The sequence below is a fragment of the Lethenteron reissneri genome, chromosome 14 (assembly GCF_015708825.2).
Source record: "Lethenteron reissneri isolate LAM-NWPU_2019-01 chromosome 14, ASM1570882v1, whole genome shotgun sequence".
NCBI lineage: Eukaryota > Metazoa > Chordata > Hyperoartia > Petromyzontiformes > Petromyzontidae > Lethenteron > Lethenteron reissneri.
In genome coordinates, this window is record NC_083792.1 from 4,232,040 (window position 1) to 4,354,713 (window position 122,674).

At 44.0% G+C, this 122,674-nt stretch overlaps 1 protein-coding gene and 1 long non-coding RNA gene across 2 annotated transcripts; both read left to right on the forward strand.

Moving 5' to 3' along the window:
- The first annotated feature begins 17,155 nt into the window (after positions 1 to 17,155).
- LOC133342318 (uncharacterized) lies at positions 17,156 to 22,448 on the forward strand. The gene is made up of 3 exons (XR_009755121.1): positions 17,156 to 17,165; positions 17,333 to 17,370; positions 22,347 to 22,448. It is a non-coding gene; the product is annotated as an uncharacterized LOC133342318 (long non-coding RNA).
- A 5,908-nt stretch (positions 22,449 to 28,356) lies between these two features.
- On the forward strand, positions 28,357 to 111,839 carry LOC133342269 (centrosomal protein of 170 kDa-like). Its single transcript, XM_061551321.1, is given in 22 exon segments — positions 28,357 to 28,500; positions 38,009 to 38,170; positions 53,190 to 53,279; positions 55,722 to 55,800; positions 57,259 to 57,317; positions 57,790 to 57,943; positions 62,496 to 62,669; positions 77,741 to 78,424; positions 79,788 to 79,894; positions 82,443 to 83,051; positions 84,565 to 84,744; positions 87,208 to 87,349; positions 90,875 to 91,065; positions 91,067 to 91,240; positions 91,242 to 92,625; positions 96,898 to 97,162; positions 101,023 to 101,185; positions 102,026 to 102,187; positions 103,443 to 103,531; positions 105,254 to 105,347; positions 106,391 to 106,442; positions 108,191 to 111,839. Coding segments are annotated over 21 exon segments (5,205 nt in total). The 5' UTR covers positions 28,357 to 28,500; positions 38,009 to 38,065; the 3' UTR covers positions 108,439 to 111,839.
- The last annotated feature ends 10,835 nt before the right edge of the window (positions 111,840 to 122,674 follow it).

The following is a 122,674-nucleotide window of genomic DNA, read 5'->3' on the forward strand; positions in this document are numbered from 1 at the left end:
CCACCGCACGCACCACCGCTATTCGCCGACCTGCACTGAGCAGCATGGTGAGGCTTGGTCCAAAATACCCCACGGCTGAAATGGCGTGTGGAGGAATTCGTCCGACAATGATTTGACAATGGGATGTAAACAATTATTATTGTTGTTGTTGAATCACTTAACACAGTAATTAATGATCAATAAAAAAATTACTTTATTATGTATTGCGTACTTATTATTTAATATATTTTAAGAGTGTCTGGGTTCTTTTTTTTTGTTCAGTGTATTCAATAATGTCCATCAGTCTATGTATCTGGGGCGGAGTATTGGAGTAGTGTCGAATTGGACTGTGCGATGAACCCAGGCCACCTGAGTTCGAATCCCAGCCATGAGCAACTTCGGTTTGTGCGTGACATTTGGACGAATCAGAGCACCCTCCCCCCACCCACCCCCAACCACCCCCATCACTTCACGGACATGCACCGACCAACGTAGTGAAGTATGGTCAAACAATACCCACGATCCCACGAGGCACGGGGATGCCTTCATCCGTCAGTGGATTACCAAAAGGGGGTTTTAAATGTATAGTTTTATCACGTGTGTTTCGAGACCATAATCGCAGTTGTGTACATTCCAGCTTCTGTGCCAATGTCGGGCAGTAAAGTGCCTGCCGTGTGTGTTTGTGAGTGCACGCGAACTGGAATGTCAGCATTCTCCAGGCACGCGTGGCAAATACTAAGCATCGGCATCTGCCAAGTGAATGTATACAATGTATAGACTTGTTGTAAACTTCGTGTAACGCGGGTTACACGCCTGGGTAGCGCTGTGGTTGGTTATGAGCACTTGACGCGCAGTTGGGTAGCTGAGAGCTTCATCAGTGGCGTGTTAATAACGACATTATCAGCTCGGGGGGGGGGGGGGGTGGGCGATCGGTCAGGTGAGGCCCCAATATTTGATTTGTCTCTCATGGTGGTTGTCAAGGGGGCCCCGACTCGCAGCTTTTGTCAGACCAGAGAATGCCAAAAGGCGTCTGACACTGGTGAGACGAGGCCGTGAAGAAGGCTGTCTCTGATGTAGGCCAATCATCTTCTTGGTTCTTTCGGTAAAGTCACGTAGAAGGGAAGTAATAAAATAATAAAAATAAAACATAATAAAATAAAATAATTCTCACGACGTTTCGGCTACAACGCAAGCAGCCGTTGTAGCCGAAACGTCGTGAGAATTATTTTATTATGTTTTATTTGTATTATTTTATTACTTCCCTTCTACGTGACTTTACCGAAAGAACCAAGAAGATGAATCCCTGCAGTCACGAAAGCTTTAAATCGAAATGTAGGCCAATCAGTTTCAAAGGCAACGCATTTGTAATTAGTATCAGAGCACGTGTGTGTGCATGTTCACCACAAGTAGTGTGTGGTTAATTCAGACGATTCCTTGCAAAAAGCACCGATTTGGTGTGTAGACATCTTAACACCTGTTTTATTGCCATTAAGGGTATAACGTATTCTTATTTTTCATACTTTGATACTGGGAAAAAAGGTCCCATGATAAAACATTGCTTCCTGAGGAAGACTTTGGCTTATATTTAAATCGTTTTCAAGTGACTTTGCTGGAACAAGATCTGTCATCCAAATCCTTGAGAATTCCCTTTAAACCAAGTGAACAAAGAGAAAGAAAAAAATGCCAGATTTTTTTTTTTTACTGAATATCAGCCAAACTAGGATCCAGACCCCAGGGATCACTACTGCCGAGATGGAGCAAACAAGTTGTTTGTATGTAAAACGTGAGATCGATTGTGGCATTACAGGGATTAATTTAAAAGGCTTTGTTGATAACGACGCAGCAACGAGACACGAGGAACCACAGACGACTGGGAAAGGCAGCGGCCAAGGTGATGAACCGGCACACACATTTTCCCCTCTCCAAGCTCTGCGGTCCCCTACAAATGAAGCTGTTATCGGCCAATGAGTGGTTACATGTAGAAGGAAATCGAAGGACCCGGAGATACCACAGCGAGTTTTACCTGTTAAGATCAAAAATAGAAAGTTTAGTTTAACTTATATTTTTTGTTGTGTGATTTGTTTACTTTTCCTTTACTTTGCACTCCTACCGTGTATTTTTTGTTGTTATATTGTTTGTTGTAGTAACTTTCTGACCCCGTGCCCCTCCTGGACATGTGTGAAAAAAGAGCCTCATAGACTCCTCCGGTGTGAATAAATATGATGATTCTAAAACCCACGCGCGCGCGGGGGAAACACTCTACCCCATACAGGTGGAACAGGTGGAGTCCACGTTTCTCTGTAGCGCCTTCTCCTGGAGAGCCACGGCACGGTTGCTCCTCGACTCACACGGGGAAGGGAGTTTCAACAACATTTGCGTGGTCCCCCAAGCCTCGCTGCAGCCTCCACGGCGCTGGACTGCAGGCGTGCATAACCACCGCCGCCTGGCCAAAGCCGTTGGATAAATGCTGCGCTTGGCGTATGTTGTGGCTGAGTGGTTAGCGCACTTCGCTGTGAACCTGGTGACCTGAGTTCGATTTCCGGGGAGTGATATCCAAACCTTTCTTGGGATTTGGCCACCTCTACCAACCCGCACTGACCAGCGTGGTGATGTACGATTAAAGAATGGTCAAACAAGCCCTATGACCCACACAGGCCTTAAATGACCAGTAGATTGACAAATACGAACTGAAAAGTGCAACTGCTATTGGTTATTACAACTAAGAAAGCCTGTAAGGGGTCACGTTATTTTTTATCAAAGTACGCTATACCAGCGGAGTCGGTGATGGCTTGGGTTTGCCTTGATCAGGCGGCGGATTGATCGTGGTTGATGATGCATGCTGTAATTATGAAAGAGAAATTATACGTGAACGTAATAATGATACTAATACGTTTCGATTTAAAGCTTCATATTCTTGGTTCTTTAGGTAAAGTCACGTAGAAGGGAAATAATAAAATAATAAAAATAAAAATAAGAAAATAAAATAATAATGTAATATAATAAAAAAAAATGTATTTCCCTTCTACGTGACTTTACCGAAAGAACCAAGAAGATACTAATACGGTGGATGACAATTTGTACAATGAATACAAAAAGGCAGCGTCTTGATATGAAATTAGCAATTTGTCGGTGCGTACAGATGTAATAATACTTCGTATAACGCACGAACGTAGCATAATTACAAGACAAAATGTGCAGCTCTGTAATTTGCTTCTCACGTCTCCTGTCGAGGGAGCCCTTGGGATCTCCACTCGAGGTTAGCCTGTGGCAGTGGCGGCTCCTGCAAAATCTCTTAGGGGGGGCAAATGTCTGGATGATTGATAAGGATAAGGTCCACCCATGCAATGGATAAATTAACAGCTTAAGCATGTAAAGGCAACATCTTGTTTGTTTCTATACTCACTATTATTACAATCCACTCAGTTTCTTTTATTAAAGATTCCACTAGGTGGCGACAAATAATATTGTTGACTGAAACGTGCTTACGTATGATGACGTAAGCACGTTAGTGCGAGCCCTCCCGGAAGCCATAGAGAATGCATTGGAGCGCCCGCCGTTCGAAAAAAAACATCTATGAATGTAAGTCTATGGGAACACTCTGGGCGATTCTCAGCCAGAGTGAAATCGCCCAAAAAGAGGCGGTACTCCACAGAACGTGACATGACGCTGATTGGACTATATCCAGAGGCACAATAACGGCAAGCGTAACTCTGTGGTTGAATGACATTGGTGGTGCGTCGCCCAATCGCCCTAATGAAGAAACCGCCCCTGGCCTGTCGCCTACTCGTGCAGGCCAGCCAGACTTATCGGGAGGGCTGGGAGCATCCCACACTATTCCGCTCACCCGGCACGCGCCACTGTAGACCGACTATAGTGAACCCGTTCATATATATATTTTTAATGTTATTTTAACCAGTTAAAATACGTAGCTGTTGATAATTGTTTTTTTTTACCCTTTTATCTGGCAACACAACTGACACCTTTTTTTACGAGGGGTCATGTTTGCATAGACCACAATGCCTGCAGTCATAATGCAAACAAAAAACATAACTCTGATAAAATAATAAAAATAAAACATCATAAATATAGAATTATTTTATTATGTTTTATTTTTATTATTTTATTATTTCCATTCTACGTGACTTTACCGAAAGAACCAAGAAGATGAATCCCTGCAGTCACGAAAGCTTTAAATCGAAATATTACTCTGATAATGTATGCACTGTCCTTGAAGTTGATTGGTCCACACCCGAGACAGCTTTACTTAGAGCCTAGTCTCACATGGTGTTGGACCAGATGACGCCAAAAGGCGCACAACTCAAAGACAATGCACCATCAGAGTATGAGAGCTCGGGGTAAGCATTTACACCATTGGTACCTCATTTGCCAGTAAAAAATATGATAATTGTTTTTTACCCTTTTATCTGGCAACAAAACTAACACCTTTTTTACGAGGAGTCATGTTTGCATCGACCACAATACCTGCAGTCATAATGCAAACAAAAAACATAACTCTGATAATGTATCCACTGTCCTTGAAGTTGATTGGTCCACACCCGAGACAGCTTTCCTTAGAGCCTAGTCTCACATGGGTTGGACCAGATGACGCCAAAAGGCGCACAACTTTTTGTTTGCATTATGACTGCAGGTATTGTGGTCTATGCAAACATGACTCCTCGTAAAAAAGGTGTCAGTTTTGTTGCCAGATAAAAGGGTAAAAAACAATTATCATATTTTTTACTGGCAAATGAGGTACCAATGGTGTACGTAACTGTTTTCAGAAGTGACCTGGCTATCACAAATGGTAGCTCAACGAAGTGGCTCATCTTATCGTGTGGAAATGTATAGCAGTCAAATACTTGAAATGCACGTTCATTCTAAACGTGGAGGGGGGAAAAAACCGGAGGACCCAGAGAAAAAGCCACACGACCACGGGGAGAACACGCAAACTCCCAACTATACAGCAAGCATCAGGGTTGGGATTGAGCCCACAACCTCCTGTATACCAATCGAGGTAGTTAACATCTCCTAGCCACCGTGGCGCCCATACAGCCATATCCCGATTTACGACTCTGCCCTTAACATTGTTTCGCTAAAAAAAACGTCGTCACTTTATTATTAATCCCGGTACCCGATGTGCATCGCCTCAACTCAGAATTAGAGCATTTATTTATTTATACTGGAGGAATCCGATGAGCCGTAAAGCTCATTTTCAAATGTCCTGTAGGGGCAGTTCAGAACGTTACAACAACAATACAAAATTTTAGATTTGAAGCTTTCGTGACTGCAAGGATTAATATTCTTAGGTTAATTCGGTAAAGTCACGTAGGTAAAAAATTAAAATTAAAATTAATAAAATTAAAAAAAAATTAAATAAAAATCACGACGTCGTGATTTTTATTTTATTTTTATTTAACTTTTATCAATTTTAATTTTTTACCTACGTGACTTTACCGAAAAAACCTAAGAATAACAATACAAAAACACGACAGGATTGCAAAGTATAGGAAAGTAAACAAATCACTTAAAATATATATACAAACTTGATTTACCGAAAGAACCGAAATAGTATATATACTCAAAATAAACTAAACGATTTGTTTTTATCTTCCCAGCTAAAGTTCACGAAGTTATTATAAATAAATAAAAACATCACCTACCAAAAGCTTGTCACCAACATAAACAACATTTGTATTATTTTATTTTACCAGGTATGGACCACTGAACTACGTATCTCTTTTTTCTCAGAAGCGACCTGGCCACAAATGATAGCTCAGCGAAGTGGCGCATCACGTGGACATTTATAGCCGCAAAATAATACAAAATAAATCGAGACGGATATTTCTTACTTCGCCGACAGCATCGTCATCCCTCCGTTCTCGTCATCCGTCGCCTCTCATCCATTGCATGCACCACCACCCACTCCTGTAAATCGCTTCGATTGACGTCGTTTCGATATACGTCGTCGTCGTTCAAGTTCAAGTTCATTTATTAGGTATAGCCCTGTGAGCCATTCGGCTCTTGAATCGGGTGCAACCGCAACAAACAAAAAACATGAACACAAAACATCTTCAAGTGAATATGTGACTAAGTGCAAACAGAAAATCCAAGAAAAGACAGCAAAATATTTCAGAAAAAAACACCGTACACCAACGCTGTTGTGCCTCTCAGGAACGCATCCCCGACGTAAACCGAGGTACGCGTCACTCTGTGCACCGCTGGGTGAACAGAGGCCGGGAGGGACGGGACGGAGCGGATTCATGAATCTCGTGCCATTGTTTCAACTGCGACGCTGGTAGATTGCAATCGTCAACATCAGCATTGCAACTAGATTTGAAGCTTTCGTGACTGCAAGGATTCATACTCTTAGGTTTTTTCGCTAAAGTCACGTAGGTAAAAAATTAAAATTAAACATTAATAAAAGTAAAATTAAAATAAAATAAAAATCACGACGTGATTTTTATTTTATTTGTGACTTTACCGAAAGCAATCTAAGAGTATCAGCATTGCAAGTCCAGCTTGCACAACCAGTGGCGTCATCACGACGACGTTTATCAGCTCAGCGGGTGCGGCAATCGGGTCAGATGGGGTCCCAATCGTTGTAGTCGTCTCGCACGGTCGCACCTTGAGGCTGTTTAAGATCGCGACTCCCCTTGCCCCAACCACGTCGAACATTTAACGCCGTAAGGGGCCGTCCATAAATGACGTCACGCACCTAGAGGGGGAGGGGGGTCAGACATTTGTGACGGTGTGTGACGAGGTGGGGGGGGGCGGTTGAGAAATGTGACGTCACATCAAAATGAGCAACTTTAAATAAATATAGACAACACGTTCTACTTAATTAAATAGACTTTTAAATAAAAGTTGTCTCCTACAACACCAGAGTGCAGCGCCACATTAAATACGCACTACAATGACAATAGTTTAAAGCGATTTGAAGCATGTTTTATGTTTTTTTTGGGGGGGGGTAGAACTTTGTGACGTCATATTTGAGGGGGGGTCTGACTTTTTGTGACGCCGTGTGACGGGGAGGGGGGGGGGTGTCAAAAATCGCGTGACGTCATTTATGGACGGCCCCTAAGGGACGGTGGGCTCTCCGTCTTCGCAAAATGCTGCCACTACATCGCCGTAGTAGTTACCTCTTTGCAATATAATTGACGCGTATCGAATTAAATAAATATCCCAGAAACGAAGTTCTACGTGAAAGCATTTTCATGAAAAAATATATAGTTTGTCATTTAAACCGCGTTTTTAATTAGGGTTTTTTTTTCATTCCTTTTGTTGTTGAAATCAAAACCTCATTGTGGTTATCAGGGGGGCTCCAACTCGTAAGTTCGGCCACCAGGGGGAAGATCCAATGCCCCCGCCCCCCTGATCGCACGCTCGTCACGCACCTTTGCATAACCATTACGCTACTAATGGTTATGTTTCTGGCTTTTTTTTCAATGGCCCCAAAAACAAACTAAACAAACCACACGAGTGTCTAAAAATACACATCATTGTGTTGTTTGGCCTACAGTATAATGTGTGGTTGGAATTGGGGGGCGGGGGGTCCTTATCTATCCGTGCCTTTATTGCCACGTGTCTATTTCCAACTCCAACATTCGGGCTCAGAAACAGCTGTTCCCTTCCCGTTTTGACCCCCACCCCACACACACCCACACACGCGAACTCCGTAAGCTGACGATAGTTCTGGGAACTGCGGGGCGAACGTCACACGGCACGTTCAGGGGCTGCCACGAAAGCACGTGAAGATGTTTGCATGCACAGGAGCGGGGGGGGGTCAGTGTGGGAGAGTGAGTGGAGTGGGGTGGGTTTCGTGCCATGTTTTTGGAATGATGATTCACTCCAGGGCGCTGTTATTAAGGCTCTCAAGGAAGCCGCTGTGATGCCGCCACAAAGCCTTTGGTCGACTTGGAACACGGCTTTTTTTGTTTTATCTCCCGGCGCTTGCTACCTGACACCAGAACGACTGCCAGTGGACAACGACAAACCTCTGTGCGTGTGTTGTGTGTGCGTGTGCTGTGTGTGTTGTGTGTGTGTGTTGTGTGTGTGGTGCTGTGTGTGGTGTGTGTGTGGTACGTGTGCTGTGTGTGTGTGTTGTGCGTGTGGTGCGTGTGCTGTGTGTGTGGTGCGTGTGCTGTGTGTGTGGTGTGTGCTGTGTGTGTGTTGTGTGTGTGTTGTGTGTGTGCTGTGTGTGTTGTGTGTGTGGTGCGTGTGTTGTGTGTGCGGTGCGTGTGTTGTGTGTGCTGTGTGTGTGTTGTGTGTGTTGTGTGTGTATGTGCTGTGTGTGCTGTGTGTGTTGGTTGTGTGTGCGTGCTGTGTGTGGTGTGTGTGGTGTGACTGATAGCCCCGGTTAGAACTGGCGAACCAAAGATGTGTAGAAGAAACAAAGTCTCCCTTGCTCTCTCTTGCTCGCTCGCCGTCGCAAACGGATAACAAAGACCCCCCCCCCCCCCCGTTTTGATCTTTATAAAGTCGCTGTAAAGTGAGCACCTATTAAAGTTAGCGAGACACACCAGTAGTTGCTGGATGCCGTACTCTACTAATTCAAGCTGACCCTGCAAGTGTTGATGTTAACACAACGATATAGTACTACACGTACGGTGCGAAAGAAGTTCAGCATACGTATGGTGGGGGAGTGCTCAAGAATGTTAACCCTGGCCGGAAATCAAACTCAGGTAGCCGGGCTCATGTTGTAGCCACTGCGCCACCACTCCAACCCCATTTGACTGCGGCGTGCACCACCAGGAGGTCCAGGTCAGGTTCGCATTGCAGTTGTGCTAACCGCAGCACCACCGCTCCCCAACACAAAGACAACGATCCCCGTGTAGCCTTAACAGACTGTTTGGGCAAGTGCTGTTAGCGAGCACCTATGAAGGCCGGCACGACACACGAGGTTGTGGGTGGCCAACACCACGCCCGGCCGCCTTTGTCTCCCGAGCGGCTCTGTTTACATACTGCACCAGGTAATAATCATTCACTTGAGTCGACCTAGGGGAGGCCCCAGGACCGGTGCAGATTATCATCACCGGTGTTGGCCGTGAGCGGGAATCGAACTTGGGTCGCCGGGTTCATAGCGCAGCGCGCTAACCGCAACACCACTGCACCACACGCACATTCTCACTAAAACACTAACTTCTGTACATTGCTCTATGGAGGAATGCGCATGTGAAATTTCATCCCGAGGAGAAGAAGAACAAAAAAAGTACAAATAATTCTGCCAAAAGTGAGAGAAGCTACGCACGACCAGAATACTAAACAGATGCTCAAAATAAAACAGCCGGGCTCCACACACCCCCCCACCACCACCCTCTTTCTCCCTGCCTCTCTCTCCTCTTTGCCTCTCCTTTCATTCCTGCCCCCCCCCCCCCCCCCCCAGTCTCTGCTCTTTCTCCACAATCCGGCGGCGCACAGGGCAAGCCACTCAACCGCTGGATCATTTCGCGCGGCTCCATTGTAGGCACGGTTTTGGCTACGTGCGGTGCGAAAGAAGTTTAACGCGCACACGCGCGCGCGATACAACGTGGAAGTTATTAAGGATGGAACAACGTTGCACATGTTTTAAGCAACAAAGACAAACTGTTCTTCGTTAACCGTGGAGAAGACCCGCCGAGCTTAAATATGCATTTATATGAAGGTCATCATTCGGGACATTATCGGTAAAGCCAATGCAATTGATTGTGTGTGTTTTTGTTGTATTCATTTCGGAGTTGGCTGTGTACGGGGAGCGGTAGTGCAATGGTTCACGCTCTGTGCTACGAACCCGGCGACCCGAGTTCGATTCCCGCTCACGGCCAACACCAGAGACGGTTATCTGAACCGGTTCTGGGCCTCATCCCCTACTAGGTCGACTCAGCCTAAAACAAACCCCTCGTGCGGTGTGTAATCATCGCCACTGGGGAGACAAAGGCGGTCGGGCGTGGTAGTAAGGCCACACATCCCCTCCTTCATAGGTGCTACTCGCTAACAGCACTTGCCCCAACCGCATGTTTAGACAATAGGGGGGGATCTTTGCCTTTTGTGCGTGCGTGTGCGTGTGTGTGGAGGCTGAAACTTTGCACAGCCTCCTGACTTTGCTCCACTGCCTCCCGCATGCGCCGTGTTCCCTGTCCGTGTTGTTCCTTCCACGTGGGTGGAAGGAACAAGAGGTGGGGGGGGGCATCAACCCCATGACAACGCGGCTGGCCATTTGCCCACCGCAACCCAAATGTGACCAGGACCCCCACGCGTGCCAGCCTGCAGCGACCCTTCCAATCACGCGCACCAGCCGCGAGAACGAGGGTCGCCACCTGTGTGGGTTTGCCCAGGATCATTCCACTTCTGCCGTCAGTCGAACTGTGTGAACGCTCACCGAGATATTCAACAAGTGCCCCTTTGTTGAGAGTTGCGTAACTAATAACAACGCACCGCTCGACGCAATGCATCTAAACGTGAGCTCTCTGCCCCCTCTCTCTTCTGATGTTGTGCATCCTTCTTCTTCTTGATCATCATCATCATCCCACGATATGTTGTGAGGTTTAGTTGTTGTGTACTCCAAGAGGTGGTCATCATGAACAGGATGGAATCGTGTCCCCAACTGTGTCTAGACTGCTGTTGACTCGTCATGCCCCCCCCTCCTCCCCCCACAGACTTCCTTATTAATTGTGCGCGGCATCGCCACCGTTTCTGCGCGGGCATTTAAAAAGCGTTGCCTTGCCGGGCCTTTGCAGAATCATAATGATGTGAGCGGCTCGAGCACAATGCGCTCAATGGAGAGGCGGGCATCTGCCCCCCCCCGCCCGCTCGCTAACTCCCCCCACGTGGTCCTCGCTCAAAGGAATACTTTGCACGGCGATGACAATGCTCTCGCAGATGCATCCACCGCGCAATTATTATTAAATATCAACACTCTTCACGTTCGGAGGCACGTCTCTTCCACCACCACCACCACCCACCACCACCACCACCCCCTCTTTTCACGCGTTGCTATAAGTGCGCCGTGACTTTAATGGTGGTAAGATGGCTCTGACTATTTGGTGATGGATGGATGTTGTATGTTGAACTTCTTTCGCACCGCACGGTATAGCCAGCCGTGCTAATCGGCAGGTGCGATGGGGGGGAGGGAGACGACCGACTAAAAACCCAAAGCAGTTGGGGAGAAATTCGTTTTCTCGTGTTTATTTTATGCGTGTTTAACTTCTGTCGCACAGTACGTAGCTAATCGGGGAAGGACTAACGAATTAAAAAAGAGGAACGTTTTAGATCTCGATTTGAAAGTGCCTAGCTCCAGTGGTTTCCTAATATTCGAGACAAGAGCGTTATTGGCACAATGATGTTCGTGTAATTCTTCAAATTCCTCTTTTTGTTCATCGCCAACTATTTATACAACTTGCGCTTGTGCAGTGCTCGTGCAGGATAAACCGAGTTCATTCTTGAGGTGTGCAAACCCCTGTCAACGCATTGTGTCGTGGCATTGAGGAGACAAGAGTCGTGTTTGTCGCCATGGTGATTCGTTGCATTGCTTTTGATTAATTATTTCCACGATTAGATTGAAATAGACAAAGTAAAATCATAAGTGCTAGATACTTTGTGCTATTTTGTGGCGTGGTGGCTTTGGAATGTTTTTCATGCCGTCTGGCACAAACTGCATGTTGCGTAACAAATGGGCTACGATTCTAGTAAAATGTAATTAAAATGGCACTTTATTTACAAAGCTGAATGCCTCTTGCCACACAGTGGTAATCACACTGTGCGTTATGAACCCGGCGATCAGAGTTGGACTCACGTTCACGTATAAAATCAGCGTTGAGTGATATCAACATCAGTTTGCCCCCCCACCCCGCCGCCTCTGACATCAGGATCAGTCCTGCCCCCTCTCATTCACCAACCCGAACTGCACATTGGAGTGAAGTATGGTCAAACAACCGCCATGACCAACACTGCGTGGGTGAGGTCTTCATCCAAAAGTGTGCATTTCAAAGAGATGCACACACGTCCGTATGCAACACCAACTCCATAGTGGGTCCATTTGCATGCAAGGGAAGAATACCAGAGGCCATCTTTCGCAGTTATCTTCTAAGCATCTACATATATATCTGTTTAAAACTCCAAATTAAACTAAGGAGTGAGCTGCGGAAACACATTCCTGCGGAGGGAGCTGGTAGGAACGTTGGGTTGCTCGGTCAATGGCCAGGGTCAACGGCGGCGTGGTGTATTCCGCAAATATGCCCGACTATGAGGGCGGGCACAAGCCGGCGTGAGTAGGTTAAACGTTGAGTTTTATAAGGGCACCACGGGGTGACCAGCCCCTCCCCTCCCCACCCGGCCCCATCCCTCCCACCCCCCACCCAGCCCCACCCAGCCCCTCCCAGCCCCTCCCAGCCCCTCCCCACCCAGCCCCTCCCTCCCCACCCAGCCCCTCTCTGCACGACGAACGGACGGACACAATAATCCCCTGTGGGCTGGTGTAACCAGGAGGTTCCTACCAGTACTAAAGAGTGAGCTGTGGAAAAAACAAACTGTATGCGCTCAGAGTGAGGCGGCCGTGTGTGAAAATTAAAATAAAGCGTTCGCAAGGTCTTTTATTCACGTTATTTAAACTTTCCGTGCAAACGAACTTGATTTTCTGGAAGGTGCGACCTCAGATTATGTTACCTTTTGTTGGTGTTCTTTGTGTGAGAGAGCATTCATCGCTGCGGGGAGGATAGAAGTGTCTAAGTACGTACCTATGCACTGTATATCTAAGCGGCACGCATTGCTAAAGTTAATCCTAAATGTTTTGTTAGGCAAGGCTCGGTAATTTTTTAGGCTCAACGTGACATGATGTCATTCATACAAGAATGTTTGAAAGTATATAATGCTAATAAGTTACAGACACGTATTAACACACTGCTGGATGAAGGGCCTTCCCTGAAAACATCCACGGGAAAATTGAGTTAATTTTCTTGCTGTGGATTTCACACCTGATGACGATTGCTTGTGTTGCAGTCGAAACGTCGTGAGAATTTTTTTATTGCTTTATATTTATATTATTTTTGTTATTTCCCTTCTACGTGACTTTACCGAAAAAGCCAAGAATATGAATCCTTGCAGTCACGAAAGCTTTAAATCGAAATTTGAGTGGATATACTTCACCAAATGGAATATTTCGAAAACAAAACCATCTGCTGTGTGCATCCGTGGTCACCATGGAACTGTGAACGAGTCAACGTCCCATGCAGCGACATTGCGTCACTCTGCTACTACTCCTGATGTCGTCATCTGGCTCAACCGTCGCAATTTAAAATGAGTAATATTTTTTTTTTACTTTTTTTAAAACACTCTTTAATGAAATGTACCGTACTAGTAATGGAAGAATTCCACGACTCTAGGAAGTGGCCCGAAGCTTGCCATAACGTAAGGGACCGTGATGATTTACAGCTAACGTCAGTTGAGCGTTGACAATTAGACCCAAGCCGAAACATCAAAAAAAATTATGTAAAAAATATTTTTATTTTTAATGATAGAATATAGTATTGTCATCAGTATGACATAAGTATACCAAGTTTGTAGTCGATACCACATTGGGAAGTGGGTAAAAATTGAGTTGCAAGATTTGAGGATACAACAACAGACAGAGTGAGTTAATAAAAAAGCGTGTACTAATGATAGTCGTTGCTCTCCATCAACGTCAGCCGGCCGTACGAAGAAGGCCATGCTGGTCAGTGCAGGCTGGTGACGGTGCTTAGGCCCGAGACCAGGTCAAGTATAAACTGAAAAAAACAATTTTTTTTCTTACCAAATAAGGCCCACTGAGCTATTTTGCTCCTTTTCAAAGAGTGACAGTCAAAGGATTGAATTGACAGAGTGGCACTGTGACAGTTGCCTTGGATGCTATCCGTGCTCCTATGGACGTGAGTAAAGTCTGTCAGTGACAATTGGCTCATCCACGACTGCCCAAATTCGCGACCCACCACCACGTTCCATCTTTCCGCACTCACCAAATTTACTCTCCATTCAAACACAAGTTAAACTCACTCTTTGGTTCTTTCGACAAAGTCACGTATAAAGATAAAATAATAAATTAAATACGAGCATACGACGTTTCGATTGCAACACAAGCAATCGTCATCAGGTATAAATGAAATAGAAACACAAATCTAGTATACTTAGAAATGTAATGTAATACAACAGAGAGTCGGATAACATAACAGTCAACACCCTACCTGGTTGATTACGTTCTTCCTGAGAATGCTAAATTTGAGAGAGAGATAAAACACAGAACCAGAGACATATAGACAGACATATAAGTAGAGACAGATATCACAGATATACATAGAGATAGAACAAACATAGGCACACAGAGAAACCACGCCTCTGTGTCAAGGCCTTGTTCAACACGTTCCACGTGACGCGCTGACCAATGAGCGCCGTTTGCGTCACGTGGGATGCGTGAACACGCACACACACTGATAACTAAATCTTATACACTATGAGACATCTCCTTTACCAGTGGCCAAATATAGTAATAGGCTTTAACCCTTTCAACTGGTACAAAAACTGACACCTTTATACAAGGCATCATGTTTGCAATAACCACAACACAAGCAGCAAAATGCAAACAAAAAGAAACAACTTTGATAATGATATGCACTGTCCTTGAAGTTGATTGGTCCACACCCGAGACAGCTTTTCTTAGAGCCTAGTCTCCATTGGTGTTGGACCAGATGACGCCAAAAGGCGTACAACTCAAAAATCAATGGACACCAATGGAGACTAGGCTCTAAGAAAAGCTGTCTCGGGTGTGGACCAATTAACTTCAAGGACAGTGCATATCATTATCTGAGTTGTTTCTTTTTGTTTGCATTTTGACTGCTTGTGTTGTGGTTATTGCAAACATGATGCCTTGTATAAAGGTGTCAGTTTTTGTACCAGTTGAAAGGGTAAAAACCTCTTACTATCTAAATCTTACTTTGAATCGACTCTATGAACGCAAGACGGCGTTAATTGCTTAGCGCGTCACGTGGGACGTGTTTAACGATCATCGGGAACGAGTTTAATTTGTATTTGAATGGGGGGGGGGGGGGGGGCTTGGGGAGTTAATTTGTAAACGCAGAAAAGACGTAGCGTGGTGGTTGGTTTGCGAGAACCGGAGTTGTTGGAGAAGCCGCGAGTCTCGATGGCTTTTGGAGCCAGCCGCAGTGGCGAAACGAGGACATGAGCTCGCGACCAGATGCTTGGTGGATTGTTCTCGTCGCAGGATCGCGAGAGATGGCTTTGGGGGAGAGGGGCCGTCCATAAATGACGTCACGCACCTGGGGGGGAGGGGGGGTCAGACATTTGTGACGATGTGTGACGAGGGGAGGGGGGGGGGTTGAGAAATGTGACGTCACATCAAAATGCGCAACTTAAAATCAATATTGGCAACACGTTCTACTTAATTAAATATACTTTTTAATGAATGTTTTCTCCTACAACATCAGAGTGCAGCGCCACATTAAATACGCACTACAATGACGATAGTTTAAAGCGATTTGAAGCATGTTTTATTTTCAAAATGGAAATAAGGTTTTGGGGGGTGGGGGGGGGGTAGAGCTTTGTGACGTCATATTTGAGGGGGGGGGGATCTGACTTTTTGTGACGCCGTGTGACGAAGGGGGGGAGGGGTCAAAATCGTCCAAAATCGCGTGACGTCATTTATGAACGGCCCCAGAGCTTCATCCAGCAGCGGATTGACCATGGATGATGATGATGGTGATCATCATTCCTGGGTTCACTGTGAATTGCACACAAATAATCCGTAAATCTGCAGCGTTATATCGTGGCCTTTGCTTAACTGGAACAACGCATGTTATGGCGCCGGTATGAATCAACAACCCCTGTTCGGAAAGCCCCACCGCCACCAGTGACAATCGCCCACACGCCGGTGGCGGTTTTGTGTCGAGAAGTCGACAAAGCGAAGCCCTCTGGGTTTCCATCCTCGAGTGGTGATGACGCGCGCGCGCGCGTGCACGTGCACAGGTGGAACTCGTGGCCAGGTGGTGGGGGGGGGGGGGCAACCTCGTGGCCAGGTGGGGGGGGGGGGCAACCTGCGGCCGACGGAGCCTCGTGCGGCTCTTTGGCCGACCCCATGTGGGCAGCAGTTTGAAAAAAGAAGACGCCAAAAAAAACCCCCGTAAATTTTCAAGCGTAATTTCACGTAAGGAGTATCTATTAAATATGGCAGGGAAGTGGGGTTCCGCTATCGAATGTCTTGGTGATGACAAAATGTGCAACAGTCGAGCTGTATTCTTGGTTCTTTCGATAAAGTCACGTAGATAATTTTATTTTATCATTTTTATTTTCCATCTACGTGACTTTACCGATAGAACCAACAATATGAATTCTAGATTTGAAGCTTTTGTGACTGCAAGGATTAATACTGTAAGGTTTCTGCGGTAAAGTCACGTGGGTAAAAAATAAAATAAAAATTTATAAAAGTAATAATAGAAATAAAATCATAATAAAAATCACGACGTTTCGGAGGCAACACAAGTCTCCGTCATCAGGTGGGACCGTCACAGCTAGATTTACTGTATCAAGTGAATTCCTGCAGTCACGAAAGTGTTAATTGATAGGCAAACTGTAATGTTAAAGAATAACTAAGGGGAGCAGGGGCGGTCGAGGGGTGGAATTCATTCCACGCAGTTTATTCCATCAACCTATTTTGTTTATTTACGCCGAGGATGTGTGTGTTGTCATCTGCTGTCTACCTGCTGCTGTGTTTGTGTACAAGTCGCCCTGCGCGTGTGATGGGGCCCTCCAACTATTTTGGTCAAAAGACAAAAAAAAATGTCTCTTCCTCTTTTGAAAGGTTGCCGACCCCTGACTGAGCCGATCATTGGAACACGAAGGCAGCATGTGGTGGTCGCTGATGGTGATGATGATGAAACTGCACCAAGTGCTGGGGCTCCCTCCAGACCGGTTCTCTTGGGCAAGTTGCGGAGCCTGCGTGCGCCCGTCTGCTGGAGACAGCCCTGATGGCGAAGCCCCTGCCACCCTGTTCCAATTTCTCAGTGGGTCTATTGGGGTCCCGATGTGAGGCTGTGGTTCTCTATGTAAGTCTGCGCGTCTCTATACGAGTCTCTAGATCAGTCTCTGTGTGAGTCCTTGAGTTTGTTTGTGAGCCTATTGGATTCTGTGTGATTTTATGTATCACTGGCCAGCGCGTTCCAGTTTCTCAGTGGGTCTATTGGGGTCCCGATGTGAGGCTGTGGTTCTCTATGTAAGTCTGCGCATCTCTATACGAGTCTCTAGATCAGTCTCTGTGTGAGTCCTTGAGTTTCTTTGTGAGCCTATTGGATTCTGTGTGATTTTATGTATCACTGGCCAGCGCGTTCCAGTTTATCAGTAGGTCTGTTGGGGTCCCGATGTGAGGCTGTGGTTCTCTATGTAAGTCTGCGCGTCTCTATATGAGTCTCTAGATCAGTCTCTGTATGAGTCCTTGGGTTTCTTTGTGAGCTTATTGGATTCTGTGTGATGTTGTGTATCGCTAAGTGAGTATTGTACGGGTCTCTGTGTGAGAAGCCACTGGCTAACGCGTTCCATTTTCTCAGTGGGTCTCTATACGAGTCTATGGGAGTCTCTATGTGAGTCTCTAAGTCAGACCATGTGCGATTATTTGAGTCTCTGTGTTGATTCTATGGATCTCCAAGAAAATATATGTGCCTCTGTGCAAATATACGGGTCTTGAGTCTCCGGTTCTCTGCGTGAGTCTCTGGGTCTCTCTATACGAGTCTCTATGCGAGAAAGCAATGGCGTTTGAAGCCACAAACTACCAGGGCATTTCAATTTTTCAACTCATCCACCTGCATGAGCCTACACAACCCGATGTGGACTTTGTTTCCTCCTACACTTGGAGCTATGGGCCTGATCCGTACAGTCATTCACACACACACAGTGCTGTTCCAACTACTGAGGTCTCAATAGTTGTGTGGCTTAGTGATCTTTTTTATATTGCACGGTTGATAAAAACACCACATTTGTCAATGTTCTTGGTCCAACAAAAGCCCTCTGGAGAAGGAGCCAGCTGTTGCGACGTGTTGCTTGTCACCGAAACTCCAGCCCGGTAGAGAGCATGTTGAGCACGTTGAAGTAGAGCATCCTGAGTAGGTGGTAGTTTGTCTAGAGTTTGATTCTTCTGAGAGAACAGATCCATCTTGGCCTCGTTCACAAAGGTGAGATAGAGCCTGTCTTGTCACCCATGACAACAGACAATTTTTTCGAGCTTTTGAAATTGACGAAAGTGTAAGTGCAGCTATTCAAATGGGTGAAAGACCATGCACGCAAAATGTCCCTGTGACCTCTTCATACGACTGCCAAGCCTGCCAGGCTGACCTTTTGCCCTTGCCCATGAAGGAGGATGTTGTTGTTGTTTTGCAACCAGAAAATATGTGGAACACAGGCAAGGCTCTTCATCTTTGTTCGCCAAGGCTGGCACATATTCTAATGATGTGGTACAAAGCAGAAATCCCTCCCCATTCCAAAGGTCACCCAGATGTTTTCCAGGGGTTGTATTACAGTGAGGTCATGGAATTTGCCAATGACAACCGTAACCACATCTGTGTCCGCAGTGCGTATCTGGAAAGTTTTAGATCCTTGCTCTCAACTCTAAAGCACGACACACGTCAACCACAATCCGAGTATCAGCTTCCTCATCATTGCAATTAGACATGGGGATTATAGAACCGATGGGAGTTTGCAGACTGCCCCTTCTGTGATGTGTATAGCTTCGTCTGGTTGACATGTGGCAGCTACAACCTGAGGAGTCAATAACAGCAAAGGCTCGTTCAATGGGTCGCGAAGAAAGTCATTCCGCTTGCCTGGCAGTTTTGCTTCAACTGGCACTTTCCTGCACGCACCTTTGACCCTTTTATTCTGGGGTGGACTATTTTAAACCGTGCGAAATATAAACACCCCACACGATGTCCACCCTCTTTGTACCCTACGCAGTGTGGTCGGCGTAGGGTACAAACACCTACATCTGCGTAGTCATGAAATATGCACGATGCAGCAGGGGGCATGCAATCAACGATGACTGCACCATGCAGAACGTTAGAGTCAAAGTTTGTAAGTATCTCGGGCTCATGTTTGTGCTCCACACATTTTAGTCGCTTAGACCTCATGCTCGGCTAAAAAAGAAGCTTGCCAGAGTCTAAAAAAGAAGGTGGGAAGCACTGTCTCATGAGCAAAGAATTGCCTCAAATCACCATGTCGATTCTGCAAGGAAATATATAGCTGGCCTTCTTAATTTTAATTATGGATGGATAGTTTGGGTACGATTTTCAATGAGAATGATTGTCACCAAGTCCTGTGGAAAATCGTCCAGGAAATAGGTTTCATCCTCCTTTCAATAGTCCGAGTTAGGTTGTGTGACTTGCCCTTGAAAGTGCATCTCCGTCGAGTGGTGTGGAAAGTTTTGTGCCGATGTCAGGGTCATTATCAAGACGGTATCGTCCCTCGAAGTCTTTCGACAGTCTGGCTCCCATCTGGGGCCAGGGAGCATCCAGCAGATGACAGCAGTGGTAGGGGATGAGGTTCAGTTGCTCCAACCCCTGAACCCTTGACAAACTCCCCCCTTCACATTAAACAATCACCTTCGCTCGCTAAGTTTGAGCACCTCACTCAAAACTCACCTATTGTCCCCCGAGCTCACCCCACGACCCCTTAATCTCCATCCCTCATAACCCACCACCGTCACTGTTCCCTCTTCATATTCTCATGCTGTGGCTATCACTCATTCCCCATTTATTCAATCCATTCATTCACCATCATTTGCAGTCATTAATATCGCTGTCGCCGAATTCACGCATCACACATTCGCACCCATTGCTTCCTCTCATCTATTTTATTCACCCCATCTCCACCATGACATTAATATAAACCGTTCATAATTCTCTGTAAAGCACCTTGGTTATAAGGCGATATATAAATTCCGTTTAGATAAGATCAAATGGGATTGCAGACAATGTATTTACCGGTCTCACAAAGGACGCGGCGATACCAATTCTCAAACTCAATCTCGATGGGATTCGGTAATAATTTCATGTGTCTGATATATATATTGCATTAATAACACTGGTCAACAAAAAAAATATTTCTGGCCTGGATTTTTGCAGCTGTTTTAGACTAATTTCAGGGTGCTGATTCCAAATCTGATCTCAGATTTGCTCTATCACATAAGTTTTATGCTATCGGCATACGCCATTTTCATTGATTTTACCCGAAATTAACTCTGTCACTTATGATTGCAAGTTGTTGCGAGTCAGTGACTGCTTTAGTGTTAAAATATGGTGCTGTATTTTTAGGATAGTGTGTCTATAATATAATTGTATGTAGATATCCACATTTATTTAATATTTTTCTTATGCAGTTTTAATTGAAAATGCAATATTTGATATCTCAAAAACCTGATGTGATAGACAAAAACTGATGCCAGTCTTAATTTTGGAGCTTTCGTGACTGCAGGAATTATTCTTTGGTTCTTTCGGTTAAGTCACGTCTAAAGATAAAATAATAAATTAAATAATAGCATATTACGACGTTTCGATTGCAACACAAGCAATCATCATCAGGCATAAAAGAAATAGCAACAAAAATCTAACTAGAAAACTATAGACAGACATACAAGCGGTGTGATGTCTGTCCGATTGTATGTCTGTCTATAGTATTCTAGTTAGATTGTTGTTGCTATTTCTTTTATGCCTGATGATGATTGCTTGTGTTGCAATCAAAACGTCGTAATATGCTATTATTTAATTTATTATTTTATCTTTAGACGTGACTTAACCAAAAGAACCAAAGAATAAAACTAATGCCAGATTTGGAGTCAGCACCCCAAAATTACCTTAGAACCGTTGGAATACCTTATGCCAGAAAAAGTGTGTTGACCAGTGTAATGCACGTGGTCCAAGTCTAAGAACGGGGGTGCCCAGCTCCATAGAGTGGGAAGTTCTCCCCTCCATGTGCTCTCATGAAAATGGAGTCTTTCACACGTACAGTGCGAAAGAAGTTCAACAAACATACACGTGAAAGAGAATGCCAGAACGTGAAGGTAGGTGGCACCCTTCTTCTGCGTGCCATTCCTCAAGGCTTCCGTGGAGGCTTTGTCATTTGAACCCTCAGACAAGCAAGAACGCATTCTGCGCGGGGGTTTGAGTGTGACTTGGGGAGAATGCCTAGTTCTTGTCAAGCGATCGGCTCTTCGTTAGTGAGTCTGCAACAGCAGGTCACGTAAGTGGCGAGGCAGAACCGAAGGAGACCGGTTGGATTTGTGGGGAAGTTGCGCCATCTGTTGGCACACCAGCATTTAATTCAGCAAAGGAGATGAGTCAAATTTTGACTTAAAACTTTCATGACTGCAGGAATTAATATTCTTTGGTTCTTTCGGTAAAGTCACAAAGTCACAAAGTGACTTTACCGAAAGAACCAACGAGTATGAGATAAGAGTCGCCATCCGTGTGAAATTTTCCCAGTCTTCTGCTTTCGTGCGGCTGATGTAGATGCAGAGCAAACGACGACAATTTCACATTGCGGCGGTCAAGCCAGCCAACGCTGTCAGTAGCAACGGAGTCGTATCGCTGTGATGTCGCCTTCGTATTTGTGGATCGGGGCATCGTGTCGTAGTACGTTTTATGGTCTGCTCTGGATGACTACAATCGCAGGGCTGTAATGTCTCCTGTTACTCAGGGTGATGCGGTCGTCAGGGATGTCACCCGTCCTGGTTTCACCAGGATTGTCCTCTTTTCGAGGTAGCTGTCCTGCAACATTTGAAAGTCTTCCCATGACATTTAAAGCACCGGTTTTGTCAGTTGAGTAATTTCATTCCATTCGTTTGTATTAATAGCACGCCACTCAATACGATGTTTTATCATTCCATGTAGGTCTCTCCTCTTCTGGTATGGTGATACGTGGGTGCTGTCCCCCCTCTCGTGGCCCACCCTGTTATGTGAACGAAGTTTACAATGAAGTTCGTAATGAATGATATCGCTAAGGGGCCGTCCATAAATGACGTCACGCGATTTTGGACGATTTTTGACCCCCCCCCCCCCTTCGTCACACGACGTCACAAAAAGTCAGACCCCCCCCCCCTAAAATATGACGTCACAAAGCTCTGCCCCCCCCCCAAAATAAAACATGCTTCAAATCGCTTTAAACTATTGTGATTGTAGTGCGTTTTTAATGTGGTGCTGCACTCTGATGTTGGAGGAGAAAACATTTATTGAAAAGTCTATTTAATTAGGTAGAACGTGTTGTCTATATTTATCTAAAGTTGCGCATTTTGGTGTGACGTCACATTTCTCACCCCCCCCCCCCTCTCGTCACACATCGTCACAAATGTCTGACCCCCCCCCCCCCCCCCCCACTAGGTGCGTGACGTCATTTATGGACGGCTCCTTACAGCAGAAAGAACAATCCTGGCAACAAAGGTCCTCCTCGGGGCCAGACGGAGGCGAGCCATCGGCCCCTCGCTTCGTCGAGGCCAGCTAAAAGTCGAGGACCTATCACGAGCGAAGACACAGATGTCCTCGCAAAGATCCTTCAGCAAGAAAACATCGACATCCTTACTTTCCAAGAGACGCATGTGGAGGAAATCAGCTATCTACGATTGAACATTCCAGGGTGCATCCTCGCTGCTTCTAAGGGCCGCGCTAAACACGGTCTGGCTACTTACGTCACGCATCACGTGAAAGACGCAACAGAAGTCATTCCCACCCAATATTCAAATATGCTCAAAATGTCCCCCCCCCCCCCCCCCAATTTTTTGGTATAAAACATTTTATTGCGATGCTATGTAAATAAAGACAACAATTTGCTAAACCTTGGCCGCAATATCTGGTCTTGTCTTCATATAAATCAATGCATAGATTTATGTTTATATGATTGTGGTTATGGTTGTACTTGATTAATCCCTAATCTCTGCTATTACATACAATGAAACAAGAAATAGTAAAAAAAAGTTAAAACACGGCAATGTAATACAATACACTATTCGACATTGTAAATAAATAAATAAAGCCCATCCCATGTGTTCGTGAATGTTTTAATATTTTAGGCAGGAAATTATTTTTCAAAATTTTTTTTTGGGTTGGGACCCCCAGACACCCTGGAAGATTTGGTCCCCCCAATGTTGACTCCATGGCCACGCTACGGCCTTGAGTCATTCAGACAGACAACGACTTCACAGTTGGGACAAGAATCGCCGGTCTCATCTTTCCAATGTCCACAAACGACCACACCATCCTAGCACCTACCTCCTTTGCCAGCGGCACAACATCCCGCGGTCTACATAGGTGACTTCAATAGCCATCGCACAATGTAGAGTTACCTAGTTAACGACCTGGCAGGCGGACAAATCCTTGATTGGGCATCTGCACAAGAGCTCTTCCTCGTGTTTGATGCCAAGCAACAAGGCACATTCCACTGCGCATGGTAGAATAGGGAATACAACCCAAACCTGTGCTTTGTAACTACAGATAAGAATGGCTCAGCCTTTGCCCACCATGCGCAAAGTCCTGCCTCGCTTCCCGCACAGCCAGCACAAGCACGTGGTCATCCATGTTGGCCACGAAATTCCAGTAATCACGAGCACGCCAAGACCACCACTGCAACTTCGGACGACCAAATTGGCCTGTTTTAATGGCTGCTGTGGAAGAATACCAACCACATCTCCACCAACCGTGAAAAGTTTGAGCAGTTCATCGTGCTCGCGAAGCAAGCCGCCAGGGATGCGCTTCCACGGGACTATTGGAGGCCCTACACCCCCAGCTGGAGAACAAGAAAGCACTGGTGACCCGGAGATTGCAACAGCCCTTTTACACTCGCTCGATTCTGCCAGACGAGCAAAGTAGGCAGCATTGATGGAGTCTTTTGACTTCACGCAATCCAGCAACAGGGCATGGGGGTTACTGCGGAAGCTCATGGAGCAGCACCCTCAGAACACCGGACTTCTAAGGCAACTGATCATGGGATAGCGACGCAGCTTCCCGGCAATGCAAAAACAATCGAAAGTCGAAAAGAAGAACGCACAGTAAAACAAGCCGCAAAAGATACTCTTCACCAGTGTCAAAAACTCTCCTCTGTCTGGAGCTGTACTTCCAAAAGACATAGATGCCGCACTGGCAGTAAGGAAGGCAGGTAAAGCCGCAGGAATGGATGGGATTTACCCAGAATTCCTTAAACACATTGGCAGCAAAGGAAGAAACTGGCTGGTGAAACTTTTGTAACAATCATCGCCACCAGCAAGCTACCAAGACTTTGGAGAAAAGTTTAAGTTATTGCTCTCCTCAAGCCAGGAAAACCTGCCGATGACCCACACAGCCACAAGCCAATCACTCTTCTTCGGACAGCCTACAAGCTACTGGAGTGAGTACTGCTAGCCCGACTCTCTCCTCTCTTGGAAGCCACCATACCACCTGAGCAGGCAGGTTTTCGGCCACAACGAAGTTGGTGTGACCATGTCCTCACCTTGACATCACACATCCAAGCCGGCTTTCAGTATAAGCAGAAGAAGTAGCTGCTTTCATAGACTTGTCCTCTGCATACGACACGGTCTGGCGCCGACGACTCCTCCTTAAACTCGACAACACCATCAAGTGTGATTAAACGGTTTGCTTCATCGCCAATCGGCTCAGCCACCGACAATTTCGGGCCCATCTCAGAAACCAGGTCAGCCGCCCACGAACTTTACAAAATGGCCTACTGCAGGGGTCAGTATTAGCACCAGCCCTGTTCATTCTCTACACCAGCGACATGCCGGACACGTTAAGCCGCAAGTTCATTTACGCAGACGGTCTCGCGCTGGCTAGCCAAGCGACGATGCTCAGCGCAGCTTAAGACGGCTTGAACACCGACCTAAAGAAATTTGCAAATTATTTCTACTCCTGGCAACTTAAGGAACACCTAACCAAGAGAGTGTCCTCAAAATTCTATCTCAGCAATGCAGAGGCAAATAAATACACTGAAGATCGAGGTTTGTGTTAAAACCATATCCCACGACCCACTCGCGAAATACCTTGAAGTGGTGATCGATCGAAGTCTCGCTTTCAAGCAACACATTAAGCAGTTGAGCAACAAAATAAAAACCCGCACGAACATTGTCCATAAACTGACAGGAACTAGTTGGGGCTGTGATGCGCGAATACTACGGACTGCCACGCTCGCCTTCGTGTATTCGATGGGAGAGTATTGATCACCTGTGCGGGGACGCACAGGTGATCAATACTGAACATCGCACTGCGTGCCATCTCAGGCACGCTGAAGTCGACGCCGATCCAGTGACTCCCGGGACTCACCGACATTGCTCCGCCGCAAATGCGTCGCGAAACAGCGGCCATCTAGAAGTACCAAACAATTCTCATCAAACTGCACCTTCCAATACATCGGGACATAAAGCTAATTCCGCCTGTTCGCCTACAATCACACCACCCCTTCTGGATCACAGCAGCCTCACTCCTCGCCACGAATACAAATGAAGGCCAGAGATGGAAGCGAGTCTGGACTGCGGCCGAGACGTCAAAAATAAACATCTCATACAGGACCCTACCGTCGAACCTCCCCGTTTCAACCTCCCACGCCGCCAGCGGTCGACCATCAACCGAATCGGGACCGGGCACGGCCGATGCGACCACCTGATGCACAAATGGCGCATCAAAGATTCGGCGGCCTGCGAGTGCGGCCACAAATCCAAAACCATCGACCACATTGTAAATACTCCGCTGCTGTTGTTTTCACTCCTTTAAAGGAGAAATGGACGAGATCCACTCTGTGTCTGAACAGACACATTGAGTGGAGAAGAAATCTAAAATTACATCTTTAATCTGCTGCAATTAATCCATACGAAAGAAGAAGAATCAGCCATACGAAAGAAGACGATTGCGGTGGTTGACCGAGCGAGCGAACACGCGTGGCCGTAGACATCGGCAACACATTGATGGCATCTGCATAAACATTGCAAAAACACCGTAGCTTACGCAGACGTGCCTTGAATTAGGCGAAATGCTTGCAAGCTGACGCCTCCGCAAAGCAAAATTAAACCCCGTACCGAGTTTTCCTGGCAGATTATGTGATTGGATTTGGTGAATGTTGCACGTTCATGCTGTGCGATGCCTTGCTTGTGCTACGCAGGGGGCCAGAGAATTAAGGAGAAAAGCCAAGCCTCCTGCTTCGGGGAATGTGAACAGATCCGATGATGGCAACGCTATTTGCTTTGGCTAAGCATCTGCATGCTGGTATCAATGCCAATTTAAATGTATCCGTTTATATTAAGAAAATGCCATGGTTTCCCATCCCAAGGAAACGTGAGAAACTCAGTTTCCTTTGTTGGAAAGATCGTTGCTGCCAGCTGGGCATGTAACTTGCTTAAACTCGCGTGAGTGAAGGTCTAAAAAATTGTAAGAACATTGTTAATCCTATTATAATCCTTATTTTCTAAAGTTGCATTATTCGCATCAAAGCAATGATAGAGCAACTGTAACTTCATTCACCCCCAATTTTCCCCCACCCCATCTCCTCCGTGACCAGGAGAGCTGGGTTAGGAGGCCTTTGTTAATTAGCGGATCTAAAAAAACTTACGGTAAAGGATCATTGGAATGTACTTTAGTAGTTTCTTTAGGATAATTAATTGTTTTTTTGAGCATTCAATTAGGTGTAATTTAAAACCAGGTTACTTATTTTGCAGAAGCAACGTGCAATTACACGGTGGTGAGATGTTAACTACCTCGCCTGGTATATAGGAGGTCGTGGGTTCGATCCCGACCCTGACGCTTGTATATAGTACTATTTAGAGTTTGCATGTTCTCCCCGTGTTTGCGTGGATATTTCTCCAGGTCCAAATAAAAAAAGGTTAATTTTTTATTTAGTTTTAGATTTTTACGAGTGCCACCTAATGGATATTTAATGTCATTGTCATAGTGCCGTCGCTTGGGTAGCAGCAAAATTTTAGTTTGACTTACACATTCCTGCGGAGGGAGCTGGTAGGAACGTTGGGTTGCTCGGTCAATGGCCAGGGTCAACGGCGGCGTGGTGTATTCCGCAAATATGCCCGACTGTGGGGGCGGGCACAAGCCGGCGTGAGTAGGTTGAGTTTTATAAGGGCACCACGGGGTGACCAGCCCCTCCCAACCCAGCCCCACCCCTCCCACCCCCCAATCAGCCCCTGCCCACCCTCCCCACCCAGCCCCTCTCCACCCTCCCCACCCAGCCCCTCCCTCCCCACCCAGCCCCTCCCCACCCTCCCCACCCAGCCCTCCCTTCCCCACCCAGCCCCACCCCTCCCATTTTTGGATTCACGACGGACGGACACAATAATCCCCTGTGGGCTGGTGGAACCAGGAGGTTCCTACCAGTAAAAGCTTTCGTGACTGCAGGAATTCATATTCTTGGGTATTTCGGTAAAGTCACGTAGATAGGTTCAAAGAAAATAACAAAAAAATAACAAAAAACTACGACGTTTCGATCGCAACACAAGCGGTCGTCATCAGGACGAACGCTTGTGTTGCTATATTAGAAGCCATTAGTTCTCTTTGCTTAATAGTTTTTTATTTGCTATAATTGGCGTGTGTCAACACGTTGGTGACCTCCAAGTCGCTCTTGAAAAATGAGACCTCAACTCAATCCCGTCCTCTTGAATCCTCACCACGTTTTTATTTTCAGCAACAAAACATCAACTCGACTTGATTATTTTTTAAATCCTTTATATTAAGTTCGCTTGCTTGCTTGCTTGCGTGCTTGCTTCGTTGCTTACGACCGTGCAAATCTTTCGGTCGTTTTTAACCCACTTCCCGTGATCCAATCGAGCTGACATTTTCCACACAGACTCGTTGTGCGTGACAATTAATTTTCGTGAAATTTTTTTTCCAAAATTTTACACTGTTTAGGGAATTTTTTTAAAAATATTTAATTACCAATTGCTTAATGCTGGCAGACAATCATCTGACCCATAGGTGGCAGCCATCTCAAGCCAGAGGACGAGAGGACTCTAGCCGCCACGCATATAAAGGATTTATAGTGAAAAACTTAGTTTTTTACGGGTTAATTTTTTGACAGTTTCGCTCATTTCCAATTGCGTTTAATGTGAACTATTGAAAACAAATCTGGAGACATTCCAATGTTCACTATAAAATACAAACGCTTTCAACCCACCCCCCCTACCCCCACCTGGGCTATAATAAACCCCCCAACGTCGTGACGACCACGTGACGTCAACACAATGTGTGCGTGATGACGTCACGACACGGCTGGTTGACGGCGGTGGACGCTGTTGGCGCGATGACGTCACGTTCCACCTCGCCCAATGGGAAGCGAGGAGGGGACTGCGCCGTGCGCGTGACGTCAGCGCGCGCCGCTTTATTTGATTATTTATTTACTCGGAGCCGGGTGCGGGCTGGGAGATGCAGCAACGGAGGAGTGCTGAGGGCGACTCGATTCAATAATTTAGTTTTTTTTATTCCTTTAACCTCCCCGCTCCCTCTTTGTTTTATAATCCGCACGTTTCCTCACAATAGTCTCCGTTCGCCGCTAAAGGTAAGGTTCGTGTGAACGTTTCTGTGTTTTTTACATTTCTATGCGTGTGATCATTCGGGCGCTACGGGAAATGGTCGCGACGCGTCGGCCCCAGCCAGGTACGAGCGAGTCAAGTGTGGAGATGCCGATTTGTGTGGTAAAATAATCGCGAAATGATCGACGGATTCGCGATCACAGCTGTGAGACACATCGTGGGTATAACAGGGGCGTTGATTGTAGCAATGGTTGGTGTCAATCGGTAGTGGCGTGTGTGGAGCGAGCTGGTGGTTAGAATGCATAGGGGCAGGTGCCAGGCTCCATTCAAACATTGATGGGAAATTCCTACTCGCATCGGGCCTCGCAATCCATGACGTTGAACGTTATCCATAGCCTAGTTCATCATACGAGAGCTGTGTTCATGGCACTGTTAGATGTTGACGCTTCTCGGCTGATGTCCATCATCAGCCTTGATCGATCCACTGCTTGATGAAAAAGGCCTCTTCCTAAGCGGTCCTGTAACACGGGTTTATTTGGTCGCACTGGCATATTGGAGTAAATGTAGTGCCCCATTGGAACCTCCTTTGCCAGTAGCAAAATATGATAATTGGGTTTTTACTCTTTTATCTGGCAACAAAACTGACACCTTTTTTTACAAGGAGTCATGTTTGCATTGACCACAATACCTGCGGTGGGAATGCAAAAAAAAACAATTTTCATATTTTTGCTACTGGCAAAGGAGGTTACAATGGTGTAAATGCTTAACCCGAGCTCTCATACTCTGATGGTGCATTGTCTTTGAGTTGTGCGTCTATTGGCGTCATCTGGTCCAACACCATGTGAGACTAGGCTCTAAGAAAAGCTGTCTCGGGTGTGGACCAATCAATTTCAAGGACAGTGCACATACATTATCAGAGTTGGGTTTTTTGTTTGCATTCCGAACCGCAGGTATTTTGGTCAATGCAAACGTGACTCCTTGTAAAAAAAGGTGTCAGTTTTTTTGCCAGATAAAAGAGTAAAAAACAATTATCATATTTTGCTACTGGCAAAGGAGATTCCAATGGTGTAAATGCTTACCCCGAGCTCTCATACTCTGATGGTGTATTGTCTTTGAGTTGTGCGCCTTTTGGCGTCATCTGGTCCAACACCATGTGAGACTAGGCTCTAAGAAAAGCTGTCTCGGGTGTGGACCAATCAATTTCAAGGACAGTGCATATATGTTGTAAAAAAGGTGTCAGTTTTGTTGCCAGATAAAAGGGTCAAAAAACAATTATCAAGTAGAAAGAATACGGTGTATATTTTCAATTAGAATAATAATAATTTGGAGTCCAGTTGCAATCAACTGCTGCATTAATGCCTCACCGTGCCGTGTCAGTGGTTAGGCATTGTTTAACCATACTTCACCACCCTGGTCAGTTGCTGGTTGATTGAGGTGATGGAGGCGACCAGGAGATTGGTGAACATTTAATTTGCCACTGATGTTGCCCGTGGCTGGAAATCGAGCTTAGAGGTTAACTTATTTATTTCCCTCATAGCGCAGTGCGCCAACCACGATTACAGCAATACCATTTTGCAATAATAATAATAATGTCTTGGTCAAACGCGCACCCCCTGATGTAAAGTGGACGTGGGCAGCGATGGTGTTCACCAGGCGATGGTGTTTGCACAGTGGTATCTTGCAATGGAGGCTACAGCTCATGTGCAAGTCTGCATTCTCATAAAAACCGACAGGGCAAATGCATGTGTCTGTGGGGCTTGGTGAAATATCTGCAGCTTTTGTTGGGAAGTTGTGAGTGGTCGTCCTATGGGATGTCTAGCCCCTGACATGGGAATGTGGAATTTGGGCCGGGAACGTTTTTGCCTTTATTTTTTTGTGTCTTCAACACGTACTGCAATGTATTTAAAGGTTACAGAATCACGGCAGGCACCCCTCATTACGTAAGAATCATTACACAATATGTATCCTGTCACCAAATCACCTGGAATTAATTAGATGTTATTAAATCTCGAGAGCGAAGCAGATTTGATACATAAAACACGTGCCATATGCTGCAAAATCAATTGTACTGTTTAACAGGTTAGGCTTTAGCGACCAATATTATCCATAATACAGGTTTTTTTGGGTTAGATCGCGTATATATTAATGTTTCGTTAAACCCCGACAGCCAATTTGTAAGCAAAACATGTCAGTTATTAGTTAAGCACATCGGAGTGTTGCTGGTGGCGGGTTTAACAACACATTTATATTTACGCGATCAAACCCAAAAAAAACCGTAATGGATAATTGTACCGTACGCGTGTGTTGCCACGTCTATGCTTTCGATCTTCATGAACCTGCACTGACCAGCATTGTGAAGTATGCCTAAATAAGCCTCACAACCCACAGCAAGCCTTATCTATCAGTCTACTGCCATTAGAGCTGGTCACATGCTCAGCAAGATTTGATGTTAATTTCCATTTTCAATGTCGTCCGATAACCAAGGATACCCAGCCCTACACAACCGAATAATACTACACATGAGTGAGTTTTCACCATGGTAAATAACAGATCTCGAACTGTGTTTACATGGCCATTTATATTCATGTTTATTGCTGTCAACTTGTGTTGACTAGTAATTCATGTATTTTTTACATTTCTTTATTAATCCATAATAGAGGTTTTTTTTTTAGGTTAGATCGTGTAAATATACACGTGTTGTTAAACCCGACACCACCCGACACAGCCAATAAGTAAGGTTTGTGACGTATACAAACATGCCAATTAGTTACTAGTTCAGCACACCGGTGTGTTGGAGAGTAAACCCACAAATTTATATTCGAGCACGACGTTTTTGCTAGAAATTACAACCAGCCTCATCAGGCGACAGTCAGAATGGTGGAGAAATCCTTCTGCTGTTGCATCTTAAAACACGTTCCTTCGGATTGGGCAGGTAGGAACTTGGTTGGACAGCGCAACGTTCAGGGGGAGGTGGGGGAGTTGGATCAGTGGGCATGTTGACCCTTCCCCCCCACCCTCCCCGACATCGTCAACCAATCGCGGCTATGCTCGGTGTTCGGTGGGGAGGTGCATGGGTGGGCGGAATTCCGGATATGCACAACAGACAGACAGACAAATAATCCCTAGTGGGCAGTGTGGAAGCTGTTGTTCCTACCTGTATAAGAGGGGGCTAAATGTGATGTTATCACTTGTGAGCCAATCGGGTACGAAGACCAGAGGGGTGGGGGGAGGGGTCATATTTAGTCAATTACAATGGAAATCTATTATTGGTTGGGTTATTCATAGTTAATCATTATTCTTTATCAATGCTCTCAAATGAAAGCGGTGTAAATTTTACGTGCAAATTACGTTTAGTTTTGTCCCTTGCAAACATACCTCGATGGACCTTTTCATGAACAGGAAATTGAGCGATTGTATCACATATTCTCTTGCGTGGGGTGTTTTTAACAGCTATTTTTGCAATGGCTAAACAATGCACTGAAAACATTAGTGCAAATTTATTTGGATATGCCACAATTTTAACTGCGGTCGAGACTGCTAATTCATTCCACAACAAAACGCATCACTTGCTGATTGGGGGGGACAGACATGTCATCTCTAAGGACTTAAGTCTGGCGAACTGAACTCAATGAATGTATATAGAAAAAAACCAAACGTGTGCCGCAGCCTACAGTGACATTCCATGATTCTAGGGGTCGTTTGGCAGTGTTGCGTCTGCAGATAGAATCTGATGATAGGTTTCTGCCGCTCTACTGACATTTGCGGTCTCATTCGATGATTGATACAAGGCGGCCTTGGTTTTTTTTACTCCTGGGAGCTGAAAAAAAAGCGTGACAGTGTAATTGGAGTTGTCATTAATCAAAGCCTAATGCAGATAAGCGTGCATGCAAATACGTCTCATTCTTGTGTGATTGATAACTAGCACGTGATGTGATATTAACACGAGCTCGGCTTTGTTACTTACTAACCGTAGGCAGTCATTATGATGGAGTCTTAAGTTGTATGTAAGTGTTGTGTGGGTATGTTACTGTGGTGAGAATTTGCAATAAGTGAGAGCTGAACAGGATAAGGTAAATTTTTATTCACTCAGTTGAATGCGTGACATTTAGTTGTCATTATGCTTTTTAGCAGCGACAAAGAAATCCCGTCCAACAATTTCAAGTGTAAATGTATGTAACTCGTCTACTAAACACATTGAAAAGAGCATTGTCCAACAGGCTTTTAGTTTATAAAAAAAAATTGTGTGTCCTCTGCGAACAATGCATTGACCTTTTAACAACAGTGGAAATACACTCGGTGTTGAGAAAAAATTATCTCTGCTTGCTTTTTTATTTGTCGGTCAGACAGGTACAGCCAGAAGATTGAATATGCTTTGCTTTGAAAATAGTGATTGGGCAGCCGATCACTTACCTATAGAGCAGCGTGCTACAAGTGATCATTTTGGTAGAACCGCATTTGAGACAATTTCCTCCAACACTTTAGAGGGGAATTACGGAATGTTTTTTTTAAGTAATGACCTCTCTTTGAAATGCATTCATTTTGCTACACAACGTAAAATTAATCTGTAGCCGTTGAATACCAAAAATAATCAAGCGGTTGATGTGGAAAATCAATCTTGCCAGGTAGACCAGAACATCAGTTGACTTTTAATTCTACTTCGTTTACGATTGGAGACATTATTACATGTGCAGTAATTGTATTTAACAAGCTGAAGTGCAGTTTAAATGTGGGTAACAAATCACTGTACAGGTGACTGACATTTCCCATTGTAGGCTTTAGTATGGACGCATGAAGGGATTTGTCTAGAATGTGGGCATTGTAATGTTGGTGCCACTCTAAGGCTGTTCCTTGCCAGAATGTCAATTTTAAATGAAGATTAGCCATTAATCATAGATTTATGAAGGATATACAAGGGAATGTGGCCTTTAGACAACTCAACGTGTAGTTATTGATTGAAAGACAATTGCCTGTCAGAATATTTTATATAGCATTTAATAATAGAAGGCAATAGTATTTACATTACAACTTTTTTTAAAAATCAATATATGGTGCTTAACAAAAACATTCCACCAACATTATAGTCAATGACACTATTAAAAGGAAAAATATATATACAGTTTTTTTTATTATGCTTGTTTTCCCAGGAAAGCCTCATTGAGTCTCAAGACACTTTTTCAGGAGGGTCTTGGCAACTTTTCACAGCAGGTGACCATTGCTATGTATATAGTATTCCAAACGAGTCATGGGTAATATTTTTGCCATATTTACATGGGTGACATTTCAAGCAATGGCCTTTATTCGTAGCATGGCATGGTAAAGGTGCGAACGAAGAAACTTCAGAGGTGAGTGACGTAGGCAGAGAAGAGGAGAGGTTGACAGCGTGGACTTGAACAGGGGGGCAAGTGAGTCAGCAGTGCAGACAGCCAGGAAGTGGGAGTTACAGATTTCAGAGGGAGCAGCAGAGAAGGTGCGACCTTCTATCGATCGTGCGTAGGTTGGACTTAAGGTTTAAAAACAACTTGTTTGTTGGAGCAGGATACAGGGATGGGGGCTACATCAAGATTTAGATGAGACGGTAGTGGCAGGCAGGGGAGATTCCATGAAGATATTGTAAGCTTGCAGTTGATCTGGAATTGGCTAGGAATCCAATGGAGGGATTTGAGGATTGGGGTGGTGTGTGGAAAATGTTTATAGTAGCGTTTACAAAACCAGTGACAATGTATTAGCAGTCTACCACTGTACAATGCAGGATGACACTCTTTCACGAAGGGAATGGATAAGGATATTTTCCCAATTCCTTAATTAGTGTTTTGCATGCGAAAGTACCCTAAAAAACCACAATGCGAGGTGAAACTGATTTGTTAAAAATCATTATGCAATGCCTCAGTTTACTGTGAGCGATTCAAAAGAAACGTGGGGGTGGTAGGTTATGTTGTTTTTATTATTCTGGTAACCTAGGAGGTTTTGCTCGTCCTGTTCAATCAAATCCCACAAGAATACATTGATATGAAAGGCCCATTGGTGAATAGTAACTGTTATCCTCGTGATGAAAGTCATTCCCTTGTTTAGTTTGTTCTTTGATCTGATATAATTTATTTAAAATAGATTAATGCTAATTTAAATGTAAACGATTTCAAATGATTTGCCATTCAACTTTTCAACGGGCAGCGCTTTGAAATGAATCTTGGAATGACATGGACGTCCGAATGTATACTTTAGCAGCTTTATGGCATGCTGTGGCTGTAACATCACAAAGGTCACGTTTTTATTACTATGCTACAGAGGCTTTGGTCGGACGGCTAAAATAAGCCAAACCTCCCCTTCCCCCCACTGTGCTCCTAAGACATCGGTTGACAGCAATTGACTACAGTACCTGTATATGATGGTTTTCTTCCTGTGGAGTGTGACTGAAATAGTTACCTTGTCTCAAAATAAGTAATGTTTAAAAAAACTTTTTTAAAACACGCTTTAATGAAATGTACCGTACTAGTAATAGTAGAACTCCACGACTCCAGGAAGTGGCCCCGAAGCTTGCCATAACGTAAGGGGCCGTGGTGATTTACAGCCAACGTCAGTTGAGCGTGGACAATTAGACCCAAGCCAAAACATAACATATAAAAAATAATGTTTAAAATTATATATTTTTATTTTTAATGATAGAATATAGTATTGTCATCAGTATGACACAAGTATACCAAATTTGTAGTCGATACTACATTGGGAAGTGGGTAATAATTGAGTTACAAGATTTGAGGATACAACAACAGAGTGAGTTAATACTGGTAGGAACCTCTGGTTACACCAGCCCACAGGGGATTATTGTGTCTGTCCGTCGTGCAGGGAGGGGCTGGGTGGGGAGGGGAGGGGCTGGGTGGGGAGGGTGGGGGGTGGGAGGGGTGGGGCTGGGTGTGGAGGGGCTGGTCACCCCGTGGTGCCCTTATAAAACTCAACGTTTAACCTACTCACGCCGGCTTGTGCCGCCCCTCATAGTCGGGCATATTTGCGGAATACACCACGCCGCCGTTGACCCTGACCATTGACCGAGCAACCCAACGTTCCTACCAGCTCCCTGCGCAGGAATGTGTTAAAAAGCGTGTAATAATTAAATAACAGGGACGCGTGGCCCGTCTTGACAGCTGTCTCCAGCAAATTATGATAAATGTGCAAAGTAAACCAGACTTGGAATCATTCACCCACCCACCCCATAGCAAATCTCAGAATTACGTGAATTGTTATGATCTGTGGTTAATTAATTAATAATGTAAATACAGGTGTGTGTTTGAAACCTCTGATTTGAATAGTTTTTTCCTTTAGTCTTGGTTTGTCCCATTTTTAGAAATGTTACAGAATATAATTTACATAAAATTTGCATGTCATTTGCTTGTGTTATTCATGCTACTGTCTGTCTTATTCAGATTTTCTACCTTATTTACTGACGCATTCTCGTCCAAGAGCATCAACTATCACGCTAACTCCAGTTATCCTCTCAGCGGCTTTAAGCTGGCCATCCAACAGAGACGGTCACTGCATCGCGCGCTTTCAAATGCGCTTTTGCGTCCGTCTGGAATGCTTTTATTCTGACAGGAAGCCACTAGAGCTTTGAACTGTTTAATCTAGATTGAAAACTAATTTCTTTAGAACTGATTTTTGTGTTTATTTTGTTGTCTTTCCCCCACACCACGGATTAGCACGGTTGACTATGTACGGTGTGAAAGAAGTTCAACATATATTCACTCACTGAGCTACGCAGCCTTACGTGAGGCCTTATCGTCCAACTTCCACAGTTGCCCCTCTGAGGCACGAGTTCATGTGTTGTCGTCTTTATGTGGTACTTCTTGTTACGTATAGTCGACGCTACTGTCTCGTTCGGTTTGCATAATTTGTCGCAACCAATAGTCTAAAGTAAAAAATAAATGCGCACATTTTGCACAAATTGAAAATAATTCATACTCTTTGGTTCTTTCGGTAAAGTCACGTAGGTATAAAATAAAATAGATCACGACGTTTTGGGCGAAACACAAGCGTCCGTTATCAGGTGTGAAAGCGTGGCCTGCTGCTGATGCAGACTGTTTTAAAAGGTTTGACATGGGTGTATCCCAAAGGTCAGACCATGCTTTCCCACCTGATGACGGACGCTTGTGTTGCACCTGAAACGTCGTAATTTATTTTATTTTCTACTTACGTGACTTTACCGAAAGAACCAAAGAGTATGGATTCCTGCAGTCACGAAAGCTTCAAATCAAGATTGAAAATAATTCGTACATGCACAATTTTTTGCGTGCATTGGTATATAAAAATCTACTGCTACACGCCAAATTAAAACATTGACTCTACGGTAAAAACATTTTATTGGTAGAAATATTTGTTTATTCCTTGTATGGAACAGTGCGATGTACAGTAGAGCGAGTTCACGAAAAGTAGTTACCCGAAGAAATTCACGTAATCATTCTTTCACTGGTTAATCTGTTACCCTTGCTCAACGGTTACATTTATTAATTTGCTGCCAACGTTTGTTCTGCACATGGCTTATTCCCGTGTTCATTTTGGTGGGGCAGCTATTTGTGGCAAACATGTCAGTACTGTATTGATCAAATATGTCTTTAAAAAAAAATGTCCTTCTGTAATGTAACAGCCACACCAGACATCAACGTTGATGTGGATTAATTTAACAGGAAATCTTTAAACCTATTTAAAAAAAAACCTGAATGTGTAGACCTGCCATCAATAACAACCACAAAATGCAGTGGTCCCTTGTGGGCACGCATACATTTTCCCTCGTCCCGTAAGGGACCGTCTTTTGGAGCCCAGTAATAATGGGAATAATGCAGTTTTGAATCGTAAACCATAAATAGTAATACACATTAATTTTTAAATATGATGCTCACTTTAATCAATTCAAGTGGTTTCATTGATACTGTTATTATAATGTATTGTTACCATACTGTGTGTTAAAGCCATATTTGCGGTTTAATCTGTGATGCTCTCAGCTTTTTCCTCTTCACACATATAGTGGCTCTCTATTTTACATATATTTTGCATTTAATTCGTTGTGTGATTTTTTTCGATGCTTTATCAAAATATTTATTGTTTGATATACATTTGATTCTTGTATAAACTGTACTGTCACTGGCATTTAAAAAATATATGATTTTACGTTTAATATAATCTACTAATATTTTGTTGCATATAGTACATAAATGGCAACTGTTATTTTAAATAAACCAGTCCGCTAATTAAAATTAACAAACCTAATTAACAAATTTGAACATGCTCTCGAACAATAGCATGCCGCCAAACGTATATATATTAAAAAATGAAACCACTCAATTTAAGTAGATCAAATCCGTGCACAGAATTCTGATGTCCAACACCACTGCTGACACGCAGATGTTTCTACCGGGCACTGTGTACCTACTGTTTGCGTGCATGTGGGCAGACGCTTTACATGACGGCTGCTTGCTTTGCACCAATGAAAGCTGAAGGATTTAATTCTTTTTTTCTGACCTGGACACCACGCCCTGTGCGTCTGGGCAGTGTTTTTTTTATGAGGACGAGTCCCCAGGTCGTGCGTGGCGAGGCGGCGGAGCAAGGATGAGTGTCACGTCGTGGTTCCTCGTGGCGGGCAGCGGCACCCGCAACCGGCTGCCCAAGGAGATGATCTTCGTCGGGCGTGACGAGTGCGAGCTCATGCTGCAGGTGGGTTCAGGCCCTTCTCGTGAATCCAATGGCCGCATGGCAATGGGAAGGCTATTCTGGTGGGCCAAAACAAATCTATCGTACAAATCTTTATACCGGCATACTGAAATTCTCGGATCTTATCTTAAAATCACAGCATATTTCATCTTCTTGGTTCTTTCGGTAAAGTCACGTAGAAGGGACGTAATAAAATAATAAAAATAAAACATAATAAAATAATGTAATAATATTATAAAATAAAGTAACAATAAAATAATATAATAATATATTATTGTATTATTAATATCTATATTTTATTATTTTATTACTTCCCTTCTACGTGACTTTTACCGAAAGAACCAAGAAGATGAATCCCTGCAGTCACGAAAGCTTTAAATCGAAATCACGGCATCTATCACCATCATCATCAGCCATGATCAATAGAGTGCTGGATAAAGGCCTTCCCAAGCTGTCGTCGCTGTCTCTCTTTGTCTCTCGAGCACCTGTGCACGAGCTGATTTGATCGGTCATCTCGGACGCTTTACCCTCCCTTGGCTGCAACTGCGGCTTTCGTCTCGACCGCTGGCCCTCATCCTTGTCGAGCGATGTTCTGCCCAAGCCGGCTTTTATTAACCTTTTCCCATTGAGACGTCCGCAAGCTGCAGGTGGTTCCTGTTCACCTCTGAATCTTGGAACATGCAAGCGGCTCGGCATTAATTTTATTTAAAAGACATTGTACTCACCGCTGAGAACTGTAGCGACATGACTACACTCTATGACAGCTGACACCAAACTGTGCCACACGCCTTCCCCGCATGGCCTTGTGGGAACCTCGGTACCGAAAACGTTATTTTATTTTTTAAATTCCGGTTTCATTTTGATGGCGTAGACGTACATTATCAGAACGGAAAAGGGTTAAGTCATTCGGTTGTTTCTAAATTGCGTATGTCCTCAAATTGTTGTGGGCCGCTTTCCTTGCACTGTAATTCCAGGCTTGCATCTATTCATGTTTCTTTGCACACTTTTCAAATTATTGTTTCTCTGCCTGAATGCGCCAAGCTGCTGTGCCCATCATTGTTGGCGGTTTTGAGCCACTGGGAGGAATTCTACATTACTGTGGTGGGGGCCATTGTGATATCTCACAATGTGCTCTTCACTTTGCCAACCCCACAGGTGTCATGGGCTCAATCTATTTCTGATTGGGATATGAACTTGTAATCATCTGATTGTTAGTTGAGCTTTCTAACGCTATGTATGTATAAATCTTGACTTAAAGCTTTCGTGACTGCAGGAATTCATATTCTTGGGTCTTTTGGTAAAGTCACGTAGATAGGTTCAAGAAAATAAACAAAAAATAACGCAAAAACTACGACGTTTCGATCGCAACACAAGCAATCGTCAGCAGCTCTCCGATCTTACATTTACATGCAAATTTCTCACTTTAACATCACTCGCCTCACTCACTTCGCTTATGACCCTTGGGCTACACCCATTTCAAACCTTTAAAACAGCCTGCCTCAGCAGCTTTCCCGCTATTTTTAAATCCTTTATATTAAGTTCGCTTGCTTGCTTGCTTGCGTGCTTGCTTGCTTGCTTACGACCGTGCAAATCTTCCGGTCGTTTTTTAACCCACTTCCCGTGATCCAATCGAGCTGACATTTTCCACACAGACTCGTTGTGCGTGTCAATTAATTTTCGTGAAATTTTTTTTTCCAAAATTTTACACTGTTTAGGGAATTTTTTAAAAATATTTAATTACCAATTGCTTAATGCTGGCAACAATCATCTGACCCATAGGTGGCAGCCATCTCAAGCCAGAGGACGAGAGGACTCTAGCCGCCACGCATTTAGAGTGAAAAACTTTGTTTTTACGGGTTAATTTTTTTAATCCTTTATATTAAGTTCACTTGCTTGCTTGCTTGCGTGCTTACGACCGTGCAAATCTTTCGGTCGTTTTTTAACCCACTTCCCGTGATCCAATCGAGCTGACATTTTGCACACAGACTCGTTGTGGATGACAATTTATTTTCGTGAATTTTTTTCTCTCCAAAATTTGACACTTTTTAGGAAAAAAGAACTTATATTTAATTACCAATTGCTTAATGGTGGCAGGCAATCATCTGACCTATAGGTGGCAGCCATCTCAAGCCAGAGGACGAGAGGACTCTAGCCGCCACGCATATAAAGGATTTTTTTAATCCTTTATATTAAGTTCGCTTGCTTGCTTGCTTGCGCGCTTACGACCGTGCAAATCTTTCGGTCGTTTTTTAACCCACTTCCCGTGATCCAATCGAGCTGACATTTTGCACACAGACTCGTTGTGCGTGACAATTTATATTCGTGAAACATTTTTTCCAAAATTTTACACTTTTTAGGAATTTTTTTTTTATATTTAATTACCAATTGCTTAATGGTGGCAGGCAATCATCTGACCCACAGGTGGCAGCCATCTCAAGCCAGAGGACGAGAGGACTCTAGCCGCCACGCATATAAAGGATTTATAGCGAAAAACTTAGTTTTTACGGTTTAATTTTTTTCTCCTGATGACGATTGCTTGTGTTGCGATCGAAACGTCGTAGTTTTTTTGTTATTTTCTTTGAATTTATCTACGTGACTTTACCGAAAGACCCAAGAATAGCTATGTATGTATGTATATTGAGCTTCTTTCGCAACGTACGTAGTCAACTGCTTTGCACCACCTAGCTTCGTGTTCATCATGTGTAATTACGAAAGAACATTTCAAGCATTGTGTCGTTAAGCATTTGAGCAATAGTTTACCTATGAAGAATATACCACACTTGCATCTCTCGCATAGTTGATGCGTTTAATCACTTTAACAGCTAAATATAATTTAATGCTGGCTCGTATGGTGGAGGTATGCATTGCATGACTTGTCACGTTTTTCTTGACTGCTTGGAAACAAATATTTTATTCGGTAAATGCTAAAATTGTCCACTCTCATTACCAATTTCTTTACGAGATTGTGATGTGAATTAATAACCCATTTCAGCAGTGAAATTCGTGCAGATGGCTATAATTACAACATGTTGCCATGGTGCCAGAGATTGATTTACTTACTGCCTATGCTTGGTAGACATTTAATGCTTCACTTTAACTACAATGTGATGCAATGTCAAGCTTCAGGAGTTGTAATTTGATTGAAGAATGCATTACTTTTCTCCGTAAAAATAGTTGTGGTGTGGCGTGTGCGGTAACTTCAGGAGAAAAGAGCACGCCGTTACTTTAAACCCTTCCGGCCTGCAATAATGACCACACTCCTCTCACGCATACGAGAAGCCGTTAAAATAAAGTGAATTCAAGTCAACAAGAGTTAAACACTCGTCAATTTATACGACCGGAGAATCTGTCCGGACAAGATATTTCTATTCTCTTATTTGTATTGTCTGTCTTGGAAGTGAAAATTTTGGCCCTCTTTTTAAAATTTGTCTGACTGTATCATTCACATTTTTTTGTTTACTAGGAAAGGCCCCACTGAGCTATATAGCTCTTTCAGAGGCGACCTGGCCACAAATGATAGCTCAGCAAAGTGTGGCTTATCATGTTGAAATTTATAGCAGCAAATAATCTAAATGCACGTTTCAAAATGTGGAAGGAAAAACCGGAGGATCCGGAGAAAAATCCACGCGACCATGGGGAGAGAGAAAGAGACACGCAAGCTCAAAACATACAGCAGGCGTCAAAGTTAGGATCAAACCCACGACCTCCTGTATACCAGGCAAACATCGCCACGTGACCACAGGGAGAACATGCGAATTTAAAATATACAGCAGACATCAGGGTCGGGATCGAACCCACGACCTCCTGTGTACCAGGCGAGATAGTCAACATCTCACCACCCTGTCGGCCTATGATTTTCATTACCCGTAAATGATTCTTGCATGCCCAATTTGACGTGTGCACTAATATATTGAGCCTAAAAATCAGTCAATCTCTTAAATCACTCTGTCTAATGATAGGTAATCAATAGGCATTTACAGATCTATCAAGTCGATTTAACCAACATTTAATGCTCATGATACATGTATTGCATCATGCATATAATAATATATTTTGATATCACCAAATTGTATGCAAATGATCCTTAAAGGGTAGTGGTTAGTAGAATGTACGACGTACAGAAAATGAATTGTAGAGTATCCATGGTACTGGACAGTGCAGTGAGATGTAACACATCACACACAGTACAGAAGATACAAGCAAGATAAAAACTTGCTGCTTGAATCGATTTGTGATGCACATTCCGACAATTCATCAAATCGCGGCAGCAGTGAGGTGAACCGTTACATGCCTCGTAATAATGCCCAACAATCTGAGCTTGTGCTCAGGGCTTATTTTTTCTATTGCAAAATCCAAACATAATTGGACTGCAAATCTAATTTCCATGATCGAGTGCAATGGATTTACCCCTGTCAGGCCACCGTTTCTGCCAAGCTACTTATACCAGCATTCCCTGAATGAATGCAAATGTCCCCAAACGCTTAAGAGTCTCGCAAATTCATGCACTGTTGTCAAACAGGCAGATTCTGAACTGATTGCATCGCACATTCCTCGGATTAACAATGCGGTATTGTACTGGGGCAAATACTGGTCAGTATTTTTTTTATAGGTTTTGTTTTACATTACTTGTTTAATATATCAAATATATTACTGTTTGCTAGATTGTGTGTTGCTGCTGCTATTTGTGAACCAGTTAAGTGAATAGATCACAGGTGCACTCACCTGAAGTGAGATTTCCCTCAGATTTTATTTTACCGGCTGTAACAGGCAAATCACATCACTAATCCCATAAAAGCTTCTGCTGAAAATGGGTCGTATTATATGGAGAATTTGAGATACAGTGGAAGCACGGGACAGACTTTGTATAAAAATAGAATTTTTATAATGTAAGAATGTTCTTCTCTGCATTGTGAACACGGTCATTACGTATTGTAACGTTTTATGGAAATCGGGAACATTCATTCTAGATTTGAAGCTTTCGAGATTGCAAGGATTCATACTCTTAAGTTTTTTCGGTAAAGTCACGTAGGTAAAAAAAATAAGTAATCAAAATAATAGAAATAAAATAATAAATCAGGACGTTTCGGAGGCAACACAAGTCTCCGTCATCAGGTGGGACCGTCACAGCTAAATTTACTGTATCAAGTGATACACTAAATTATTTTTTTTATTTTTTACCTACGTGACTTTACCGAAAAACCTAAGAGTATGGGAACATTCATGTTTTCAAATAAATTGTGTTTGCAGATCATTTTTAAATCCTTTATATTAAGTTTGCTTGCTTGCGCGCTTACGACCGTGGAAATCTTTCGGTCGTTTTTTAACCCACTTCCCGTGATCCAATCGAGCTGACATTTTGCACACAGACTCGTTGTGCGTGACAATTTATTTTCGTGAAATTTTTTTCCAAAAATGTTACACTTTTTAGGAAAAAATAAATTATATTTAATTACCAATTGCTTAATGGTGGCAGGCAATCATCTGACCTATAGGTGGCAGTCATCTCAAGCCAGAGGACGCCATGCATATAAAGGATTTATAGTGAAAAACGTTGTTTTTACAGGTTAATTTTTTATATTATACTGTAATACAGGAATCCCTCGCTTATACGTAAGGGATGCGTTCTTGGGAAATGCTTCGTAACGCAACATTACTTAAAGCGAGCTCTAATGTAGAATGTACGGCGTACTCTAATGTCCCATCTACTTAATGTTGAAATCGGGGGTTGTGTTCCTTGCCGAATTACATTTTAACTAATGATACGTACAAATAATTCGCATAAAACTTACCAGAAATGTTTTAAGAGCTTGGTGAGCGAGGCCTCTTGGGGTGGGCAGTGGTGGAGCCATGCAGACAAAGGGGCTGGATCACTTTCCTCTTCATCTCATGTTGAAGCTGGAGCAATGGGAATGTTCACCAGAGGAAGAAGCTGGTTCTCTTCTGGACTTTGTGGATTTAATGCAGAACGTCAAAAAAAAAAATCTACCAAAGAAAGCTGCACAGCATTTATCTTCTGGTACGACAACTCCTTTGTGAGCAGTGAATGCCACTCGTCCTATTAACTCGAGCTGCGTTCTCGGTTTGGAACATCCTCTCTGAAGATGTCCATTACTGCTTTCAAATTATCAAAGCTTCTAGCAACCCTTTTGAAGTTGATATTCGTGGTGGTGGTGGTGGTGGTATCATTTAATCGGCCTCTTCTAGCTGCATCAAATCCTCCGTTGACTGTTCCTCACCATGTGACTCAAGCAATTCCACCATGGCCGATTCCTCCACATTGTCTATTCCAGCTTCCCTCTGCCACGTGGAGGAAACTCTCCCCACCTGATTGAGGGATTTTCGGTGGTTCACATTATGCACATACAGTACGGTATTTCATCACAACGTGCGTTCCTCGTAAACAAAAAATTCGCGATTTTTTTTCACATTTTTATTTAAATAACATATGCGACAACATTTATGTTGAAATATGTTCCCTAATTAATCGACAATGTACAAGCGAAACATCGCTTAATGTAGCGACTTATAGTGGGGATTGCTGCATACTGATTAGTACTCCATATCGAGCAAGAAGACTATTCGGATGGAATATGGCTACAATGTAAACCAAGCAGTTAATAAACATTTTTTTAGGTTTTTTTCTAAGAATCAGAAGCCTACCCCTTGACTAACATTTTATAAATGGATAGGTGCAGTAATTGAACAGATGGTATTGATGCTCATTAGGCCACAATGAAGATATTGACATTTTGTTATACCCACAAGAATGGTTTGAACACCATTCTATAGACACTTTTGCATCACAATTTAGTTTATCCTTGCAAATTGTTTTAAATTGTGTTGTTGCCACCATATCATTAGATGACGTATCATTTCAGCATTCTACCAATACAGGAATCTCTTATCCATACTATGGGGTGGCTCCACTTTCCCGTAGCCCTGCTGAATGTAAATGTTGAGTGCATGGCTGTAAAACTTATATTTTTTTAATTATCATAGCTGTCATTTTGCCAAATTAAGAGAGAGAAAACTAAATACTCTTTGTGCGTTTATTAGTGACCAGGGTAAGTCCATCTAATTATGAACCCAAAAACAAGGTAATCAACTTGTCAGCACCACCTGACGTGGCATCATAACAAGAGTGGTTCCCATTTATGTATGGCACCAATAACAGTGAATTATATGCTAACCGTTTAAAAAAAAGTGGAATATCAAGTAATTCACTCTTATTAGCCGTATAAATGTATCCATATAGTTACAGACCAAAACGGGACGATGTCATGATTCTTTAATACCACTGGGTTATAATTCGGAGCACAATCAACGACAAAACACGACCTTCCAGTCTCAACGCTGAACCAAAAATACCTTCTGCGCTACCTATTTCTGCTCTGACCCATGGACTTAAATTTGAGAATCTGGTTTATTCATAGGCGGCTACCCTGATCCAAACCTATGGTTCTCGCTCTGCGGTACAAACTCATTGCTCTGACCTCTGAGCCACCCAGCTAGCTTCATGTATTTTTATTTTTAAATCCTTTATATTAAGTTCGCATGCTTGCTTGCGTGCTTGCTTGCTTGCTTGCTTGCGTGCTTGCTTGCTTGCTTACGACCGTGCAAATCTTTCGGTCGTTTTTTAACCCACTTCCCGTGATCCAATCGAGCTGACATTTTCCACACAGACTCGTTGTGCCAGACAATTAATGTTCGTGAAAAAAAATTCCCAAAATTTTACACTTTTTAGGCAAAAAAAATTATTTTACATATATTCAAATAGAACTCATTCATCGCTTTGGCTGAACGTCAGAGTATAAGAGCCCAGAGCGTAACCCCTCCACAGGCCGTGGCGGAGTAGCGCAGTTGGTAGCGCCCTCGCTTCCCATGCCAAAGGTCGCGGGATCGATCCCCGCGTCCTCCACAGGCGAATATATTTTTAAATCCTTTATATTAAGTTCGCTGCCACGCATATAAAGGATTTATAGTGAAAAACTTTGTTTTTACGGGTTATACTTATTCATATATATGTAGTGTTCGTATTCTTTGGGTCTTTCGGTAAAGTCACATAGATAGGTTCAAAGAAATTAACAAAAAACTACGACGCAACACAAGCGTTCGACCACGTCATCAAGAAGAGATATGCAGTGTTGTGTATGCTTCTTTTCTTACTTATATTCCCCAGGAATCTGCATTGTAGCATTTGAATTGCAGTACTGGATAATCTATTATATAAAAGCATAAAGACTGTCGAAAAGTTGGCATTTATGTCATCCCATGATAGATGTGGTATTAAACAGAGTGACTAGGTCGTTAAGGATAGAGGGTAAATCTGTAGGCTGTGTTTTGTTCAACACAAATAAGCTTACATCACAGCGTGAACTTTGTTAACAACTCATTTGGGCGATTCACAAATCATCCCATTGTCATTATACAAACACCACGAATGTAAAGCACGACAATTTAAGGTTTATTGGTTTAATAGGCTCTTTTACATTGTTATTCTACGGTTAAATGCGGTCCAAGTTAAACGTTATATTCAGTCCCGGCCACCGCTAATTGCGCACGCTCCGGTGTGAAGGCGTTGTGCCTTCCCCGTGCAGCGGGGCAGCTGCACATTTCAGCACAGTCAGCTGCCGTGAAGCATGAACCCACAGCTAATATTTGATTCAGTCTTTGGAGACCATCTCCAAGGTTGCCTGTTTGAAGTGTGGATTGAGTTAATAAGTGACAAGTGAGGTTTTTTTTGTTCTGGTCCTTATCTGCCATCAGGCAGGGGGAAGTGAACAAACAAAATGCAGTGTGGTTCTTCTGCAAATAAGCCAGCAGGTAATTTGTTTTGCGCAAATATCAAGAGGGCAAGAGAGAATAGGTACTACTCTCCTGTATTACGATGTACATGCGCCACCCTTTTGTAAATCGCCTGCTGTGTGACAGCCACCCCATTCTGTGTGGGTTTCGGGGTTTATTTGATTGCCCACAATGACCCAGCGTCATTGGCGGGTTTGTGAAGGTGGGGGTGCATAGACTTTGGAGGTCAGAAGTACAGTAGTGCAATACAATAATGGATTTTTCAACAATGTGGTTGTAAAAGATTGCCTGATATTACTGGTAGGAACCTCCTGGTTACACCAGCTCACAGGGGATTATTGTGTCCGTCCGTCATGCAGGGAGGGGCTGAGTGGGGAGGGTGGGGCTGGGTGGGGAGGGGAGGGTGGGGAGGGGCTGAGTGGGGAGGGTGGGGAGGGGCTGGGAGGGGCTGGGTGGGGAGGGTGGGGAGGGGCTGGGTGGGGAGGGGCTGGTCACCCCGTGGTACTCTTATAAAACTCAACGTTTAACCTACTCACGCCGGCTTGTGCCCGTCCTCTCAGTCGGGCATATTTGCGGAATACACCATGCCGCCGTTGACCCTGGCCATTGACCGAGCAACCCAACGTTCCTACCAGCTCCCTCCGCAGTAATGTGTTTATTTGTACGTTTTTGCTAAAAAATATCCCCGATTACTTTATTTACTCCAGTGCGTAGGCATGGTGCTTTTATTTAGCTGATGAGCTGCGTGTTGGTTCCATCAATAACACTCAGCTCTGTGTTGAGATGTTCATTGATATGGTGCTACATTTTACTTTCCTGGTATTGTTGATTAGTTTTGGCATAGTCTCACGATAGTAATGTAACGATTTAAATGCATGTGTGTGAACTTATATCACTTTCATAAGCATACTAGCTGTACTACCCGGCTTCGCCCGGGACTTGTATCCACCACGTCCGGCCGCCTTTGTCTCCCCAGTGGCGATGTTAATACGCCACAGCAGTTACTCGTTTGAGGCTGAGTCGACCTAGGGGAGGTTCAAATAATCTTGACCGGTGGTGGCCATGAGCGGGAATCTAACTCGGTTCGCCGGGTTGGTAGCGCAGCGTAGCGTTAACCACTACACCCACCGCTCCTCACACACACAGACGCACAGACACACACACAGACACACGCAGAAACACACAGACAGACACAGACAGACACACAGACAGCACGCTGACCACTACACTACCGCTCCCCACACACCACACACGCACACACACAGACACACACACAGAACACACACACAGACACACAGACAGACACACACACACAGACACCACGCTAACCACTACACTACCGCTCCCCACACACCACACACGCACACACACACACACGCACACACACAGACACACAGACACACACACACAGACACACAGACACACACACACAGACACACACACACAGACACACACACAGACACACACAGGCAGCACGCTAAGCACTACACTACCGTTCCTCCTACACACCACACACGCACACACACAGACACACACACACACACAGACACACACACACAGACACACACACATAGACACAGGCAGCACGCTAAGCACTACACTACCGTTCCCCCTACACAACACACGCGCGCGCGTCCATAGGTACACATACACGCGCTTGCTGCAGACACACACATACACACACATACATACACGCACATACACACAAACACATACACACACATGCATACACACAGACATACACATACATACAAACACACACATACATACACACAAACACATACACACACACATACATACAGACACACACATACATACACACAAACACATACAGACACATACATACACACATACATACAGACACACAGACATACACATAAACACATACACACATAGTCATGACCCGGCTTTGCCCGGGACTTGTATCCACCACGCCCGGCCGCCTTTGTCTCCCCAGTGGCGATGTTAATACGCCACACCAGTTACTCGTTTTGAGGCTGAGTCCCTCCCTCGCCACTCTGCGTCCCTCGCCACTCTGTAGAGGACGTGAAATTTGTATGAATTTACCTCAGAGTGGCGTGTTGGGTGTCGAGGCCTAGCACCGTGCAGAGCCTCCCGCCTTGCCTGATTTTCCCACCCGGCGAACGCTGGGTACGGGTGCCGGTCCCCCCCCCCCCCCCCCCGCGCTATTAAAAATGGCGTCCACCCCGCGGAGAAAAGTTGCTACTCGTTGCCAGGGGCAACCGCCGTCCAATGAAAGCGGCGAAGGCGTGGCTAGCCGTTGCCAGGGGCAACCGCCGTCCAATGAAAGTGCAGTCCACACACAGACACACAGACATGAACGATTTTATATATATAGATGTCTACTTGTATGCATAAACAGGTAGGCCCAAGTTAAACACTGTTCTTAAATCATTATTTCAGCCATCGTATAAGATTATGGGTGACATATAAGTGGATGAAAATGTGTCCATCTGAGTAAAAGTGTACTTATCTTGAGGGGCTTGACTGCTGATGGGACAGATAATTGTAACCTATTAAAAGTTGTGTTACTTGTACAGTATTTCTGAATGAAAACATTGGTCTGGGTGACCCATAAGCCAATGGAATAAAAACACAATGTCATTTTTAAATGGAGAGCCGACACATGGCTCTTATTAATTTATTTATTTATTGGCTACAATGTAACACGCGCCGCATTGGACAAGCACACACGCGACCGCATTTTCTTAGGGTGTGAGAATACCAGTGAATAACCATCGATGAGAAGAAGCAAGTGGGCCCATCACTAAAATAGGCGGTCGCTACATTGGCAGATGCGACGCGAGTCATCCACACCAACACGGCTTGGATTAGAAGCTCCGTGAAACGTGCCGCTGTGTTGGAGGCCCGCACGCTGACAATCTCGTGCTGCGATCGGCTCCCCCCGGGAGTGGCCGTGTACGCGCAAGCGTTGATTGCAAAAGAGGGTAAGGAACCCAAGCCGAACGCACGCCGGGGGGGTCCCCGATGCGTTTAAATAACATCGACCATTAATCTTCTTGGTTCTTTCGGTAAAGTCACGTAGAAGGGAAATAATAAAATAATAAAAATTAAACAAAAAGACAGCGTCTGAATGTCATTCAGACGCTGTCTTTCCGTCAGACCTGTTCTTCACCTGAGGACGGCTGCTTGCGTTGTGGCCGGAACGTCGTGAGCATTATTTTATTATGTTTTATTTTTATTATTTCCCTTCTACGTGACTTTACCGAAAGAACCAAGAAGATGAATCCCTGCAGTCACGAAAGCTTTAAATCGAAATCGACCATTAAATTTGCGTTTAATCGCTTGAGGAGAGAGAACAGATTTCACTGTGCAGTGTTTCTGTTGCCAGTCTTTTTAAAAAAATTCTTTGCTAATGAGTAATGCGCACCAGTCATTAGGTGTTGCTTCAGGTGGTTTAGCTGTTCCCCGCCGCCATAAACAGGAGCAGCCAGTTTAAGCACATAATGTGGAGGAGGAGGGTGATTTTTGTTTCTTGGATTCAGAGTTGTTTGGCATACGTGAGTTTTCATCTCTCGGAAAGCTGTCAGGATTACATGGGTGAGGAATTTCACGCCGTACGATTCAAGATCAAAGTTGGCCATAAGCGAGCTAAATGGACTCAAAAAGGAGGCTTGGATTACATGTACAGTGGGGAAAGAAAAATGTCAGTACATTTGGGCAGGGTAATTGTTAGCGATACGACCGCACTTCCTATTGCGTGCCAAATGTATCGGTGATTTGCTTATTGTTCTGTATCCGTCATATAGCTGGCCATCACAAATCTGCCCCGATCAATTGACCACCCACACCTCAATCCAGTTTTTGTGCGTGGTTGTATCACTATCAGTTTTGATTGATGTTCACAGATCTGACTTCTTCACGTATCCTCCTATACCTCTCGTCAGTCCGCAGCAAGACAAATGTGTGACATCGTACAGTACCGTTGATGAGAAATAAGTGCACGTTCTCATATCTTAATTATATTTCCACGGAATTATGAAGGTCACATGTTGATATATCATTTTGAACCCAGTAACCAGTTTGCGTACGTTTAATTTCGTAAAAAAATTTCTTGTAGCGTACGCTGGTTCACCCAAACCCTTTCGAACAGCAATTATTACATTATTTCGAAAATGCACTCAGCCTTGGGATACGAATAATGACTGCCACTGAATATTTTCACCAGTGGAACATAGATAATAATTAAACTGCAGTCCACGGTTGTCCCGGGTATGTTGTTAATAGCAGCCATGGCTCAGTGTACCTTTTGAGCTGATTTGACATTGCATTGGCAGTGGTGCACAAGCACAAACAACAACAAAAAACACATTCGTTCATAACATTGCCTTAAAAAGAAACAGTATATTATAGTTGACGTTACAGGCAATGCCCTTTTTCACAGCACATGGAGAGGCAGTGAAGGTCCATGATTATTACTACTATAATAAGCCAATAATGTGCCTGTCCCGTGCGTGACGTCACTCCACATGAGGCCCACCCCCCCCCGCGTGACGTCACTCCACATGATGCCCACCCCTGCATTAATATTCATGAGTGGGTGGATTTTTACACTAACCCAGAGGAAGGTCGTGTTGAATTTAATAATGTATTACGCAAAGTCACTTCAAATTTGACGTTTCTTTACAGAAAGTGACGGTAAAAAATAAATCTCCGCAGCACAGTGCTACATTCATGTGTGACGTCACTGCAAAAGAGCCCCCCCAACGCACAAAAAGGTCGTGCACTCCACATGCCGCACCCCTCCCCTCATTAATAATTATGAGCGGGTGACGTCACTCCACATGCCGCACCCCTCCACAATAACCATAAGCGGGTGACGTCACTCCACATGGGGCAACCCTTCCTCATTAATAATTATGAGCAGGTAACGTCACTCCACATGCCGCACCCCTCCACAATAACCATGAGCGGGTGACGTCACTCCACATGGGGCAACCCCACCCCCCTCATTAATAATCATGAGCTGAACAATTTTTCTATTGAATATTTCAGATTTACTGCAATGTACACCCGTCTAGATTTGAAGTTTTCGTGACTGCAAGGATCCATACTCTTTGGTTCTTTCGGTAAAGTCACGTAGGTGAAAAATAAAAAAATAGAAATAAATCACGACGTTTCGCACACGCAACGCTCCCCCTCTCCTCATTTCCACCCTCCCCCCCACCGCCCTCTCTGACTTGTATAACCCCCCTTAACTCCGGCATTTCTCCCACTTCAGTAAAAAAAATCTTGCTGTGGTTGTCACACCTGATGATGATTGCTTGTGTTGCAATCGAAACGTCGTGATTTATTTATTTCTTTTTTATTTTTTCACCTACGTGACTTTACCGAAAGAACGAAAGAGTATACCCCCATCCTTGGATGGGTAAAAAAGCTAGTAGTATTTATAATTAAGGGCTCCCCCGTGGCGAGATGTTAACTACCTTGCCTGGTATACAGGAGGTTGTGGGTTTGATCCCGACCGTGATGCCTGTTTTATACAGGATTTCGAATTTGCACGTTCTCCTTGTGGTCGTGTGGATTTTTCTCCAGGACCTCTGTTTTTTTCCTTCCACATTTAGAAACGTGTGTGTCGAGTATTTGGCTGTTGAGCTATCATTTGTGGCCACATTGCTTCTGAAAAAGAGATGTATAGCTCAGTGGGCCTCACCTGGTAAAATAATCATAGCTAAAAATAGTGTAGTCGTACGATTGACTACGTACAGTGCGAAAGAAGTTCAACATGCATGCAACATACGTGGCCTTTCTCAATTTTAGTCACGATTATATTTTTTGAGTCGTGTGCTTTATGTATCATATGAAATGGCTCCAGGGTTTCTTCAAATAGGTCATACAGGGTTACAAATTGTAAATCATCGATTCTCATGCACAAAATCCGTTGAGGGTATCACGTGTGTAAGAATCAATGCAACTCAATGAAGCGTTTACTAAGTAAATGCGTGAACAACAAAAACTTGTGCCTCACGATGTTAATTGCGAACGACCCTTAACCCCCCTCCCCCCCCAAACTCACAATTTCCAAGAACGGAGCTGATGATATGTTTGGCAGTGTTTGCGTATCTTTGATAAAATGTTGTTGCCAATTGTTGGTGACGGTTGTAAACAGGTGTTTTGAAAAGCAGTGTTCCCCATCGACAGCTGTTGACTTCCTCGCCCTTTGTTTCTTTCGCAGTCCCGAAGCGTGGACAGACAGCACGCCGTGGTCAACTACGACCCTGCCACTGACGAACACAAAGTCATGGACCTGGGCAGCCTCAATGGGGTAAGGGGAGTGATCCCTGATAATTACAGTCAGTGATCAAGTCACTTGACTGACTTGTGCTCTGCCAACTGTGTCATTCCCGTTGTTCTACTGCGGAGGCTGTCCATTAGACCCGCCATAGAAATGCAAAGCGAGTTTGTTTGCTTAGTCATCGATGCCTCTTACCCTGACTGCTATCCTGAGGGACTTGTCAAGTTTCGTATGGAATCGGCTTTCCATAGTCTCGGTGCATGGAGCCAGTCTCTTCTTGGAAGGCCCTTTGTGGAAGGGGAAAAAGCCTGATATTCATAGACCTCTCGTTTTCTTATTCACAGACAAATACCCCCCATACAGCTTTAAAGATTGTTTTGGAATATGCAGTTAGGGAGCATCTTAGGTCCGAGACAAAGCACGAGAGGGTGAGACGGTGAGCACCGCACCTGCCCGCCTATTAAACCCAGTGGCTGATGTTTCGCGTATCACACCGGCTGGGTTAACCTCGGCCCAGCGAAAGTTATAATGCCCACAAACCAATGATGTGTGCTGCGACTGGCAATCGGACGCGAATATTTAGTTCTAGATTTGAAGTTTTCGTGACTGCAAGGATCCATACTCTTTGGTTATTTAGATAAAGTCACGTAGGTGAAAATAAAATAAAAATATAAAAAATAACTAAATCACGACGTTTCGGAGGCAACGCAAGCTTCCGTCATCTGGTGGGACAACCACAGCAACAATAACTTCTACTGTATTTAGTTATTTATTATTTTAATTTTATTTTCACCTATGTGACTTTACCGAATGAACCAAAGAGTACGAATATTTAGGTTCATAACGTAGTATGCGAACCAATTGCACTGTCGCTCCCCACACACAAACACTTGAACCAAAACAAGCATTGTAGAATATTTGGCCAAGTCTTGTTAGCGAACTCTTATTAAGGTCAGCACAGTGTGCGAAGGGGGGTTGGGTTGTCGTGAGCACCACACCCAAACCACCTTTGTCACCCTATTGCTGATGTTTGTTTCTACACCACACCAGGTACCCATTAAAGACCTAATGTCACTTGCCACGAATGTTCGTCATAGCTGCCATTTGAACTTTACCTTGATGGGTTCATATGACACTGCACTTACCACTGCACCACTACTCCCTGCAAAGTTAAGACTGTAAGAGAAAGCTTTGTTGGCAAGTGTCTATTAAGGCTGGCATAAGGGAGTGGTGTCAGCTGCACCACCCCCGGCTGCCTTTGTCTCCCCATTGCTGATGGTTACAAACCACACCAGGGTACTCGTTTAAGTAAGTCGACTTAGGGGAGACCCAAGACCATGTATGATATCACTTGCCACTGCTGTTAGAGTATGCACACAAATACCTAAAGTCCCTTAATACTCGCAATAGCTCATAGGGCAGTGTTGTGGCCAGGACAACACAACATGCACAGCTGGCTCTTTCTCCCAAGTGGTGGTGATATGTGCGTGTGTGTGTGCTAGAGGTCATAGTCATGCACCAGGCAGCACAAACACGCAACATGAAAGGTTTTGAAGCACTGTGGGGATACGCTTGGAGAATGCAAAGGCAGCATTTAAATGAGACCTGCTTATGGGAAATGCTCTGGGATGAATGCCATGTTATACATATTTTTTTCAAGATGTGTATGTAGTTCTTTGTTGCACTTATTTTTAAGGTGGTGATTATTATGAAATTGTGATCATGTACCGAATGTGTGCAGTCACTGTTAGGTTGGTGTTGTTGCTGCGTTGTATTGAACACGAGTCATTCATTTGTATTCATACAACTCCAACATGTGTAATATTTCTGATTTCATGCTCATGCACACCAATTGAACTAGTTTTGGATGTTTTAATGCATGCTTGTGTGACATTCCTCTCGGCTATTTCGACAGTGGTTTCTGATACAGTAAAACCTTGGATTGCGAGCATAATTCGTTCCGGAAACGTGTTTGTAATCCAAAGCACTCGTATATCAAAGCACTCGTATATCAGTTGTGATCACGTGACGCTCGGCAGACAAAGCGTATACACGTACTACTCGTATTGCAAGACCTCGCTCGTTTATCAATTTAATATTTATTTTACAAAAATTTGATCGTCTTGCAAAACACTCGCAGACCAAGTTACTCGCATTCCAAGGCTTTACTGTACTATGTACTAAGAAGTAATTTGTACGAGTTCTCAGTGGGTTGCTCTACTTGAACATTATCTGCATGGCAGAATGGCAGCCAAACCATTGAACTTGACACATTGTAGCTGGGTAAATATTTGGTGTCGTAATTAATCACAGATGACCCCTGCATGCTACTCGTAGATGTAATTTCAAGGTTTTGGCTTTCCCACCCTATTCCAGTGCGCTCTGTATCCTGTGATCCGTTTCATTCGCTGTGCAATGCCACTCGCGTTGAGGCTCCCCTTTGCGGACTGACTTGGTTTGCTGCCCTTGCAGACGTTTGTGAACGAGAGCAGGATCCCAGAGCACACGTACCTCATTCTGAAGTTGAACGACACCATCAGGTTTGGCTACGATATCCTTTTTTCGTAAAATTGCGTCTTTGTCAAACAGTCTTTATTTGCAGCACGTGGCGAGATGTTAACTACCTTGCCCTGGTTATACAGCAGGTTGCGAGTTCGATCCCGATCCGAACGCCTGTATGTTTGGAGTTTGCGTGTCTCTCTCTCCATGGTCGTTTGGATCTTTCTCCGTGTCCTCCGGCTTTTCCCTCCACATTGAGAAACGTGCATTTAGAGTTTGGCTGCTATAGATGTCTACATGATAAGCCACTTCGTTCAGCTATCATTTGTGGCCAGGTTTGTATCTGAAAACGAGCTGAAAAGCCCAGTGGGCCTTACCTGGTAAAATAAAAGTAGTTTAGTTTTAGTTTAACCGTTCTATGCAATATACCGAAATGTGAACAGCTATTGTGGGTGGTAGGCTAGTTGGTTTTGATGTAAGTAATTTCCAGCATTCCATTGTCGCGGCAGTACATGTCAGATGTTCATGGTGTTTTGCATTTATAGTAAGAATTTGGCTTTGCTGGCAGATTGGAAGGCATGCATTGGGAGACATTATGGAATAATTGCCCGTCTGTGTTGTTTAGTTACCATGAAGGTGACATTGAAATAGTACATGCAATCTGGACGAACATTAGAATAATCCATTTTATTGGGTGTCCCTAACTGGGGAAACTTTCATGGCAGCGAATAACAGAAATATTTTCTTTTATCTGCAAGCTGTGTGGGCCTTATGGCTCCGTTGCATTCAAACAGCCTGACAAAGGCTAGTTGTTAACACTTCTGTACTGTCTCAGAAGGGAGCTTCTGTGAATCCAGTGTGAAGCATATAAAGCTAGCCCACCGATCCTGAATGACATGCAACAATTTCTGAAAAAGCTTCGATACCAGAAGACTATTATATACACCTGGCTGGGATACATTTATGGCAGGTTTGTGGCCCAACCACAAGACTGGGCCAGCGTATTCCACGGTAACCAAAAGTGTTTGTCAAAAGTTGTTCGATGAAACACGTTTCAGTCGGTGCGTAAACGGTGTCGTGACATTGCTATGGTAAGGTTAAGGTGGGTCACTGTTATCCACATGTCTAGAGAAAAAAAAAACATTTGTTTTAACCTCCAATCCTCAAATTACAATGGTAATCCCGCTTTCCACACCAGCCGCTCATCTTCGTTAATATGCTAATCAAAGAATGCACTCGCTCTTGGCATAAAAATTGGGAGTATGGTTCTCAAACAATGTAGAGCAAGCCGATGTTTCCATTGTTAAAACCCGAAGATGCCGGGCTGTGCCGTTTCCCCTATAAGGTGGAATTTTGTAGATGCTATGCTTCAATATCGCGTCATGATATTTTGGGTGTGTCATAGGTATAGTACATCGGTATTGACATATTAGCTGTAGGCTGTGCCCAACCCCACACAACAATTCTGCCACATTTACGAGTTAAGACGGTTCCCTTAACAGAGGATCACATCCTAATCTGTACACTGTTGAGAAGATTGAACACAAGGTACCAGAGGAAGCTTTGAAGGTGAGACCTCACACCTGCTTTTCGTATGACATTGTTTAATAGAAATGCACTGCATGGTAACATTGGGTAATAAGAGAACATCTGTTTGTACGAAAGCTTTTGGAAAACGGACTGTATTTAATTTGCTGCCAAAGTCACTCTGTATTACAGCTGTGCTGTTAAAGTATACACAAACTGGAGCTCATGGTCACTGATGTAACAAAAAGTTGGTATAATGTTTCAAAAACAACAAGAGATATTTAGCTACCTACGCTTGTGGATTTTTATTCAATATGGTTAATTTGCCTTGATTCGCAAGGCGACATTTTCGTCAGCAGAAACACCAAACGATATTGAAGGCGCACCACGTGTACAAAAATCAAGTTGACACGATGGTGGCGATGTTGATCGTGATGATGTATAAAATCTCATCCGTGGTCAGAAAGGTGTGCCGTATGTGTGATGCCCGTGTGATCCTGCACGCACGTTTCAGCACGAGAAGTACTCCATTCAGCTGCAGCTGGGAGCGCAGCCAGCTGAGGCGCGGTTGCCAGAGACGTCGGCCGTCGTCTCTGAGCCATGCAAGCCTCACACCCAGTACCAGGCCGTCGTGAAGACCCACGCGCCGGACGATAAGGCGTCTGCAGGTCCGTTCCACCGTTCCTCCAATCCGTACCCTTGTGGCGCCACAATTATTCTTGGCCGTGGCCGTGGTGACTAAAGTAAGGGGGGGTGGTGAACTTGGCGTGTGCGCGTGATGTCATTTCTCTGTCAAGAGGGTGACTGAACGCACTCGCGGGCGGGCAGTAATAGTAACAGCCTGCAATGAGATATACAGTGCACTCGTCAGGAATAGATGGTGGACGTGTTTAATATCTGGCAGTACATTTATCCGAAGTCATAACGATCATCTTCCACAGTTAAAAAGGTATTTTCAGGCTTTTTTATTAAAACTGTTGTGGTATAGCGTTTGTGTAGGATGTGTGTGTTCAGTACGTTTCAAAAATACTTATTTTTATGTGCCAGTCATGTGTGCTTTTGGCAGTGAGGTGGTGTATTCATCGTGTGCGCACAGTGTATGCTTGAACAACCAAACCAGTTCCGTGCCTGGAACTATGTCCAGCACATTGATTCAATTTCAACTGTTCATTGATTCAATTTAAATGTTGCACCGAGCCAACGTAAACATTGCGTTGATCGAGTACACTCTCTACTGTACCTTCATTGTCCACGTAAGTGTGTATATAGCACAATTACCATGCAGCCCGTTTCATCCGTATGGACCAGCAGCAGCTTTATAAACGATGGCCGTGCTCCCCTGATGGGACATGGCATGGCAGTGTGGGCGGTCGGCAGATGGTCGCATATGAAAAATATTCAGGGTTTGTTTGACGATTTAAATAATTGAATTGAGAGGCTCACTGCTGAGAAACAGATGCACGCTTCGTGTTAAGACTGCAGTGCAGCATTGTACGGCAGTCAGGAGAAAGGGTGGGTGGTGGATGGCACATGAAAGGATAGTGCCTGGGAGTCCTAGACTAGTTGATTGCAAGAAAAGGATGTTGCATTGCGGAACAATTGAATGCTGCTCATCTCCACCAATACTATGTTTCCAACTGTGCTTTTATGGAACGTACAGTGCGCTGTTTGTATGCGCAGTACATATTTCAACACGCAGCGCTTTCCCGAAATCGCGCCGGGTCCACCGTGGTTGTCAACTGGACGGTGTATTTATCAATCGTGCAGTGTGAGCAAACGCTTTCGCCCACTTAGCCAGATAGCCAGCTTCGGTTCTTTTTTTGCGCAGCGCTTCTGACCGCGGACTTAAGAGGGTCGTGCAGCTGCATGTGTTTTGAGGTGTTGTTTTGCCAGACTAGGGGATTTAAACCCCGCTCTTACGCAACATCCCACTGCAATGGGATGGATTGTGGGTGTGTTTGGCAGGACAGCAATGTTCATTGTGTTTCAGTGCGAAAAACATGCATCTCCGTTCTTGTCGATTCATACCTTGGCTGTGCGTCCTGGGCTCTTCCAACGTGGGTTTTTGAAGCTTGGTTAATGAGAAAAAAAAATACTTTTAAAGCATGGTTAGGCACTCGGTCATAGCTCAGGTGACGAATTAAAACCCCATGCGAGTGACGTCTTGGTGATGTCTGCAGTGCAATAATATCTGCACTTGTCTATACATCATTTAAGGCATTTCTTTCTGAATAACAAACCTTCAAACTCGATGTCAGACAGCCTGGGACACACGGCCTCGGTATGTATATACAAGACAAGAAGAGCCCTTTGTGTTTGTAATGTCTGAAAGAGCTTGCGTGAATGCTCTGTAATGTTAAAGATACAATGAGCGGCTTTGTTGCCCAAAATCTAGTCCTAGTGATCAGTTTCATTCCGCTGTTTGCCAATCGTTGGCTATGTGTATGCACGCAAATGATTTGGCACCTTTACATTTTGACTGCCATCTGATTGCATATGAACAAACATATCTCCGTGAATCACAATTGATTGTGAAAAAGATGATACTTTACCATAACCCTAGCATGCACCATTATCGTTAATCATTTTCGGTATTGTTTGAACTCAAAGCAAACTTGCTGAACCTACAGTGTATGTATAAGTACCATTCTTTCTTTTTTTCAGAACTCAAAGTATGGGCATTTGATGAAATTCACGAATACAATTGGCTGAGCTGCACAGTTATCTTTGTCAGATCGCTGAAATCCGGACCCTAATGCAAAGCAACAGATCAAGTTATTGAACTATCCGTACGTGAACAATATTTGGAAGTTGGTCCTTTAATATGGCGTTTGAACCTTTTTTAAACGTGCATTTTTTTTGTGAGTTGTAAGCCGGTAATACATCACACAGCAAGCATCGAGTATTACGCTGCTGCAAATAATGTCACACATGGTCAGACATGCCGACTGAGTTAATTTGAAAGTACCTCCGTTTGAATGAATATTAAAGGTTAATAATTAACACACTTTCTGCTTTGAATGTATAATGCAGCAAAGGCAGCGCTCCTTGGATGCTCCCCTGTTGGTTATGCCTGTTGTGTGCTTTTGTCACGTATAATACATGCATACTTAAACGCTTGGCAACTTACCCGTGAGCATTAAGGCCAAAGTGTATTGAAAGGATGTATGTGTGTGTGTGTACAACCGTATGGGAGCGGTAGTGTAGCGGTGAGCGTGCTGCGCTACGAACCCGGCCACCTGGGTTCCATTCCCGCTCACGGCCAATACCAGTGACGATTAACTGAACCGGTCCTGGGCCTCACCTAGGTCGACTCGGCCTCAAATTAGTACCTGGTGCGGTGTGTAAACATCGCCACTAGGGAGACAAAGGCGGCCACCCACCCCCTCCTGTGCTGTGCTGGCATGCCGGCCTTCATTTGGTGCTCGCTAACAGCACTTGCCCATAGAGTCTGTTAAGGTTATAGCGGGGGGGGGGGGGGGGGGTCTTTGCCTTCTACAACCACAAAGTTCTGTTTGCCCATTTCAGCTGTAAGTTGACCAAGATTGTAAAGGTCATTTTGTTTGACCAAAGTCTTTGAGGAGTGTTTTGGCAACTGCGTACATAACTTTGCGAGTTGCGGGGCAGTCTAGCCCCGGCTGTAATGTCGCACACATTGGACCTGGACTTGTAAACCCATGTGAAAGCTGATTGTAGGGTCCTCTGATGTGTGTTTCGGTGGTGGGCATGGGTGCGTTGCGTGCCGGCTTGTTTTTAAGTGCAGTTAAAAGTCCTCGATGTTTTAACGCCTGCCATTAATTCCTTAAGACACATTTGGTCCTAAACACCAGGGTGTCAGGACTGAGAAGAAGCTGTGCCTTTGATTGATGTGAACATACTTCAAAGCGCTGACAGGTGTGATTGGGCATACAGTAATTTAACTGCCTACTCGAATATTGCGAGACTTTTATTTTTTATATACGTAACTCTGGGAATGTTTTGTGCCAAAAAAAATAGCACAGTGCTCTTAATTAAAATTTGTAATCGACCACACCACTGCACTTCTGCTGGTTGTGCTACATTTTTTCCAGCTGTCATCTTCTTACATCAGACACATACACACACAGAGGAGGTCAAGCTAAGACTATGTAACAGTGAGAATAGGTTTATGCCCTTTTATCTGGCAACAAAACAGGTGTTAAGTTTCGATTTAAATTTTTCGTGACTGCCGGGATTCATATTCTTGGTTCTTTCTACGTGACTTTACCGAAAGAACCAAGAATAGGTGTTAAATTTTGATTTAACGCTTTCGTGACTGCAGGGATTCATATTCTTGGTTCTTTCAGGAAAGGCACGTTAAGAAAAAAACGCCACTTTTAGAAAATTTTCTTGCTGTGTTTTTCACACCTGATGATGATTGCTTGTGTTGCAGTCGAAACGTCGTGAGAATTTTATTATTTTATATTTTTATTATTTTATTTCCCTTCTACGTGACTTTACCGAAAGAACCAAGAATAGGTGTTAAGTTGTTTAAAACAGAGGAAAAACCTATTTTCATATTTTGGTACTGGCAAAGGAGGTCCCATGATGTAGACTATGTAACAGTGTTGCCCTGGCCAGCATTCATTAATCATTGTAATCACAAATAATTTGCACACTTATTTTAAAATGTATAATACCACATTGGAGATGGGGCTATGAGATTAGCTCGTGTACAAGGGCAAGATGGATTGTTGCATAGCAAAATTTGTAAGAGACGGAAATTGTTCCGAGATGGTGGGGAAGTTTTCATCTAGCAGTGGATTGTTAATTACAGAAGATTATGATGATGAGTATAATATGAAATGTATTTTGTGGAAAAAAAATGATTAGTTTTTTTGACTCCTTTATAAACTTATATATTGCAAAAGCACGTGTAGGAGATTTGGATGCAACATATATGAAATATGGCATGAGGAAGAAAGAGATTGAGGGGAGGTGGCACCATTGGCTCTAATGACCTTAGTTTTGAAAAGGTTGAAGGCCTTGCGCAATTTTCAATAGAATTTCAAGTATACACTCCTGACAATATTGAATTTTCACATCTTGTTAATGGTGTTTCATTGCGCTTTCGTGTTCCACGCGCCATCGCATTTCAAAACGGGCGCCGGAATTCCTTTTCCGCCGGACGCAGCGGCCGTGAACGCCGTCGAACGTCTGGGCGACACCGTTTTAACGCGCCCGCGCCGTGCCTCCCAGCAGACCCACCGAACACCCCCCCTCTGCACAAGACCCCGCTCTACGGCCAGCCATCCTGGTGGGGTCAGAACGAGGGACAGGGGTTAGCCCACGAGGAAGGGGACCATCCCCCGTCGAGGCCCGACCACGGTCGCACGGAGCCAGCGCTCGCCCTCCAGCCCAGCGACAGCTTTGCAGGTTGGATGGCCCCGATAACCCTCTTCATGGGGTGCCACCGTGGCGAGATGTTAACTACTTTGCCTGGTAGACAGAAGGTCGTGGGTTCCATCCCGACCTGTATATTTGGAGTTTGCATGGCTCTCTCCCTGTGGTAGCGCCCTCCAGCCCAGCGACAGCTTAGCAGGTTGGATGGCCCCGATAACCCTCTTCATGGGGTGCCACCGTGGCGAGATGTTAACTACTTTGCCTGGTAGACAGAAGGTCGTGGGTTCCATCCCGACCTGTATATTCGGAGTTTGCATGGCTCTCTCCCCGTGGTAGCGTGGGTTGTTTAATAGTTGCAAAGCCGCCCAAGGTCCTACAGATTGTTCGCGGAGCACGTTTGGTTGTGCCCGATTGGCATCGGCGTCGGATGGGGTAATTTTAGAGTCCCAATTTCGTGATAGAGGTGCAGAACTGAATTTGCGATATGACCGCAAGTTGCCGTGACATACACGGGTTTTTAAATTGAGAAGAGATTGCAATTTTGATTAGCTGGCTGCATGAAAGGTGAAGGTGAAGGGGCAATTCCTGCCAATTGATTGCTTACGCCAGTGGTTCTCAACTGGGGTACGCGGACCCCTGGAGGTCCGTGGCAATGTCTCATGGGGGGGTACATGAAGTGAATTATAAATGTGTGAAGTTATATTATACATGAGTCATTGTTGAATTATCACGTATGAATCTGCCAATATAAAACTACGATACAATGTTAATCCATATGGTTAGCGAGAATGATATAAAATAACTTTCTAAACGCATTGATCGGAAGCAATGTCGTTTCCGAGGGTAACCAGCGAGCGCGAACAAATTACGTCATGCATGCGGATGCAGAGCATCCGGTGAATATATATTTTTTCTTCACTTGCAGTTACTGGCTCGGTCGGATACCTCACAAAATGGACAATTGGTAAAAAAAAATGTATGTTCATTCATACATTTATTTCTTAGAACCATGTCGGGTCAGCCAAGCGCGGGGTAACTCGGTTGCATAAAAAATCAACGAGGTAGACAGTTGCCAAAAAATGTTGAGAACCACTGGCTTGCGCCACTGGCGGAGAAAGGGCCTTCAGTAAGCGGGGCTTGAGAGAGACTTCCCTGCTGAGGTTACCTTGGCCTCATTTACGCTGGCCAGACTTCGTGTAAGAGTTACCCACACTTTATCCCACCACAGTCAGATTGCTGATTGACTAACATAATTTAGTCTAGATTTGACGTAATTTTAACATAATTTACCCATTTATATTGCTGGGTAGACAGAGACAGGGGAATTTAATAATAAACTTGCAACATTGTTCCGACTACTATGCCAGCATGTTCTACTCTGCATGCACATATTGGTTGAGTTTATTTCAGAATGTTAATTGAACTTGCAAGTTAAGAGTGAATTGAATGCCTTATTACAAATGTATTTGAACAGTGTTCAAATTAGCTAAATTTGCTATGGCCAGTGCTAGGTTTTGTATAATTCTTGGTTTAAATTGAGGTTATTTTCCAAGAATGAGAGCTGCATTAAAGATTTTAGAATATTAATAAGGATACCTTTTTTAACAATCGGTTTGCATAAACGTATAGCTTTACAAACATAAGATTTAAGGTTCCAATCACAGCCAGTGTTGACTCAGCCCATCATCCCTCTGGAATAATGACAATGAGTGGCTTGTAGTGAGTACCATTTTCTTGTAAGTGAAGTATCAGAGACATATATTTCTCTTGCCATAGGAATATTTAATTTACACCCCTAGATCAATACTGCCTATGACAATTAACTTGGCACTTACACATCCTGAGAAATTACTTAGCCCTTAAATAAATATACCAATTAAATATACCAAGGTTTTATATGTAATCACATTTATCCTTGAACAGTGCTTGTTTGACAGGTCAATGAATGGATTTTAGAGGGATTGCACTCAGATGATTCACCTCCAAGCTATTCTGCAATTGACTTGGAATTGGTATCCAAAGCAAACCTTTTGACTGGGCTAAGCTGTGCAGATGGGTGTACCTGACGGACAGCATTCCCGGCAGTGTCATGATTACGTGGTGGCTGAGAAACGGTAGCGCGCAATCTCGCAAAACCTGTTTCCGCCTCCCTTCTGCTGCAGAATCGCTGAACACGTATTCTACAGGGTGGTCCAGATGTCTTTCGACCCCCAATTAATTGGCCCCTAACATGTTTTTTTTTCTTTTGCACATTCATTTATGTTTTTAATAAACCCTTACTTTAAGAAATATTAACTTCAGAGTTAATTGAGAGATCACAAGACATCTGGACCACACTGTACATATTGTTTACCTTTTCGCAGCATCGGGCCCCAGTGCATCAATGCTTCCTGCTTTAGATTCGTGGTTCCGAAACAGCAGCTTTTAGCTTCCGTCCCAAGACAGTAGAAACCTTGAGCAAGTTCCTTCATTACCACTGCCCGGCCAGCAGTCATGTCGAGCGGTAGGTACACGACTTTTAGCTAATGAGCAGGCTGCTAGTAGAGTGATAAAGTGTTTTCATAACCACAGGAAGTTTAAGTGACAAAAACTGCTGTTTTCCCCATCTCTATAGATGTAGAATCATTATACTACCATTTATGTTGAGTTGTTAGCATTGCGTTATACCTTTTCCTTGTGACTGATTGTGTATCCTGTTATTCATTTGATTGCTTTGAATGTATGTATGTTGAACTTCTTTAGCACCTTGCATAGCCAACCGTGATAATTGGAGGTAAGAAATGTTTATTTGCAGTACTTCATAGCTGTCAACCCACGCGGTTTACCCGTATTATTGTACAGGGAGATTGAGTTTTCAGGTCCATATGGCGTACAGCCGTGTTGATACGGGCAATTTTTTTTTGTCTTTGTGTTTCTCCCTTGTGATGGGACCTTGTAGGATGAACGTGCTCTTAGGGCATGGCGTGACCAATACGATCTGAATTGGTCTGTAATAAGGTAGGCACTGATAAGGGGTTGACCGGTATGGTAATTTAGTGGGTACTTTAGGATGTAAAATAACAAGGATGATTAAAATTTAACTCGTAGGCTTTTGCGACCAATATCCACAAAAAATATTTTACTGGGTTAGATCGCGTAAATATATAAATATGTCGTTAAAATCCGCCACCACCCGACACAGCCAACTAGTAAGGGTTGTCACGTTTGGGTTGTCACAATTGTTGTGGCTTGGCTCTCCAACACACCGGTGTGCTGTACTAGTGACGAATTGGCCACGTTCTGTTTACGTGACAACCCTTACTAGTTGGCTGTGTCGGGTGGTGGCGGATTTTAAAGACACGTTTATATATTTATACGCGATCTAACCCAAAAAAAAACCTCTTGTGGATGATGATAATTGCATGAGACTTAGCACAAATGAAACTGCCCCATGTATTCTGACCACTTGCTTCCTTCATTATTGTTTACTTGCACGCTCTTTTGTCAGTGGCATCAGAGTCTCCGCTTAAGGCCAGCCACTGCTCTATAGCTGCTTAGTCTCACACAGCTCTTTCGGTAAAGTCACGTAGGTGGAAATAAAATAAAATAAATAACTAAATCACGATGTTTTGGAGGCAACATAAGCTTCCGTCATCAGGTGGGACAACCACAGGAAAAAAAAATGTATATTCTTAGGTTTTTTCGGTAAAGTCACGTAGGTAAAACATCAAAATCAATGAAAATAAAATAAAGATAAAAATTCAAATAAAAATCACGACGTTATTTAATTTTATTTTCATTAATTTTGATGTTTTACCTACGTGACTTTACCGAAAAAACCTAAGAATATGAATCTTTGCAGTCACGAAAGCTTCAAATCTAGAAAAAAAAATGTACTGTAGTGGGCAAAACATTTTTTTTTCTGCTGTGGTTTTCCCACCTGATGACGGAAGCGTGTGTTGCCTCCGAAATGTTGTGATTTAGTTATTTTATATTTTATTTTATTTTCACCTACGTGACTTTACCGAAAGAAACAAAGAGTATGGATCATTGCAGTCACGAAAACTTCAAATCTATAATCTCACACAGCTCTCTAGAAATAAGTTCCTTGTTAATATTTAAGAAAAATTACTTAGCATTTTGCAATTGTATTGAAATGCTTCGTAGAGTTTATAAATGGTGTCGGCAAAAATGGCAATTGCAACAAGTGTGAAGTTCATTTATTAACCACCTACATCTGTAAAAAAATTTAATTACAACTGAAAATGACATCGTTAAGCTCAGACGCGCACATACTAGGCGAAACACACTGCAAGGAAGCAATGACATCCTTTTTTAAATGGTCAGAAATTAAGTACCTTAATACATATTCTTGGTTTTTTCGGTAAAGTCACGTAGAATGGAAATAATAAAAATAAAACAATTACATAATTCTCACGACGTTTCGGCCACAACGCAAGCAGCCGTCCTCAGGTGAAGAACAGGTCTGTCAAGGAGACAGAGTCTGAATCGTCGTGAGAATTATTTTATTATGTTTTATTTTTATTATTTCCATTCTACGTGACTTTACCGAAAGAACCAAGAAGATGAATCCCTGCAGTCACGAAAGCTTTAAATCGATACCTTAATACACAAAAGGCAAATTTTTGTTATTAAGCATTTACTTTTGATGACATACAATGACTCAAAGCTTCTATATCTCAGTGGTTTAGTTTCCCTTGGATAGCAACTTGTCAATCTACTGCTGGATTAAAGGTCTCCTCGCACTATGCGTGCCGTGGGGATTATTAGCCCGTACAGTGGATTTAGCTGCACTGCCTTCTACTGATCAACTAAGACTGCCCACCACGTAAGTTTGCAGCCTATAACACCTGTTACGCATCGTGTTCACCCATCGAAGTTCTCTCCAGGATAAAACCTGCTTAGCTTCTGAGATCTGCTGAGATCTGTCTCCCATGAGCATTAATCTTGTTGGTTCTAATGCAATTGACTTTGTTGGTGCTGGGTGTTTGGACCTTGTTGCTTTTGGGCCTTGTTGGCATTTTACTGGCAACTGGGGCATGCCACATTAATCCACCCCTTCCCTCTCTCCGATGTATCGACTCCCTCACGTTGTTCCTCCATCAGCTCACCCCAACTTATTTGATCACTTCCTTCCCTCGTATTATCCCCCACTCCTGTACTTTCTATTGACATGCTTGTGACGGTCAGGTGTGGTGGCAGCAGCTGCATTTATGATGATGACTCTCTTGACCTTTTGAACCACAGCGAACTTTCAAAGGAGGAATTTAAGTAATCAATCCATCACGCATCTACTGTACCCATCTTCTGGCTAACTAATCTGGACATAGATGTATGTGTTTATATTCATGCAGCCATACCCAAGAAGAATAAAAATATAAATATATACATCTATTACGTCCCTTGAGAAGGCATTTCCGGGAAAATTGCTGTGTTTTTTTTCTTCCTGAAATCTAAAGCGCTTGAAAGCATAGCTGCACATCTTCATTTGTAGCCGCTTTGTAAAGCCACATAACATGCCCTCTTCGCTTTTTGTGAATGAGATCTCTTCCTTGCGGCTTGACACAAATGGAAAACAAGCAGTCGCCAGGGGTTTGGTCTCAAGTGAGGCAATAGACGCTCCGTTAGAAGACTCCAGGTATATGTGCAGTGAGGCCCTTAAGAAGGGCAGGTAGGTTCATTAATTATTGGGTGGCTCGTGAGCGATGTCGTTGAAGTGTCAAACCTTTTGTCCGTAACAATGGTGGCCGACGATTAAGCCGTGGTGTGAAATGCGTTTCGAATAGTAATTTTCATGTATAATTTTGAATGCGATTTGTATGAATTGTGTTTAAAATATGCGCCCATGGCTTCTGCAAATTCCATGATTTTTTCCATGATTTTGGGTTGTAGTTCTATCCGAGAATATATCCTGCTTGCCTCATTAATACACCCTAAAACAATCTCGGTTGTATTATCGCTTCATTTGTTTTGTCGAATTTGTTCTGCCTGTTCGCACCATTAGCCTAAATGTGTGACATTGGTACATAATTTAAATGGCAAAGGTGCAGGCCAGGAATTTCTTGCTCACGTCACTGTTGGCAGAAGGGTCTCCAATAAAAGAAGGTCTAAAAAGCCTTTTCATAGAGTATTTGGCCTATTCTTCCACGCTAGATAATAACTAATGGTAAGCAATAATTTCTTAAATTTCGATTTAAAGCTTTCGTGACTGCAGGGATTCATCTTCTTGGTTCTTTTGGTAAAGTCACGTAGAAGGGAAGTAATAAAATAATAAAAATAAAACATAATAAAATAATTCTCACAACGCAAGCAGCCGTCCTCAGGTGAAGACCAGGTCTGTCGGGGAGACAGCGTCTGAATGTCTCCCCGACAGACCTGGTCTTCACCTGAGGACGGCTGCTTGCGTTGTGGCCGAAACGTCGTGAGAATTATTTTATTATGTTTTATTTTTATTATTTTATTACTTCCCTTCTCCGTGACTTTACCGAAAGAACCAAGAAGAAGAATTTCTTACATATACAGATTTTGATGGACATGTCGCGAGCGTAAGAATGTGTGTGTCATGTAGCTAATACATTGATTGTAATGGATGAATAGATGAATATTCACGTGCCTAGGTAGTTACAGATGGATGCAGTGTGAGTGTTGCTGCTATAATGAACTAGATGAATCACATACACCGTAAGCCTCAGGTTAACTAGATGCATAACAAGGGCTTCCTAGGCGTGACATGTCTGTGACCCGTTGTGCTCGTTCATTATTGGCTGTGGCCCAGGCAGTGGGTGTCATTCTGTGGTCTCTGCAAGGTGCCCTTTAAATGACATTTTTTTTAAACATCTTTAAATCTTTTCTAAACGCACAAAGACCATGACAAGAATTCGAAGCCTTTGGAACATTTATTTTTTTGCACATTGACATACTGGAGAAAGCAGTAGACTCACTTGCTTGGCTTCACCGTCCTTGTTAAAACATCATGATGGGTTTTTTTGGGCGTTGGTGGATGCTGCTGCGCCGCTATAAATTGAATGCCCACATGAGTCAGGGAGCAGTCAATGTGGATTGCGCAAAAGACGACAGTGCCAATGAATTGCTGGACATCAATCACTTGTAACTGCATCAGAGGCAAAGATAACCCTTGCACGCAACCACAATTTGCATGCTAATATGAGTGCGAGTGCATCAAGTAAAGAACAGGAAATGTGAATTCATGCCTATGTGGAAGAAATTTTTTCTCAAAGCAAATGTGCAGTTTTACATATAGAGTACAATATTCTGTTATTTGCTGTGTCTGCATTTCTCTGAATGTTGTGTACACGTGCGTGTACAGCCCTTTGTCAGTCTGCTACTGGATGAGGGCCCCCCCACACCGCGGGTTGTGGGAGTCTATTTGACCGTAATTCACCGCGCTGGTCAGTGTGGTTTGGTGAAACCGAGGAACGTAGATGTAGGGGGCATAGAGAAATACAGTACAACGCTGGGTTTTGCTTGGCCACTACGTAAGTCACTTTTAGCGTAAAAGAAACATTCTCATCACCTATTCTTCATTAATTTCACCCCTTGTGATTCAATAATTTGTCACAATTCGTTTATTTTGAGTTAGATCATGGAGGTATGTAAATTTTTTAATCTACAACCTTCCACCACTGAAGGAGCCAATCACATCAAGATGTCACGTGGGAAAATACGTCAGTTGATTTGTGTTTTTTCAGCAAACTGGAATGCTGAAAATAGAGCAAAATGTTGACAATGTTGCACGACGTTTCGCTGGAGATTTCATCTAGCATCGTCAAATGGTAATAAAAGATTTGAAGCTTTCGTGACTGCAAGGATTCATACTCTTTGGTTTTTTCGCTTAAGTCACGTAGGTAAAAAATAAAATAAATGATAACAACTAAATTAAATCACGACATTTCGGAGGCAACACAGGCTTCCACCTGAAGACGGAAGCTTGTGTTGCCTCCGAAACGTCGTGATTTAATTTAGTTGTTTTCAGTTAATGAATTTTTTACCTACGTGACTTTACCGGAAAAAAACCAAAGAGTATGGTAATAAAAGCACAGCTTTCGCATCAAAGAGCTTTTTTCACAATTCAGGGTCACTATTCGATTAATATATTTAATTGTTACATCGTGGTTAATGTATCAGCCCCTGGGTGGCTGTCAGGGTCACGTGAACCCATTACATATAACACGCGAATTGAAAAATATCGATATTTGCACACAATACGGTGGTGCAGCATTCCACTCCTTATACATTTACACACAGTGCATAAAACAGATGCATCTGGGTTATATAGTCACTGATTTGGCCCGAAATTATCCTTTGGCAATGTGGGCGTTTGGAAACATCTCTGATGGAAACTGAACAGCAGGTGATTTGTGTGGTATGAATTCCTCGGCATTATTTCCTCGGACCAATTACCACTTTGTACAAAGCCCCGTGCCGATATGTTATCCTCCTCTATGCCTTGGGGAAGACTGGCTGCAGTCTTCCCCGAGGCATAGAGACATTGTCTGTTTTGTCATTGTTAGAGCCTTATCAGCTGTTCCATTTAAACAACTCAATCATTTAACCGAATGAAATTTTCTGAAATAGAGCTTTTTTTTAAAGATAAATATTGAATTGTTCACGAAGAAATTTCGAATTAAAGCTTTTGTGACTGCAGGGATTCATATTCTTGGATCTTTCGGTAAAGTCACGTAGAAGGGAAATAATGAAAATAAAACATAAAATTCTCACGACATTTCGGCCACAACACAAGGACGACTGCTTGTGTTGTGGCCGAAACGTCGTGAGAATTTTATTATGTTTTATTTTTATTATTTTATTATTTCCCTTCTACGTGACTTTACCGAGAGATCCAAGAATATGTTCACGAAGAATTGTTCGGCTTAGTTTCAGGCGGTATGGCTTTAAATTCTGTATTGAACTAGTGCTCCAAGCATGATAGTCTGAGTAACCCTTTTACTTTATTGCACATTAAATCCAATATGAACTTCTTAATTGCATGAAGCTCATTGAGTGCATTACAATTTAAATGCATGTTTGGTAACCAGTTGTGGACTTTTGGAATAAAAGAAAACGTATTTTCTTTTCTATTCTTTTTCCTCCACTGCCAAACTTACCAATTATCTTCGTGGATCTGCACCTTTGATATACTATTTTGCTTAAGTGTCATGATGCATTTCATCATTTATTTGTTGAATAATTTATTTGTACATCTGGTATACTTCATCATTATGGAATGCTGTTGGGGCATACATTTGAATTATCTTCAATTGATGGTGTTTTGAGAATAGTGCTGTAATCTGGGCAACTATATCCAATGAACTTTTGAACCCTAAAACTAAGATTTCTAGAGAGCTTAATAATCCCACTTCTTCATAATTACTTGTAACTCTTTGATCGAAAACGTTGTCACTCTTCAGAAGTATGCTTTCTTTCACACCTCATTAATTGCTATAAACGAATTGAGTGGATTACATTTAAGCTGTGTATTTGGCGCACTGATGGACAGCTTTGAAAATACAATGTAATGTTTTATGGTTTTCGGTTTTTACAGTCATTTGCTGAGGCATGTGTAAAATTACTAAAGCTGCAATATTTCCCAAAGATAACACAGTGCCCCATTATTTTTCCCTCTAAATATTAAAAATTATTTCTTGAGGATTATAAAGTCGTGGAAGCAGAGACACAAATAAATCGGGCCAATCCAAAGCATGCATAACAGGATGATATGATCGCGACATTTGGGAAAGGAAGCTAAATAAATTATGCAAGTAAAAACATCTTTGCGAAAATCTATTTTGAAATAGGTGATGTAAGAGTGTGTGTCACTTATTTCCTAAGGTGGCCCAAAGGCTAACATGGGATAATGATGATAACTTATGGTAATAGATGGGTATGGGATTCAATTAGCATCACGTTTGGCAAGAGTGTGTTAATAATAGAATGGCGCTTAATTGGCTGAAATTGATGTTGCACATGGCATAAGCCAATTTGCATAAAGTCTTGAAGCATGAGTAGAGCGGAATGACTCTTGTATGAAATGATTTAAACATTGAAATTGCTAGAAGTGAGCTAAGAAGACAATATTTTATTTGTGCAATTAACGCATATTTATACATCTTCTTGGTTCTTTCGGTAAAGTCACGTAGAAGGGAAATAATAAAATAATAAAAATAAAACATAATAAAATAATTCTCACGACGTTTCGGCCACAACGCAAGCAGCCATCCTCTTCACCTGAGGACGGCTGCTATTTTATTATTTCCCTTCTACGTGACTTTACCGAAAGAATCAAGAAGATGAATCCCTGCAGTCACGAAAGCTTTAAATCGAAACATTTATACACATTCAACATTTTGGAAGTGTTCACTGTGGTTTGTAAATGGCTGAAGCCTGATAATACTGCACAGTCATTTAAATATATATATATATTTTTTCAATTAAGCCAGGTCTAAGCCGATGCAGGAATCATCTATTTTACTAATTTGGCTCACAAACTGGTTGGGCTGTTGTTACTGAGACCTCGGGTATGATTCCTGGCAGCCACCTGTGATGAAACCATTGGGATGGAGAACAATGCATAGATGCCTTAATTCATAAATTCATTCTTAAGATCAAGATGCCTCGACGCGCAAGGTAAGAAGCTATGTTTTTAGATTCAGATATGTCCTGTTATGCCAGGGGGTCACGGCACCGATGCATCAATGAGAAACCCTGAATCACGACCAATGAATCTATCTGCTGGCTGGGTGAAATGTCCCACCCATAGTTTTATTATTCTCAAGGGTAACAATTTGTTAGTCTCAGCCCGTGTACTGTATAGAGGATCACCAAAACCCGTACAATTTTACACCGACTGGAAGATGTTGAGTGATTAAATTCCCACAAATAAAAAGATTTTTGAGTGAACTGTGACGGGTAGGACCATTATCGGTGCTCGACTGTGCAAAGTAGGTCACGGCAGGCGTCACTTGGCAATAATTTAGGAGGAGCAACTTGACTGGATTGGTAATATCTCAAGCACGCGAGCTGTAGTCTTATCTCCTGAGGTCCCTTGGGACAGGAAACCAACTGGAAAAGTAAAACTGGTTGGGGAGGAAGTGGAGGAGATAATAGGGTTCTATTTGGTTGGGAGGGAATCTTAAAATGAGAGTAGCTAACAGACTTGTTGTATCTTCTTGGTTCTTTCGGTAAAGTCACGTAGAAGGGAAATAATAAAATAATAAAAATAAAACATAATTAAATAATTCTCACGACGTTTCGGCCACAACGCAAGCAGCCGTCCTCAGGTGAAGAACAGGTCTGTCAGAAAGACAGCGTCTGAATGAACACCACCAGGCTTGGCAGCGTATATTTAAGCTGGGTTGGAGGGGGAAGAGCGCCTTGACAAATGAATTTGCATATCAAGAGGAATTTAGCATATTTATGGGAAATGCAGGTATGTAATTAGTACCACTTATGCCTGTGCATTATGCAGGATTAGCAGCATCAAAGGGAGGGGATATGGGAAATGCATGTTGATGATAAGTTGCCCATGAAATGTGTTGAGCTGTATGAACATCCTTGCGTGCAGTATTTGTTTATATAAAACTAATAGGCACTAACTAATACTCTCATTAACTGTTTGCCTACAAACATCAGACGGATAAGGAGCTTTCTGAATTCCATCTATTTTTATGCTTGTCTCGTTCAAAGATAGAGACGTTCTTTGGAGGCAAAAATAGGTTTATACAAAAGGCGTACATTTCGACATCCATAATTCAACATTAGTGGTTGTTACTTTTATGTATTTGTTTGGTTGTCACGGTGAAATATTGTTCATAAATATCTTACTGCAACTTAAATGTGCATGTATGTATGGTGAACTTCTTTCGCACCGTACGTAGGCAACCGTGCAAATCGGAGGGAGGATGCCCACAAAATGTGTGATCTTGTCAAGGTCACCCCCTCCTGGTGTTTTTTTTTTGCTTTTTAAACCGAAGCACTGCGAGTTTTAGGAGAATCTCTCAATATTTACCGGTTGCTCAACAGCATTGAAAGCGTGGATTGCAGTCACAGCATATAGATTCATAATATAGAGGCATAGATGCAGAGAATAAGAGGTGATCCTGACAGCGTAAACAAAATGATCAGACTAGAATGACATTCTAAGCTGTTGCTTTTTACACCAAAACTGAGAGGGTTGAGAGAAGGGTTAAACTGAATCGTCACTTTCCATATATGCATTTTGAGTTACACCGTAGCATGTACACACACGTACACACGCACATGGAGAAAGCCTTTTGAGATGCTCACTGTATGAAAGGGCATTGTAGTCGCGAGGCAGACACGGCTAGTTGACAGCTTTGAGGTATTCTTGCAGTGGGTGGCATGCTTCTGCATGCTTAATCTACCGCCAGTGCAAATGTACATTCTTTTGTTTGGCGTATTGCTTCATGCAGGTGCTTAGGGATTTATCTTTGGTCACACTTGCCGCAACCTCTTGACGCCAACAATTATTGTTGATTCGTACTAATACTGGTAGGAACCTCCTGGTTACACCAGCACACAGGGGATTATTGTGTCCGTCCGTCGTGCATACAAAAATGGGTGGGGCTGGGTGGAGAGGTGAGGGTGGGGAGGGAGGGGCTGGGTAGGGAGGCGAGGGTGGGGAGGGGCTGGGTGGGGAGGGTGGGGCTGGGTGGGGAGGGGCTGGGTGGGGAGGGTGGGGGGTGGGAGGGGTGGGGCTGGGTGGGGAGGGGAGGGGCTGATCACCCCGTGGTGCCCTTGTAAAACTCAACGTTTAACCTACTCACGCCGGCTTGTGCCCGCCCTCACAGTCGGGCATATTTGCGGAATACACCACGCCGCCGTTGACCCTGGCCATTGACCGAGCAACCCAACGTTCCTACCAGCTCCCTCCTCAGGAATGTGTTACAGCATGATAGAAATGTGCAAAGAAGCACGAAGAGGTACAGGTTTGTAATTATGCCTGGACCAGAGAACCGACGTAGATTAGACGTGCCGTATCGGATGGCTAGTAGCCGTGTAACGATGCATAGATTCATCAATGTGTAATGAAGCAGTTGTTCAATGCAGAGCGGCCAAATAAATCAAATCATTTGTTGGGAACTAAGTGGTTGTTGGGGCCATTTGGATGATTGGTTGAAGCGATATTTGTGAAGCATGCTTTCCGAGTACTGTCATCTTCCGAGTACAGTCCTGTTCACATGGCACCGCTGAGAAAACAAGTTTGCCTCGTAGACTATGTTGTTTACATTCTGTGCTGTAGGAATTATTGCTGAGACATGATTAACTATAAAGACGCAAACACACTAATCGAGAGTGAGTATTTGCTACGTGAAAAATGTTTAAGGACAATGAAACAACGTTATGGTTGTCCAGGTGGAGTGAAAATAAATAAATCGAAGGTGCAGATGTTGAAACTGACTATTTCGAGCCAATCCAATGTGAACAATACTGGTTTTGGTGTTAGACTGGTGCTTGATCAGCAGTATTCTTGTCGACATGTTTTACACTATCGTGTTCAGAAGGGGTCGAGTATTTAACTGAACTTCCCCCAACCCAGGGATTAGATTAATGTTACCAATTAGTGAAAAGAGTACATTACTTAGTGAACATCTCAATCCTGGCACCTGTATATTTGGAGTTTTCATTTTCTCCCCGTGGTTGCGTGGATTTTTCTCTAGTTTTTCCCCTCCACATTTAGAATCAACATCATGCATTTATGATATTTTGGCTGCTATAAATTTCCACATAAGCCACTTAATTGAGCTATTATTTGTGGCCAGGTCACTTCTCGAAAAGAGCTGTATTACTCAGTGGGCCTTATCTGGTAAAACATTTTTTTAATAATTGATTAGTTTTAACAGTTTTATTTTGCTTTACATTACGTTGAACTGTAGTGTCTGCTGTGTAACGTGAACCCATGACATACAACATAAATGATACAAAATAGAAAAACTGTTTCTTTCACACGAGTCGTGTTGTGAACCTCAGAATCGATATTAATTGATTTCATTTCATAGCAGGTCCTTTATAATTCATAATTAGGTTAGGGCTCATCCATTCAATGTATCTTATGAAGGAACATCCAGAGATAAATATTATTTCATGGTAGTTTTTTTAAGTGCCTTAAAGGAGTTGTGTTTTTTACTATAAAAATGTACTGCAATTTAACACATTTCTGCATTGATAAATGCTGTTTCCTTGTCAATTTAATTCACACAATACAATGTATATTCACACAGCAATTGTATAACAGTCGAGTCCATATACCATCTAACCTATTTAAGCGTTATGTTACCACCCCTTCACCCTGCCGTGACACGCTTAAGAAAAGCTCATGGAGCAAAAATGTGCCTCTTAACCACACGGGCACCTTGACACGAGCGTCACATGCACGGCCTGATCACTGTTATTAGACGCACCGTGCGGTCACAATTACGCATTCGCATTTAACTCGGCTGAGCCCTGGCCTCTCAGAGTCTTGCCACGTGTTGGTAGAACGGCTATTTATAATTAATAACGCGCCGCTTTTTAACCCGGCCACCACTGTAAGGCACGAGTGCCTCGCTCACATTTATTTCCACAGTGCAGTGTCTCGAGGAGGAGGAGGAGGCGGCGGCGAATAAATGGAAGTCCATTATCTGTAATATTCCGCAGCTGTTGCGTAGCAACGGGTCTGATCCTAATAGTCAATCACAGGCTGCCTCTCGCTCTTTTGCTACGCGAGTGGAGGGGGGGTACATTAAAGGGAAGTGGTCCCGAGATAACCCTTTGTAATCGCAGGCTTTCTTACTGTATGAGATGCATTTAGAGTGGTAACGGCCACAAGCGGGGCCACGACACAGGAATTGCATTCTTCAGCCTTGCAGCATTCCGAGGTGGACTATATTAACGCCCACATTGTTATTTGTGCACCGCTTTAAGTATTATGCATTTGCTCAGCCGTTCGCATAAATTCGCGGGGACACATTGGAGTACACAATGAGCAGTCAACTTTGACAGCCAGTTGGCCTCTTTGTCTTCGGAGCCAAAGCTCATGTATCAATAATTCACAACGTTTCTTGCCATTTCTTCTTCTCGCACTACAGTGAAGGATATCCGGAGGCTCCAGGAAGAAAGCAACGGAAAATGTTCCATCCCCATCCAGAGAGACTCCAGGGAAGAGTCCGTTTACAGCCTAAGACGAGAGCCTAGCTACTTTGAAATCCCAACCAAAGACTTCCAGCAGCTACAGCACCAGCAGCAGGTTTTGCAGCAGCAGCAGAAGCAGCAGCAGGTGGCACCGCCAGGAAAGCCACCGCGCCCGCCTGTCCACGAGGCTCCGACACGGGACGTTGCGTCTTCCGAAGCGGACCCAACGACGCAGGCCGTCGTGCAGAGCCACGCCTCCTTCACCATCGAGTTTGACAGCGCCAAGCCGGGCCGCGTCATGATCAAGGACCGCGCCGCTAAATTCGCCACGGATACCGGTCTCCGGCAGAGGCCGAAGCCAGGTCCCCCGAGCCAGCAGCAACAGCAGCAGCAGCAGCAGCAACAGCAGCAGCAGCCACAACAGCAGCAGCAGCAGCAGCCAGCGACGGCTCCGAGCCCGGCGTCCGCGTCACGTTCGGCGTCCTCGCAAGTGGACGCGGCCACTGCCACCGCCAGGAACAAGGTGCACGATTGGCTGGCGCAGCAGGAGCCCATCGTGTCCATGATCCGCAAGGACCTGGCGAGCGACGACGTGATGAGCACCAAGAGCGACGTGCCCGTGCACGGAAAAGTACTGAAAGGTGACGACGGTTGTCAGTGGCGGCGTGGCCGACGTGCTTGCGTGGCGCTTGTAAGGGTGCTTGCCCGATGCGTATGTGCTAAAGATTTTGTGCATTTGCTATGCGAGTTGCAGTGCGGTGAATTCCTAATTGCCGAAGTCTCGTTAGCTGTCCATATTCATAAATGTATCCATAGCTTGTTACTATTTATGAATTGGCAATTAAAATCTAATTATATCAAGTGATCTCTCCTGTAAAGCAAATGTGGGACAATGTCGAGTCAGAAATAATGGACACTTTTAGAAATATTTAAACAAGAGTCTGTGGTTTGGATTTGTTAAAGTGCCAACATTTGTACGGATTGAAGGGTAAAGAACCAATTATCATATTTTTACTGGCAAATGAGGTCCCCATAGTGTAGATGTTTGCCCCGAGCTCTCATACTCTGATGGTGCATTGTCTTTGAGTTGTGCGCCTTTTGGCGTCTTCTGGTCCAACCCATGTGAGACTAGGCTCGAAGGAAAGCTGTCTCGGGTGTGGACCAATCAACTTCAAGGACAGTGCACATTATCAGAGTTATGTCTTTTGTTTGTATTTATGACTGCAGGTATTGCGGTCTATGCAAACATGACTCCTTGTAAAAAGGTGTCAGTTTTGTTGCCAGATAGAAGGGTAAAGAACCAATTATCATATTTTTACTGGCAAATGAGGTCCCCATAGTGTAGATGTTTGCCCCGAGCTCTCATACTCTGATGGTGCATTGTCTTTGAGTTGTGCGCCTTTTGGCGTCTTCTGGTCCAACCCATGTGAGACTAGGCTCGAAGGAAAGCTGTCTCGGGTGTGGACCAATCAACTTCAAGGACAGTGCACATTATCAGAGTTATGTCTTTTGTTTGTATTTATGACTGCAGGTGTTGCGGTCTATGCAAACATGACTCCTTGTAAAAAGGTGTCAGTTTTGTTGCCAGATAGAAGGGTAAAGAACCAATTATCATATTTTTACTGGCAAATGAGGTCCCCATAGTGGATTGGAGAGTAGTTTGGAACCGTGACATTCACTGGTTTTCAGCCAAGGTAGTCTTATAATTTAACAATTTAATTTTAGCTGCATACATTAATAATGCTAAAAAATCGTTCAAAATGTATTTATGATTCTTTCCTGAAATGTTTCATTCTACAACATTTTAAACATTCAAAACACTTCGAAGGATATGCATTTCATGAAAACATCGTGTGCTGTCATGTCGTGTTTATAATTACTTTTTAATTAACACCGTGAAGCCGGTGGCTTTTGTTGTTACGCTCGTTACTCGTCGCTGGCTGGCTTCCGTGTGTATTTGTCTAAAACAACCTTGCGTGCGTGCGCGTGTTTCTGGACCTGCAGGCAGCAAGCACAGGGATGGCACGAGAAGCGATGACGACGCAGAGAGTGACCCAAAGCAGCCGTCGGCTAAGACGAGTCCCGTGGCTGATGCCCCACCGGGCCCTAAGGTACATTCGAATGTCTCTCATTCAGCCATGGGCCGGAGCAGAAATCGGTACCACTTAAGGAAATATAAACGTTAGTAATGCATACTCTTTGGTTCTTTCGGTAAAGTCACGTAGGTATAAAATAAAATAGATCACAATGTTTCGGGCGCAACACAAGTGTCCGTCATCAGTTGGGAAAGCGTGGCCTGCTGCTGATGCAGACTGTTTTAAAAGGTTTGAAATGGGTGTAGCCCAAGGGTCAGACCAAGCTTTCCCACCTGGTGATGGATGCTTGTGTTGTGCCCGAAACGTTGTGATTTTTTTTTTTCCTACGTGACTTTACCGAAAGAACCAAAGCGTATGGATTCCTGCAGTCACGAAAGCTTCAAATCAAGATCGTTAGTAATGTATTTGTTTGACTTAAGAGTGAATTCCTCAAAAACTCGTTTTAAATGGTTATCACATCATTTATTGATGTTGACCACATATCTGGACATATGTGAAAAAAATCTTCATAGCTCATGGGATTCCTCCAAGATAAATAATGATTCTGCTTCTGATGTTGATTAATTGGAATTGCAAAAGTTTTTGAGATCGGTGTCGCCGCCCGTTGGACACTTGTAGTATTACCAACTGTAGTATTGTACCCGCAGCACCCAATAGGGTGCAGAGAGGGTTTTTGGAGGCGAGGGACATCGCACCCCACCCCTTTCCCCACTTCCCCTTCCAATTTACCGCGATCCCATCATGCCTCACTCCTCTGTACCTCATAGTCATGCCACCTCAGGTGGGACCGACAAGTTAACCCTTTCGATTTAAAGCTTTCGTGACTGCAGGGATTCATCTTCTTGGTTCTTTCGGAAAAGTCACGTAGAAGGGAAATAATAAAATAATAAAAATTAAACATAATAAAATACAATTCTCACGACGTTTCGGCCACAACGCAAGCAGCCGTCCTCAGGTGAAGAATGAAACACCATTCTTCACCTGAGGACGGCTGCTTGCGTTGTGGCCGAAACGTCGTGAGAATTATTTGATTATGTTTTAAATTGTTGTGGTTTCACGCTTCAACACACCGGTGGGCTAAAGCAGTGAACTAATTGTCTTTTGTCAACGTGACACTTTTTTACTGATTGGCCGTGTCGGGTGGTGGAGGGTTACGACACATTTATAAATAACGCGATCTAAACCCAAAAACGTTGATTATGAATATTTTATTTTAGCTTTTCTTTTAGCTTTTCTTCTGATTCCTTTCCGATGACGTACGTGTAAGTTAAGTATCTGGTCTGGGCTCATGGACTACATGGCTTGTGGGTGATATCACGCTTTAATTTTATGTTGTAAATAATTTTATTACGATTGTGCTATCGGCATTGCATCGCAAGACGAACAGGTGCCAGTGTACCACCCTGTCGGAGAACAGTCAAGGATGATAACTTTGCAGAACTACCTGTCATGTCAGTAGGCCTCCTCATCAACTCTGCTTGAGTCACATTCACAATGAAACTGGAATGCTTAATTCTCATAACTGGTAAGGGATACATTAAGTGAAAACCCAAATTTTTTATGTTTTCAATGGGGGTTGCTGCCAGGATTCAAACCCAGGATCTCAGTATTGCCAGTTCTGCTCTGATCTAACATGAACTTCCTCGAGTTACACAACTTACCTCCATTGGTATAATTTATCAGTGTTTCATTTAAGTTAATGTATTTATTATACATGCAGCACATTTGCGACGACACCATGGGGTATTATCCGCAATAATGTCTTAATTTTATGCTCTTATACATCATGATTTCGGCGATAACAAAAGAGTAAAGTAGATTTCTATTGAACGTATCGTCTGTATATTTTACATTCACCAACTACCTTTGATGAAACCAGATTTTTTTGTTCCATCCCATCGGCGTACAATGCAACACTTGAAAATGAATTGCCCACCTGATACATTTTTTGTTGCTGCCAAACAGAGCAGTCGCTACTGTTAAGCGATAGAAACAAATGATGATATGGGTGGTATGGTACAGATTGAATGGCAAATACTTTGAGCTTCTAGATTTGAAGTTTTCGTGACTGCAAGGATCCATACTCTTTGGTTATTTCGGTAAAGTGACGTAGATGAAAAATTAAAATATTAAATCACGACGTTTCGGAGGCAACACAAGCTTCCGTTATCAGGTGGAACAGCCACAGCAAAATTTACTGTAGTGAGTAGTACATTTTGCTGTGGCTGTTCCACTTGATGACGGAAGCTTGTGTTGACTCCGAAACGTCGTGATTTAATATTTTTATTTTTCATCGACGTGACTTTACCGAAAGACCCAAAGAGTATACTTCGAGCTTCATTCATGTGTTTGCAGGTTCTGCAGATTTTCACTGTAAAAAAACTGTTAATTTTGAAAAATATAGCAGCCATTGGGGCCTCTATCCATCAATAATTATTGGCAAAAACTGCTTTTCTGACAACATATGCACCTCGGCCGCCTAATGTTGTATTATAGCTCAGAGCTGCAATTTTGATGGCGAACGATATTTACCGTGCTGCCTTTCCCTTCCCACTCCCCCCAGGCCTTCACCATCGAGTTCTTTGATGAAGACCACCCTCGCAAGAAGCGCTCCTCGTCTTTCACGCACCGCGACGGGGTGCCCTTCTCATCGAGCAGCCAGCCCGACCGCTCATCCTCTCCAGGCCTGGCAGCCAGGGGCGCGCGCACCACAACCAAGACGCTGCCTCATCCGCTGCATCAGAATCAGCTGCCGCCTGCACCGCCCCCGCAGCAGCAGCAGCAGCCGCAGCAGCAGCCTCAGTACTTCTCCCGCGCTGGGTCGCACCGGGCATACAGCAGCATGGGGCGGCGCTCCAAAGTATCGCTCGACTTCCAGCAGCTAAAGAAGGACGTTACCGGTGGTGACGGCGGCAGTGGCGGTAGTGGTGGCGCAGAACGCAACAACGACACGGCTGGTTACAGTGTCGATGTCCGTCACGGTGACGGTACGCGGGCAAACTCGGGAAGCCGCGACGATGACGATGATGTCGACGATGTCCAAAGCGGTGGCAACCGCGGGGAAGACGCGGTCAGGGGCGAGGAGGACAACCACAGCGACGCCGGCACGTACACCATCGAAAGCGAGCTAAAGAACAAGGAGGAGGAGAGAGCTCGCAGCATGATCGACCAGGTGATGCCACGGCTGAGTCATTCATTCCCTTGATTAAGCTGTCAATTGCCGTGCAGTACTTTACACGCGTAAAAGCTGATTGCGAAAGCCTAAACGATCCCCTAATTGAGGTTATTGTGTAGAATTAATTGATCTATTCTGGCGACGTAGCTCAGCGGTAGTGAGCGACTTGCAATCTTGAGGTTGCAAGTTTAAATTCTACTTCTGGGTTACCTCAGCTCATCAGCCCTCTGGAGTCGATAGAAAGAGGTCCACTTGTGGGGTAGGTAACAATGGTTGTCTTACGGATAGACCCACCCCAACCATAGCAACGTGGAATTTCCACCACTGGCTTCATATGGATGTTGTAATCAGGACATGAACGCACCGCCTCAATGCTCATTTGCTCAGAAAATCACTTTGATTAACAGCGAGGCTAAAGCTCAGTTTGTGCTGCCAAGCTCGAGGTAACAAGAGTGCATGAAGTCATCATCAAGCATCATCATCGTTGTCATCACGAGTCGTCACCGCAGTAGTTTCACGTGTTTTTCTGTATCTTTTATAAAAACTTTCTATTTGCCGTGAAATAAATTGCGACGGCACTTCTTGTTGCCAATCGTATTATCTCCTCCACCTCTCTACACTGCATGCACGAGCACCTCCTTGTCCCCCACGTGCGCCTCGCCTCCCGATTTAGCACGGTTGGCGATGTACACTCTACAGTGCCACTCAAAATGCATGTGGACAAGTTAAATTTAAAGGCCCTCCTCTCAACTTGTTAGTTTTGGTGTAAAAGTAAACAGCTTAGAATGTCATTCGATATAGTAATAGGTTTTTACACTTTTACCTGGCAACAAACTTGACACCTTTTTACAAGGGATCATGTTTGCATTAACCACAACACTTGCGGTCAAAATGCAAACAAAAAGACAACTCTGATAGTGTATGCACTGTCCTTGAAATTGATTGGTCCACACGCGAAACAGCTTTTCTTAGAGCCTAGTCTCACATGGTGTTGGACCAGATGACGCCAAAAGGCGCACAACTCAAAGACAATGCACCATCAGAGTATGAGAGCTCGGGGTAAGCATTTACATTGAGACCTCCTTTGCCAGTAGCAAAATATATCTTGTTCCTGGCAAAGGAGGTCTCAATGTTATTCGATGTTTGTCAGGATCACCTCTTTTTCTCTGCATCTATGTCTCTATATTATGAATTTATATGTTGTGACTGTATTGCATGTTTTCAATTGAATGTCGAGGGATTCTCTTTAAACTTGCGGTGCTTCAGTTTAACAGCAAACAAAAAAACACCAGGAGGAGGGGTGACCTTGACGACAACACACTTATATATTTTGAGCATTCACTCTCCGATTAGCACAGTTGGCTACATATGGTGCGAAAGAAGTTCAACATATATGTACGTATGTGCCTACCTGTTCCTCCGCCATCCCACAACTTTTTCTACTCACGCAATATTCCCAATGCTTTGCCCTGCCTCCCCCCACCCCCTTCCCTACCTTGTCCCCGAGCAGGTGTTTGGCGTGTCCGACCCGCACGAGTACCCGGGAGCGGCCCCGCCAGCACGGCCCGCGTCCCAGACGCCGCCTCCGCCACCGCCCACGGCGACCGAACGTCAGGTCCGCAAGATGCTGCACTCCAAGAGCCAGTCCTTCAGCGGCGAGGAGTCCTTGAACTTCCCGGGCGGTGGCTCGGTAAAGGCAGCGCACACCCAAACGATGTTGGCCTGCAATAAAGTCCACATTTAAAATGTACTTTAAGTGTTTTTATCATTTATAATTCCCATAGACATTCCACTTCTGGATGAAGGCTTCCCAATACCACGTTGATCGTGGGGATTTTTTTGACCATATTTGCGGTTTTGTAAATGAGGGTTCGGTGCCCAGTATATGTTAAGATATCGCTCGTCATTGATAAGAATGGTTGGCTACGTACGGTGCAAATAAAGTTCACCATACAGTATGCCCGAGTTACCCTTAGTGACCTCAAATAGTTAATATCTTGGAAGCATAAATTTCGATTTAAAGCTTTCGTGACTGCAGGGATTCATCTTCTTGGTTCTTTCGGTCAAGTCAGGTAGAATGGAAATAATAAAATAATAAAATTTCTATTCTACGTGACTTTACCGAAAGAACCAAGAAGATCTTGGAAGGAATTAAGAGTTGAATCTGATTCGTACTTGTATGGGAGACCACATGGGAATACAGTAAAACCTTGGATTGCGAGCATAATTCGTTCCGGAAACGTGTTTGTAATCCAAAGCACTCCTATATCAGTTGTGATCACGTGACGCTCGGCAGACAAAGCGTATACACGTACTCCTCATATTGCAAGACCTCGCTCGTTTATCAATTTAATATTTATTTTAAAAATTTGCTCGTCTTGCAAAACACTCTCAGACCAAGTTACTCGCAATCCAAGGTTTTACTGTACCAGGTGCTGTATTCTTGGTCTACGAGGTGGCCAGGAGCTAACAGTCCAGCATTGGAGTCTTGAGCCAAGCTGTGCGGAGCTCTGAATGTTGCTCCTTATGTGTAGATTGTCTCTGGGTACTCTGGCTTTCTTCCACATTCTAACCACTCATTACTGGAATTGGACAAACATCCCAAAGCAGGACCTTACTGAAAAGCAGTATTGAGACTCAGGTTTTCCTGGGTAGGTAAAGGACATTTGACCTTTCACCAAATTTCTACGAGATGAAGACATTTGTTGTAGTTTGTGACGGGATAATAACATCATTAATACATGTAAATAAATGCTCGTCCTATGAGTAGGCTGGCCTCTGTCATAGGAATGTGGAATTTCCACCACTGATTCAGAGTCGGTGACGGAGTCACGTTCTACCCCAATGTTAAAGCATGGAGACACTCGGAATTACTTTTTATTTTACTTTTACAACAAATGTATTTTAGGATAGCCACGGTTAAAAACACCACTTTGTCATAATATTGTTTAAGGTGTTCTGCATAATTACATGGGTGTATTGTTTTTTTAAATGCACTTTGATAAACGTAATTAGCAATGTTTTTCATTAAACGTCCTTGTCAATAAATGGAAAGTACCGAGAAGAAATAAATTTATTCGTGAAAATGAGACACATTTTTCTTATCGCCACGCACACAGCCCTCGCCGAACAGACAACGGCATTCATTATTGGGTGCCTGGTTTGGGCGTGATAGAGCAAACTACAACATCGTCACACCACTTAATGTCACCTTTGGGCTTTTGTTGTAAACACAACGCATGACAACTTTTTATATCGCGGTGTTTCTCGACGTGTTTCCACACCTTGCTTTTTCCTTTCTGTTAAGGCGTCTGGCTTGCCAAGTGGTTACAGCATGGAAGTGAAAATGTAATTTCTACTGTCACCTTTGACTGAACTTTATTGAATCATCAGTTCCGCTTTTTGCCCCATGGCTTATAGTGGACTTTTTGTGTGGAAATAGTCACAGCGAGCGAAACGTTTTTCGCGAAATTGCACCTTGCTTTATAAATAAAAATACCCATGTTCATCCTTGTGATGCACTGCTCACTTTCAATACTGTACCTTGAGGTGTAATGTAGATACTATAATAAACCCAAATTGTGTAGTATTGCAAATCCTTGCATATATTGTTGACTCTGGCCACTTTGATCAGTTACAATGGATTTTTGTCAATGTGTTCTCTATTTTACACATGTTAGGTGTGCATTAGTATGCTCGGTTTGAATGGCTCAAAAAAGGCAAAATACTGATCATTGGAATTGGCTTAACATCTCCATGTACTATCCTGAAATATAATATAAAGACTGAAAAGTTCCTGTTTTAAATTCTGCCATATTATATATTAATAGTAGGGGTGAAATAATTGTCCCTTTCAATTATGAAACAAATTGTCAAGATTCAGGGTTGGAATTCAAGAAACGATTCTGTTTTTTTTTGTTACTTGGCGATGAATGGTAGCACCTCTAGTGGCAGTAGGGATTGCAGGAACCCATTACTTGGAACGTATACGAATATGAAACATTAGTATGCATGCAACTGTGAGCTTAATATTTGATACGAGTGTGGAGGGTGGTATTGGCGAGTAAAATATAAATTCATTAATTTATGTGTCACTTGACTCGCAATACACGGACGTTGTGCGACCGGCGTTCTCGTGAATGTGCGACTGCAGGCAGTGCAAGCGCCTATGTCTGCTGGGAGCCCTCGCTGGGTGTCTCGCTGGGCCAGCCTGGCCGCCACCCATGCCACTGACCAACCCGAGGCGCCAGAGGTTTCCCGTGAGCGCAGCCTGCCCGCCACTGCCGGAGACCGTGGTCAGTATGGCCAACTCCCCCACTATCCAAGGGTGATGTGGGGGGAGAGAGGTATGGGGGGAGAAAGGTGTGGGTGGAGGGGTGGCTTGGGCAAAAGAAAAACGTGGATAACGCGTGCATATGCCGTACAACTATATTCTTGGGTTTTTTCGGTAAAGTCACGTAGGTAAAAAATTAAAACTAAAATTAATTAAAGTAAAATAAAAATCACGACGTTTCGGAGACAACACAAGCTTCCGTCTTCAGGTGGAACCGTCACAGCACGATAGCTGTATCAAGTAAGAGAAATTCCAAGAAAACAGTCCTTGTATATATACTGGTTGAGGGTGGGAGGAGCCAAGGTAGGCCCTGAATATTGTTTTTGTGAGCTTCGGAGCGGCTGAAGCACAGTACAAATATGTTTATCGTTTACCGACAAAGAATGAGGGGTTTGTATGTATGGTGAACTTCTTTTGCACCGTATGTAGCCGACCATGCTAATCGGAGGGGTGGATACCTAGTAGAGTGTCGTCTGTTCTCTGTGGGTTTATAAAGTAATCGGTCCACTTGCAGACGTGTGTGTGGCTAAGAGGGCCCTGAGTCATAGGCCCGCGACAGGTAAGGAGCAGCTAACCATAATTTTAAAAAAATTAACCCGTAAAAACAAAGTTTTTCACTATAAATCCTTTATATCCGTGTTCAATGGGCCACAACCCAGCCCACATTGGTCTTTGAAACGGGCGGCTAGAGTCCTCTCGTCCTCTGGCTTGAGATGGCTGCCACCTATGGGTCAGATGATTGCCTGCCACCATTAAGCAATTGGTAATTAAATATAATAAAGAATTTACCTAAAAAGTGTAAAATTTTGGAAAAAAATTTTCACGAAAATACATTGTCACGACCACGAGTCTGTGTGCAAAATGTCAGCTCGATTGGATCACGGGAAGTGGGTTAAAAAACGACCGAAAGATTTGCACGGTCGTAAGCGCGCAAGCAAGCAAGTGAACTTAATATAAAGGATTTAAAAATATCGGACACCTTTACGCATGCACTTGTTTATTTCCCAACGTTTAGTTCACAACTTCAAATACTTTGGCCCTTGGGTGATGGAGGGTTCGCTGTAGTTCATGAAGTCTGCCATCAATGCCATTTTATATATATATATATATGCCAGGTTTTACATCCAGGTTGGCTTGTTCCAGCGGCTTTAACCTAATGTTTAGTCATTTCTACACAGAGGTTGTCTGGTTAAATTTCGATTTAAAGCTTTCGTGACTGCAGGGATTCATCTTCTTGGTTCTTTCGGTAAAGTCACGTAGAAGGGAAGTAATAAAATAATAAAAATAAAACAATAAAATAATTCTCACGACGTTTCGGCCACAACGCAAGCAGCCGTCCTCAGACGCTGTCGCCTCGACAGACCTGGTTTCACCTGAGGACGGCTGCTTGCGTTGTGGCCGAAACGTCGTGAGAATTATTTTATTATGTTTTATTTTTATTATTCTATTACTTCCCTTCTACGTGACTTTACCGAAAGAAACAAGAAGAAGGTTGTCTGGTGTTGGCAAAACACATACGTTTTCTAAGATGCATTATATTCAACTTACAAACCAGGCTTCTGTTTCACTGAGTGGCTGTGCATGCCTTGTGTTTACACTCACACATGTGGCACAGACACAAGTCTCCGAGGACTTGGGCTTTCTGGAAAAGTTTTTTCCAATAGTGTTTGTTTCAGCAGGGCAAACACTCAGACACATTTTGGCTTCAAAACTCAATTGTTCAAAACTGGCACCAGTTTTGAACTCTCATGGGTTTTTTCGGTATTGGTGATGAAACAGACCCATGCGTGTTAATTTATTTAGTGCTTTATTACCCCACATCCTTCTAAGACAATAACACATTTCACACATATCATGGGACCTTTTTGGCAGTATTCAAGGTATGAAAAATAAGAATGTTTTACCCTTTCTAGCAATAAACAGGTGTTAAGATGTTCAAACACCAAATCGATATATTTTTGGAAGGAATCAAGTCTGCATTGACCACACAAACTTGTGGTGAATATGCAAACAAACATGCTTTGATAATATATGCATTGTCTTTGAAACTGATTGGTCTACACCAGAGACAGCCTTCGTTTTGCCCTTTTGAACATTTTCATGCCCGTTTGATCATCTTACCACTTGTTGTATTGCCAGAAATTCTTGTTTTTCATACATTTCATACAGTTTGTACTGGGCTGAAAGCGTTCCCACCATGTGATTGGAGGGCTCTTGCCTATAACACCAAACAACCTGAGCAGCATTTGTTTACCACGAGGTACCCGACTGATGAGACCCTGACTTATCAAATGCCGCTGGAAAATATTGGTCCGAAAGGCCAGTAGGTTGATTCTATTTGCTGTGGACGTATAGCCCTTTTATCAGGCTGCTGCTGGATGAGTGCCTCCCCACACCAAGCTGGTCACCAGGGTTGTTTGACCAGACATGGTCAGTGTGGGTTCATGAAGTCAGGAAGCATAGGCATGAGAGCATGGAATACAAGTAGTCCTCTACCCTGCTGCTGCTCTATATAAGAACGGGAGACAGAGCAGAGCCTCACCATTCTGGCGAATTGCCCGATGATGCTGGATGCAATTACCAGCGAAACGTCGTACTCAAAAATTGTAAATGTTGTGGTTTCACGCTTCAACACACCGGTGGGCTTAAAGCAGTGAACTATTTGTCTTTTGTCAACGTGACACTTTTTTACTGATTGGCCGTGTCGGGTGGTGGAGGGTTACGACACATTTATAAATAACACGATCTAAACCCAAAAACGTTGATTGAGTCCTCTACTTACGATGGAGATGCATTACGACGACCCCATCGTAAGTCGAAAATATCGTAAGTCGAAGATGGCCTAGCCTACCCAGGAGTCTTAAAGAATGGTGATAATTTATCAAAACAGAGCAATTAACAGTACCTTACTGTATAAACTATATACTGTATGTATTATTAATTACAATACTGTATTGCACAGTAAAATGTAAAGTAAAAAAAACAAGGTAAATTCTTAGCCTACCTATATGAACTGCAATTGAATAGAAAGTTTTTTCAGGAAACAATCCTATCTGCTCTAAAATCTTTTAACATGCATTGAACGTATCGTATCGTGGTAACCTTAAAATGAAATCGCTAAAGCTACGTATCACACAAGCACTGAACGTATTGTAACGTATCATATTGTACTGTACTCACCAAGATTCTATCCATCGTCTGCATACTTGAACGATGTTAGGTTGTTGACAATTTTGTCATATCGCTATCGCCATCGTAATATCGAAATATCTCGGAGACTACCTGTATAGTACAACAATTGATTTTGCTGCAATACCCTCTACTGCCAAACCATGTAGCCCACGTCTTGTTTTAGTTGTTATTCTATCATTTATTAACTTTTTAGGGGTGGCAGTAGCTAAACGGACAGTTTTTTCACCTATCATTAGTTCAAATGCAGGCTTATTATATTGACATTTGTTGTTGTTGCCTGTGCCTTCTGTGTCAGATGGTGACGTCAGCGAGTCTGCCTACTCGAACAGCTCCGTTTCGCTGACCTCGGACGTGGCCCTGAGCGTGTCCGGCGTCGGGAGGAGACATCGCACTCTTCCGCAGGCTCCCGAGCGGCCCAGCTCCAAGTCTCCGGACCTTCGTCGAGACTTCACCACCTCCGACGTGGTGGTGCTGGACAAACGCGACAGCGCCCGACGGCTCGAAACGCGCGCGCGCCTCCGCCAAGGGCGGCGCCGCCGCCGTCGTCATCGACGACACGAGGCCCTCGTCGCACGCGCAGAGGGCCGACGGAGCTCCCTCCTACGGCGAGAGCCCCGCGGAATCCGCGCACAAGTACGCCGGCGTCAAAGGGCGTGAGCGCTGGGGGGGACTCGGCGGGCTCCTGGACGGTGAGCAGCATCGCGCCCGGCAGCTCGGCGGACTTTGACGGCGCGGCTGAAGGGCCGCGCGCGCACACCCACAACCGCACCCCCAGCGTCGGCGAAGAGCCGCTCGGCGCGCGGCTGAACGCGTCCCTGGCGCGCGTCAAGTCCAGGGGGAGGAGGAACACCCCTGAGCCGGCACCTCCAGGGCCACGGGACGAGGATGATTTCGCACACGAGAAGCACAGACCCCTGCAGAGGAAGGGCAGCTTCACCAAGGAGCGGCCCAGCAGCGAAGTGCCACTCGACGAGATCCCGCAAATCAACGGAGGCCCCGGCCCCAAAGGCGCGAAGAGCCCCGGGGCCGTGTCGGACACGGCCTACCTGCTCAAGGACACGGAGGCTGCGCTGCACTCGCTGGAGGCCAAGCTCCACAGAGGTTACCAGGAAGACAAGGCCCGTGGTCGCGGGAGGCACGGCCGGGCCGACGACCCCCAGGGTAGTAATCAGACGTCGCCGGCCTCGCTCGAGTCGGACGCCGACACGGCCAGCAGCGGCACGTCAGCCAGCCTCGTCGCAGACAGCAACAGCAGCAGCCACGGTGAGCAGAAGCCGCTGCACAGGCGCAGGAGCTACAGCAGCCTGCACAGGGAGAAGGCGGTCGTAATGGGCACCGTATCCGCCGACCCACAGGCCAAGGCGGTGGCAACGACAGCGGGTGATCTGAAGCACAAGGGAAGGCGCTCCGAGCCTAGCTACAGCAAGCAGCTGCAGAAGGGCATCAAGGCTGCTCTGCTCGCCACCGGCGAAGGTGCAGATGACGACGACGATGAGGACCTGAGGCTTTCGCGATCGGGGATCGTAGAGCCGTACGATCAGAGCCACGCAAAGTCGTCGGCCGGACGGGAAGACCGGAGCCAGCGGCCATCGCCTGGTTCGAGCACAACCATCTCCAAGCCGAGACCCACTCGGGCTTCGATCCTGCGTCGCGCGCGGCTCGGAGACGCGTCCGACAACGACGCCCAGGCCGAGGTGGAGACGAGCAACAAGCAGCAGGCGTCCACCTCCAAGCGGCCGCCGTCTCGGCTGGACATCCTGGCTCAGCCGCGGCGGAGGACGGGCTCGTTCACCGCGCGCAGCACCGACGCGGAGAGCTTGGCAGCGTCGCGTAGTGGCGGGCGCGCGTCGGTTGCCGGCGGCAAGGGCTCGACGGGGGCCGCGGGTGGAGGAAGCGGTGGTGCGGCGGCGGCGCCGGGTGCTGCTCGGAGCAAGTCATTCCGCGAGCCAAAGTCGGCGGGGTCGGTGTCGCGCTCGCAGAGTCTGTCGCGCGGTTTCGACCAGGGCAAGTCGCGGTCGAGCAGTGTCAACCGAGGCTCCGCCACAGGTGAGTGCCGGTGTCAACGGCCCTCATCCCAACTGCGATTCATTCTTGCCGTCATTGACGTAACTACGCGATCGCTTGGTGGGCTGACTTTGGGGTGGATGTGGTAGATGATCATGCTATCGTCCGTGTAAGGTCACCCCCACCATTGAGGCCATGAGTCGGCCTCTGAAGGCGCAAAGTAGGCAGCTGACTTTTTTTGTTATAGTTTTATAAATAAATTGGCCAAGCAGTATAATGACAATGTTAATCATCAGTGATTCTCAATCTCAAGTGGCCCAACAATTGTATTACTCTAGACTTGCAAAAGAAATTAAAGCAGGTAACACCAACCAAGTTAAGTAGGCACATTATGAATAAATAACAATGCCAATTATTTACCCAAGATTAATTTTCTAGGAGAGTCCTGGATGTTTGGCCAATGCTATACCTGAGGAGTTGGCATGTTGTAGAAATCTAGTGGGTCCAGAGAAAATCGACAGAAAAGAGGTAACATTCACCACTACCATCTACTAGATACCTCAAATCAGTTCAATTCCCACACGAGGTTTTAGATTGATAATTATGTTTAAAGTTAATTTTCTAAATGGCATCCACCACACCTGGCATTCAGGGCTTTTAGAACCTTGTTCTTGAGTTAGAAACTGGTTAATATGTCTGTGAAATCAACCCTGCCCGTGCATTGGTGTGTGGGACATTGTTCAGGTTTAATTATACTGGCTTAACCAGAAATCTAGCAGGTTGCCTGTATGGGCAGGAAACGTGGTGATTGTCATGCACTGTACACGTTTGCTATCCACTTAGTTTATTTTTTAACCACAGGATTCCAACTGCATTTTTCGAAGCTGCAGTCTTTCCAGGTGTCGATTCTTGACGCCCTCTGAATTCATGCAGTGCATATCGTAGCATCTGTCTACGTTTGTGGCTTAGCAGTGTATGGGTAATCATGTGGCAGAGCACTGCAGGGGTAGGTAAACATTTGAGGTTTATTTTGCAGTCCTCCATTCTGGCAAGTTTAAAAAAAGAAAAATGGCACGACATAATTATCTTGTTATAAGTAGCACCGTAAAATATCCTGCCCATAAAATTTCTATCTTTGACTTGCACAACATTTGCCAAAGAGCAGTGTGGATAGTGCATTAACATAATGCAGTCTCATGATAAATTATGGTTATATTCTCATTTAAGGCCTGATATAACTCAACAATATATCAAGCTATGACTAGATGTCACTCCTTTCAAATGTAAAACATAAATGCCTGGCTAATCTAAATACAAGGTTATAATTTCCTTTCGTGGTCTGTTAGAATTATAGATCATAATCTCTCTGAACTCCTCTTTTTTTACATAATTGGGGGTATTTTTTTCCGCATGCATCACCCCTTAATACGACCACGCTACGCTTGAGCCAATACAGATTCAGGGGGTCTGTGTCTTAAGTTCAAGTTTTCATTTATTAGGTATAGCCCTGTGAGCCATTCGGCTCTTGAATTGGGTGCAACCGCAACAAACAAAAATGTGCCACGTTGAAATGCCACAGAGTGATGCCCGGTATAGTAAACAGATTGCTTCTGTACTACGCTGCGTGAAGTGAGGCGAAGAATTGCAGTATGCAAATTCTTTGAGTCTGCCAGAGAAATAATTCATGAGGGCAATGGATGTATTCTCTGGCCACGGCCAATGTCACAACCGGAATGAATAATTGAAACATAGTTGGTTGGTTGGTTTATTATAACCTGTGGCTCCGAAGCCGCATGCGGCTCTTCAAGGACTGCTTTGTGACCGTTATTTATTAAGGACCAACATGCATTGCGGCTCTTGAATTTTTTTTTTAAACTGAATTCGAAAAAAATGCCGTCTCTTGTTATTTTAGTCACCGTCCCCTGGTCTGTCTCTAGCAACGTCACACGTACTACAGGTTTTACTATTTTGATGAGCGTTTAATCACCCATCTCCACTAGAAATATGCAGCAAACAAAATCATCAATTAACATGCTCACGAAATTGACTCTCTTTACATTAGTTTTTTTTACGACTTGCACTTTACCTCTTTGGGATTATCTACAGATCATATATATCGTAAAAAAGGTTATAACATCCAATTATTTTCTGCTCAGCAACAGGAATTGCCTTTCATAATTTTACAGTTTTACACACATTTCAGTCACACAGTCAACAAGTGCTGAATTTGCGCTCCACAATGCCATTGACAACAATGCGCAGCAAATGCACTTCGCAATGGCGTTTAATAGTTGGCAGTGCTATCTTCAGACCCTGTTCACATTCCTTGATGATTTTGATGATGATGATTATTATTATTCTACTACAATTATACTATTAAAACGTTCATTTCATGAAAACAATATATATACACACACCAGTAGCTAATCGTAGCAAACCAATTAAATGTATTCCCAGGTTGGCATTCCTACGCGTCACGATTGGTTGTAAAATCTAAATGATTTTTATGCTCGCAAGGCTGCCTCCGCAAGGCCCCACATGTTCTGCTTTTAAGTGACGCAAATTAACGGTGAAGCGTGGTCCTGGTGGCAACAACACCATCGCAATTCTACGTGATGATTTAGATTCGATTTATTTCAGCAAGGAAGGGCCCAATGAGCTTGCTAGGCTATTTCATGGGCATCCTGTGACGGTACGGATATTACACAGTAAAGATCTTAACATGTAGGCTTTCGTGACCAATATTATTCATAATATAGGTTTTTGGGTCAGATCGCGTTATTTATAAATGTGTCGTAACCCTCCACCACCCAACACGGCCAAACAGTAAAAAATATAATTACAATTATCAGCGAAACGTCATACTCAAATTTTTAAATGCTGTTGATTCTCTCTACAGCACACCGGTGGGCTAAAGAAGTGAATTATTTTGTCCTTTGAAAAACGTGACACATTTTTTACTGTTTGGCCGTGTCAGGTGGTGGAGGGTTACGACACATTTATAAATAACGCGATCTGACCCAAAAACCTATATTATGAGTAAAGATATTCTTGACAATTATGGTTACATAGGTCGCGATACAAACAGTGAGTATCGGTATGTACTTAAAATTAGTGAATGTTCTTTTCCGAACAAAACTATAGGAAGGAAAAAAGTGTAATTTAACAAAGCAAACACAATCAGTAACCGGGAACCCTAGGTATGATCTATATAGACTCGGGCTCACACATCTCTGCCGATTATTTATTAGAGCTACGTATATGAAGGCACTTGAGTTTCAGGAGTGAACGGAGGTTTCTCGTGGTCGGAAATGATTGAATTCCAAAATCCTGTGCGATAATGGTGGTTTAAAAAGTATATTAACCATCGGTAGTAGTGTTCTACTAACTCCAATCTTGTAGCTACACACCTACTCTTTGTGTCCTGGGCTGTCAAGACGCATGCTTGAAGCTTTGTTATTGAGAAACAATGACTTAAAGTTACAGCCAGGTGCACCATTGTAGCACAAAAGTGACAACTCTTGACGTATTAAAATATACCGCATTGGCAGACTTAGCTCGAGTGCAATATCAAGCCCCTGGTGGTAACTTTAAAGTTTATTTTTCCCTCTTCCAGGGTGTCAAACTCATGTTGGGGTAGCCCTGGGACATTCTCTCCTTGAGAATAGTCACTTGTTGTTTGTTCTCGTTATTACGTTAACCTGACCTCGGCATAACTGTTGGGCTGTTTTGTTTTTCAACTGGTGCTGCATGTTGAAGGTGTCCTGTGTTCTACCGAGGGGTTTTGGTCATTCTGTTTTTGTTTTTGTCTCCTATTTGCTGTGGATTTGCACTTCCCTTCCCTGTGTTCTCCACTACTCCTGGGTGCTGCTTTGCTTTTGTACACGCGCGTGCCCATGCATGCACGCACACACACACGGACATGCTCACCCAAACCACAACATTCCTCACCGCCCCTCTCCACCCTCGACGCTCGCACCTACCTCACGAGAATGAGCAACGCACGCTGCTCACATCACCGTGCATGCACACGCGTGCAAATCGCACACGTGCAAATCGCACACGTGCAAATTGCTTGCCTTATCGCACGATGACACGCTCGCGTATTTAACCATACACGTACCCGCATGTGAACGTTGACGTATTTGCTCACTAACACAAAACTCGCGTACCCGCACGTGAATGCACATGCACGTACGAACACTCAACCCCCGCCCCACACACTACCCCGCATGTACCACCGGCATGCTTTACGCGCCGACCCCCGCAACGAATGCACGCGGCCCCCCACGCATGCAACGCCGGGCACGGCAGGCACTCGCTGGCGCCGCTGCCCCACAGACTACACCTCCACGTCGGAGGAGGACTCGAGCTCCCCTAAGCACGCCACCGCCGCGGCCCCCCCTCGCGTGCGCCCCTCCCCCACAGCTGTAGCAGCGGCGGCGGCCGCGGCGGCGGCGTCGTCGCGAGCCGACCGGGCCTCCTCCTCCGCCGTGGGGTCGAGCAAGCGCCGCTCGCGTTTGCCCGACGATGATGACTACATCCGCGACTGGAACAACCACAGCGAGGAGATCGCCCGGTGAGGAGCGTGGCGCTGCGAGGGTCGGTGTGGTGGCAGCGGAGGGATTCCATTTGACGCTTTCTAATGAAAGTCGGGAGTGTTATTTTGTTAGCTCTGGCCTGTCCATCTGTACCGGCAAGTCCACGATTACTCTTGTAAAAATAATGCCCATTACCAATCGACATTTTGTGTCAACTTGTGTTGCTACCGAGATTTGCCCGACAGAAAACTGGCCAAATGGATCAAAGGGTTGGCATAAACTCCGCAATGAAAAGAGCAGCACTAAATAGACAGCCTTTTTGGCAAAGGAGACGATGTCACATGTCACGTGCGTGCCTCTTATCTCCATGACATTATTACCCGTGATATAATATCACTGTGTCGCATGTTGTGCGCCACGTGATGGCATCTAATTTTTCAGCTTTAGAGGTAGTATCGCTAATTAAACACTTCCAAGGACAAGTACTTTTTGGAAGGCATTATAGCATCCATGCATGTGCATGATTTTTCTTCATTTGAAAAAATGTTGCTGGTTACCGAAGTATATTGCAATCTATTCGGAACTCTACAGTGAGCATTGCATCACCCTGTCTCGGGGAATGGCTCTGTAAGATGAGGCGACGTCACAGAATATCACGAGGTTTCTTTATCTGCACTAGGGTTTCACGCCATTTCCATGGTCTGCAAAAGGTGTTCATCACATGTCAATAAAACTGAAAATATGAAGTCATGGAGCTAGTACTTGGCCAAATGCAGTGAACAAAATGGAATGCAATGGCCTTTTTTGTGCAGTAATTGGTGACTGGGCTGAAACCATCAACTTGCTGCACTGGAGAGACAGGTTTAATCACAGGTGTCTGCCCAGATTCGAACCCAGCGGTCCCAGCTCAGTAGTACTACCCTCCGTGCGACCTGACCATTGGCCAAAGGGCTGTACAAAGAAATAATATAAAAACATATAACCATGTGTTTGTTCACTTAAATGGGCTAATAAATAAATTAAATGTGATTCCCTTGGTAAATATATCATCCAGTACAGGAGTTATTGCTGGTTTTACACGTAGACTTTCGCGACCAATATCTAAACTAGAGTTTTTTTTTGGTTAACGCGTAAATATAAATGTGTCGGTAAAACCGCCACCACCGACCGACAGCCAATTAGTAAGGTTTGTCACGTGAACAAAACATGCCAATTTGTGACTAGTACAGCACGTCAATGTGTCGGTTGCTAGTTGTAATTACTGGCGAAACGTTGTACTCGAATTGTAAATGTTGTGGGTTTACTCTCCAACACGTCACAAATTGGAATGTTTTATTTACGTGACAAACCATACTAATTGGCTGTGTCAGGTGGTGGTGAGATTAACGACACATTTATATTTACACAATCTAACCCAAAAAATCCTCTGATGGAGAAGTTATTGCTGTTGTAAATGTTTTGCAATGCCTTGTATTTGCCAAGATGTCACAATCCAAGAATTGGCAGCAAAGAAGTTAATAGCACTTCTGAGATTGCAATGCTGGTATCGCAATTCCTGCAAGACAATTGTACGATGTTGTTTTACGCGGCATCAATACGCGAACACGCGTATACTGAAATCTTGATCCTGTGAAAGTTGGATAAAATGTGCGAAGTCATCAACACCATCATCAGCCAGTGCTACACTCACAACACTCAACGAATGGTTCCCTTTCAACAACTACGCCACAGTTCCAAGTCTTGTTAATTGCTCTCCTTTAATAATGAAACTACGTTAAAACCCACGGAATTCGTTGACACTGAAAACAAACGTGACTATCAATAAGCTTTAAAATGGCCTTGGTGTAGGGGTTGTCTTGTAAAGTGCTTTACGATTACACTTTTTCATGCTAATATGGTTTTCAGAAACAACACAGTTATCTTGAGTGGCAGGTAAAATGAATGGCCTGAATCGGTTTTGCACCATTCTATCATCCCGTCAGGTTTTGGGCGTAATGTTAAGTGGCTTCATTTACACGGCACTTTACGCTCTTCGAAAGAGTCGCGTGTGTCGTTAAGAAGGCCATAAAGTATAGCCGACGGTATTATTTTACTTTTTTTTATTGAAAACATCCCAACGGTGACTTAAGGTTAGTTTAGAAGGCCCGAAAAAAGATTGTTTGTAAAGCGTGAAAGGGTGAATGTTTAATTCCTCTTCTTAAAACCTCGTATCAAATTAATCATAAACTAACATAAATTATAGGAAATTAGATTTTTTCATCATCAACAATTGTCTTTCCACTGCTGGATGAATAATTTTAAAGGTCTTGCATTGCCACAGGCTTTCACTGCATGGACTCATCTCATCATTCCACCTTTGCGTTAGTTGATTTCCTGGGGATGTTTTACCCTTTTCTTTTTTATTTCATTGACCATCATTCCGAATATCCTGAGTCTCAAGACTCATACGCTACAGCAATTTTACTGGAGCGGTTACACCTGATGACGGAGGCTTGTGTTGCTTCCGAAACGTCGTGATTTAATTTTATTTAAAATTTTTACCTACGTGACTTACCGAAAAAACCAAAGAGTATGAATCCTTGCAGTCGCGAAAACTTCAAATATCAAGACTCGGTTTGATGAGGGTTCTTCCTTGGAATGTTGGCTAATTATATGCAAAGGGTGTTTTGCGTGTGCGTAGAAAACCAGAGTACCCAGATAAACCCGAGGAATACGAGGGGATAATACTGAATGCATGGGTTTTCAAGCCCATTATTTTACACTCCCTTGTAAGTAACTTGCAGCCCAGTAAGTTTGTAAGTGTTACAAAGCGACGTGATCCACCAATTGTTCCCTCCAAAGCACTGAATTATGGGTGTGTACCAAAATGATGGAACAAAACATTTCTGATAACAATCTTGAAAGGTAACGCTTTCCCCTCCACTCCTAGGCAATCCCCCTAATGCGCCGGATGTGGTGACACACACACCTGCAATCCGTGCGGTTGGTTGAAGGGGAACTTAGCTCATCTCACTTGTCCGTGAGACGCGTGTGCACCGCAGTGTTACGCGTAGACCGCTCGCCATTCTGAGCAAACCTTCATCATTCTGAAATTTCATACGACACACGCAAAAGTACGTAAAAATGAATTGTCCGTATGTACCAGGTAGGGCCTTCTTTAACAAAATGCCTGACACGTGGGCTTTATTAATATTATTAACCCCAGAGTTATTATTCGTCTGTGAACTGGCCTCTGAGTTCAAATTGTACCATTTCCACTTCAAATTTACGGTCACCCCTTCGAACATATCCCAACTTGATTTTTCGGAAGCCATCACAGTAAAGTGTGGATATACGTACTCAGACATTATAATAGTGCTCTCACGATGGCTGATGTAGTTGCGGGGAGCGGTATTGTAGCGGTTGGCGTGCTGCGCTATGAACCCAGCAACCCGAATTCGATTCACACTTATGGCCAACACCAGTGACGATTATCTTAACCGGTCCTGGGCCTCCCCGAGGTCGACTCGGCCTCAAATGAGTACCTGGTGCGGTGTGTAGAAACATCACCACTGGGGAGACAAAGGCGGTCGGGCGTGGTGTTGGCCACCCACCCCTTCGTCGACTGTGCCGGCCTTGATAGGTGCTCGCTATAACAGCACTTGCCACCAACAGTTTGTTAAGGCTATATGGGGGATCTTTGTCTTTGGTGAATTTTTCACAACCGACGTGGCCACGTCTTCAATTCCTGTCGAAGCATCTGTTTTTCCTGGAACGGCTGTTTTGTCAGGCTTATGCGGGGCTCTGGTGCCCGGGGGTTTGTCACGTTCCCTTCTTACCCATTTCCCCAAAAAGTGCGTTGAGATGCAATAGTATTTTTAACGCCTTTTAAAAGCGTCAACTCCGATCCCCATTGCAGAATCAGCCAGGACCTGGCAAAGGACCTGGCCATCTTGGCACGCGAGATTCACGAAGTGGCCGGCACCGAGCCCAACTCCGTGAGCAGCAGCTCGTCGGCTGCGGGAGTGGCCGTCAGCGATGGGCCCCCCTCCCCCGGTTCCACCATTGAGGCCAAGGAGCAGGTGAGTCAGAGGGTCAAACTGTGGCGGTCGGCAATCGCTGGGTGTGGTAGTGCCGGCGGCGATGACGACGACGATGGTAGGTGCTTGTATTGCGGTGGCTTGCTTGCAGGGCGTGGTGTGTGGATTATGCAGAGGCGTGGCCATATTGTCGGCATTGGCTGGGTGGCGCTGTAGTTGGTGTTCGACGTGTAATCGTATGGGGGCCCAGTGAAAATCCAGGGGGTGACTTGGCTTGGCACTCCTCCGTTTGTGATCAAATTGAGTACTCCTTGTGGAAAGTTGGCGCAGTGATTGTCTCAAGCCCTGGGAATGTGGAATGTCCATCGTTGGCTATGTCATTTGCAAAAACACGCTAAGTAGCAGCACACTAGATAATGGAACAACTGTATGTCACCTGAATTTTTTAACTGATTGGCCGTGTCGGGTGGTGGAGGGTTACGACACATTTATAAATAACGCGATCTAACCCAAAAACGTTTATTATGAATTATTATGAATGTTTTTGTTTGTTCTGTTTAACAGTTTACATCTTGGGTTAAAAGCATTAATGCAACAGCTCTGTTCATGTCTCTCTCTGTCATGGAGCTGTATAGATGATCCCATCTGAATTTTAAAAAAAATGATACCGGGCAAATTGAGTAATGGGTTATCCAAACGTTTACAATTATAAAAACAGTAATAGTGGATAAGCAATTTTGCCCAAGACGATGACATCACCTCCCAATGACGACGTGTGGCATCGTTTGGCGACATCACGCGCCATGTGACGGCTCGTTTTTTTCTTAAGTGGTACAGACTCCGTGCACACGTGTCATTTTCCTCGTTTATTTATTTTCCCAGCTCGTGCAGAGGATAGCAGACGAGGCGATTAATTTCCGCAAAGTTCCCCCACACTCGTTGGCTGACGGACAAACCACCTGCGGGGCCGAGGCGCCTTACCGTGCCGGGGAGGGCAGCAAGCCCGACTCTGCAAGCAAACGCAAGACGTGGACACGCGACGAGGTAGCGCACTTCTGGGGAGGAGGAGAGAGTGTCTGAACTGTGGGCAATTACTGTGCGCAGGTCTACGATGTTGAGTGAAATGTGGAGTGTTCTAATCGCACCTCCGATCAGCATGGTCAGCTACGTACGGTGCGAACCTCCTCCTCGCTTCGCGATCATAAACTACATGAGGACTTACCACAGGAGATGTGGACAATGTCTGATGCACGAGTAGCAATGATTACAGACAGAATTATCCGCACTGCAGCTGGGACAAACTGCACGCTGGACCGCACCGTGAAAAGTTGCCCCTTGTATCCACCTTTTTCTGGCGGGCAAACAAAGGTTTATTCCACATCCAATAATGTTCTTGACTGGATATCAAAACTTGATCAATTCTTGTACATCATTTCTCATGCAAGAAGGAGGTGGATGGTGACAGTTCAGGATCCTGAGGGACAGTGACAGAAAGGGGATTTCCTTCGTCTAGCAGTGGATTGATCATGGCTTCTAATAAACACATTCCTGCGGAGGGAGCTGGTAGGGTCCACGGCGGCGTGGTGTATTCCGCAAATATGCCCGACTGTGAGGGCGGGCACAAGCCGGCGTGAGTAGGTTAAACGTTGAGTTTTATAAGGGCACCACGGGGTGACCAGCCCCTCCCCACCCCTCCCACCCCCCACCCAGCCCCTCCTCACCCTCCCCACCCAGCCCCTCCCTGCACGACGGACGCACGGACACAATAATCCCCTGTGGGCTGGTGTAACCAGGAGGTTCCTACCAGTATGCTACTGCTCAATCTTTCAATGTTTAGAACACCCACATACAGAGTATCTAAGGTGACAAACGGTTGTATCACCAGCTGTGAGTATCGTAGTTAATAAGATTTCTATTAATAGCAAAGCCATGAAACCGGATACTATTGTTGAAAACGGAATGTGATCTTTAGAGTGGTCGATTTGCACCGTAAACCACTGACAAAGTGTTTTTTTTCTTTAAATAAGTATCTTTATAGTTCTTGAACATATGGAACATAAGGCTGAATAATGCCTGCTCCAAAAGACATGAATGCTTTATGCCATTGTACCATTTGTATGCCACCAGCCAAGGCTGCTAGTCTGGATTTTGAACCAGCAGAGTTTGAAATGAAGAGACAATCGCACAATCTCAGAGCTGCTGTCACCCCTGTGTGACACGTTGACATTTGAGTGTGCGAAAAATGTGGACTGCGTATTGTTGAAATAAAAGGATTTTTTTTGTCATTCTGGCCAAACAGATGCAGCTGGATAACCTCATCCTGTCCTCCGTCGCACAACTGTCCCAGAAGATTCGCAGCAACACTGACAGAACGGCAACTAAAATGAGGTGTGTTCAGTTAATTTACTCCACGTTTGCAGAGTGCAACCGCGGATATGACTTATTCTGGCCAGGTAAGATTGCAAGCTGTACCAAGCTAAAAAAAAAGTTCATTGAGGGAGCCTCCTCTGTTCTTTAGAATCACTTTACTGTGCAAGGAAATGTACCGATGGAATTTCACAAACACGCATATATTCGGTGCCAGCGCTTTAACCTACGCGCGCATTATAAAGCCGTCTTTAAACATTTACATTATGCAAGTAACTTTGTTGCATTCTTAAATCCTTGCACAATTTTGAAAACTTCATTTATTAAGAACTGCTTTTTGCATTTAGTTTGTTGTCCTTCCCCCACACATCCGATTAGCACGGTTGGCTACGTACGGTGTGAAAGAAGTTCAACATACATACAATAGCCTGTGTTAAGCATTGCAGCTTCATTGTTTTTTTTTCGGCAGTGCAGTTGTACAAAGCCATTAAACTCAATTACAACCCATAGAGATGTATAATAATCTAGAGGGGTGGGGAGGCCCGATCCACAGCCTGCCACGAGGTCCAGGCAATGAAAGGCATCCACGTGGCCTGCGGGTAAAACAATCTCTAGGTGAAATGGATTATGCTAACATTGTTATTACAGTTTTACACAAGCAATGTCATAGTGGTTGTTGGTCTTCAATATAATTCGAGTCGATTGGTGGAACAGCAGTTAGCACATTGCATTCTTGGCTATATCTAACTTCAGTGGAAAGCAATGTCTGAACCAGTCCTGGGCACCTCCATTTACCAACTCGCCACTGACCAGTGTGGTGAGGTGTGGTCAAACAACCTCCATGACCGCGGTGGAGCAGGGGTAAGCCTTTATCTGGCATTTAATTAACAAAGGGCTATGAAAATATAAAATATGATAAACTTTTAGCATTTTGTATTTAAAATAATGAGCAGACTTATTCATCTAGGACGGTCCTATATTGGGATCTTGGGAAAATAAATTTTTCATGAGTATGTAATGTATATATGTTGGACTTCCTTCGCACCATATGTAGCCAACCGTGCTAATCGTAGGTGCAGGGGAAGGACAACAAGAAGAATAATGAATGGTAAATGTACAGATTTGAAGCTTTGGTGACTGCAAGGATTCATACTCTTTGCTTTTTTCGGTAAAGTCACGTGGGTAAAAAATAAAATAAATGAAAACAACTAAATTAAATCGCGACGTTTCGGGCGCAACACAAGCGTCCTTCTTCAGATGGGGACAACGTAGCGAAAGCACAACCGCTTAAGTGTGTCAGACAACCTCAAGGACAATTGTATTGAGCCCGAAACGTCGTGATTTAATTTAGTTTTCATTTATTTTCTTTTATTTTTTACCTACGTGACTTTACCGAAAAAACCAAAGAGTAAGAGTACAGCCCTTTTGTCAGTCCTGTCTGTCGTGTCAGTTACGGGGGCTATTTGACCATACTTCACCACGCTGGTCAACGCGTATTGGTGAAGGTTGGTGTCCCATGACTGGTTCAAACACTGCTCGTCACTGACAGTGACCGAGATTCAAACTGTGGAGATCATCTGGTTCAACTCACGGCGCACTAACCCTTTCGCCACCGCTCCACGCCCCAAGTTTGTAATCATCTCAAAATGTGTCCTTGTGTTGTTAATGGTCTTTTGACAATGACAACGTCACTTGGAGGTTTGAGTTGTAAAAAAAGTCACGAGTGAAATCGGCTGTCCGTAGGATCCTGCTGCGGGATGAGGAGAGGAACTGGCCGGAGATCGAGTCTCGTCTCAACTCCGACAGCGAAGTTCCGTTGCTGAAGACATCCAACAAGGTAGAGTAATCTTTTTTATTTTTTTTTATGTTTTACAGTAAAACCTTGGATTGTGAGTAACATGGTCTGCGAGTGTTTTGCAAGGCGAGCAATTTTTTAAAATAAATATTAATTTGATAAACGAGCGAGGTCTTGCAATGCGAGTAGTACGTGTATACGCTTTGTCTGCCGAGCGTCACATGATCACAAGTGATATACGAGTGCTTTGGATTACAAGCACGTTTCCGGAACGAACTATGCTCGCAATCCAAGGTTTTACTGTGTTACAACAACATGGGGCATCTTCTTGGTTTTTTCGGTAAAGTCACGTAGAAGGGAAATAATAAAATTTAAAAAATGTAACATAATAAAATACAATTCTCATACTAAAATACAAGTGAGAATTGTATTTTACTATGTTTTATTTTTATTTATTTTATTATTTCCCTTCTACGTGACTTTACCGAAAGAAACAAGAAGATGAATCCCTGCAGTCACGAAAGAAGTTTTAAATCGAAAAATGAAAGGGGCTGCGTCCGCTGCCCCAACCAATTGTGGAACTCGCGCAAGGGAGAATGATGACGATTTAAATGTGGAGGGGGAGGAGAAGAATAATGACCAGCACACTCAGGGAAAATCTGGGAAGAGGGAAAAGACGAGGGAAAGAGTTTTCTTATTTTATGAATTGCAGAGGACGGTGGCGCAGATGTTTCACGGGAAATCTAGAAACGCTCAACAAGAAAAAACTTGGAGCCAAGCTTCGTACCTTTTGCAAATTGCATGTTGCGCAGGTCTTCTGGACACAACACGAAACAGGAGCATCATTTAAATGATTGATAACATCTTGATGGAGATCAAGAAAGAGCCCTGTTGGCACACGCTGTCTAATGGCAGTACCATTAAGGTTAATTACCGTGTAATGTCAACAGATTACCTTAATTATCTGTGTGGGAAAACGGAGCAGATTGTTCAGCATTAAATTTGATTGACATCGCAAACACAGGTGAGGCCATCGTTTTTGCAACCAATTATCTTGAGCGCTTTGATGATTTATGTCTTTTCAGGATATTGCGTCCATATTGAGGGACCTTCGAACAGTTGAAAGGCAGCTGGAAGGTAAGATGTCACCTGTGCTTGTGTGTATGGATAAATCTTCGACTGGCACTTCTCAAAGCCATTTCATTTTACGTGACGTAAACCCTAAAATCACGTGCTTGTAATGAATTATGTTTATTGAAGCAGCACGGTCAGGAGTAAGCTGCACAAGTTAGAGTCTTAGTGGGGTTTCATTATATTTTTGAGAAAGCAAGGGAGGTGAGTCTTAGGTGGTTTGCAGCACGTGTTGAAAAGAGATGAAGAAGATGCAATTAGAAGGGCTGTGAAGATTAGAGACCCATACACTCACATAGAGACCCATACACTCACATAGAGACCCATACACTCACATAGAGACCCATACACTCACATAGAGACCCATACACGCACATAGAGACCCATACACTCACATAGAGACCCATACACTCACATAGAGACCCATACATTCACATAGAGACCCATACACTCACATAGAGACCCATACGCTCACATAGAGACCCATACGCTCACATAGAGACCCATATGCTCGCATAGAGACCCATACACTCGCATAGAGACCCATACACGCACATAGTGACCCATAGACTCACATAGAGACCCAGAGACCTAGATCTATGGAGATGTCAGCGGTACAGGGCACCAAAGCATAGAGGGAGACCGAGGGCGAGGTGGGAGGATGCGGTGGAACGAGAAGTGAGGGGGCGGTGGATGTGACGAGAGGACGGGCACGGAATTGAAGCTCACGGAGACAGAAAGTCCCCGCAGCTCACCCCACGCAATGATCAGGCTTTTGGCTTAGAAGAAGTAAAGGGAATACAGAGCTCCAACATTAACTAAACATTTGCCCAGGATGACTATAGTTTGATGAGCACCTTTCACATGTAAGTTCATGCTTGTAATACGTCACTTTGGCAAGATATAGCCACCAATTTCTGTATTGTTGAAGAACCTCTGATATTATTCTCAAGAACAGGCCACTCTGTACCACTGCGTTGGCTAACTTTTGAGAGCTACTCACATTTTCTGAATTATTACATTGGCCCCCAAACCATGCAGGTTGTGTATGGGCTGTTATTTTACACCATATTTTACCACGCTGGTCAGTGTGACTTGATGAAGGCGGGGAGCATAGATGCTACAGCATATTCGAGTACAACAGTGGATTTTGTTCCACTACACCCTACTGAAAGCGTTGTTGCAGTCCGTGTTAAATGGGGCAGCAGATCAACAGCACTTATCAAGGAAGGGTCACGGATAACAGTGCATACTCAAGTGTCTCCGGAACCCATTACACATGCATTACAAGGCATTGAAGTCTCGTCACTGTTAGAGGAAGACACAATAAAGAAATAAAACATCTCCAGATATGATAAAGTGTACTTGTGTGTACTTAAATATTTTAATGCAAGCCTCAGACTTTATCATCATTCATGGTTAAATCCACTGTTTGATATGCACGGACATTTGAGTTCTATCCCATTACATTCTCCACGTACTAAATTTTCGTCTCGCATGCAAAACATCATTGACAAAGTAGTTGTCCAAACGTCCCCAATGCTTCCCCGGATAAGTACCGGGTTCGGTTCTCACAATCGTATACAATGTGCGGCACGTTGCTACGCTCACACCTACTGGGCATCAGGTCCAGCTACCGCGAAAGTCAGCTTCGTAGCTTATCAGATTCCTCCAGTCTAAATCAAGATTCTTACTCTGACACCTGCAAGAGTCGTCGAGTGAAAAGGTGCCTCTCTGACCTTGCTCTTCTGCAGTCATCAATGCCATGATCGATCCGGACAACGTTCTGGACCGCTGGTGCGACAAGGAGCAGGCCAGGAAGGCTGCACAAGTCCGCTCGCGAACTGGGAGTCGACGCGGCAGCGGCGGAGGTTTGGACGCGTCGCTGTGCACGGAGCCCGACAGCGTGGGCTCCGAGGCGGAGTACAGCGTCCACTTCAACAAGTTCCATCCGAGCGGCGAGGAGGACGAGGGGGAGGAAGAAGGGCCCTGCTACGTGTGAGGGCCCCCCCCCCCCACCACTGCCGAGGCGCGCGGAAACGCGAGGCCATTTTGTGCCGCCCCCCCCCCTTCCTTGCACTGAACGCCGAACTAAGCTGCTGTTATCTTTCTTTGTTTTTGTTGCACAATGTGTTCTCAAACACTGGTTTTGGCTGTATATTTTACTTTCGTGTTATTTATGTTAGTTTTTCTGCTGCGTATCTTTTTTTTACACGTTTGCAGTTTGTTTGTAAGCCGGTACACTTGATCAGTGGGCATCGCAAAACTCAAGTTGGAGGGAATTGTGGGATAATGCTAAGAAATATTGTGGTAACCACGATGATGATGATGGTGAATCACAGAAATGCACTATGGAGGTGTTTAACACTAACTGTAGGTTAACTGTGTACTGAATCCAATTATGCGATATTCACAATGCAAACATGTACCATCTCGACAGGTACTAATTTAGCAAACGTTTAATGCGGCATCTCCAGCCAACAGTTTTGTGAGGCCTTCTCTTACCTCCGCCGCACTTGCGTTATTTAAGGTAATACTTTTCAGACATCAAATCTACGTACACTTTATTTGGGGGGGGGTCTTACATTCAAAATCAAAGATATTAAATATATATATAGAGAGATAGAGACGACAAAAATAGGAAAGTGCACCAAACACTGTATGGAATTGTTGCACTGCTGGTATGACCTCTCATAATCATATGCATGATTATTATTATTATTTAAAATGTTTTGCACGTGTCATCTTTGTTAATGTTATGGACAGATCAAATAATATTTTGTTGGGATCCTAAGCTAAGAAATGTTCTGCCACTTGTTACCAATCTGATTTAATTATGGATACAAATTGGTAACTGTTCAAGACATCGGTCCTTAAAAATTGTTAAGTTGCCATAATGAAATGCATAGTTTGTTTTTTTACATTAAATGCCGTTTTAGATTTTTCAAGCTGATCATATTTTCCCACAATTCTAGAAGATGTATGAAACTTGTCCTTGGAACGTGAGCCATCGAAACAATGGACAGAGGTTATCACAAAAAGGCTTTTAATTGCTGCCATTTGATTTTGTTAATCAAAGTGTTTATTGTTCGAGTTCACGACCCTGTCTTAAGTGCCTCATCTTTAGAGCCACTCCTTGCTACTGACTGCTTAAACCCATCGAGCACACGATTGACTCAAGAGTCGAGATTCAATTTAAAGTGAATGAGACAGGGTAGGTAGATAGATGGTCGTTGTAAAAAAAAATGCCATGACGCTATATCCATGGTGTTTCACATTTTTCCACATGCAGCGTTATTCGCATTGTTTTAAGCATTCTAAAATATATTCGGAATCGAAAGTTGTTTACAATGCTTGGTACAGTGTTTTCAATGCCATAAAGATATCCACGCAGCTTAAAAGAAGGCCACTTATTGAATATATTCTGATTGTTTAAACATTCAAACATATATTCGGAAAATAAAAAAGTTGTTTACAATGCTAGGTACAGTAAACGGTTGCATGCCTTTAAGTTTCTGCTTTAGAGTAAAGGCCATGATAACGGTTGGGCAATTTTAGGGTCATTATTGCCAGCATTGTTGTGACAAACCGATTACTTTGAGCAACTGTGGAAACTTGATTTAGGAAGTTTCATCGTGTAACAGAGGTCTGTCTAAACCAGTGAAACATGTTTGAAACGTTTTAACAATAATGGAGCTAGAGGGACGGGAAGTTGTCATCTCAGTTACCCCCCCACCAGGGGGGAGCAGTGGTGTGAGATCCAGTAAATTGCTCTCTCCACATTTAGGCCGACTAATATTTTTACAAAAATGGAAACATAACCCAGTGCCGGTTGCTGGCAACAATGTCTGAACAATTGCCCGATTGTGCCCCGTGGCTTTAACCGACTACTGCTCAAGAATGGGTAAAACAAAAATATATATATTGGACATTTTTGTTTAGGTTGCCACTCAGGCTGTAGACTTTTGCCTAAAAGACATGAATGTTTAGTTTAAAGCTGTGGCCTTGATTGTGTGGTGTTGTAACAACGGTTTGGCCGGACTAAGAATCCAGTGCCTGGAGTGTGTATGTGATAAGAGGATTTCAAACCCTCTACTTGAAGTCAATGCAGAAGTTGGGTGGGTTTGTTTAAAGAGAGAAATCATCTGAAGCAAAACGTTCAGTCTTTAATTGATTGCTGTCAGTGTGTGACTATAAAAGTATATGTACATTTGAGATTTTATTTAAAATTGCAGATATCAAAATTGTAAAAAAAAAACACATTCAAATGTGCAGTATTGTAAAGTAGTCTCGAAAAGTGGGTTTGTTTAATATACAACATTCCTGCCTATGGTATTGCTGAAAAAATAAATGTACTGTTCTCGTATTAACAACATAAAACTATTCAATCTATTTACTGTATAGTGTAAAATGGATCATTCACATGTGCTACTGCAATCTGTGGGGGTCATTCGACTGGTTCATTGTAAAAAACTAAAAACTGTCAAATGCACTTGGACAAGAAAACAAAATGCGCAAAATGAAACAGAAGAATGAAGTAGTGACAACCACTTGACGCCAATATGTTTCTCAAACTACAATTCTTGGGCCCAAATTCTCCCTGGCTGTCTTCACATACACCTATTCACATTTTAAGTCACGGTAATTGGTTCGTGTTGCATGCACATGTTAGGTTGGGTTATATAATTTTGACGTAAAATGCACCTGCTTTGGCGCCCAAAGACTTGAGTTTGAGAACCATTTTTGGTACCCAAAAATGACGGTCGTCCCCTTTTAAATTCCTCAAGAGCGCACACGACAGCCAGTTGATGTGGCCTGCGTTGGGTACTGTTCATGTGCGGTTATACTTCAGGCTGTCATCCCATGCACATTTATCGTTAGAACAAAAAACACACCCCGCCACCTTGCTTTTGATGGTTGCAGAAACTAATTGTGTAACGGATTTTTTTAATTCATAAGCCAAAAAAAACTAAAATAAGCCACTCCTGGCAATCTATAGATATACACTACTGTAATTGCTTGTGCCGATGGCCTGGTGTATGTGTGCGTGCGTATGTACAATAGTTGTTAGATGGTAGTTGTGAATGGTACGCTTTTACATGCACATCAAACCGTGCTTTTTTTGGAAGAATGTATAGAAAGCTTTGGGGTATGTGTGATATCATGTCGCCATGGATATATTCGTCACAACTTTGTTCAAAACACATGTAGCTGATCATTTCGTTTTAATTTTGTCTGTTCAATGTTTTCTCCATAGTTTTGAATGTCTAATTTTATAGAAGTCTACACACAGGCTCTTCACGTTTTATTTTTGTAAGCTCGTGAAATGCTGCCATCGATTGCTTGGTTCTCTGTGTAGATTATTCCTGTCAAGTAATAAAGTCACTAGGTATACTTACTGCATTTTCCCTGTGTTTGTGTAATGAGACGTTAACTACATCGCCTGGCATGCAGAAGGTCGTGGGTTCGATCCCGACCTTGACGCCTGTATATTTGGAGTTTGCATGTTCTCCCCGTGTTCGCGTGGATTTTCTCCAGGTCCTCCGATTTTTCCTTCCACATTTAGAATCGTGCGTTTTGAGTATTTGGCTGCTGTAAATTTCCAAATGATAAGTGACTTCGTTCAGCAATGATTTGTGGCCAGGTCGCTTCTGAAAAAGAGCTATATAGCTCAGCGGGCCTTACCTGGTAAAATCAAAAGAAGTTTTCATGGTTTAACGTAGTGACGGATTCCTGCCATTCTATTCTTGCATGTGCAATTATGCTCAGGAGCTAACTGCCGTTGTCCACGTCTGCTAGACACGCGGCGAGAGCACCACGAGAGGGCCTCGTGAGAGAATTGGTGTCCATACTCTTTGGTTCTTTCGGTAAAGTCACGTAGGTAGAAAATTAATCACGACGTTTCGGGCACAACACAAGCGTCCATCATCAGATGGGAAAGCATGGTCTGCTGAGGCAGACTGTTTTAAACCTTTAAAACCTTTCAAACAGTCTGCCTCAGCATACAATACTTTCCCACCTGATGGATGCTTGTGTTGTGCCTGAAACGTCGTGATTTATTTTATTTTCTACCTACGCGACTTTACCAAAAGAGCCAAAGAGTATGGATTCCTGCAGTCACGAAAGCTTCAAATCAAGATTGATTTGGTGTCGTTTTGCTCTTCCTCCTCTGCTGAAGGAATGCAGACTACAGTGGCTTACTGTGGTCCCTAGTTTGGGTTGCATGGCCACCTACGGACAGTTTTATTTATTTAACGAATGCTTTTACGCGACTTTCACGGAGAGCACACGCAGGAGATGTGCACATTAGACTGTTAACATTTTGATGTCATTGCCCGTTACACCGGTGTCTTCAAAGAATATCAATGTCAAGAGGTGCGATGTTTGTTTCTCAAATGAGATGTTTATTCTGAGCCTCCTCGTTGTGCCGCTGTGTTCTTGCTGAATGAGGTTGACAATTATAGCATCTCGGAAAGGAGTACAACGTGACAGAGGGTCAGATGAATGCGGTGGATCATGTATGAGAATTGTGGATTTGCTTAGAGAAGAGGCACTAAATAGAGGAGTTCAGGGAGAGAAGAAATCCACGTGGCTGACCCCATGCTTTCATGGAACCTTTGGCTACGAAGAAAGGACACGTGACAAAAGTGCGAACGTATTGTAATCAAGCGAGTACCGTCTTACAGAAGGCGTGATCGTATTTTTAGAACGAAGCCTATAAACTGCGTTATCAGCTTAACCACACTCCCACACCATCACAACAATGACATCGCCAGACCACCTCATCACACCACACTAGCACCTCATCGGCTTAGTAGCACAGCGTAGCGCTAACCGCTACACCCACCGCTCCACAACCACAACAACAACACTACCACTATGGAGCGTCAGCCAAAAGAGGGAACTCGTTTCTCGCAGAGGAGGTGACAAGATACGTTTCAAAGTATATTTTGTTGAGCCAGGTATGAGCTCAACAGACTGGGGGGGATAGTCTTTTTCTGCAAGAGTGACTTGGGTTTCTGTGCAGTGGATTGATCGTGGCTGATGGTGTTATCATTCAAAAAAGTTGTCCGTCTAAAATAAGCAACACTCGCCTTCACGTAATACTTTAGAGTGCTGGACTTGCACATCCGTTTGCCAGTCCACTGCTGGATGGAGACCTCCAGACGCTGCCGTGCAAGGTCGTGGGAGTTAAATGACCATACTTCACCACGCTGGTCAGTGCAGGCTTGTTTCCTGCAGTGTTCCTGCTGTGTACTTTGTTTTCTAGAGCACAGCAACCAAGATCAACTTTAATTCACTTCCACAAAAATGCATGTCATCTCCGGTTGTCTTACCAAAACAGAAGTTGCCAATTCACTCGCTCGGCACGAGTAGTTGCAACAGGTCTCTTAAACACCCCCCCCCCCTCCTCTGTCTACTCTGTCGTATTAATGAATACACCACGGGCAGTTTGTTTGGCATGTCACGTGCAGTTAGGTAAAGTGTGGATACTCCCACCTATTTTGATTTGAAGCTTTCGTGACTGCAGGAATCCTTTCTCTTTGGTTCTAAAGTCACGCAGCAGTTTTTTTTTCTTGCTGTGGTTGTCCCACCTGATGACGATTGCTCGTTTTGCGATCGAAACGTCGTGATCTGTTATTTTTCTACCGACGTGACTTCACCGAAACTCCCACATATTCTTCTTGGTTCTCAGGTGAATTCTTCACCTTCACCTGAGGACGGCTGCTTGCGTTGTGGCCGAAACGTCGTGAGAATTATTTATTATGTTTTATTTTTATTATTTTATTACTTCCCTTCTACGTGACTTTACCGAAAGAACCAAGAAGATGAATCCCTGCAGTCACGAAAGCTTTAAATTGAAATCTCCCACATATTCTTCTAAGATGCCTTGCCAGCATGGAAGAGTAGGCCAAACACCCCCCCCCCACCCCTCCTCGAGTGATCATTTCGAGCTCCACGTTGAGGGCCACCTGCCAGCAGTAGCGTGAGTAAGCAATTGCAGGGCTGCGCCTTCACCGTTGTATGCTCTCATCAATAAAGGCCAATGAGGTTTAAAAATAAGTAGAACCAGTAAAAACTAAGTTTTTCACTATAAATCCTTTATATGCGCGGCGGCTCGAGTCCTCTCGTCCTCTGGCTTGAGATGGCTGCCACCTATGGGTCAGATTATTGCATTGCACCATTAAGCAATTGGTAATTAAATATATTTTTGTCCTAAAAAGTGTAAAATTTTGGAAAAAAAATTTCACGAACATTAATTGTCACGCACAACGAGTCTGTGTGGAAAATGTCAGCTCGATTGGATCACGGGAAGTGGGTTAAAAAACGACCGAAAGATTTGCACGGTCCTAAGCAAGCAAGCGAACTTAATATAAAGGATTTAATAAAAAATGTGACCAGAGAGAGTGCGGTGACCCTGCGTCACGTGAGTAGTTCAACAACCCGTCCAGCATGTTTTGAATTTGCTTTAAAATGTACGGTGGGAGTTTCTACATCTACATCTGGATTCTTGTGGACTGATATATCTCGGTGAATCAGTAACCATAAAATTTCGATTTAAAGCTTTCGTGACTGCAGGGATTCATCTTCTTGGTTATTTCGGTAAAGTCACGTAGAAGGGAAATAATAAAATAATAAAAATTTAAAAACATAATAAAATACTATTCTCACGACGTTTCGGCCACAACGCACGGCTGCTTGCGTTGTGGCCGAAACGTCGTGAGAATTGTATTTTATTTTTTGTATTTTATTATGTTTTTTTTATTATTTCCCTTCTACGTGACTTTACCGAAAGAACCAAGAACAGTAACCATAACTTCACCTTGTGAGGACCTCTAAAGACACATCGCTTACAAGGCAGATACAATAAGAGAGGTGCGAGGTGGTAGGTAGGCAGGCATGGTTTCCACTAGTCCGATGTGTTGTTACCCAGACCGGGGAAATTTGGCATCTGCGTTCGGGTGGCAGGAATTTATTTGTATTGAGATCTGGGAGCGATATTTTGTTGAACTTCATTGCCGTACAGTGCACAGTTTGTATAGACTCAGGCTGACTGAGAAATAAACCTGCGTTTGGTCTGTGGAAAAGGTGACAAAAGCCTGATATGTAGGTTTTGACTGCAGCTAATGTGTATTCCTTTGTTATTGCCATTAAGACACATTACAATTAATAAATAACTTTTTTTTATTTTGCCCGGTAAGGCCCACTCGGCTATATACCTTTTTTAGAAGCGACCTGGCCACAAATGACGGCTCAACGAAGTGGCTCATCACGTGGAAATTGATAACAGCCAAATACTCTAAAACGCGTGTTGATTCTAAATGTGGAGGGAAAACCCGGAGGACCCGGAGAAAATCCATTCGACAAGAGGGAGAATATGCAAATTCAAAGTTTACAGGCGTCAATGTCGGGGTTGAACCCACGACCTCCTGTATACGAGGCGATGTAGTTACCATCTAGCCACCGGGGCACCCATGTATAAGCGCCTGGCTCTATGCTTTAAGCTTGCATATTAAAAACAATATAATAAAACTGGGCCACCAATGATTAAATCACCCAGAATGTGTCCAATGTCGTAAAGATTGGGAAGCTGAGCAGTCTTAGTTCGGGCCACTACCCTGTTTATCAGGTGTTATAGGCTGCGGGGCTATGTTGTGGGCAGCAGAGATCAGGACGGCAACATTTGTTTTGTACTTCACCTTCTATGCCCCACGCTTATGCTTCCTGCTTTCACCAGCCCGCATTGCCCAGTGTGGTGAGGTATAGCCAAATAACCCCCCATGAACTTCTTTCGCACCGTACGTAGCCAACCGTGCTCATCGGAGGTGCGGGGGAAGGACAACAAACTAAACACAAAAAGCTGTTCTAAAGACATGAGTTTTAAATCCAGATTTAAAAGTTGCGTAGCTCCAGTGGCTTCCGAATATCGGAAGGAAGAGCGTTCCAGACGGCCATGACCCACGGTGTATGGGGCAGCCCTCACCGAGCAGTGGATTGACAAAGGGCTGTACGTGTAACATCAAAACACCGTACCAGCCTGTGACAACTAAAGCTTGTTGCTTGGGGCACACACACACATTCACGTGGTGTTTATATTGTACTCAGGAATGCACTGCAAGAGTCAGCTGTGGTACAACACACGGAAGCCCAGTTCGAGATGTGGTAAATAGGTAAACAGCCGGGTAAACACCGACATTTTCACACGCGTGCTTTCACGTGATAAACGTGGGGTTTCACGTCTCTGTTGACCACAATGTCTGGCAACAACAAGGCAGGCCTAGGTTGGAATCCGCCCACTGACACGCTTAACTGCTGCACAATGCACTTACGTTATTCTTTTGTATCGTGTTTGGGGGGGAAAGGCAACAACAGCCGGTTGCAAATTTATTTTTGATGTTCTGGAAATAATAAAATAATAAAATAACACGTAATAAAATATATAATTATTTTATTATGGATTATTTTTATTATTTTATTATTTCCATTCTACGCGACTTTACCGAAAGAACCAAGAAGATGAATCCTGCAGTCACGAAAGCTTTAAATCGAAAAATATTTTGATGTTGTAAGACAGAGTACCATTTCATGACCCCTCCCCTACTACGGACAGGTTACTCGCTTGAATGGTGGTCAAATCCTGGCGACATCGATCATTTGCCGCCTCCATCCGATGCGGGGAAGGACCCTCCTCTCGCCAAAACCAAGGAAATCAACGCGCGCTTTAGAGAATCCCACAATGATGTCAAGCCATTCTACGGCATCTGGGGTAGCCTGAGTGGAGTTCGGCTTGCCCCGCCATAATACGTGTGTTGCATTTGACGGTCATCGGTGACGTTAGGGGCCGTCCATAAATGACGTCACGCGATTTTGGACGATTTTTGAACCCCCCCTCCTTCGTCACACAGCGTCACAAAAAGTCAGACCCCACCCCCCCACCAAAAAAAATAAAACATGCTTCGAATCGCTTTAAACTATTGTCATTGTAGTGCGTATTTAATGTTGTAGGAGAAAACATTTATTGTGACGTCATTTATGGACGGCCCCTTATGCCCGATGGTTTTCACCGAATCGCATTCGCAGTTTTGGTCGAGTTCTTGATCTACAGTTTATGGAGGGAATATCCTCACACCGTGTCCCGTGCGTCGTTGATGGGATGCGGCGGAGTGCGGTACCCATAGTCATCATAGCGGCAGTAGCAGCAGCAGAGAGAAGCCACGGGGCTCTTCGTCAAATCTTCAGCGTTTGGTTTGGCAAATCGACGTTTCTCCCACGCCTCACGCAATTACGTGGCAGGGTCGTTTTTTGGGCTGAAATATACTACATCGTAAATACCCAGTAAAAGATGAAACGTTGGGCCGACGGTTCCAAACGCATGCCAACGTTGACCCAGCGTTGATATGTTTACTGGGTAATATATAGTATTGTGGCGCCGGCTTCGGGTGTGCCTGATGCCACTCCTAAAGCCCGTCAATCCGGTTGCACTGGATCGCTGCGGGCCAACTGACTGGGAACACAGCTCCTTTCAAATTCTTAGGTTTTTTCGGTAAAGTCACGTAGGTAAAAAAATTAATAAAAGTTAAGTAAAAAATAAAATAAAAAATCACGACGTTTCGGAGGCAACACAAGCTTCCGTCTTCAGGTGGAACCGTCACAGCACGATAGCTGTGTCAAGTAAGATAAATTCCAAGAAAACAGTCATTGTAAAGCGATGGGTATTACCTTGTTATCTCGGCATCTCTTGAGGAAGGCCAGCGTCTCGAGAAGCTGTGACTTCTTATCTCGTTGTCTGTTAAAAACTCTAACAGATAGGTGGAATTCCTCCCCGTAGAGGGTATTAATTCTAGATTTGAAGCTTTCGTGACTGCAAGGATTCATATTCTTAGGTTTTTTCGGTAAAGTCACGTAGGTAAAAAAATAAAATTAATAAAAGTAAAATAAAATAAAAATCACGACGTTTCAGAGGCAACACAAGCTCCTTTCAAGACTGGAGATTCGCACCAGCAGTGACTTAAGTAGTGGCTGTCGCCAGACTCCACAATGGCCGTGATGTGAAGGGTTTGGACGTGGGGCTTCTCGAACCTGCCGCATGCTCTGGTTGATGTTTCTGACATCACTGAGCCCTCACGTGGATTCTCGCGCAGAAGTGTCGCAGCAGGAGCAATGTTGCCAGGGTTTTGGGTTTTGCGTTGATTTGTCCATTCTTAGGACAACTTCATACTGGTAGGAACCTCCTGGTTACACCAGCCCACAGGGGATTATTGTGTCCGTCCGGCCGTCGTGAATCCAAAAATGGGAGGGGTGGGGCTGGGTGGGGAGGGGCTGGTCACCCCGTGGTGCCCTTATAAAACTCAACGTTTAACCTACTCACGCCGGCTTGTGCCCGCCCTCACAGTCGGGCATATTTGCGGAATACACCACGCTGCCGTTGACCCTGGCCATTGACCGAGCAACCCAACGTTCATACCAGCTCCCTCCGCAGGAATGTGTTTGGCTGCTACAGTTTTCCACATTATGAACCATTTCGTTGAGGCTATCGTATGATTGCCAGGTCGCTTCTGAAAAAAGAGCGATAGATCTCAGTGTGGGACCTTACCTGGTAAAATAAAAAGATAAAAATCTTTTAGTTTCAAAGCATGGTACAGAGCCTGTTATTAATGTACAAGCTCAGGGCCTGCCACTTCACCCAACAAGAGGTGGGGTTTTAGTAGGGCATGCCTGCATTCACACCTTTAGTAATCTTCTCCCTTGGTGAACTGTAGGCCATTTTCGAGTGAAATGGCATTTGTGTCTGTACAGGAAATCCTCGCTTAACGCGGTAGATGCGTTCCTGAAAAGCGCCACGTGAAGCGAAAACTTGTCTCCAATAAATAATATAACGAGAGAGTTTGGCGAGATACCCTGTATGTACACACAGCAACATGGGGCACAGCTCAGGATACAGTAGTTAGTCGTCGACCCCTCAGTTGGCCTTAGGGGCCGTCCATAAATGACGTCACGCGATTTTGGATGATTTTTGACCACACGACGTCACAAAAAGTCAGACCCCCCTCAAATATGACGTCACAAAGCTCTCCCCCCCCCCCCCCCAAAATCGCTTTAAACATTGTAGTGCGTATTTAATGTGGCGCTGTACTCTGATGTCGTAGGGGAAAACTATTATTAAAAAGTTTATTTAATTAAGTAGAACGTGTTGTCGAAATGTATTTAAAGTTGCGCATTTTGATGTGACGTCACATTTCTCAAACCCCCCTCCCTCTCTCGTCACACACATCGTCACAAATGTCTGAGCCCCCCCTAGGTGCGTGACGTCGTTTATGGACGGCCCCTTACCTGTTAAAATAAAAGTTTTTTTCGTCAGTTTATAGCATCACCACCTCCTTCGCCATGTCTGCCATAAACATGGCTATTCGCTGTGCCATCTTGGTTCCTTCATAGCAGATATATTAAGTGCTATGAAAAGAAGGGTCATTGCCCCAAAACTCCACGTAAAGTCACAGTATTATTGACAAAAGTGTTGAGTGAAGAGAAGTGGGTTATCAAGTAATTTTAATAATTGGCTGCAGCTGGGAGCATCTAATGGAAATTTCTTGAGTAAATATGGCCAGAGCTAAATGTATGTATGTGGAACTTCTTTCACAATGTACGTAGCCAAACGTGCTCAATGGAAGCAAAGCCACGACTACCGACATTTTCAAGAAGGGACATGGCACATGCAATTCAATCCTATTAACCGTAAATATTTTTTCTTTTAAGGCCGCAGTGTCATTGACAAATGTGTCGAGTTTTTTTATTGCGCATGTGCACCACTGCCAATGCAACAGCAGGGTCACCAAATAATGTATCTGCCTTCCACAGGCACAGATTATCGCTGCCTTCCACCAATCACCTGTGCCCACCCCCCTCTCACCCTCCCCCCTCTCAGCCTCCCCCCACCCCCCCTTGCCGCCCCCCCCCTTTCTTCCTTCTCTAGCTCCGCCTACTTACCCTTGGGTTGGGCTAACCCTTTATAAACTTCTAGATTTGAAGCTTTCGTGACTGCAAGGATTCATACTCTTAGGTTTTGTCGTACTACGTGACTTCACCGAAAAAACCTAAGAGTATGAATAATTTGTAAACTCTTGTTGACAGCACCTCTTTCCAGAGGTGGGACAAAGTCATTGTTATGCAAGTCCAAGTCGAGTCTGAAGTCATCAAATTCATGACTCGAGTCTGACTCGAGTCCAAGTCACATGACTCGAGTCCACACCTCAGAGGTGGGACAAAGTCATTGTTATGCAAGTCCAAGTCGAGTCTGAAGTCATCAAATTCATGACTCGAGTCTGACTCGAGTCCAAGTCACATGACTCGAGTCCACACCTCAGAGGTGGGACAAAGTCATTGTTATGCAAGTCCAAGTCGAGTCTGAAGTCATCAAATTCATGACTCGAGTCTGACTCGAGTCCAAGTCACATAACTCGAGTCCACACCTCTGCCTCTTTCTCCTATATCAGCGGTTGTCCTGCTGTATCGGTGCCACCTGATGAAGGTCGCTTGTGTTGCGATCGAAACGTCGTGATTTGTATTATTTTATTTCTAACTACGTGACTTTACCGAAAGAACCAAAGAGTATGGTTATCACGTAATTCACTGTTTATGGGCAACACAGATTGAAATCGAAAACCACTAAAGTGATGCCACTTCTAGTGGTACTAACAAGTGAAAGATGGTACATGCTACATTTAGGTGGTAGTAAATTCCTCCTCTGACCCATGGGCGAATGCTGACCAACCAAATTCATGCTCCGGCCCATGGGCTAATGCTGGTCTCCCAAATTCCTTCTCTGACCCATGGACTAATGCTGACCAACCAAATTCATGCTCTGACCCATGGACTAATGCTGACCAACAAAATTCATGCTCTGACCCATGGACTAATTCTGACCAATCAAATTAATGCTCTGACCGATGGACTAATGCTGACCAACCAAATTCATGCTCTGACCCATGGACTAATGCTGACCAACCAAATTCATGCTCTGACCCATGGACTAATACTGACCAACCAAATTCATGCTCTGAACCATTGACTAATGCTGACCAATCAAATTAATGCTCTGACCCATGGCCTAATACTGACCAACCAAATTCATGCTCTGACCCATGGCCTAATACTGACCAACCAAATTCATGCTCTGACCCATGGACTAATACTGACCAACCAAATGCATGCTCTGACCCATGGCCTAATACTGACCAACCAAATTCATGCTCTGACCCATGGACTAATACTGACCAACCAAATTCATGCTCTGACCCATGGACTAATACTGACCAACCAAATTCATGCTCTGACCCATGGCCTAATACTGACCAACCAAATTCATGCTCTGACCCATGGCCTAATACTGACCAACCAAATTCATGCTCTGACCCATGGACTAATACTGACCAACCAAATTAATGCTCTGACCCATGGACTAATACTGACCAACCAAATTAATGCTCTGACCCATGGACTAATGCTAACCAACCAAATTCATGCTCTGACCCATGGACTAATGCTGACCAACCAAATTCATGCTCTGACCCATGGACTAATACTGACCAACCAAATTCATGCTCTGACCCATGGACTAATGCTGACCAACCAAATTCATCCTCTGACCCATGGACTAATGCTGACCAACCAAATTCATGCTCTGACCCATGGACTAATGCTGACCAACCAAATTCATCCTCTGACCCATGGACTAATACTGACCAACCAAATTCATGCTCTGACCCATGGACTAATACTGACCAACCAAATTCATGCTCTGACCCATGGACTAATACTGACCAACCAAATTCATGCTCTGAACCATGGCCTAATACTGACCAACAAAATTCATGCTCTGACCCATGGACTAATGCTGACCAACCAAATTCATGCTCTGAACCATTGACTAATACTGACCAACCAAATTCATGCTCTGACCCATGGACTAATACTGACCAACCAAATTCATCCTCTGACCCATGGACTAATACTGACCAACCAAATTCATGCTCTGACCCATGGACTAATACTGACCAACCAAATTCATGCTCTGACCCATGGACTAATACTAACCAACCAAATTCATGCTCTGACCCATGGCCTAATACTGACCAACCAAATTCATGCTCTGACCCATGGCCTAATACTGACCAACCAAATTCATGCTCTGACCCATGGACTAATACTGACCAACCAAATTAATGCTCTGACCCATGGAC